The sequence below is a fragment of the Lemur catta genome, chromosome 13 (assembly GCF_020740605.2).
Source record: "Lemur catta isolate mLemCat1 chromosome 13, mLemCat1.pri, whole genome shotgun sequence".
NCBI lineage: Eukaryota > Metazoa > Chordata > Mammalia > Primates > Lemuridae > Lemur > Lemur catta.
The window spans coordinates 60,073,337-60,217,515 of record NC_059140.1 but is presented as its reverse complement, the minus strand read 5'-3'; the positions used below and the strand labels follow the sequence as shown (position 1 = coordinate 60,217,515).

The 144,179-nt window shown below is 39.8% G+C and overlaps 1 protein-coding gene and 1 long non-coding RNA gene across 2 annotated transcripts; both read right to left on the bottom strand.

Annotated features, from left to right (window-relative positions):
- Nucleotides 1-37,064: 37,064 nt before the first annotated feature.
- LOC123648794 lies at nt 37,065-42,600 on the bottom strand. The gene is made up of 3 exons (XR_006738783.1): nt 41,996-42,600; nt 40,158-40,249; nt 37,065-39,652 (listed from the first exon to the last, which is right to left on the bottom strand). It is a non-coding gene; the product is annotated as an uncharacterized LOC123648794 (long non-coding RNA).
- Nucleotides 42,601-58,614: 16,014 nt separating this feature from the next.
- On the bottom strand, nt 58,615-121,943 carry DNAJC15 (DnaJ heat shock protein family (Hsp40) member C15). Its single transcript, XM_045566637.1, has 6 exons — nt 121,704-121,943; nt 93,709-93,760; nt 92,516-92,589; nt 89,323-89,399; nt 82,285-82,355; nt 58,615-60,006 (listed from the first exon to the last, which is right to left on the bottom strand). Exons 1-6 carry the CDS (start codon nt 121,809-121,811, stop codon nt 59,936-59,938), a joined length of 453 nt encoding a protein of 150 aa, XP_045422593.1. The 5' UTR covers nt 121,812-121,943; the 3' UTR covers nt 58,615-59,935.
- Nucleotides 121,944-144,179: the final 22,236 nt, after the last annotated feature.

Genomic DNA, 144,179 nt, shown 5'->3' with positions numbered 1-144,179 from the left:
AGCCATAAAATATATTTAAAAGGATTGAAATCATACAAAGCATATTCTCCGACCATGATGGAATGAAATTAGAAATCAGTAACAGAGGGAGATTTAGAGTGTGTGTGTATATATATATAAATTAAACAACATACTCCTGAATAGCCAATGGGCTAAAGAAGAAAACATAAGGAAAATTAGAAAATACTTTGAGTGGCATGAAAAAAAACAATACAACTTACTAAAACTTAAGGGAGGTTATGAAAACAGTGCTTAGAGGAAAATTTATAACTGTAAAGATTTGTGTTTTTTAAAAAGGATCCCAAATCAATAACATAGCCTATTTCCTTAAGAAACAAGACAAAGAAAAGCAAATTAAACCCAAAGCAAGCAGGAGGAAGGAAATAATAGACTACAGTGTAAATAAATAAAATGAAACTATTCGATGGGGAAAGAATAGTCTTTTCAACAAATGGTGAACTGAATATACACATGCAAAAAGATGAAGTCGGAACTGTACCTCCTACCATATTTTTACTCAAAATATATTTACTCAAACATAAATTTACTCAAAATGGATCATATACCTAAATGAAAGGCAATGAAGAAAACAGGTTAAATCTTTGTGGCCTTACATTAGGTAATGATTTCCTAGACATAACACCTAAAGTATAAGCAACCAAAAAAAATACATTGGACTTCAAATTTAAAAATGTTCGTGCATCAAAAGATACTATCAAGAACGTGAAAGACCGCACAAAATGGGATAAAATATTTTTACATCATATATCTTATCAGGGTCTAGTATCTGTAATATAAAAAGAACCATTAATAATAAAATGACAAATAACCCAATCAAAAAATGGGAAGTAATCTGAATAGACATTTCTCCAAAGAAGATATACATATGGCAATAGGCACATGAAAAGATGTTCAACATAGTTAATGATCGGAAAAATGCAAATCGAGTCAGAATGAGATACCACTTCACACCCACTAGGATGGCTATAATAAAAAACACAGACAATAAGAAGTGTTGGACAGTTTGTGGAGAAATCGAAACTGTCGTCATTGTTGGTGGGAATGTAAAACAGTGTAGCTGCTTTGGAAACCAGCTTGGCATTTCCTCAAAAAGTTAAACAGAGCTGCCATATGACCCAGCATTTTCATTCCTAAGTATATACACAAAAGAACTAAAAAAATATGTCACACAAAAAATTGTGCATCAATGTTCATAGAAGCATCATTTCTAAAAGCCACAAGGTGAACACAACACAAATGTCCACCAATTGATGAATGGATAAACAAAATGTTGTATATTCACATAATGCCATATTATTCAGCCATAAAAAAGAATGAAGTACTGATTACATTTTACAAAGTGGATGAATCTTGAAAACATTATGTTCCCTAATAAAAGCCAAACACATAAGGCCACATAGTACCTGATTCCATTTATATGAAATGTCCAGATAGACAAATATGTAGAGACATAAAATAGATTAGTGATTACTAGAAACTATAGGGAGGGGGAAATAGGAAGTGATGGCTAATGTATGTGGGGTTTCTTTTTGGGTGATGCAAATGTTCTGAAATTAGTGATGATTGTTGCAAAACCTTGTAAATATACTAAAATCATTGAATCATACAATTTAAAAGAGTGAGATTTATGGCATGTGAATTATACCTCAAAAAACCTATATTTTTTTCTATGGGGATATTCCTAAAGTTTAAACTGAAGCAACTAAGGAGCACAGAACTGGTTCAAGCACTAAAAAACAGAATGGGATTACTACAGTTTCAGATTCTGTGTTTCTATTAATGTACCTGAAGATTACACTGCAGCATGTTAACTCACATTGAACTTACTGTCATTTTAAATCTTGAAGTCATTTTTCACATATTATCCATTCTATACTTATAAGATTAGCTTTTTGGCTATAAGTATAGGAGTTTCCATTTTGCCTTATGGTCCATTATTCAAATTTTTCTAGTTACTTCTAGATTTCTATGTTATTATCAAATACACGAGATACTCCTTCCTGTTTCCTATCAGTTTCCAGTTTGACCAGCATACTACCAGTGTTCTCACCCTTGTCATTAACAGCCAGAAAGCAGAGCCTCGTCATATACCACCATGCCTTTTCTCCAGGTAAGTAGCCACAATTTATTCATTAGTGCCCTTTCAAAGTTCTTGTACGTAAACTAGGCTATGCTGTTGTAACAAATAAACCCTCAAATTTCAGTGACTTAGTACAACAGAAGTTTAATTCTCATGTATGTATCAGTCCAGTGTAGATTGTGTGACTCTTCTGGGCAGTCGTCCTGTAAGCAGTATCCCAGGGAAGCAGGTTGTTCCCATACAGTGGCTCCACCTTGCATGAGGGTGGGGAACAGAGAGAGTGAGCTAAGAATCTCACAGGAGACTTTAGGGGCCAGATCTGAAGGTGGCATATATCACTTCAGCCCACATCCTATGGGCCATACCAGTTACATGACCCCAAACTGAGTGCTGGGAAATGTAGTCTTCCTATGTGTCCAGGTAGAGGAAAGAGCATTGATGAGCATGTAGCCCTACAGTAACAGTTCAAGCTTCCAAAGTTTGCAACAGCAGGAGACTAGACTCCACAAGTGGGAAGGGGTGGACAAAATTTAAAGACTTATTCTTTTTCCCTCAGGATTTACCTTCCTTTGGAGTTCTTCCATTTACATCACTGCCACCACCACTCAGACATTAGAGGCTGCTGCAGCCCCTTAAATGCACCCATCAGAGGAAGACTCTCACTTTCCACCAACCTAACAATGTGGAAAAGATGCTGTTCACCCGTGGAGTTAGATGAAAGAGGCCAGCTTGTTCCTGCCACAGCCCAAAGATACTTGGTGATAAATCCAGCTTCTCTAATGTGAGCTCATGTCAACCCTCTCTTGCACGTGGTCCTACCTCTGTTCCAAGCAGAAACGTTCTTGGATATTTTGCCCCCAAATAACTATGAGATTTTTTGCCTGATAAATCACCTCTTCTCCAGAAAATTGATATCTGGGAAGCCCTTCCTTTCCAGGGTAGACCCCAGACCCAGCCCTAACCCCAGAAGGAGTGTAGACTTTCATGCAATTAGTAAGACATTCACAGCGGATTACCATATGTTCCACCTAGGGGGTAGGTGGGACAGTTCTAGGATAATTCTTTGTTGTATGAACTGTCCTAACAGCTAACATGCACTAAACTACCTGAAACCAATATGTCTAACAAAAATAACTCCACAATTTCCCAAATGTCCCCTAAGAGCCACAGTTGAGACTCACCGGGGTATATATGTAAACTCATCCAAACTCAACCCACCAAAAACATGGATAATTTAGCATTCAACACCATGCACTTTTAAAAGGAAATGAGACTACTTATTGGGTTTCACGTACAAAGAGGGAAACACCACCCCTGAATGCCCTTCCTCCTATTTCTCGCCTCTGCTTTCAAGGCCGAATAGATTTGACTGGCGACAGATGTAGTGTAAGTGAACACTCTTGGAGCGTGACTTAATGTTTCTGGACTCCTGTTTTTAGTTGCTTGCTCTCTAGGAGAAATAATAAGAGTCAAATCATGGCATCATCTGACCGGCGCCTCCAAACCGAGCCTTCTCACAGAGCACCCCTCCCTGTCTCTCTACCAGGCCACCTTCTCCCTGGCCTATATCCCCAAGGCCCTTATTTCAGACACTGGCCCATCTTCATAAGGCCTTTTTGAAAAACAGGACTTCATAATTATTATTAAATTAGTTGATTTAGTGATTGGTAATATTTAGTAATTAATTTAACACTTAGGAATTAAAACACCCTCACAGCCAGGGTGTGGTAACCTGGACAAATAGATCTCTGATTCATATATTTATAAAAATTTTTCTAAACCCAAAGCATTTTTTTTTCCTGAGACAGGGTCTTACTCTGTTGCCTGCGCTAGAGTACAGTGGTGTCATCATAGCTCACTGCAGCCTCAAACTCCTGTGCTAAAGCAATCCTCCTGCCTCAGCCTCCTGAGTAGCTGGGACTACAGGCATGCGCCACAATGCCTGGCTAATTTTTTAATTTTTTGTAGAAACAGAGTGTCGCTGTGTTGCTTAGGCTGGTCTGAAACTCCTGGCCTCAAGAGACCCTCCTGCCTTAGCTTCCCAAAATGCTGGGATTACAGCCATGAGCCACTGTGCCAGAACCAAAGCATTTTCAATATTACTTTCACTTTTCCTTATTCCAAGATGAGATCATCACAATTATCACAGCGATATTATGAGATATGACAGCACAAAATACTCTGAGGACTTTCTAAAAATCTTGCATCAATCACTTACTAATCCCCGTGACTATACCAACATGCATTGTTCCACTAGGCGATCATGAGTGACTTTGTCAAATGCCAAGCCAGTATCCATATGTACTTGTGTGGCATTCTTATTCTTCTTCTCCTTTTTTTTTTTTTTTTTGAGAAAAAAGATGTATTCTACTGTCAAAAGTGAAAGCTAAATGTGTTCTTTGTTCGCAATTTCCTCAAGCAAAATATCTATAGAATTTGCTTATACCTCTGATTCTTTTCCTACAGATAGCATATTAAACCTTGAACAGTTAATTCTTTTTTTTAAATGTATATTTCTATAGATTTAGGGATACAAGTGGTTTTTGATTGCATGGATGAATTGTATAGTGGTGATATCTGGGTTTTTAGTGTCCCCATCACCCAAATAGTAGACATTGCCCCTGATAGGTAGTTTTTCTTCCCTCACCTCTCTCCAACCCTCCCCTCTTCTGAGGCTCCAATGTCCGCTGTACCACTCTGTGTGTCCCTGTGTACTTGTAGCTTAGCTCCTACTTACAAGTGAGAACATGCAGTATTTGGTTTCCATTCCTGAGATACTTCACTTAGGAAATGGTCTCCAGTTTCATCCAAGTTGCTGCAAATGACATTATTTGATTCCTTTTTATGGCTGAGTAGTACTCCATGATGTGTATAAACCACATTTTCTTTATCGGCTCCTCAACTGATGGACACTCAGGTTGATTCTATGTCTCTGTGATTGTGAATTATGCTGTGATAAATATACGATTGCAGGTGTCTTTTGTATATGAATTATTTTCCTTTGAGTAGATCCTCAGTAGTGGGATTGCTAGATTGAGTGGTAGATCTGCTTTTAGTTCTTCAAAAAAACCTCTATACTGTTTTCCATGGAGGTTGTACTAATTTACATTCCCAACAGTGTGTACATGTTCCCTTTTCACTGCATCCATATTATTAACTTTTTCCAAGAGCAATCAAAACAAAAGTCATATCACAAAAGCTTAAATCTCTTTCAAATTTAAAAGCACACAGGAAAAAATGCAATAAGCTCCAACCTGATTTGTCTTTCAGATGATCTTGGAAAGTCCTTCTACTACCTTTTCACTGCTATTATCTCTACGGGAGGCAGCACGAGGCAGTAGATAGAGGCCTGGATTTGGAGTCAGAGAACAGACCTGAGCTCTGCATCTTGTGGCTGGTTGACTTTGGGGAAGTCATTTAAATCTCTCCTTATCTCTAAAGTGCTAAGAATAATGCTTTCCTTCTACTTAAGATCCAATTAGGGAAACAAAATCCCCTTCAAATATTTCCAACCCAGGGAATTTATAATAATGCAAAGGATTGCTTGCTCGGGTGATAGAGGCTCTAAGAGTCAGAGGGGCATGGTGAAGTCAGCCAGAGATTTCAGCAGCAAGAAGCCATACTGCCCCTTGGCAGGAGAGAGAGTTCTGGAGTCCAGGCGCAGAGGCCTGCCCGATGGGAGACGGAGCCCAGAGCACAAGCCGCTACTTCTGCTCCATGGAGAAGATGTCACCTCCCACTGGCTCTTCCCATTGGCCGAACCCAGCCCCAGTCAGTAAGGGCAGGGGCGTGGCCTGCCAAGGCAGGCCCCGGTAACACAGGTAGAGCAGACAGTGAGGGGGAAATCTGAGGGCTAAGAAAGTACCTTTATAGGTTATTGTGAGGATGAATATAATCAGAAAATACATAGGAAAGGCCTTTGCAAACTATAGAGCTCTATAATGCATTTCATTGCAAACCTCAGGGACATAACCTCCCTCTTCCAATCTCCTATGACATTTGACCTTGACTTTCCTTCTTACTTTCCTTTCCTAATTCCTTCTTTCTGCCCAGTTCTCTTTATTTTGAAGCACACGTCCTGTCTTTCCATGCATGACTTTGATCCCTGAGGTGAAGTCCAAGTCTGAATCATCTTCATAAACCTCACTACACATTTCCTGTCATAGATATTCAGTGAGTATTGGGAGGAAGAAAAGAAGGAAAGAGGAAAATAAGGAAGAAAGGAAAGAAAAAGCATGAAGAAGGTGGAGGGAGGAAAGAAACCAACATATCCTGAAATGCAACTAACTTACAATATAAACAGTGACTCCCATCTTGGGTGTTAATGGCATCAGGGCAGAAAATTCCTCATCACAGGGGATTGACAGGAGCATTGAAGGATGTTTAGCATCCCTGAGCTGCACCCATTAAGAGCCCCCAGTTCCCTCTAGTCATGACAAACACAGCCATCCACGTGTCAAACTGCCCCTAGGAAGTGTGAGACACACTCTTGGCTGCAGGTGTCCATGCAGCCATCAAGCTCGGCCTCAGGACAAACTCAGGCACCTTTTCTCCCATGCTTCCAACCCGTGACACTTCCCTTTCATCTTTGATTTGATTTGATGCTAAAATTATTCATTATCATGTCTGTTTAGGGACAGTGTGACTAAATAAAGTACAAATGATCTAGATATTTATTACCTACCTGCAATGCAAGAGACATAGAATGATCCAAAGCAAATTAATGGAGGGAAATATTGTCATAGGGGACAATTCAGTTCAGAAAGGAACTAATTCTTTTGCCCCACTGGGACAGGGCTATTCATCTACTCAATCAGCAAACCTATTGATGAGTTACCCTATGCCAGGCATTGTGTTAGGTGCTGGGTACATGGATGTAGATAGGACACGGTTCCTGTCTTCTTGGAGTTTGTGATCTAGTGATGGAGACTAAGAAGTGATCAGATTGATGGGGTGTAGGACACACCACCCCATAATATTTTAAGCTGAAAGAATTTGAGAGAACAGCAGAATCAGGAAGGTCACTGTCATCTTCCCCCACCCTTCTTCTCTGAAGCAGGTCATAAAACCTAGGAAGGATTTCCTGACCTTCCTCTGAAGCAGGTCATACGACCCTCAAGTCAGAGGTGCCCTCCCCATACCCAGATGAAAGGAACATCCTTATCTCTGAAGACAAAGGGGCACAGAGAAGAATCTGAACAAGCAACCCTGGCTCAGTTTATTACCACTAGAGCATACTCTTTGCCCTAACATATTTCTCTACGATTCTCCACTCTTCATTGAACCTATAAAAAACACTCAGGTTTTACCATTTCTTTGGGTCTTCATTTCCTTATGAAGTCTCCGGTGTCACACAAAACTTGTATTATATAAATATATATGTTTTTCTCTTATTAATCTGTCTTTTGTAATAGGGGCCTCAGCCATGAACCTAAGATGGGGAGAGGAAAAGGTATTTTTCCTCCTCTGTAACACAATTACAACACAATGTGTTAAAAACTATAACAGTGGCCAAGAGCCTTAAGGACACAACTGAGTGTGTTCCATTTCAACAGCTATTTGGGGACACTTTGAAAAGGCCTGGGTAATGACTGGTCCAAGCTGTGGACTTCCAGTGACTTGCCATGACAGTCAAGGCAGGGACCCTGGAGGGCAGAGAGGATACTGGTGAGGTGCCTGGGGTGGTGATACCCCAAGTTACAACTGCAGGTTCAATTCAAGCCCTTGAACTGTGGGACCCACAAAGAAGCAGGCACCTGGTGCCAAAGCACAATCCATTGTATGACTTGACAAGACAATCCTTGTTTCTCTTCCCTACCAGGCCATCTGACACATTAGCTTCTCTGTTGCTTAATGATGCAGCTGTTATTGTTGCTTTCCGAAATGAAGCATCACATGGATATACAGACATGTGTGTAGAAAATATTTATGGCCTCTCCCAATGAAATACGTGTCAGGGCAAGCTCTTCCACTGATTGCATTCACTTATAAGTGTCACTCCACCCCCCATTTGCTAAGAAATAAGGGTCCAGGAATGGCGACATGACCCTATAAAGATGTATGAAATGCACACTGTGAATTAGTCCTTAAAGATGAAAGGCTGTGAGCTTGCAAGTACTTAAATCTTTGTTCAAATTTCAGATTTCTCCTGCTTGAACTGTGGATGCTGAGTGTGATTCATCAGGGACTCAATCCTTTTCAGGCTTCAGACATGCTGAGAAATGACCCAATAATCCTGGACGAAGATGAGCCCATCCTTTCTCTGAATTTTCAGAAAGCCAATATGTGTATCCACTAAGAGAGTGAGACTGTAATATCTTGTCATGGTGGCCTGTTGTGTCATGGTTTCCAGCCCCAGGACTTGGGATCAATAGGCGCTGCACCAATGACTTTGTCTGTGGATTGATAACAGGGCCTTGTCTCTCTTGGAGCTTTACATGGGCGTCACAGAGCCCACACAAAGCAGGGAGCTATGCACGAGTGTGCATGTGTGTATACATGTGTGTACTTGTGTGTGCATGTCCCTTATCTGTAAACCCTCCAGGCATAAATGGAAGAGGAAATTCATGCAAATGAGATAATAAAGAACTTGAAAGTGCTTTATAAACTGTAAAACACATGCTAATAATAGTTGTTGCCATTTTGTTATTTGTGCCCATTTAAATCTTTGATTGTCATAATTAGTTATCATCATCAACATATATAGAGGGGAATTTTTGTTATTTAAAAAGCTGCAACTTGAGTTCCTCCTATGACCAGAACTATCCTTAAGAAAATACAGTACTGGGAATTTTGGGGGCAGAAGCTAAAGCCCTAAGGATTTTACTCTAAGGAGACAGAAATAAACAAAGGTAAGGAAAAAAGCAACCAGAAAAGAGATGAGGAGGGGGCTAGAGGCTGGGAACTGTGGAGTCAGAGGACTTTTAAGAACTGGATATCTTCAATTTAAATCTAAATAGTGTGATACTGTGTTATAGATCCCCCTCCTTGCCTTAAAATTTCAGGAAGCCTTCTGCATACCCAACATTATAGGTCAGAAGGTATCTGGGAGATGGAAGAAATCAGGGTGGCAACGAGCATGAGGTGACTGCAGAAAAGAATCAGAGAGCAAGAGATGGCAGGACAGTCCCTGGAATTGGTCTCTTGACTGCACTAGAAATCTAGAGCCAACAGTTAGTAGAAGAAATGTAAACTCATCCAACAGGATCTTTCCTCCTCCTAAGGCAGAGCTAATGGGAACATGGTGTGCTCACCATTGCTCTTAATGCTTTATTTGCAAGAGTCCATTAAATCATCACCCCAAATTGATACAGGTCTTATTATGCCCATTTTACAGATAAAGAAGCAGAGAGGTTGAGTCCCCTGCACAAGATCACGCAGTGAGTAAGAACAGTACCTACATGTAGGATCTGGGCAGATGGACTTTAGGGCCCATATTTTTGTTCACTGTGCTCTGAAGCCAATGTCATTTGAATCACAAAAGTGAAAAGGATCCCAGCTGACATCTGGGTTATAAAAATCTTGTGATTAATAATTTTCAAATTAATGGATTTAGGACTGAGCTGAGGTTTTGTTTGTTTGGTTGGTTTTTGTTTTTTCTTCTTAGACATAGAGTCTCACTATGTTGCCCAGGCTGATCTTGAACTCCTAGTCTCAAGTGATCCACCTGCCTTGGCCTCCCAAAGTGCTGGGATTATAGGGATGAGCCACTGCGCCCGGCCCTTAGCTGAGTTCTGATGATACTGTGAGTCTGTTGGCAACCTTGGAAATCAGAAGTCAGGTCAGTGCTCACACACAGAAGCCCCGGCATCCCGTGGAGGTGACAGCCCATTGGGATGGCTCTGGCACGAAGGGCATGCATCGTTCTTATCTCTGGAGCCAGACCAGCACTGGCCAGACCTTAGGAGTATGAAACGGGGGCAGATGAATTAACTATGGTCTAGAAAAGGTGCAAACCAGATCCAGAAAACTCCCAAGGAAGCCAGTCCAAGTTTAACATAACTTCCAAGGTCCAGGTAGTGTCCACATCGGACACGCTAAACTTACCCTGAGACCCCTATCTCCAGACTTCTTGTTGAGTAAATAAAACATCTTTACTCTCCTAGCCCCTATAACTTGTAGCCAAACATATTCTTTTGAATTTCATTGCAGTAAGTAGAGCAGGACCCCTTTTCTTGGCTTGGAATGATGGACTCAAGAAAGCTGAGCAGGCCAACCAAGGCAGGATGGGCCTCTAGCAGCCTGGAGTGGTCGGTGGGGGCCTCTGGGTATGCCCCTAAGCACCAGGGAGCAAGTAAAAAAGTGTGTCAGTGAGATGTGATAGAGTGAGGCTGGCAAAGCAATGGGGCCCTGAGGAGGAAGGGGGGGACAGGAGAGTGAGGAGCATTCCGGGGCTGCAGAGGAACAAGCAGCGGTTTGCGTCTGCATCCCCAGCCCTTTGCACAGGAAGCCCGGGCCAACTGAAAGGCAATAATGACGACATGGCTGCATGTGGTTCTTCAAGGCACCCTGCCAAGCTCTCTGGTTTAGACCTTTGGGTCCACAATCAGCCATCAGCCACACCTGCTTCCAGAAGAAGTATCTTTCGGCAATGAAAGGAATTTTTCTTAAAACCCTTTTAGGAATCCTGAGATTAAGGAAGTTGGGAAGATAAAATTATAGTGAGGTACGAATAGTGCTGTGTACAGAAGGGCGGATCAGCAGCTGTACAGAGTCGTGGGTTCAGGGGCATACGAAGGCACGGTGTTCCCTAACATTTCCCTGGCTTCCTCCCTGGTGGCTAAATTTGCTCCATCAATAATGTATCTTCCCTCCAATAGCCTTCTCTAGCACAGAGTTTTCTGGAACGTATCAATCCCCCTGCCCTGAAATTATGCACTCAGCTCACTAGTTCCCCAGAAATAACTGGTGTACCTGGCAGGGGTGATGTCATAAAGGAGGTGGTGGCAAAGTGGATTTGAGAAAATGTCCTCCCTTTTCCCCCTCCTGCCAATATTTCCCATCCTAGAGAACAATCAGATGCCATCAAATGAGTAATAGAAACTAATATGGATTTAATGAGGTCCTTGGATTCACAGTACTTTGTTTTAAGGACTCTCTGGGCTCTGGCAGCATAATTTATTCATCACCTGCTACTCTCCAGGAAGGGAAGACAGATGGTTTATCTATTTCCAAGTTGGAGGTTGGAGGTCTAAGATCATAGCCAGGATCCCATGGCAAATACCGTTGTCTGGCTGTGCTCCAAATCACCCTCCACCTCTGCCCTCCTCCCATTCTAAAAAGTGACAATGCCAGAGGAAAGCTTGTGTAACAAAACTATGCCAGGAGGATTTCTCCTCCTCGATCACAGGAGGGAGGCACACAAAGAGAACACTTCTTTGTCACTCTCCTGTCTACCTTTGGACGTGGTTACATGAGGATAATCACAGAGGCTGTGGCAGCCATCTTGTGACCATGAGGAGAAGGGTAAAGACTGGCTGAGATGACCACCTGGTGCCTTGATGTCATGGAAATGCTAAACTTACCCTGAGACCCCTATCTCTAGACTTCTTGTGGAGTAAATAAAAAAATTTTTACTCTCCTAGCCCCTGTAACTTGTAGCCAAACATATTCTTTTGAATTTAGTTGCAGTAAGTAGAGCGGCACAGACAATAACATATCTGAAAATACAGAATGGCCGAGTTAAGGTGGCAGGCCAGAGGGCAGTGAGGATCCAACTATTCTAGGCTGGGGTGTTGGTAACACTCAGTAGGTGGTGGCAAGACATTTGCTTCAGACTTTTGCATGTCACACGCTGAGATTCCAATCACACACTTACTGAGGCTGGTTGTTAAGGAAAACAGCAGGAAACATTTTGGATGTTGAGTTATATTAGCTATTTCTTGAAGCTTCTGGCAAGGTCCTACAAGAAAAAGATCAACCTAGGTTCAAGAAGATTTTTCCACAGGAACAGAAGAAAAGAAAAGAACTTTTCTGAGATATTCCCTGTTGGTAGTTAGTGGTCTGAGAGTTTCACAATTTGGAGACTTTCTGGAACCAGAAGCAGGGAAGTATAGACATAGCAAGAGATAAGACTGAGAAAATCAGAGCCCAGGCCCCCAGACTCCTCTCCATTCAGCATTCTTTGTCAGGCAAAAAAAAAAAAATTCTGCTTGGCAAAGGTCTAATGCAAACGGGGCCTCCCCACCCAACCCTCTTGTTTTGAATTGCCCCAGAGCAGCCGCCATTAAGACAATGCGGAGGAGAGACTCACAGCGCAGCCAGCAGATGCTTGGCCTTGGCAGCCACAGTGGTGCCCAATCACATCTCCCTTTGAGAAAGAACTTGCAATGAGACTGATTAGCTGACAGCCTCAGCTTTAGCGCTGAAATCACACTCTTTCTGAGCAGGCTCTAGTCCATGATGAGTACAGCAGGGAGCCAAGGGCCTGGCTATGTCTGCCCAACGTGGGGCTCTTCTAATGAGCTGTCTTTGCTCTGAAGCTCCCTGTCGAGTGAGCAAAGACTTTCATCAGATCTGTGTGATAGTCTGAGGCTTTTCCTGCCCGATTCTACTTTCTCCCCCATTTCTTGTCACACGTATGATATTTACACCATAGTCTGAAGGTTTTCTTTGTCCATTCCTTCCTCCTTACTCTTTTAACTTTCACAATTCTCGCCCTCTTAAAAAAAAAAAAAATCTCTTGCGCTCCTAACTGCATGTCAGTATTCTGCTTCCTCAGGGATCCCAACTGACACGGTAGCAGGAATTGACTTGAAGCAAAGGCAGCAGAAAGCCCACTAAGATTTTGAGGCAACTGCATTGCCAGGTAAACCCTACGGCTGGCCGAGAACAGGCTATGATGGTTGAACTCTGATTAACTCCAAAGACACTATCAAGATCCCAAAAACTTGATCCCAAATGAAATGAGCTGGAAAGGCTGTGCAATTTTTAAGTACAGCCTCTTCCCAAACATCTCAGATGAGTCACAGAAGACAACAAATAAGGTACATTTCCCCAAAGAACAGTGTCATAGGCTGCCAGATGGGCTAACCAAGGAATCTAATCCTGTCTCATGCTCATTATTCCAGATCAACAGGACTAGACATGTGCTAAAATACCAGTGGCCATTGTGTGTTTCTTATTACCCCCTTTTCCAAATGCAAGTCTTTATGGAAGTTATCTTCTTCCTTCTGCATCATTGTATTCGAAGCAGGTAAATTTTCTTTTAGTTATAAAAGTCATCACGTCGAGAGGTTGTACTGTGAAGATGTGAAGGCTGCAAATCACCCGGAGGTGCATGATCAGGAGGTAGCCACAGTGACTGGATGATCCAGCGGAGTGGCTCTCCCTCGGACAGTGGGTGACAGTGGCTATGGGGGAGGAAAGGTATCTAGAGATGATGGGTGACCGACAGGACAGATTGTGGTGACTACTTTGGCAGGCCATCCACAGACATGCCCAACAGTCTCTTCCCTCCATGGTAGAAGCTGAAAACAACAGATTTTTGCTTTGTCAACCTCCTTTGCTGCCAAGACAGGGGAGTCACCTGGGGAGGCTTCTGGGAAGGTGTTCTTCTTTCTAATAAAAGGAGAGAGGTACACAGGGAGAGTCTCTTCTGCTTCCCTGCTTCCTTTCTGTGGCTAGAGCCCTGTGAGGGTGTGGTATCTGCAGCTCTGTTAGTTACCCTGCAACCAGGAGAAAGAAAGAGAACGGCAGAGACACAAATCCAAAGCCTGACACCCGGAATCACCCATCCCCAGACATCTTGTTGGGTAAACGATAAATGTCCTTATGATCTCAGTCATTGCTAGGTGGGTTTTCAGTTACCTGTGAGGCAAAGTGAGCTAACTGATCCGATCTCAGACTTCTCTGAAGGAAGCATTACAGTGTCTCCAGCTATTTTATTCCCTACAGACATCTGCCCAGAACTTTAAAAAATTAAACATATCTTTATATAGATCGATCATATACACTATTAGAAATTAAATTAATATCATAATATTGGGAAATTTTATTTCCACAAAGTTTTGTAATCACTAGTTAAGAAATACATCACCTGGCTGGGCACAGTGACTTATGCCTGTAATCCGAGCACTTTGGGAGGCCGAGGTGGGAGGATTGCTTGAGGACAAGAGTTTGAGACCAGCCTGAGAAACATAGCAAGACCATGTATCTAGAAAAAAAAAAATAGAAAAATCAGTTAGGTGTGGTGGCACATGCCTGTAGTCCCAGCTGCTTGGGAGGCTGAGGCAGGAGGGTTGCTTGAGCCCAGGAGTTGGAGGCTGCAGTGAGCTATGATGATGCCACTGCACTCTAGCCCAAGTAACAGAGTGAGATCCTGTCTCAAAGACATAAAAAAAAAAAAAAAGAAAGACATCTATCATCTATTCACATTGTCAGCCCCCAAGTCATTGATTTAGTCTAAAATGCTAATAAAGTAAAATATCCCGTCTCATGCATTAGATACAATAGAGTGATTGTCTCCAGCTCAGTGAATTCATCCACCCTGAGATTTGGGTGGTGCTTGCTATGGTCACATTTCCAGCCTCTCTTGACTTGGGAAATGTTCTGTGACCTCACCTGGGCATCGAGGGCGAGTAGGTGGATGGGACATGGGGCAGGTCAGGAAAAGCTTCCCCGAGAAAGTGGAAATTGAGGTGACAGGAGAAGGAGGAGTAGGAGATAAGCAGGTGAAGGGAGAAGACAGAACATTCAGCTTGGAGGAAGTAGCTGTGGTAGCAGCAGGAGGGAAAGTATCACATCCGAGGAGAGACAGCCAGGCAGCAGGGCTGACAGCAGAGGGGACGGTGGCGTTTGGGGCAGGGCAAGGCTGGAGAGGTGGGCAGGGTCGTCTGCAGCCACGTTACGATGTTGGTGTTCAGCAGAAGAGAGGTGGAAAGCCACTGAAGACTTTTAATTAGAAGACGTTTTTCAAAAATATGTATTTAAAAGTGCTTATTAGTGAGTCAAGGCTAAGATGATTTATTTAACTACCTTGGCAAGCTAATAAAAGAATTGGGATCATGATAATAAACTCTGCAAACTGTTCTCAGAAGAATTCTCTTCCAGATTTGATGGTCATGAAAAATTCCGCAGGTCCCTTTGCTGTTCATCACCATGAACACTTGAGGATCCCTGACAGTGATCTGGCTGCTGATCTGGGCCGGATGAAAGTGTAGTGCTGTGTTTGCATCATGATAAATTTAATATATGCCGGCTCACGGCGTCAACGCTTTATCAGAGGAATGGATGGAAAGTTATTCCAGGCTGAGAGGGTAAAGAGATCAGTTTATGGAAAAGAGAGCCTCCTTATGCACGTGTTCTGTAAACTACAGATCAAAAGCCAGAAGAGGAGCACCGACTCTGAATAATGAAATCACATGTCCGAAGGTCTGGATGGAGTCAGACATCCTGACAATTTCTTTTTAAGGAAAAATCAGGGCTTTTGCCCGGTGCTGCATGCTTTGAAGATAAGTGCTCTGAAGGTAGAGCAAGATAGCTATCACACTCTGGAGAGCCAGGTGAACTTTCAAAATTGGGTTCATTTAAATAGCAAGCCCTAGGGTGCCCCACCTGACAAGGAGGGTCAGAGTGGCTTTTGCTGTGTTTAGGGGACACTTTAATCTCTAATAATTCAGTTTTCCATGATGTCAGGTGGTTAGGGACTGAGCTGACCTTACCTGAAGACTTTATGTTGGATGAAAAACCCAAGCCCATATCCTAAGCAAGAAAATTCCAAATATAGTAGAACTGTCAGAAAAACAGAGCACCACCAAAATCATGTCTCGGGCAAGTACATCTTAAAGCTCACTCACTGCCCAACCCGATAAGCCTCAGCCCTGCCTTCTCCCCCAATGGTTGTAAGATAACTGCTGGTGCTGCGGTAGGGGGACCTACCGTTCCAGGGGAGCTACCGTTCCAGGGGAGCTACCGTTCCAGCGCACCTGGCACCGTCCAGGCTTAGCACGGAAAGTCCTGCATTCTGAGCTGCCGTTCCAGTCACAGGCAAGTTGGGATGGTCAGTCACCCAGCTGAGTTCCCAGTATTCCTTAGTGGGCACAGGCAGTGCCCGTTTGTGTCCCACACAGGGTTAGGGTGGCCCAAGTCCAACATGACTGATGTCCTTATAAGAGGAGAGGACACACAGAGACAGACACAGAGGAAAGAAGGCCACGTGACTACAGAGGCAGCGATTGGAACAATGCAACTGGAAGGCAACAAATGGCAAGGATTGCCAGCAACTACCGGAGCTAGGGAGAGGCCTCTTCAGAGCTTTCAGGGGGACCCTGGTCCCGGTAACGCCTTGGTTTTGGACTTCTAGCCTCCTGAACTATGAGAGAACAGATTTCTGTTGTTTCATGCCACCCACCTGGTGGCAATTTGTTATGGCAAGAACTAGCACAATCTTCTTCTTCAGTACTTTTACTCAACCCTCATGGTTTCAATTCCATCTATACTCCTGCGATGTGTAATTCTCAAGTGCTGGCCTGGAGCTCTTTCCCAAGTTCTAGACCTGTTTCCTCCTAAAACAGCAGAAACAAGAGATGCAGGCTTCCTGCATGCACTGCATAATACGTCCAACCGCGAGTTCAGCTCTCCCACATACCTGCTCTTCCCTTAATAATTTTTTATCTAGGCTAATTGCCTCATTAAACACCTACCTCCCTAACCTCAAATCTTGATGTTACCTTTGCTATTTCTCCTCCTCCTCTACATTTATCTGAACACTAAACCCTCACAGTTCTCACTCAGAAACTTCTCTCTGTAGAGTGTTGGGTGAGGTAAAGGGTGCATCCAACTCAGGTCATCTCAGACGTGTGCCTGAGCGTGTCTGGTGGCCGGGGGCCTGGGGCAGGCACGGAGGTCCAGCCAGGAGCCAGTGTGGGTGAGAGATGTGCACGGATTTGCAAGGAGATAGCCTACTTCTTCCTGGCTCACCAGCTGATGATTATACAACAAGGTCATACCTCCCTTTCAGACTCCAAATTGCTGTGGCAGGAGACCTCATCCCGCTTGCCTGCCGGAAACACGTCTTCCTCAAAGTATCCTCGTGCTATTTCCTGAAGTCCCTAGAGGGACGTCTCATCTACGTTCGCAAATCAAACTGGCACCTACTGGCAGAAGGAAGCACATTAGTCAGGGCCCTCCTGGCCATGTGTGTCAGAGCCCATCACACGCCAGCTATGAAAGGCAGGAGAAGAACTGGCTTCTGTTGGTAAGAAAGACGCTGAAGCTTGTCCCGTAATTGCAGTAGCAGTGGAGGGCACAGGGCCTCAGGACCGTGCTAGTGCTCAGCGCCTCCACCAGGCCTCTTCTCTCTCCTCCTGTCTCTCATTTCTGCTGTCTTTGCTCTTCGTGATGTTCTGGCTTTGTTTTCTCTTCTGTCCACACGGCACACGACGTGGCTGCCAGCAGCCCTTGCTCAGCAAACCCAGTGGGAAGTGCCTTTCTCTCCCGACATCTCTGAATCTGTCCCAGGGACAGACTCTGATTAGCTCTGTGTGGGTCTCACGCCCATGCCTGGGCTGGTGGTGTGTCCAGGGAAAGGGCACTGTGATTAGCTGGGCCTGGGTCAGGTGTCCCCCTCTGCAGCTGGAGACAGAGGCTGTCACTAGGACAGAGAGAGTGGGAAGGCAAAATCAATAGCTACCACACGCCACCACACATGCCTCTTCCTTTGTCTTCCCTTCCTGCTCTGGCTCCCGCATGCCCACGGCCACTGCCTCTGCCACACGGTAAAGCCTCGTCACTGCCATCATGAGACCCGGAGCACAAGTAGCACTGTGTGAGCCCAAGCGGCAAAGCACATCACAAACAAGAGGAGAAGGATGTTCTTTTATGTCAAAGCTCCTCGTCTGATACCCAAGGAGCCCCCAGTGAAACCAGCAGTTGCATCTAGAAAAGGATGCAGGGTGAAACAAGATGAGGTAATGACAACGTCCAGGGTGTGGCTCTAAGTGAAGAGGAGGTGGAGGTTATTAGAATCAAGAAGGTCAAGGACCAAGAACCAAGGTTGGCCTTCTGGTCAGTAGTCCAGTCAGGAGCAAATGGGGTGGGTAGAGAGTTGAGAAGTTGGAGCTCAAATCAGCAGGTGGAGTCTTATTGACCCAGGAATTCTTCTAAAGAGTTGAGAGGTGTGTACGTGTGTGTGTGTGTGTCCCCTTGCAGAGCAGAATAACCCATATCAATAAGCCAGTTGGCTCTAGACGGATTCAAATTCCATGAGTCTGAATTCTTCAAACTCTGGGAATCCCTGAGTCTTTCCGTCTTCAAATCATCAGGTCACGGAGGTGCCACTGGAGTCCCACTGCAAGTGTTTACCTTCCACTTCCAGGCCCAGCTGCCACTTCTCCTCAGCAACGGCAGGGCTGCACAGCGCCCCATTTGGATCAGAGCCAACAGAGAGGCCTTTGGCCTGGTCGTTTGTCATAGGACGTGAAGCTGGTGGTTCTGCTGCAGCCCATTCTGGTCTACACAGGCCAAGGCTGACTGCAGCAAGTCAGTGGAGCCAGAGTTGGCAGCCAAGGCTGATTTAAAGGGACCAGTTGTACTTACTCTCACTTGCAGTATGAACCACAAATGATTGTACTTACCGAGGGAAGCTCGGGGAATAGAAGTTTGTGGCTTGACAGAGGGTAATTAACACATCATCCACACAAAGCCCAAAGACGGATTCCGCGGCAACACTGTGATTACTCCCAGGGAACACAGTATAATTGCATCGTCCCGTCCAAATGCACTGGGACAGGCGTTTATGCATCTGGATGAAAGTCAAGGCAGATTAAGAAGTGCTCGTGCCAGAGGCGGCTTCCCTGACCGGCGTGAGGAGGCAAGAGGTGAGAGGAAGCTAGCAGGGCTGGTTAAGTAAATAATTCCACAGCTATACAGTGGGATGTCGTGCGTAACTACGTATTATATTGTGGAAGAACGTAGAGTAACGTGGAAAATGCTCACACTATAAAGTGAAAAGAGCAGAACACAAACTGAAGAGGAAGTATGATCCCAGGACCCCCAACTGTTTAGTATTTTTGCCTGCATTTGGATATTTCTAAAATTTTTTAGTGCACCTGGGTTACTTGTATAAGCAGAAAAATCTCGATTAGTATTATTTTACAAAAACAATGCTAAAAGTTAGAAAGACCTTTCTCAACCTAGTAGCTATCTTTTGAATCATTCCTACCCTTCCCTCCCCATTCCCTGACACTAGATCTTGCCCGAGAGTGTTGACTGAGAAGTTAAGTCCCTTTTCTGCCCCTACTAAAAGTTTGGGCCACCAGGGACAGAAAGCCCAGGGTCTAATCTAGCAGGAGAGGCACGCACAGACAGTAAAGAGAGCCATTTCCACGGGGAATTAAAAAATAAACCCTTTAACTTAATGATGTTCTATAAAAACCGATTACTCAAGAAAATAAATTATAACAGAGGCAACACCACAAAGGGTGGCCATCTGCTGCCAATGTTGTAAAGGAGATTTCTGCATGGAGAAGGAGGTCGAGCCAGTTATCTCTAAGGAGTCTTACAAATCCCTGTTTCTATGAAATCAATAGTGAGCCGTCATAAAAAAAAAATACAGGGGGGGAAAAAAAAACTTCAGCCATAGGTTCCACATCTGTGGATTCAACCAACCATGGATCAAAAAATATTAAAAAATAAAGTTAAAAATAACAATAGGCTAGGCATGGTTTAATCCCAGAACTCATGCTTTAATCCTAGAACTTTTGGAGGCTGAGGTGGGAGGATCAGGACTACAAGGAGTTCAAGACCAACCTGGGCAACATAGCTAGACCTTTTCTCCACAAAAATTAAAAAATTATCCAGGCGTGGTGGCACGTGCCTGCAGTCCCAGCTACTCAGAAGGCTGAGGCAGGAGGATCGCTTGAGCCCAGGGGTTCAAGGCTGCAGTGAGCTATGCTCGTTCCACTGCACTCCAGCCTGGGCAACAGAGCGACACCCTGTTTCAAAAAAATTAATTAATTAAATTACATTTAAAAATAAAAAATAACAATACAATAAAAAGGTAGAAAATTTAAACAATGCCATTTAACAACTATTTACATAGCATTTACATTATATTAATATTAGGTATTGTAAGTAATCTGGAGATGGCTGAAAACATATGGAGGACGTGCGTGGGTTCCATGCAAATACGAATGCCATTTTATACTGAGTACTTGAGCATCTGCTGATCTGGGTATGTAAGAGAGGTCCTGGACCAGTCCCCCCAAGACACTGAGGGATGACTACATGAGGAAACACTCTGCGGTGACATGCACTCTGTGACTTCTGGCACCACTGCCAGCTCAGCCTTAGATTGCTACACTGACCCTTCTTTCATGTTCCAAAAGACTCACCCCATATGCAGCCTATTTCTCCTCGAAGAGAACCTGGTTGTGACCATGCTTCAGTCCCCTTCTCTGTCTGTCTTTTGGGCAGTTCTGGTGGCACCACTCCTTCTTCCCTCTGCCAACCACACACAGCCTGAGTTGCAGTGAGAAGCTCCTGTTTACTACCAATGCCCAAAGGAGAGTGTCCTTTCTGAAAAGGGCTCAACTTAACTCCTTACTCCTCCACCCTAATCACTCTGGCAGAGGCCTCCAATGCCAGAACGCACCCTGGCAGTTTCTTAGTGCACAATGTAACGGTGAGCAAAGCGAGCACAGCTCCCGCTGGCAGGGTCAGTGTTTCGTGCTATGCTGCCTATGTACTTTAGGCCAATATATTTATGTATGATATGTATGGGTTGCAGGAATTATTTATCGGATCTCAAATAGAGGGTTTTTTTTTTTCCCCTGGCATGCTTGTGGGAAAGGAAGAGGTGGCGGGGGCTAATATTGGATAACAACTGGGAGACACATTTTAGGTGCTCATCTTACTTCACTCTTCTCAAGAACTCCTCTTTGTTAAGTGGGGACCTGAAATCTTAGAGTGCTCCAATATCTTGCCAGGGGCATGCAGCCATTAGGCAAAGCAAAGGTTAGAACTGGGTCTGTCGGTTTCTTAAGGTTTTATTTAGCCAGCTGAAAACAAGATTTTGCTACATTTTTCTAAGTGTCACGTCATTTGAAAAAAACATCAAGTGGATGTAAAGGTCATACTTGAACTTCAACAATATTTCAGCTTGAATTTCAAGTTACATGTAATTAAATTATATAATTTAGAATATAATGATGCTACTGTATTAGCAAGATAGACACACTTAGTGATGCTTACTACTGAACACAAAAGAGCCATTTAATTTAAACAAGATAATTTCAAACGTTTGCTTTGCCTAAAGCTCATAAAATGCCATTTCATTAAATCATGTTTTTAGTTATATAAGATGACTGTCAAATCAAAGCTATTTTATTGTTATAGAAGTTAGAATAGCGTGGTGTATTGTTATTAAATTATGAACATATAGGGAAAAAAGCATTTCCCCTATATGTTTTCTCTAAAGAATAAAATACACTTGGCTACATTAATTTATTTACTAGTTTAATAAAGCCCAGTTGAGCATCCACCATGTGCCTGGTACAGTTCTAGGCACCTGGTGGGCAGCAGATTTCCTCCCTGGGGTAACTGGAGGGAGGCAGAAATTGCAGGAGGCTGCATGATGTCCCAAATAAGATATCAGGTCCTAATCCCTGAGACCTGTAAATGTCACCTTACCCAGAAAGAGGGTCTTTGCAGATTTGATAAGGTTAAGGTCTTGACATGGGGAGATTATCCTGGATTGTCAGGGTGGATCCCAAATGCAATCGCATGTACTTTTCTAGGGGAAGCTGAGAAATTTTGACACAGGCACACAGAAGAGAAAGCAATGTGAAGATGGAGCGGCAACAGATCTGAAGGTGCTGCCTGCAAAGATTGGAGTGGTGCAGCCACAAGCCAAAGAATGCTGGCAGCCACCAGAAGGTGGATGAGGGAGGAACAGATTCTCCCCTAGAGCTGTTGGAGGGAGCTCGGTCCTGCTGACACCTTCATTGTTTTAAGCCACCAATTTTATGGTAATCTGTTACAGCAGCAGTAAGAGACTGATACAGATATGCACAAATAAACATGATGACATGAGTGGTCACTGATAAAATTGGGAAATGTGATAAATGGCAACTGGAGATGCCATTTCAAAGAGCATAGCCCAGACAGGCCTCTCGAAAGGGTGGACATTTCAGAAGGGCCCTGTGAGCCTGGAACAGGAGCCATGCAGAGAGAATGGCTGGTCTATGGTGGCCTTCAGGTGGGCAAAGCTCGGTGGGTGGGGAGCAGACAGAAAGCCAGGGAGACTGCAGCAAGGCAGGCCAGGGTGAAGGGCAACAAGATGGTGTCAGAAAGACGTGGGGAAGCTTATGGAGGGTTTGTTGGCAGAGGAAGGAGCTTGAATTTCAGATTTGAGAGCTGTGAAGACACTGAAGGATTTGAGCAGGGACTTATGTGATCTGCTTGACATTGTGCAGAGATCGCCAGGTAAAGGATGGGTTGAAGGGGAAAGTGGGCAGGTGAGATCGCAGTGGCGCAGTGCAGAGATGCTGGCAGCTGATATCAGTGTGCCATCTTGTTCCAAAACCAGCCCCTCTTCTGGGAACCCTTATTTTAATTCATATTACCACCGTATTCCCAGTGGCCTATGGAAATAGGTGGGGTGACTCCTTTAACTTTTCCTTCTCCCCACCCCCCTCTCCTGCCATCACACCTGATCAAGTGGCCTCCAATCCCATGACATCCCACCCCACCTCCGCCTTCCCATTACCACTGTCCACTTTTGCTCAGCCCCTCCTTGCCTTGTCCCTGGAGGAATAGTTTAGGGTGCCTGGATTGTACCCCAGGTCTGCCACTTATTAGCTAGGTGACCCTGGACAAGTTTTTTAATTTCTCTGTTCCTTGATTTCATTATTTGCAAAGCAGTGAAATCAGGAGTCTCACCCCATAGCAGGGTGTGGGGATGACATGAGATAACATATACGGAGCACTTAGGACAGCGAATGCTATTAATAACCAATAGATCTTAGCTGCCATCCTCATCTTCTTCATCTCCTTTACCATCTTCCTTGTCATCCTCATCTTCACCACCAGCACCATCCTCCCCCGAGCAGGCCTGTCTGTCCCTGCCTGTCTCTCCTCCAGCCCCTCCTGCACACATGATGGGGTCGTTCTTCCTGCAGTGCTGCTGTGATCAGACCACTCTCCCCAGATGCCCGGTCACTGCGGACACTCTGCTATGAGTTATGAACCCCACAACCTGGCTCTCAGCCCCTCCACCTTTTCCAGCTTCCCACCTCCCTGCTTACTCCCAAACCACCAAAAGGTGACCCTCATTTTTCCTAAGCACAACACGGGCTGCATCGCTTCCTTACCTCCAAGCCTCTACTCGAGAAGTTTCCTGGGCCGGCTCCTCCCTCCCACAGCACTGTCCCCAGGGTGCATCCTCAGGACAGGGCCTGTTAGGTTTGAGCTTTTCAGTCCTCAAAACCCTCCGAAAGCTTATGGAGACTTCCTGTGGGGTCCTCTCCCTTCTCTCCCCTGCATCTGCTCATTTACCTACATGTCTCTATTGGGGCAAACTAGAGACCCTCTTTCCTGCCTGTTTTTATCAGAAGAAGACCTGGAACAAAGCAATTTAATCTGAGGCAGTGCCCCAGACATGGGATCACAGTGCCTTCTGCAATGACCAGCGTGAGGCCATGCCATGAGGTGTCCACTGTTCCTAAGAGGCAAGGCCAAAAAAAGGCAAGTTGGAAACAGGCCCCTTCCCCCAGGTAGGGTTATAAGATCAGGATGTGTGGTCTCTGAGGCAAATTTGTGCTTGTCTTGCCAGGTGCAACATCACAGAGACCCAGTTAGGTGACAAGCTCCCCCACAGCTTTCCCCAGGCCACATTCAGGAGTGCTCAGCCCACCTTTGTTCAGCAGCTGTGATGAATGAGCAGAAAACATCATTGTACATGTAGCCAGTGCTCTAGATTGGAAGATTCTCAAGGAAACACTTAGAGAAGCACAGCATTTTTCTGAAGCACATACGGTATTTCCTGCACTGAGAGACCTGGGAAGGTGGCCGCAGGGTGGACAACCAGAGGAAGAGCTCTGGGACCTTCTAAGGGGACAACTTCCTTGTGTAGGTCCACGTCTGGACAGTGTGTGAGGATGTCTACCTAGAATTTCAACTCTAATGCTCCCTGCATACTTGGAAATGGGATTCAGAGATTTTGTCTGGGGGTTGTTTGTCTGCTTCATGGCCAGAAGCATTCTCAGCTGCCTCCCTTACCTCATGCACACACCTGTTTTCATAGAGGAAAGGGAATCTCCACTCTAACATCAGGAAGAAGTACTGGAATGCATATTTTGGTCCCCATTCTCTGCCTCTCTGCCTTCTTCCCAAAGCCTGGTGCATGCACCCAGAGAAGCAGAAATTCCTGGGGTCACATCCCACATACCAGTGGGTAAGGGAGCAGGCTCATCCCCTCTCTTGCTCTCTGGGCCCATCTATGCTCAGGCACATGGGTCCTTTGTATTCCCAGGCTCCATGCTGGGTCACAAACCAGATGGGCCTGCTATGGGGAGGCCTAGCCAGGCTCTGCCCTCTCAGTCCCTTCTCCTCCATCTGTGACTCAGTGAAGAGGTCAACCTGGCATCCACTGGGAACCATGTGGCTGCGATTCTGGTGGAGGGAATGAGAGGGACATTTTGCCCCAGGCACCCCACAATGCTGAAGTTCACAGTTGCCAGGAGCCCTACACTCTCACTGTCACTGGGCACTTACTGGGTCCACAAGAAAGTGGATCCCACCTTTTGTTCCCCAGAGTGGAAGCCTGTATCGTCACTGGATGGTTAGAACCCAAATGGAACCTCCAAACCAATTACCACTAAGTACGGAATTCCATGTGTCTACACTGTAGTCTCCAGTATTGAATTTGGCAGCGTCTGCAGTGTAGCTTGGTCCAGGGAAAAATGGGCTTGTCCAGCTCTTTGGGTAGGTTACTTCTGAGATCATCTGTGCAATAAACTGCATACAAGAGATTCATGAGCCAGGAGAAGACCCCAGATTTTGGAGGCAATATGACTTAACCTCTTGATTGACCTCCAAAGATTGGCAGAGATCACTGTTAAGGACAGAAAACGAAGGGGCCCTACCAAAGCTAGGTGATGCATCTAACCCCCTTGCCAGAGTGTAATCTCCTCATCATCTGGAGCTGTGTCTTACTCATCTTTGTGTTCAACTATTAAGCACTGATTCTGGCATAAGACAGGAAATCAACCCACAATTACTGGACTGAATGAAAGCTGGACTTAAGGATGGAGTGGAAGGGTATGGGCTCTGTCGATGTCAAAAAGAATTCCCTCCAAATATCACTGGTTATCTCATTTGAATAAGAAGTAAACGACACCACGCAATGGAACCAGAATCTTTAAATGCAAAGAATAAAGAATTGTGAAAGGAGAGACAAAATTATTAAAGGAACTGGGAATTTCTCTAATTAATTTGGTTTTATTTCTTTTATCTCCTGAACATTTTCTTATATATCCTCCTGTAAGTGATTGCAATATGGGTTCTCCCTAGTCCTCACCTCTGTTGGTGCTGGTTCATCCATGAACATGCATGCACACACATGCATGCGGCGGGCCCTCTCCACTGGGTATTGCTAAGCTGCTATTCATAAAGGAATCCATGAAGAAACAAAGATCCAACCAAATTATCATCACAAATCTTTTCCAAGGCACTGGGACCCTCCTGTTGTGGCCTCTCAGGTGTACGGCAATTAAGAACAAGGTAGGTTAAATTGATGACCTGAGAGTCCACCTGAGGCATTAACTTCAGTCAATTATTGAAGTTACTGCTAGTTTTGAAATAATGTTTGCTTTAAATCTCAAATAATGTAAATCTCACAGGCAGGAAGAGTCCCTGAGCAGCCATTCCAGCTCCAGCGAGAAACCAAAAAAAGACGCTGAGGAGTTATGAGGCAGTGAAGACCAAGGCCCGTCATTGGGCTAACAGCAATCACCTTTAACATATGGAGAGATGAAGACTTTTGTTCCATTTCATTCATATTGCAGAGAAGCCACTGATTTGAGTTTCAAATTATGGCATAATAGCTCATTTATGCAAATCATAAACAAGATTATCTAATGTCGTTATGAATAAAATACACACACCAATCTAGGTAGGCATTTCTCCCTTGTTAACTCTTATATTTTACTGGTATTTAATACACCATTAAGATCTAAAGTCCTAAAATTTGTTCACTCAACCAAAATGAACGGGCATGCCCTACGCTGTGTTAGGCAGCGGGCTCCAGGGAACCTTCGGCCTCCCAGTCTATTGAGCGAGATCAGATAGGCTCACCAGCAAATGCAATTACGACCCTGCCGTAAGGGCCAGAGGAGGGTGCATTTGTCTCCTAGTTACGCTTTCAGTACTTTGTTAGTTGCCATAACACAGTACTGAAACCATCTCTATAAAATCAACTGAAACCAAGGGGTTAAAACTTTGCTAGAGGCCTAAGCTTTGCAAGGTCTAGCTATATTTAAGAATTAACCAGCGTCTGCCCCCTAACCTCCTTCCCTGTAATTGCTTACCGCTCAGGAGTCTGCTCCCAAGATTTATCCTTTAATCGATTCCATAGATAACACCTCTATTGTGGAAGCTAAGACTGCTTTTGAAGATGTTTTCCAGACCCTGCATTCCTCTGGGTGCATTGATGCAGACCAGATTGGTGATCTGCACCATGGAATGGACTCAGTCAATCCGACGGCCCCCCACGGACGAACTGACTCAGCACAAGAACACAGTTTCTACATCCCTATGATTTTACTCCCAACCCAGCCAATCAGCAATGCTAATTCCTTAGCCCCCTGCCTGCCAAATTCCCCTTAAAATCCCTAGCCTACAGCCTCTCGGGGAGGCAGATTTGACAAATGTCTCCCATCTCCTTGTTTGGCTGCAAAACGATTATTAAACTCTTTCTCCGCTGCACACCTACTGCCTTAGTGTATTGGCTCTTTTCTGCACAGTGGGCAAATGAACGCGCTTGGGCAGTAGCAGAACCACAAACTGGGTGGCTTAAAACAACAGAAATTTATTCTCTTACAGTTCTGGAGGCCAGAAGTCTGAAATCAAGGTGTTGGCAGAGGCATTCTCCGGCTGAGGGCGTCTTTGTCCCTTCCTGCTTTCTGTGTGTCGTCGGCAGTGCTCGGCTGTCTCTGGCTCTGCCCTCCCCATCACCTGGCACCCCCCCCCCAGCGTGCCTCCGTCTATCCTCTGCCTTCTTATAAGAACGCAGTCATGGTTGGTTAGGGGCCCACCTGCTCCACTCTGATCTCACCTGATCTCAACTGATTACATCTGCTCTGACCCTATTTCCAAATAAGCTCACATTGGCAGTGGGGCTTAGAACTTCATATCTTTTTGGGGGAGTGGAGGGGAGGCAAAATTCAACCCAGAACAGAGGGATCTTTAAAACCAGATGCCCTCTTGTGAATGACAGCAAAGCGTCAAGGTTTCACTCTCACTCTGGACTGAGTGCAGGGCTCAAGGCACGCATGTAATCTGGCTATGGGGTCAGCCTTTCACACCTCTCCGGTGTCTGTCCTCTGAGTGACAGGGCAGCCCCACCAGAACCCCACAGCGCCTCTGGGGTCGGGACGCCGGGCAGTGTGCTTCCCTCGTCTCTTTCTTCCTTTTCTCCATGGAGTCTTATTCTGAACCCTAGAATGTACTTATTAGACATTATCCAGCAAATTCTTCCCAGAGGTCTTGAAATTTTTAGTAATTTTAACAGTTTCGCTTCCAGTCGTCTATATATCTTGAGTGAAGGAACGTGGCCAAGCCTGTCATGAGCAGTCTCCCTGGACAGGTGACTGCAGCACAAAGAGGCGTCAGAGGTGACTGAAAGGCTGTCTGGACGGGTCCCCAGGGAAACGTCTCAGGCCAAGCCACTCTGCAGCTGGGAACTACATAGCTTTCCTTGAGGGAGAACAATTTATGAGACAAAGAAAGAGAAAAGCACCCTATAAACTCTGAATAATTCACAATGAGAATTATTTTGAGGCCCTTCATTTCCCATAGCATCTAGAACAGTGCTGTAGTCATTACTGGGTAAATGCTCCGAGGAAATTACCCTCTGGGAACTGGCTGACAGCTGAGTTAGGACTGGAGTCACAGGCAGGGCAGACCCCGGCTGCTCAGGTGAAAGCCTCCCCGCTGCTCCTGTGCCCACCCCCGGCCCAACCTGAACCCTCAGCAGCAGAGCAGGTGGGGAGGGGACGGAATTGGTCACGTCTTCTTTCCTGCAGGTTTCCGGAGCCAAGTCTGGCCCGAGCTAGAGGGAGGAGAGATGGTTCAAATCAGTTGAGAGATTGCACTTTTGAGATCAGATTGTTTTGGGAGTTTTTAATATATGATCATAAGAATGTACGTCATTACCTGGAAGTAACCAGAACAGCTATGCTCTTGGCCCTAGATATTGTCCAAGATCAGGGAGGAATGAGACTGAAAAACAGGAGTTAGGGAAAATAAAGGGGCTTTCTGTCAGTGTTTCATTGTGCCCTGTTGATATGTGGATGGTAACAAGAAGATGATGGTGGAACCAGGAGAAAGTTATTTATTGAAAGGTCAGGTGTAGCTCTAAATAGCGTTACCATGAGGAAGAAATAGAAGTCCTAAGTAGATTTTATTTAGCTACTGAACTCTATTACAGAAGGATGGACTTGCAGACTTGAGTCTTTGATGGTGGCAAGTGGTACAGGGGGCTTCCACAGAGACATCCCTCCCTGTCTTCTTCCCTTTCTCTTGCTAATAGCCCATTTCCCCATAGAGCTCCCTCCTCCAGGTCTCCTAGTTCTCTTCAGTTTCCCTCCCTCCTTCTATCTCAGAGAACCCCATCTCTCCCCAAGGGAGGGAATTTCAGCCCCTTGGTTCCATGCAAACTTGAGCAGCCGGGGTTCTGCCAGATCCTACGGAAGGTGCTCAACTCAGCCCTGCAGACACCAGAAAGAGAGGTTGGGTGTTCTCTTTCCAAGAGTGAGGGGCAAGTTGAATCCTGCACCTGTAGCTCCAACATGACCTGGGAGCTTAGGAAAGAAGAATCTCTGGCCCCACCCCACCCCCCTGAACTAAGATCTGCAATTTAACACAATCCTCCTGTGACTCATGGGCACATTAGCATTTGAGAAGCACACAGCTTTCAGCAGTAGAAATCAGGAAGGCACTGCAATCTGGTTTTAGCACATAGCCTTGTTGATGTCACTGACATTTGAGAGAGAAACATCAGGCCAAATACCACTTCCTACATCCCATAAACTACGTGTGAGACTGTGGATTCAAAATAGTCTTGCCACCCTCGGTTATCCTCTGAATGGAAATTTCTCAAAATCCATCTGATAACATATATGTGTGTGTGTGTGTGTTTAATTTCTAAGGTTTCTGCAGTAGTGCCCCCTCATCCACCTTTGGCAAAGTGTATGAATGCAGCAGATGCATAACCAAGTCCCTAGCAGGACCAGCAACCCAGGCGACCTCAGTACAGGTTGCTGAAGTCCATTCTCTGGCAAGGTCCGCAAATGCCCCTCAGTCGGCCGCCTGCCAAGCACAGGCCTCCGGAAGTGGCAGGTTGTAAAAGAGAGAAAGTTTTTGGCACAATTGATGTCTGCAAAGCACTAGAAACTGAAAATCTCGATTGGAAGTTACTTCAACCTTCCTTAGAGAGTGTATTTCACACAACAACCTGGCTAGTTTATAAAGCAAAAGAAAACCTCTGGAGGAAGAGGTAACATTCTTCAAAATTCAAAATGTGTCCAAAATATAAATCTCTGACTTTAATTTTTGAAGTTTTTTTTTTCTTTCCAGCAACTATCAATAAAGCGCTCAAGATGGAACTTGAGAACTGTTTTGCATTTCCTCCCAGCATATTTTAACACTTTATTTTAACATCCTGAACTTTGCTGGGGCCTCCTCCCTAGCAACACACAGCATTAAATCAACATATCAGCAGTTCGAGCTTCAAACCCCTCATTTGGGATGTGGAGCAAAATACATCCAAAATCTCCTCCAAGATATAGATCATATATAAACGATTCAAGAGCCCCTTGAATAATCCATGCTCTTGTTCTCAAAATGGCTTCTAACAAAATATATGCCCAAACATAATGAGGTCATTTTTTGTAATCCAAATTGCAATTCAGCTCCAAGAAGTGCATTTGTTTGCATGAAATATTCTTTCTAAGAAGTCCCTCCCAGGTGAGGAATTTTAAACGTGCTTCTTTCAACAGGGAAGGCAGACAAATGGCTTCAGCTGGTCAAGGGTTATATTTCTCACAGCCAGGATATTCCAATCGGTTTCTCATTCCAAGGGATCAATAAACAGCCAGGCTTATATGCATAAAAATGTCTAGGCCGTACAAATGCTAACACAGACCACTTCCTGAGCTTCCCCCAAGGTGGAGCCTTAAAAAACTCCTGACATCACTGAAATATGTACAGTCACAAAAACAATAAAAGGATGAACATGAGAGAGACAAACTCAGCTCGGGATGTGCCCTCAAGACAGTTGTTCCGTGTGGTTCAGGCTTTTTTCTTGTGCAAAGGAAACACAGACCAAATTTAACTCTGTCAGCAAGAACAAGCCCAGATTTCTGTCATAGTCATCTTTGCCCCAGATAGGACCTGTACGAAAAACAGCCGATGTGAGAAGAATTAATGTGACAGAGCAATCACTGTCAGTCATAAAACCCCTTGAAGAGGCTCAACATACAGAACACAAAGATGGAAAATGTTTAAGTGCTACAATCTCCATTTAGAGACTTCCTTAGCACTGGGCTTTGGGTGGGTAGATGAGAAATCCATCCAGTGTGCTCAGCTGATGCCTGTCCCGGAGCACGAAACATCGGCTTCTGGCCTGTTCATCCCTGAAGGGCCACGGTACACGTGGGATCGCACATTTCCTCCTGGGAGCAGAATTGCGGGAAAGTCTGCCTTGTACACTTCCTGGAAAGGGTTTTGTTGGAACATGTGCTCATCTCAAAAACAGGCTGACTTTTCTAAGGAGCTTTTCTGAGAAGGTAGGATCAGAGGCTTATCACCGTGACCCCAAAAACATTGACCTTGGGATCCCAGGTGCGGGTAATTAGGCCACCTATTGGGTTCATTTTCCACCAAATCACAGGAAGAGCAATGGAGATGACCAGCTTGCATTTCTACAAATGAAATCATCATGGCAACCACACTTGTTCAATCATTCAACCATGGAAGAACTTTCTATTGCTGTTGGTATTGACTGCTCAGATGGGTCCTTGGTAAGGACAGGCAAATGTAAAACTCAGTGTGAAAAATAGTTAAGAATGCAGTTGTGCAGCAATCGCCTTGAAACATGCCCATATGACAGCATCCTTGAAGCTCCCTAAACAAATAGGAGAAGAGAATTAGAAATGATGACAACCAAGAGCAGATATTCGTGGAGGGTTTACTGCGTGCTATGTGATATTCTAGTCCCTGCAGCTAGAGAGGAACACACTTGGTAGAAAGACTTTGACTCTGCCTTTGAGGACGTTGTAGATTAATGAGGACCCAGAAAGGTGAATGTGCTTTTACAGCACAATGGGGGAGGTTCTACAACACTGGTGGAAAGAAAATCATCTGAGAGCAGAGAGAGGTACCAATGTTTTTCAGGGCAACCAGGAACAGTTTCTCAAAGGATGTTCATCACTCAGGAATTTGAAAGGACAAGCTAGGATGACAAACCGGCAGTGTATGTAATGTACATGGCTCATCAGTGCTGACAGTAGCGTTAAAAGTCAAACTGACCTGGATTTGAACCATAGCTCTGACCCACTAGCAGGATGCGTGTTCCTGAGATAATTACTTAGCCTGGTTGAGCCTCCATTTCTGAATCTGTAAAATGGGGAGAGTAATATTTAACTCGTAGAATTATTATAAGGATAAAACACTACAAGACATACAAAATGCTCACTCTTGTATCCTTAGGCTTTCAATAACAAGTGACTTCCTTTAGTTTTTATATTGTGTTCTTTGGTTCTCTTAAAACTGAATGATAGAACAAATTTAAAAGAGAGAGTCCCAAAAGAGAGGGGACAGATATGGTTTCTGCCTCCCACTCCCACAACTTTGCATTTAAAAAAAAGAAAAGAAAAGAAAAGAAAAGAAAAGAAAAGAAAAGAAAAGAAAAGAAAAGAAAGAATGTAATGCCGATCTTCAAGGCATTACATTAGTGAAAGAAAAGAACATTCTAGTTTTCTCTTTGAGCCAAGCAGGCTTCAAGAGAAATCTGAAGAGTCATCCCCATGAAATGAAGGCTGCCGACAGCATCCACTTCAGCATGCCTGCTTGGTTCACAGGCAGCCGCTTGCATAATCAATACTGCAGGGCACAGGGTAGCAGGTTATGTTCCAGCCCACCCCGCACATCAGGACAGCATATTGATTCTCGGTGCTGCTGCTACTCTGCTAGGAAAAGTCAGGATCCCTGGTCCATGCTCCAGAGAAGCACATCTGGGGTGACGGGGTGGACATGGGAAAAAAAGGGGTGGACATGGGGACCCAGCAGTTCTCACAGTTAACTCACGAACTGAGGCCATCAGACAGCTGGGCTGGCACCCAAGGGTGGCCAAGAAATGGGCTCCTTGGTGGCAGAGGGGTGTCCAGGGAGTTAGTGTAACAAAGAGGAGGAGACTGCCCTTGAGCATGCAGCCTCACTAGGCAGCATTAATTCAGTACCACATGCTGGTTGCCAGATTTAGCAAATAAAAATGCAGAATGTCCAGTTAAATTTGAATTTCATATAAATGTTAACAGAAAAAAAAAAAAACCTCAAACTCTGTAAAATAATTTGAAGAGTTTTATTCTGAGCTGAATACGTGTGACCACTGGCCCGGGATCCATAATCCAAGAAGCTCTGAGTAAGTGGTCCCGAGGTGGTCAGGTTACAGTTTGGTTTTATACAGTTTAGGGAGACAGGAATTGCAGAAAAAATCAGAAATCATGGAAGGTATACATTGATTTGGCCCAGAAAGGTGGGACATCTCGAAGTAGGGGGGCTTACAGGTTATAGATGGGTTCAAAGATTCTTTGATTTACAATTGGCTAAAGAAATAAAGTTTTGTCTAAAGGCTTGGAATCAGTACAGAGGAATGTTTTAAGATAAGGAAATCTGTTAATCATAGAGCAAGTCACAATGTACTAACTCAAAGTGATCTGGTAAGCAAATTAATGGCCTGTAGGCATGATTTAACCTTTACCTTAGGTCTTGTTAATAATTTATTTTCTTTAGAGTAATATAGACACTTTTTAAAATTAAAAAAAGAAATAATTTAGTATTATATTGCCACAAAGAGTCAGTTTTGTCAGTCTTATGATCTCTGTTTTAACATTGATGCTGGTCAACTGTTGCGTCTAAACTCCAAAAAGGAGGGGGTATAGTGAGGTGTGTCTGACCTCCCTTCCTTTCCTGGCTGAGAACTCAGTTTTAAGATCTTTCTGGGGTCCCTTTGGCCAAGAGGGGGTCTGTTCAGTCAGTGTGTGTGTGTGTGCATGGGGGGGGGCCTTAGGATTTTATTTTAGTTTACATAAGCAATGAATTTTTTAAGTATAACCACATCCTAAATATTGCATGAGACAGTTATACTAAAAAAAGTGTACACTGTTTATGTGAAATTTAAATTTATTTGGGTGTCCTGTATTTATGTCCCAAATATTTCATGGGACATTCTTATACTGAAAACTTATCTGTTGTTTATCTGAAATCCAAATTTAACTGAGTCCCCTGCATTTTATGTCAGGCAAGGCTTCCATATGCACACATACACGCATAAGGGAACAGACATGGTTCTGCCTGCTCTAACCCTGCCATCCAAAGCAGAGAATTGCCCTCAGCAAAAGTCCAAACTTCTCCAGCTGGCATTCCAGCACTGCCACAATCTGCTGCACACTCTTTCCTGCTGCTTTTCCTACTCTCTCCACACAGCCACCCCATTCTGGCCTAGACAGTCCTCCTCTTGAGCCCTGAACGTGTCCAGAAATTCCTACCATCCCTCACACTGGGATATAGACTTGTCATGCTCTCCCTCCTGTTGGAAGAACCACATCTTACCTGTGTTTTGAGACCAGCTCAAATCTCACCTGATCCTCAAAATACTCTATAATTACCACTTCCTGATGTAATTTCCCCACAACCCCAATAACCCCAACAGGACCCCTTCCTGCTCCAAGCCCAGGGAGTGTTTGCTTTCTCCCTCACTCATTTGCCCTTGAGTTGCCCTGACAGGTAATTTCCATTTGTTTCTTCCGCAAGCATGAATTGATGTCTGTAACTGTACTGTGCAAGAAATGACACATTGCTTTGTTTTCCTGTTTCTGTCCTGAGCCCCTGCCTGCCTGGCTGGTGTGCAGACTAGTCTCAGTCCTGGCGAGGGCTCCAGTCACGGGACCACACAGGCCTTGCCTGGCTCCCAGGCTGGTGGTGTGTTTGAGTGTCTGGGGACAAGGTGGGACAGGGGCGTGGCAGGAGCAGATGCCCACTCCGGTCCGTCTTCAAGTCTGAAAACTCAGCCCGGTGCGCGCACATGGTATCTCTCCAATTACTGGGTCAGTCCTGCAACACCCGCTTTGATGGGAGTGCACGTGAATGAATTAACACGACTCAGCCTTTGAGAGGCAGCTCCAAAGCAGCGTCTTTGATGAAGCCCTTTCTGACTCCTTCAGAGAGAAGCCAAAGCCCTCACAAGGACCTGCAGACCCCACCTTCCTCCCTTTGTTCTTGGCCGTGTCTCCCATCGCCTCCCTCGGCTCACTCCCCCCAGCCACGCGGGCCCCCTCGCCGTCCCTCAAACATGCCACGCGCCCCGCGCTCCCTCCTGGCTGTGCCCTCTGCTGTCCACGCGGCTCACTCTCGCCCCCTGCAGGTCGTTGTCCTAACCTCACTTTTCATCCAGGTCTACCTTAACTGCCCAATTACAGATGCATTTCCCTCTCAGTAGTCTGTGTCCGTTTCCCGCTCTATTCTCCTTTGCACATATCGTTGTGTAATATGCACATTTCTTACTAACTTTCCTTATTTATTGTTATGGCACCACCCCTCCACTGAAACATAAACTCCGTACAGCAGGAATTTTAAAATCTGTTTTGTTTACTGTGATATCTCGAAGTGCCAGAGACATAATAGGCAGTCAATAAATATTTGTGGAATGAATAAATGAATGATTTTTTTTCTTGCATGTTTTCACTAAACATTATACCAAAATCTGTAACTCCGCCTAGTTTCTTTTCTGATGTCAACAGATGCGCTTCCCCCGGAGACTGTGTTCTAGTGAATGAAGAATGAACACTCAAGGGAATCGAGGCAAAAGAAGTGTGTCATGCTCCTTAATGCACAAGATGTGCTTGGTAAATACTTGCTGATTTAATGAAAAAAGGGAAATTTTGGCCTGGCACAGTGGCTCACGCCTATAATCCCAGCACTTTGGGAGGCCAGGGTAGGAGGATAGCTTGAGCTCAGGAGTTGGAGACCAGCCTGAGCAACAGTGAGACCCTGTTTCTACAAAAAATAGAAAAATTAGCTGGGCATCATGGTGCACTCCTGTAGTCCCAGCTACTTGGGAGGCTGAGGCAAGAGGATCCTTGAGCCCAGGAATTCAAGGCTGCAGTGAGCTATGATTGCGCCACTGCACTCCAGCATGGGCAACAGAGTGAGTCCCCCTCTCTAAAATATAAAAGGAAAAAAAAGAGAAAATTTTAAAACATGCATGCACACAGCCCCTAATCTTATGGAGGATCAAATAGGTGATCCTGGAAGGAAGCAGTGCTGACCTTTGTGGAGGATGAAGGTGCTAAGGGCGGCAGCTATGTCTCCAGCAGGGGTGGGGAGCACATGTTGAACTATCTGCACCCTCCCTTCCCTCCACCCTCCCCATCCCCTTGGCCCAGTGTGTACAACACAAATTCTAACTAGAGCTGTTGGGTGCAGCCTGGGCCGTGGAGCAGAGTGAAGTTAACTGGCCCCCTTGGGGATTCAACCCAGGCTTTGGCCTCATTAGCTGCAACCAACCGGTCACACACAGACTCCACACCAACAGAGAGATCACAGGATGGCCGGGCCAGGCACATGAATAAACCAACACACCGGCAAATAATGAAATATTTACACGAGGCAGAGGATTTAGTAGCAAATCTTCGTGAGGAGGGCATTGAGTGGGAGAGGGAGAGCATCGGCATTCTTTCCTCCACACGAGGGAAGGCAACACCACCTGTGTGTGCTTTTAAGGTAGGTATTAGGTCTCCTCAGTCTGAGAGCCTGGGCGATTTGTGACTCGAAGTGTTGCTACTGTTGCTATTGTTCTTCTGACCATTCAAGGAAATTTCTTTTCCATTTTAAGGGAAACTATTTGCAAATATCTTGGTTGCAAGGAGGCTTAATTTTCTACCAGCTAAGCCGTTTGTCAGTTAAGTAGAAAGGCCCATTATACCATTTTTTTTCTTTAAGACAGGGTCCTTGCTCTGTCACCCAGGCTGAAATGCAGTGGTGCAATTATAGCTCACAGCAGCCTTGAACTCCTGGGCTCAAGCAATCCTCCTTCCTCAGTCTCCTGGGACTACAGGCACATGCCACCATGCCTGGCTATTTTTTTTTTTTTTTTAAGAGACAAGGTCTCACTGTGTTGCTCAGGCTGGTCCTGAACTCCTGGCCTCAAGCAACCCTCCCACCTTGGCCTCCCAAAGTGCTGGGATTATAGGTATGAGCCACCTATTATACCATTTCTTAAAATCAGTTAACCAACCCTTCCTCAAAACCCAGCTTTCAGGAAACTTGTACCTTCCAAAAGGAGCTATACAGCCAGGGGTCATTTAGCAAATGAAGGGTGGAGTCTTTGAACTGATTCACAGAGAAGGGCCACACTTTTCACCACCCACTCTTTTGCCTAAAAAGCATGCCACAGGGAGGAGCCAAGTATGACTCTTGGAGGTGGATCTCTCAGCCCCAGTCCCCCACACAGAGCCTGAGGCAAGGGTTACAGTACAGCTACTTTATTTTGAATGTGAAACCCAAGAGAGGTGAGGGTGAAGAAAAAAAGAGGAAGAAAGGCAGGAACAACGAGAGTCAAGGAGATGCAATGGTGCTGTCCTGGACACTGCTTCTTGGTGAGTGGCCAGAGACACAAGCCTCTCTGCGAGTGTGTCCCCTCAGCCCGTGGGACTTCTGCAGAAGGTTTGCCAGGATACATTGTACCTCAGGGTGCAGAAGGAATGAACCTTTCACCTCCAGCTACACCCTGCATTTCTGGGTGTCATCTGGTGTCATCTGGTCCCTCGGGAGCTACTTGTGACTGTGGCATTTTACCTAAACCCTGGAGTGGGAAGGGCCAGCTGGAGTGAGCGTGTTCAGCTGTGGGCTGTGGGTCACACAGACTCAGGGCCTCAGTTTGGGTTTCAGGGAGTCCCAGAGCTTGGCAAATGTAAAGATGCTCTTGGTGGGTGTTGGGGTGGCAGGGTGGGCAGCACCTGTGGAAATGAGGTGACCCTCAACACTCATGTCCAACACAAGGAGGTCTTAAAAAGTTTTTCCTGCTTCAAAACCTCATATTAAATTGCTTCACAGACCACCTTTTGAAATCCACTGGCCATGCCTTTTGGCTAATTGAATCCAAAGCAGGCAGAGATCTTGTGGAGTGGTTCTGCTGCTGCCTGCCTGCCTGCTGCCCCTCCGAGCCCCTCACCCATTGCTTTGCTCTTTAAATACCACGTTCCCACACTCCTCTTGCTTTGGGTCGGGAGTCACCTTTTCCCTGCCCAGCCTCTTCCTCAGCAGAGGACTGAAGTTCTCCAAGGTTACACCTGGGGCCTTAGGCTTCGAGATTGTGACCTTGAGTGATACAGAAGCCTCAGGAAAGGTGGCTCAACCTTTCAAGGCAGCAGTTGCAATGACGTTGCCCCCAGTGGGGAGTGCATCTGAGATGGGAGGAGAGCGGGGAGAACACAGCGTGGCTGGCAGTGGCCCATCCAGGTTTATGGTCTGTCTTTCCTTGTCACACACAGTTTTTATTCCTCGAGGCTTGAGTGCCACACTTGTCACTTGCAGAGACTGGCATTAGAAATCAGGCCATGGCGTGGCACGGCATCTCTGTGAAGGGCTAGTGAGATGCTTCATTGGCATATGAAGACACTGATATCTACAGCTTGCACAAAACATTACACAGGAGACAGAGCAGGGGGGTTGGGGTCCATTTAGCAATTTCTTTCAGAAAGGTGATATTTTTCCCGGGTAGAATATGCACTTTCCCACAGACCATTCTTTGCTTTGCACATGAGCACATCGAAGGGTGTGTGTGTGTGTGTGTGTGTGTGTGTGTGTGCATGTGTGTATTAGGAGTCATGAGGACAAAAAATAAGGCAGGAATAAAATCTGAAAAAATTCCTTGCATCCTCCCCACCCTCACCCCTCCACAACAACACAAAGCAAATCAATGCACTAGACCATTTCAGAGGCAGCGGATGAATAGAAATCTCCCTGCCATTGCCCTGTGCTCAGAAGAGACAGAAACCCTTCCTGCCCTTTAACTGTTCTGCCTATAAGATCCATTGTAATGCTTTTTTTTTTTTCAGGAGAAATTCACAATTAATTTGGTTTTGCTGCATCTTGTCCTATTTTTACTTAAGTGCTAACTGTTCATTCAAAAATAAAAATAAAAGATCATACAAGATGCATGCAGCTGCCTTTTATACTGAAGGATGAAAAGCTGGTTATGAAGGAGGTTAATGTTGTTATTCCAGAGAGATAACCCTGGTTGCTATGGCGAAGAGTATTCTGTCAATCATCCCGATGAAGTTGGCTCCTCTTATGAGAACAGTCTCTGTTAGAGCTGTGGTTTGAATATATTTGCCACCGAGCCTTGACTCAAATGTTTAATGTAGTGGACAGGTCTGTGTTTTATCAATTGGAATATCGTAGACTTCTAGAAAATGCAGCTGAGGAAAATTGCATGCTCTCAGAATGGCCAATCTGACCATCGGGTTAGGTATTCTTCAATCTCTGAAAAACAATGGAAGGATTTGGCAAGAATCGAGCTAACCATGATCAGCAGAAGAGAAGCTGCAAAGATCATGTTAAAATATGTAGTGTGATTTGGTTTGCAAAAGGGGAGTTCGTTTTGATGGATTTAAGTTAATTGATTGATTTTTTAAAAAAATTCAATGATTTTGATCTGTGGCGTTCACAGCTTAATGATCTGCTGTTCCTGCTGAAATTTATTCAGGCAATAATCCACAAGAAATTGGTTGTTTTCAGCAGTTTATGACTTGTTATTTAACATTTAACAGAATGGCTATTTATTTTGGAAACAACCAATTCTGAGAGGTTTATTGCTATTGTAAACCATAATCAACTGCTTGTATCATTACTAGTTTTGCAAGAGATAAAATGGGCAGCTGCAAGGGGAAAATTGTTGAGTAGCTTTACACATTTGCATTTGCGATTGTACAGGGGAGTTACTTCACCTTGAAGTTCGCCGGCGTTTACAGCAACTGTGCACGTGCCTTCAGTATGAAATTTTCGGCGTTCTGGTGAAAATCGGATCCAAATAAGATCATGCTCCCGAGGTCTCTGTAATTTTTTTTTTTCAATTACTTACATGGAAAACGAAGATAAGATGTGGATGAGCTAGGACAATGCTGTAGATTACATTTTGTTTATCCCAGTATCATAGCAGGAATTAAGTTTCGCTACTTTTGTAGAAACCCAAGTGTTTGAGTAATTTATTCCACTGAACCCTCGGAGAGCTCCTTCTGTCACCAGGGTTTCTGCTTTAGTGCCTGCTGCGTGGCTGTAAGATTCACTGCCATGGGCTGAGGCGGAGAACGTGATTAGACCTCTGAGAGGCAGCTTGGCCTGAGACCGTGGGAGCGTGGGCCCCGTGGACGGTGATTTATAAAGGACATGACGTGCGTCAAAGACACACAGATTCTCTTGGGCAAGTTTGATCTAAGATGTTTGGGATTTCCGGTGGGAACCACACAGTTCTCGAGCTGACAGGGATGTGGAGGGGCAGGTGTGAGGTTCATGGCCCCCAGTGGAGGAGTATTCTGGGCCCTGGGGCAGTGAAACCAACCTGGCCAGAGTGAGCAAATCATTGCATCCTTCCGAGCTGAGGTTCCACGGAGATAAGAATCACACCACCTCTCCTACTATGAAAAGGTTATGCTGAGAAACAAAAAGAGTGGGATAAAATAGCAAAAAGTAGATTATGAAAGGGTTAAGATAAAGTGCAATGCTTTAACTATAAACATCTTTGTTATTCTGCATGTCTACTGGTAGACTAAATCAGTGAAAACAGCTACGAAGATTTTGTTTCCATACATTTGGTATTTGAAAGTTTGTTTTGCAAGCATTGCAACATGATGTCCTCAAACAGAAGTTTTCCCAGGCAGGACCCCATATGTGGTGTGGGCTATCGGAGGGAGATGCATTTGCATCTCGGGCCTAGGGAAGGGGGATTCAGTTTGAGATGTGCAGCCTTCTCCCATGCTCTGTCCAGGACATGGTGGTGGCTGGGGGGAGGGGGCACACGCCTTATTATTACTTCCTGCACTGCAGGCCATAGTCCCCAGAGCATTGAAGATTTAAGGGACACAGAGCCAAAGTGCAACAGGCAAGGGAGAAGAAGGGGACAGAAACAGATACAACAGAAAGATGAGGACAAATACACAGAAGGAGAGAGGGAGATTGAGAGATCGAGAGATCTGGTGTGAGGCAGAAACAGCCAGTTACCAAGAGAGATGGAAACATTACACAGAGAAAGAAATACAGGAGGGGGAGAGAGAGAGAAGAGAAGAGACATCAGAATAATAGCAAATTTATCTCACACATACTACGAGAGAGAGAGAGAGAGAGAGAGAGAGAGAGAGAGAGGAAACAGAAGAGGTGGTGAGATGCAGGGAAAAAGAGTCACAGGGAGAGATGGAGGAAGGTGTGAAAATATCAAGATGAAGGCTGAAGGGTGGGGGACAGGAGGAAAAGGAAGAACAGACAAGAAGGGCAGCTCCCTGAGTCTGTGTGTGCATGTGTGCGTGTATGTGTGTGTGTGTGTGTGAGAGAGAGAGAGAGAGAGAGGAGAATGAAGGCAGCTCTTCCTGTCCTCCCAGGGAGCTGACAGAGGCCCTCATTAGTAGCTGCAGGACTTGAACAGAAAGGAGGAGAGAAGGAGACAGAAAGAAACCTGGAGAGTGTCCCTGTTTTGTGTGGATTTCCTGCAAAGGGCAAACTCATTTGCAAAGATGACAAACCTGGAATTAAAAAAAAAAAATCCCTCCAACCCCCCATGGCTTAAACCAAGAAGCATAAAAAGATCCAGGAAGGCTGGCAGCGGCTCTTGCGGGGAGCGTGCAGTGGGGACCTGGCCCAGCTGCCCTGTGGGCGGAGGGCTGGGCTGTCAGGACACAGACACCCACCCCGGGCCCAGAGCCTTCCAGCCCCCACAGGAGAGGGGAGCAACAGCCACAGCGCGGATGCCGAGTGCCCCTCCTCCATCACCACACAGAATTCTAGTGCAAAAATAACAATAATTGCTACCTCGTCCCTAGCATTTATTATGTTCCAAAAACAGCGCTGAATGTTTTCTGTGCATTATCTCATTTAGTCCTCACACAACCCAGCGAGGTAGCTGCCCCCATTTCACAGAGAAGGACCACGTCCATCTGAACATGTTCCACACCACTCTGATACGGGTGACAACAATAGTTAAGAAATTTTAAAAGAAAAGAAATTCTGATAACTCCACACATCTTTACACATGTAACCAACGTTTCAGATCATTCTACTTAAAAAACTCACACTCTGTATTTCCATTTTTTTTCATATACACAGCATCACTGAACTCATTGTCATCATTATTATACCATCTCCCTCCTTCCCTTGAATCCAGAGGAAGACGTTCAGCTTAGAAATTACCTGACTGCTCGACATCAGGTCCCTTGGGATCTGCGTTAGAGCCATGTCAACCCAGTGAATGCTTGCTGAGTACTTTGATGTGCCAAGTGCTGTGCTAGGTCCTGGGGTAAGTCCGAAGCCCCTGCTCAGCCTAGTGTGAGAGACAGAGAAAGCAAACACTCATTTGCATTAACACTCATTTGCATATATGCTCATTTGAATACACACTTGTTTGCATACCCAAGAGAGCATCTTTACTGGCCCAGAATGCAGAGCCTGGTCCAGGAGGGTGATGAGAATGATGGTGAGGACTTGATTCAAGGTTGCCTTTATTTTTGTTTCCCCCTGACACAGCCAACAACCAGCAGTACCAGGAACACAGACGAAGATGCAGGAGGGTGAACGGGGCTCCCCAGGCCTAAGCCCTTCGTCACAGGCACACCCAGGGCTTCGTGGTCCTGACAGCTGGTGTGGATTTGAGGCCACCAGAATGGTGGAGGATGGAAATGCTTCCTCACTGCCTTTGTACTCCCAGCCTCATCAGCCACCAGAACACCAGAAACGATGGATATGACCCAAAAGGCAGTAATCCTGCCACTCAGCCTGGAATTTCAAGGTTCTAGGCCAGTGCTATTCAATGGAACTTTCTGCAATGACAGGAATGTTCTATATCTGCACTGCACAAAATGGTAGCCACTAGGTGCATATGGTTGCTGAGAGCTCCTTATGTGGCCAATGTGCCTGAGAAAATGAATTTTTAATTATATTTAATTTTAACTAATTTAATTTTGTATTTAAACAGCCTTACGTGACTATTGGCCGCCATATTGGACAGCACAATTCTAGGCTACAGATTCCAGGTGGGTCAGTGGTAAGACAGTCTTGCTTTATCCAGGGCTGTGCTGTGTCAGGCCCACGAGTTTTCTATCCATGCCCCTTAGGGACGGACTCTGTGGGCAGGCCTGGCTGGTGTCTGGACATCTGTGTGCATCCTCGGTTTTCACAGCAGTTTGTCTTTTCTATGCCCTGCGTGTAGGTGGGCAGGGGCTGGGGGGAAGGAGGAGAGGAACAGCTGCTTGCACCAGGCAGGTTCTTTCTTGCACCTGGAGCCAACTCAGGCTGATTGCAGCAGAAAATGCACTCATTACAAGGATATGGACAGGCTCACAGATTCACTGAGAGAACAGAGGAATTGGGTTCCCTGTCGTCATTATAACTCTGGGGCAATGTGTCTGGTTGAAGCTACCTGGGCCATCTGCCTACCTGCTAGCTGCAAGGGAGCCTGGGGAAGCAAGTAGCTGCCACCTTCAGCCTCTGCAGTAGGAGGCAGGATCTGCCTTAGCTCAGAAAATTCCACAGAGCCAGGAAGGGGGCTCAGATGTTTGGTGATGCTAAGAATAAATATTCATTCATGACTACCACATAATACACATTCAAAGCTCCACTGAGGCAAGCAAGATCTGCGGTTCCTCTAGATTCAGTAACGCCTACTGTGAATCCAGCCAGGCTAACAGAAACCTGTGTAGCCAAATCCCATTGTGTTGGCCACCCTAGAACTGCATTCCCTGAAGGGCACCTTGGTAAGATGCCATGGGTGGATGGCAAGGATTTATATGACGCAGCCCCATAAAACATATGTCACCCTGAGGACATTGTTGAGGACATTGTTCATGACCTTTCACAGGGTCCTTTTTATGAGAAACTATGAGAGGAGTTCATCTTAGGTCTCAGTAACTGGAAAACTGTGTCTCCCCTGACCACCTGTGAACAGCACGAATCAAGGAACCGATAGGCACCATCTTTGCATTGGCCACTGGAAAATGCAGGGCCAAAGCCATGCCCACCTGAAGTCCAAGAAGACCCCAGAGTATGTATTTTAGACATAATAACCCTCATTTCCTTTTACCCTGATTTTGTCACCAACTTTAAAGTAAGTGGTTTAGTTTAAATTTTAATCATATGCTTGTAATCCACCTTAACTCCTTTTTGGAATGAGTCAAAATAAAAAACCATAAAAAGATGAGCCCACAATCATGACAAAGGTCATTTCAATGTGCTGAATGCACAAAGAAGGGTCAGTGGGCTCTGCCTGGGGGTGGGGGACAGGGAGGCAGTGTCACAGGAATCTCCTAGGGGTGGCCCTTTGGAGGATGAGGAGGTAGATGCTCATTCATGAACAGGATCAGGCAAGGAAGACCCTGCCGGCAGCACAGACAAAACAAATATTTAATTTTGATTTTCAGCCTTTTTTCCCTAAACATTCACTGCTGCAGTTTGGAGGTGAGTTTTTAACACTCTGGCTCCAGGATGCTTTTCTCTGACTCATATTTTTGCCACGTTTTTCTAATTTTCAGGGGAGCCCAGAGCAGAGTGGGAGAGGACTCTGGGGCTAAATTAAGAGGCTCTCTGCTGGCCCCGCTTCCATCCCATCTGCCCCGTTTGGCTCCCATGCTGTCGACAGGTGGGCCTGGCACCGCGGCTCATGCCTTTCAGTTAATTGTGTGTGGCTCTGAAAAGTCCTGTTCACTCACTTCAGAAAGAAACACCCAAATAAATCCACCCCCTTTGGTGGAATTAGCAGCCAAAGTAGCTTTCTAGAGAGCAAATGGTGCCAGACCAATTTAATTTCCTTGTCTGATAGAATGAAAGAGCACACAGATAAGGAAGCGAGCGTAGATGCAATCTCCTGGGCTGCACGAGAGCCGAAGCCGCCCCGTGGGACATGCTCATCTGCTGAGCGCAGTGGCAGGGTCACGGTGCAGTGAAATACGGAAGGTGATCAAGTGGCATTCGGTGGTCTCTGAGCCAAGAATGCAGGCGGAATGTTTCAAAGATCCTTCTGAGACCAAAGGGCTCCTTTATTTGACAATTTGGTGATCTCCCTGACAGGCTTCAAGCAGGGTGCAGAGAAATCTGTCATGTGAGGGTGGTGCGGCTGCAGGGGCCCCTGGGTGGCAGGGAGTTCCCCTGGGCAACAGAGCAACGGCTCCTCTTCCCTGGGCCTGGTGCCTTCCGTGGGAGGCAGCAACTTGTGTTTTAAAGAGCCTGGCTTTGGGTGTCTCGGGTGTCAGACAGATACTCAGGTTTGCATACATTTCTGATCCTTCTTAGCTGGGTGAGCTCAAGTCAGACACTTATCCTCTCCAGACCTCAGTTTCTTTGTCTGAGCAATGGGCGTAATAATCTATTCACCTGGTTGTATACTGAGCAATAGAGGTTAAAATGAATGTAAAATGCACAGTGCCTGGTACTTAGTAGGCACTTAATAAATGTTATTTCTTGTCCCCCACTTAACCCCAGGCTTCCCAGTGCCCCCCGAATGTTTTGTGCCCAATGAACAAGCACTGGTTACAAGAGCCCAGACATATCACCATCGCAAGGGCTCTGTGATGAAACAAATCCCTCAGCTGCCCAGAGCCCCAGGACAGGAGCCGTGTACCATGAGACACAATCAAATAAAAAGTAAAGCACGCAGGAGCGTAGTCACAAATGGATTTAGCCAGCTGGACTTTGTATTAGTCAGGGCTTTCCAGAGAAACAGCATCAGTAGGATGTGTATACACAGAGAGAAAGAGATTTGTTTTAAGGAATTGGCTAATGAGATTATGGGCGCTGGCAAGTTCAAAATCTGCCAGGCGGGCCGGCAGGCTGAAGGCCCAGAAAAGAGCCCATATTGCCCCGAAGTCCAAAGGCCATCTGCTGGCAGAATTCCCTCTTGCTTGGAGGGAGGAGGTCAGTCTTTGTTCTGCTAAGGTCTTCCACTGATTGGATGAGTCCACCCACATTACAGAGGGCAAAGTGCTTTACTTAAAGTCCTCCAATTTGAATGTTAATATTACCCAAAAAACACCCCTACAGAAACACCCAGAGTAATGTTTGACCAAAGATCTGTGCACTGTGGTCCAGCCAAATTGACACATAAATTAATCATCGTAGACCTCACACCGCACCCACGTGCACAGGGGAGGCTTGTTCCAGTCCCTGCCTCTTGTCCCACGGGGTTAGGGGTTTCTCTTCTGTGCTTGCACGGCACATGGGGCCTTTTTAGAGGCAGGGGTCATGACTTACCCAGCTGGGTATCCTAGCAACTGTCATAGGAACAGGCACACAGTAAGTGCTTAGTAAATATACTCACTGAATGTACAAGAACAAAGAGGTCATAGGTGCTTAGTGGTTCAGTTGTTATCCCCTGTGTCACCTTCCCAAAATAGGAGGATGCAGGAGCCCTTCATCTGTCCCTCTCCATCTGGACTTCTTGGCACCACCCAGGAGTATACGTGGCAGCAGCGTGGAGGTTGAACACAGGCCTCCCACTTACTAGCTGTGTGATCGAGGCAGCTTACTTCACCTCTCTGGCACACAGCAGGCACTCAATAAACAACAGCTCTCATTCAGTAAAACCAGGATTAGCCAGAAAAACACCTGCAAGAAGAGTTGATAGACAGTTTGCATTTGACACACCCCCAGGAAAGTCTAGGGGATCTCTGGGCCAGGTTTAGGAGAAAACCAGACATGACAATGTTGAGAAATACAATCAAGCCTCTGTTTCTTGAATCTCTGCTAAGTGTTAGACACATTTGATTCCATCATTTAATCATCACAATTTACAAGGTAGGGAGAGATTTCTTAAACTTTTTTTGTGCCATGAGCCTATGGACCCCTTTTTAATTAATGTTTTCATTTTTATTTTATTTTATTTTTTTTTTTAGAGACAGAGTCTTGCTCTTGCTCAGGCTGGTCTCGAACTCCTGACCTCAAGCTATCCTCCCGCCTCAGCCTCCCAGAGTGTTAGGATTACAGGTGTGAGCCACTGTGCCTGGCCTTTAATTAAGGTTTTCAAATGCATACCAAAAAAAAAAAATTACAAAGAAAACCAATTAGTTTAAAATACAGTTTTTATGAAATTAAAAAAAATTGTCATACAGTAGTGTATGTGCTTCATTAGTAATTCATTAAATATCAAGATCTAGCAACGAGTCTAAAAACTACCATAATTTTGAAGTAGATGAAAACAAATGATATTTAGAGATATCTGCAACAACTATAATGTAATATGAAAATATCTGTGATTTCTACCAGTGACAAAGTCACAGGCTGCTGACAAACATTGCTTACCTTTATAGTCAAAGAAAATGCTAAATTTCAGTTAGAGATTAGTGAACATAAAAATGATTTTTTTCCTATCCAAGTCCATAGACCCCCCCTCCCCTCGATTTTATCCACAATTTCCTTGGAGGTCCATTATCAAGGGAAATCTTTTTGTCCCCAATTTACAAATGAGGAAACAGGAGTTCAGGGACCTTAAGTACCCTTTCAAAGCTCACCCAGTAAGTGCAAGAGGCGGGGTTCAAACTCGGAAGCATTGTTTGCCCTTCAAGCTTGTTCTATTTTCACTATACAAGCCCTGCCTCTCAGGCTCTCACCGCATGCTCATTGCTTGGGAATCTTGATAAAATGCGTATTCCCAGGCCCACCACTACAGACCCTGATTCAGCAGGTGGGAGCTAGGGTTCTGCATTTCTGACCAGCTTGCTGGTGATGCTGTGCTGCTGGGCCTGGACCACACTGTACTTCCCAGTAATGATCTGGGGAAACCCCATTCAAAGTAATATCTCCCTGTCCTTCACTCTCTGGGGTGAAGGAGACCATCACTCTGGGCAGCCACACTGGAAGTCAGGGTGCCTGCACAGCGGGACCCCCAGGTGCGGTGCCCTTGGCTGTCTCGGCTTCCTCCTTCCTCCCTTTCCTTACCTCTCCCCTTGCGCTGTCTGCTTTGGACGTCATTCTTCACCAGGCTGGTCTTTCATTTCATTGTAAGCCAGTTTCACTTTGATAAAAATGCTGTGGGGGAAGGAAAGGCCCCCGGGTGATTCGCCTCTGTTAGGCCCTGAGGTCGGCCCTGCCCACAGCTCCTGGAGGGAGCTAGGAGGTCCCTTCCACACTGCCCCTGGCCCCATCCCGGCTGCCTCCCCAGCCATGTTCCCGCAGAGCCCTTGCAGACAGGCCTGGCTCTGTGCCCAGCCCTCACTCAGCGCGCACCTAGGGAGCCAGGGATGCGTAACCTTGTCTGGATGTGGAAACACCAGAGCAGCTTGAAAATATACTGTTGCCAGCTCCCACCCCAGGAGTCTGACCGTCTGGGGTGCTGCCTGGACACTAGGATTTGTAAAAGCTATACAGGTAACACTAAGATAGAATCAAAGTAGGGGCTCACTGGTTTAGTGAAAGGACGTCAATTGTGCGTACAATTACAGAGTGAGTGACAGCCATGTGCCAGGCACTATGTTCAGTGTTTTACAGGCATCACTTTATTTCATCTCCATAGCCATCCTGTGAAGTGGGTGCTACTACCACCATTTCACAGATAAGGAAACTGAGGCTCATAGAAGGTAAGGAAATTGTCCAAAGCCACACAACAAGTAGGCATATGACCGAGAATTTAAATCCACAGTAGCCTGTTTCCAAAGCCTGAGTTTGCAGAATCCTGCTGTTTCCCAATGGCTGTGACATAAAAGTGGCAACATTCTCTCTTACCCCCAGCCCTGACACTCTGCCTTTTAAATCACAGTGTGTATGCTCTTTGCTGTGATCAAGGGTTTAAAAAATGTCATGGATCTGTATATCCATCAGGCCGCACCTAAAGGAGGCTTGAAGATCTACAAGGTCTTTTCCACTTCCAGCTTTAGCTTCTTAAGTCTATTTGTCACCAAAGTGCCTCCTGTTCATTTCACTGGATGCCTCCTCTGGCGTCCCAAATGCAACATGACAAGTGACAAATGTTCTGAAAGGTAGGGAGGTCCTTGGACTATAATCATGTTGGAATGAATGACTACCCCGAGCAGACTAAATAAATTACCCAGCACTCACTTTAAGCCCGGAGAGAAGTTTTCAGGAACTTCAGCTAAGAATCTTAAGGACAAGTTTTGTACTGGGAATGCTTCCGGGGAGGTGCAGAATGAGGGGGAAAGGGAATGGACTTTGGGGTTAGACAACCTGGGAGCAGATCCAATTCTACCCCTTCCTGATGGTGGTGATTCTATGAAAAGTGTCCCCTCTTCCTGTGAAATAGGGATAAAAATAATCAGCTACCTGGGTGTTGTAAAGATGAAAGAAATAATGTTTGGCACCAATAGTAGGCATTCAATCATCAACAGCTATTAATATTATCATACCTTGCTTTGCCATAAAACTGGCCAAAGTGCTATTTTTTTTTCTCTAAATGTTCTTGGATGAAGTTTTCAGCTGTTAAACACATACTCTTATTTAGCCACAGGCATTTATAATCAATTATTTACTTTTGTAAAAATATTCAAATTTCGTTACAATGCCATTGCAAAATGCTGTAGCTCAATTTCCAATCTAGAGATCTGCACATTTGTCTACAGGCATTTCCTGTAAGATAAATTCCTAAGGCTTTATATGAAGATGTACTAGAAGGGACCTCAGAAGAAAAGAAAATGGTTGAGCTTAGGATGTTGGAAGTACTGGTCATTTATTATCCATTCTTTTTTTTTTTTCCTGAGACAGGGCCTCACTCTGTCACCCAGGCCAGAGTGCACTGGAGTCATCATCACTCACTGCAAACTCAAACTCCTGGGCTCAAGCAACCTTCCTGCCTCAGCCTCCCAAGCAGCTGGGACCACAGGTGAGCCACCATGCCCCGCTAATTTTTCTAGTTTTTGAAGAGACAGGGTCTGGCTCTTGCTCAGGCTGGTCTTGAACTCCTGGCCTCAAGTGATCCTCCCTCCTTGGCCTCCCAGAATGCTAGGATTACAGGCATGAGCCACTTCTCTCAGCTGGTATCCATTTTTTTAAAACTCCACTTGTTATTGTAATATTTGTACAGTGCTTGAAATAAAAAAAAACAGTGCAGTAAAAAAGATAATCAGTAAAAATGACCATTTTTGTAAGAGCCATTATGTACAGGCACTAAATAAGCACATTTGTATCCATGAAATCATTAAGCTCCCCAAATAACCCTCTCAGGTATATATTACTATACTCATTTTATGGGTCAGGAAACCGAAAGAGACGTTACAAAATTTCCACAAGATCACTCTGCTTATAGAGAGTGGATCAGGGATTTAAACTTGGGTCAGTGTGACTTGGAAATGTATGTTCCTTCTACAGGTTGCGTGGCCATTAGTGAGCATCTAATGCAAGTGGCTCAGAGAAGGCTGTGTCCTTCCTGGAGTCAGCAGTTCATTGGCTGCAGAGTTAGGAGACCAGAACTCAAGTCTTCAGTCCTCGAAGTTACAAGAATCCAGGAGTGTTCTTTCTTTGAGAAAAAATTGCCTTCTTTAAACATATTTTTAAAAGAAAATTTACAAAATCCTCAAGTAAATGTGTATTGGATAATTTAGGTTAGACATGCAGTATTATCAGAAAATGCCTTGATAGTAACGGAAAGATGTGTTGCCCCCCACCAAAGCCCTTTGGGTGGGTAAATGCAGTTCCCCAGGAGGAATCAGCATAAATGTTAGCATCATGGAGAGAAACACTAGACACCATCCGCGCTCAAAGCTGATCAAATCGGCAACACATGTAGGTGTGTCTGCTTAATGGAGTCGGGGGAGAACAAGACCCAAGATGACTTCGTGTCAAGTGAAAAACAACTTCATATAGAGCTGAACATACACAGATCCCGTTAGAGCAATGCAAGTCGCTTGCAGATGTTACCTGGCAGCTTTGCACCTGGCTCTGGGAAAAATGCTAATTGGCTTCAAGGTATGGTCAGACACCTGATTGGCTGGGTTGCAAAAGAAAATTTTAAATCCATTGATGTGGTAGGTTTGCAGCATGAAGCCTATCAAAGCATTCTGTGCACAATGGAGTATGCGTTCAACATTAGCGAACTTTTATACTGAGCTCCAAATAGAAAACTTAAAATGAGGCAGTATTACCCAAGGCAAACAGAAGATTTTCCAGCTACCTGCAAAATAGAGCAAAGATTCATGCCTGGAACTGGAAATAAAAAAATGCCAACTTCAAATTGTGTGCAGCTCGGCTGTGGGTAAGGCACTTCCCCCAAATACGAAAGAGAATGGCTCAACACTCTAGTGACTCTGCAAATGCGGAATGGTTCTCCAATGAAAAATCAATGTTCCTGTGCCTCACAAAAATATTAATAATGCCTTGGACAAACACTTCTCTTCAAGGAGTCAGAACATGCCATGCATTCCTCCTTGTTACTACTCCCCGTGCCTTTCTCATTAGTCTCACTCTGTGGGCAGGGAGGTGGGTGGTATTTGAGGAGGAGAAACCAAGGCGACGCAGCTCCAGGAGCTGGCCCATGGACCCAGAGCTCAGGGACGGCCCAGCAGGAACCACGCCCCGGTGCCCTGATGCTATGGGTGTCTAGCAGGCTGATGCAGGTGTGGCTGGTGCAAAAGTGAAGAAAGGACGAAAGTAGGCGAGCACAAAGGCAGAGGAGCTTATTAGGAGAATGAAAAACTTTTACTGCCATTGCAGATTTATAACTCCCAGACAGCAAAGACTAAAAGCTCTGTCTTAGGCTAAGCAGCCTCAGGTTGCTGTAGGGGGTTGGAAAAGAGACATGAAACCTAGAGGAAAGCAAAGAGTCAACTGCCTCGCATTTCATCATTCAATCCAGGAAGTCAGATCCCTTGTCAGTAACCTGAAGACTAAAAATCCTTAAGCCTCTTTTAGTTGATCAATTCGGCCCCTCAAGCCAATTTACACCACGGTAATTCCCACAGCTGCAAACGAGTGAGACGCTCAACAATCACCGCCTGACCTAGTCTGACCTTCACTAACTAGGTGTCCATGGCTCCAAATACTTCTGGACAGTTTACACCGGTGACACATTTGTCAGCCAGATTGTTCTTCTTTCCCCAGGAGTAACCTTCAGCCAGGCTTTGAAGGAAAACACCCTATGCCCTTGATGTTACTAAATACAGGAGACCCTCAGAACTGCTGACCCCAGAGACTTTACTCACAGCCCTAAGGGAAGAGGCTGTAAGGAACCGGGGGCATTACCAAGCCACACACCAGACCCCAGCAACTGCCCTTCCGGCACTCTTGCTCTGTTAAAAATTCAGTCCAAAAAGGAAGAGGGTAACACATTTAGATCATCTGCTCATCTTTGCATTTCTACATACAGTGTATGTAAGGAATAGCTGCTTCACATATATTCTGAGCAAAAAGTACAAATTAATTTCATCGGTTGCATCTGTTTCCAGGTTTCCAAACACCATACATATTCTTGCATGGTTTCATATCATGGTAATATGTACTCAATTATGTCTGTACAGAAAATTGATGTTCCATACATAAATCTCATCAACAGAGTCAAATATAACATGCTCACCGTGTGATTCTGTGTATTGTTCTTGATTCACCAAACTGCTGTGAAAAAACATATTCATCTCCTGACAAAACAAATTCAAGGTCCCATTTTATGGTAGATAGACAATTTATGCTATGGAAGCCCAACACTGCCAGTCCTCCACCCTGTATGGATTTGAAAACATGGTGCCTGTGACATGGAGACCCTCTTAGGCCAGTTAAGTGACTGCAACCTACACCATGCCCATGGAATGTCCAACTGGCCTTGGTAGGTAACATTATTAAGATATGACCACTTCAAGGGGGCAGGGTGTGTGTGTGTGTGTGTGTGTGTGTGTGTGTGTGTGTGTGTGTGTGTGTGTGTGTGTGTGGTGGGTAAAGACGATGAAAGGGCCAGAGAAGAGAAACAGAGGGCACATCTATCTGGACTCTCCTCCCACTGGAAGTTGAAAACCGAACAGTGGCCTCACTCTTTACTTATTCTGAGCATAGGATCCAGGCATTTGTGCAGACATATTCAATACTATATTCTGGGGGTGACAGTTTAGTTGTGTCAGCATTTCTATTACCAGTGCCTATGTTTGGAGTTTTTTATGTAGTCAAAAGAGCTGAAGGCCAAAAATTGATATGAAGATAACTGAGGCAAGATATAAGCAAACAAACCAAGGAATGAGGCACTTTTCTTTGGTATTTGCATTACAAGATAAATACAAAAATCAATTTCAAAGCATTGTTGGGCTGATTTTCTATTTTCTTTTCCCCTTGCATATTTTGATATGAGAGGTAAAAATCTAACATTCAATAATGGCTTCTGAGAAAATTCACATCTATGATTTTGGTTCCTAAAAGCTGCCTTTAGGAGTGAAGCAATCAATAGTGTCCTGAGGGACAACTGGGCTGACCATCTCATGAAGAAGTAGAGGGAGCTGTAAAAGAATCAAAAGACTCATTCACATAGTCTTTTAATGAATAAGAGAACTCACGATGTAGATGAAGTTACATAACACACACAGTGTTCTTCTTCAAGAATTGTACAACAGAAAAATTGAGTATGAATTCAATTTTGGCAGGTCAGATTTTGTTTTCACTGTATTGGGAAAACTACAGAGATAAAAGTTTATCTCTATACAAGTTTATCCTTTACAAATTTTAAAGCAAACCAAACTCAACAGCATTTTATTTATTTATTTATTTTTAGTATAGCCAACATTTTCACATATTGGCTTTAAAAAAAAAAATCCTTGTTTACAAGAAAGAAGAAAGAAAGGGAAAAAAAAATCCAAACAAGAATATAGTATGTGAGTACAAAACGGAGTATAGTAGAAGGCCAACTGGAGACCTAAGTACCAAGAAGCTGAGAAAGAAGGCACAGCTCAGCTCCAATGGGGTGAACCAGGGAAGGTTGCATCTCGGTGTGTACACGTTGCTCTTTCTGCAACATTGCACGACAGAACATTCTAGGACAGCCTGAGAGAGGCAGAATATGCAAATAAAGCCTCACATATCATCACCAAAGGACAAATATTCCAGAGGCATGGAAATCAAAGTGTAAACACTTCTAAAGTCAACTCAACTATCTACATTCACAGCAGGAAAGAGCAGAGGCACGGATACTCCATAGACAGATGGAAGGTCACCAACTTGGCTGTGGAGTGCACTCTTTTTGAATATGGGCATTTCTCATGTTCAAGGAAACCATAAGGCTGCTATGAATATTAGTCATGAGGAGTTAGAAACCTTCTTCAGGAGTCAGAAAACTTGTCACCATTTATTATATGGGATGGAAGCACAGAGAGTTAAATGATAATCTCAAAGACACATTCTCAGATTGGTGACTGAAGTTTTATTGATTCTACTAGACAACCCTATAACTGTGCAAAATATAATTTTGGAATTTGGCACAAAAGCCTGACTTGAACAAATAACCCAGTTCACAATTGGGACTAGTAAAAAACAATTTTTTAAACTTCTACTAAAGCACTGCAATTCCTTTTCAAATGCTGTGACTTATCTCTTCTCGTTTCAGTTGTCTGATTTTAACCTTAATTTTTTTTCATCGCCTCTCTGCTTCTTCCAATAAATTCAGTCTTCTTGTTTTCATCTTTAATACATTGAGCTATCTCTTCATTTCTCTCCCAAGGTCTGCTGCTTCAGTTTCATGAGCTGTCTTCTGAATCTAGCTCTGGATGTTCTCCCTGAAAGCTCTTGCCCATGAAAGTTTCAGATAAAATTTCATCAAAGGCTGCGCGTAGTGGCTCACATCAGTAATCCTAGCACTTTGGGAGGCTGAGGTGGGAGGATTACTTGAGGCCTGGCATTTGAGACCCCTTCTCTACAAAAAACACTGCGAGATTCTGTCTCTACAAAAAATAAATTAGCTGGGCATGGGACCACACACCCGTAGTCCCAACTACTTGGGAGGCTGAGGCAGGAGGATTGCTTGAGCCCAGGAGTTTGAGGTTGCAGTTAGCTATGACGAAGCCACTGCATTCTAGCCCAGGTGACAGAGCGAGACCTTGTCTCAAAAAGAAAAAAACAAAATAAAACAAAAACTCATCAAAGGTTCCTCCAACTCTACTCTGAGTTGGAGAAAGTCACACTGCCAAACTTTTCAAATGAGCTTTTGCTATGTGCAGTTGGACGGGCATCAGAAGCTTCCAGGGGAGAACTGAAGATATGAGGTACTCCTTGCTCATGACGCACAATGACCATGGATCCTTCCATAAGCCTATTTTCACATTTATAACCCAAGGTCACAAGCATCACAGAATGAGCCAAATGTCACACAAACCCCTTCATTTTACTGATTCCCATGTATTTAGGATTGGGGCAATATAACAAAAGGTAAAGAGCATGTGCTTCAGAGTCAAGCCAGACTGAATTTGGATCTTAGGACCACCACTTACTGGCCTTCGTTTCTTCATCTGTAAAATGGGGATAAATAGTAGTACCTATTTCTTAGGGTAGCTACGAAAATCAAGAGATAATATAGGTAGAATGTTTGGCACAGGTCCTCAACAAATACTAGCTATTATTATGGAAATATTATTGAGTTTGTGAGAATGAACTGACTTTAAGTTCTTAGCCTTTAGTAGATGTCAATACTGAACAAATGTCTCTACATGATTTACATTCTGTCATAAAGGAAGTAAGTTTGCCACTGTGGATTTAATTTTCCAGGGAATATTTTCTTCAAGTTGAGGCACTAATTTGAGATTTATGGCCAATATCTAGCCTGAGTGATCATATTCTGCCCACGTCAAATTCAACTCCCTCTTAATGTTGAGGATTGCACATTATGTATCTATATCTACATAATATAGTCTGTTCAGACTTAAAATGTTGACCAGTGCTGCTAGGCACTGTTGAATAGACCAGAGGGGGGAAAGGGTTATTACGGCAGAAGAGAAATGAACAGTACTTAATGAACTTGCATTTCAATTGAGCAGGGTTTTTAATAAAAAAGAAAGAGCTTTTTATAAATTCTTTTGCTCAGCAACAATAAAAAGAGGAAAAGAGCACTCAGCTGGGAACAATAGCTACTCAGCTCATAAAAAATCATTAGAAGGAACATTTTCTTTGTCTACCATGCCCAGCAATTTCGCTGGTGGGCAATGATCCAGATCACTTAGGTTCCACCTATAAAAATGAGTCCAGAGAATCTTCTCAACTTTTCCAGCTAATAAATTGTACTAACAAAAATCCTAATTTCCAAATGTCGATGACTCCACCATAAATAAAATTTTGGCTCATAATTCACGGAATGTTTTTGACAAGTGGATGATACTGATCTAGTGTTAATGGGATATGCTCTTTGGGCTGCTTTTCCATTAGAAGGGAGGGATTATGCTGACATATTTACTCACTCCTATCAATCCTCCTAGTAGCCAGAGGTCTCTAGCCGGAAGACCAGTGCTGCGTGAGGTGCAGAGGCACAAGTCCTCAACAAATTTTAGCTATAATTATGGAAATATTCGATATTTCCATGGGGGACAGTGTGGTTCCACTGTGCAAAATGAGCTGGTTTACTTGGCTATTTCACTTTTCACTGCAGTTTCTGTAGCTCATCCTAGGTTGGTTGACTCAGAAATTTCATATTCTTGACTTTAGGGCCTGGCTGATTCATCTTCTCCCACAAACGTCATTGAACTATCTTAAGCTAATTACGAAAGGTCTCGATGATAAATCATTAAAAGCTCTTCTCTGTGTTCAAGGTTCTCCATGACAACCAAAAGATTTCTGTACCTGGATAAAATACGCTATTTCTAATGATCCTGCCGGGCAATTATAAGCATGCCCAGTAATACAACTCTTAATATTTCTTGTTAATTAAAAAGTATGAGGCAAAAATAGTCATCTGTTTGAGAATGTATTTTTTTCTATTTAGTTTGAACATATTAAACATTTTAAGTGTTTAATACTTGCTGAATGACTAAAATGCATTTCAAACAAAATAAAGGGAGTGCTTTGAAGACCAAATAAAATAACATCTTCCTTTCTCAACATTTTTTCCTTACTAAACTTCTCTCCACTTTTGACTTTGTTCTGGAGATTGGCACCATCCGCTATTATTCAAGTGGCATTCTGCGCTCCCTTTAATTAGCTGTCCCTCTGACTTACACTTTCTCTGGAATCTGCAAAGTAATTGTTTTGTTTTTAAAAAGGTCTTTCCTGTTCCCTCAGATTACATCTAAGATGTAAGAATAAACAGAAACTGCAATATCAACAAAGAGCTTAATTAAGCAGAATATGCAATGACAGCAAATATGTAAAAGCAATCTTCACTGAAGATAGGTAACCATTCACACAAGGTTTTCACAGATAATGAGTTGAGGGTAGATAGCTGGTGAAAATCCAATTTTATAAGTATACTGCCATTTAGAGAATCACTACTGAATATATGCCTAAAATAGTTGTATTATCCAAAACTTTCCAAACTTATACTCCAAGTATGTAGTTAAATTATATATGCCTGATTTTTTTAAGTAATGCCTTAATGCGTTTAAGGGAAAAAAATCCCAGCCCTGCTTTGGTACATATTAAAGATGACCACAGATTCTTTCACAATCCTCTTTGTCCTCTCCTTTGAATCTAGGCAGCCTCTATAACTTAGTCCAACTCGGTGTAGCAGAAGTGATGCCCTAACAATTTTCAGACCAGGCTGAGTTTAGTAGCTTCCACGTCCTGTCTCTTGGAGCACTATCTTTTGTAACACAGCTGCTGTGGTGTGACAATGCTCGAGTCGCCCTGTGGGGAAGCCTATGTGGAGAGGAGCCTGTGTGGACAGGAACCGAGCCTCCCAGCCAACAACCAGTCCTGACCTGCTGGCCAGCGAAGTGGCTCCTCCAGCCTGTTAATGCCACATGGAATAGAGACGAGCTGTCCCCCCTCTGTCCTCCCCAAATTGCAAATTCAAGAGTAAAATAAGTAATTATTGGAATACACCTCAAACCTTAATCCAAAGTAGTTTAAAAGATAAAAGTAATTAAACAGGGCAGTAGAGGAAGGAATAATTATCTTTTGGGGGCATTTGCTGTGTGACTAAATGCTTTACACATCCTTATCCCCTATAACAAGCTTATCAGAGGGGATTTTTTTCCTCTACTTTATAGATGAGGGTTATAGTGTTGCAAATTAACTGCCCAAGATCACATGATAGGATAGGATTCAAAACCAGATCTGACTCCAAGGCACATGGAAAGAAAATGGGAATGAAGGAGATTCCAAGCTAATGCTGGAGTGACTTGAATTCTCACAAACGCAGTATGGATTATGAAAATGTGACATCAATTAAAAGATGTGTTCTGAAGATGCCCTGACAATGCTTAGCATAACTTTCCAAATGCATGGTAACCTTTCTGATGTATAGTATTCATAAAATGGCAACATTTTCTTAGTACTTAAAACTTATGATGCCTACTAAGTACAAGTGCTCCTTTACAAAGATTCTTGCTTTAAAGGTTCTTGTACTTTAGTAGGAGAAATAAGATACGTTACACAGAGTTGTTTAACAAGGTACCAAACTACAGGTTCCATAACTGAGGAATAAAGTACTATGGCAATTAATTCATTCAACAAATATCTACGGGGTACCAATGTAGCAGTGAACAAGACAGTTACAGTCCCAAGTCTCAGAGAGCTGAAAATTCATATTACTTTTACTAAGAAGCATCAGAAAAAGAGAGATATATTTTAGCTTGGCCTTCAACTATGCCTAGAGTTTGGGCACGTGGAGATCTAGGGATTAGGGCAGCATTCTTTGTACAAAAATAACAGTGAGCAGAAAAATGAGAAACACTAAAGCAGCACAAAATTAAGACATGCATGGAGACTTTAAAGCAAGAACCATATTTTATTGTCTCTAATCTTCGATCAATTTAAAGTCACACCATTATTTTATGTACCAAAAGAAAAAATATTAATTAAACACCTATAGCAGGGGCTCTCAACTGTGGACAGTTCTGTCCTCCAGAGAACATTTGGCAATGTCTGGAAACGTTTTTGGTCATCACAGCTAAGGAGGAGCTACTGGCCTTTAGCAGGAAACAAACAGCCTGGGCTGTTGCTAATCATCTACAATGCACAGGAGAGCTCCCCATCAAAAAGAATTATTTGGTCCAATATGTCAATAGTGTTAACGTCAAAAACTCCTAAACTACAGAATGTCAGAACTCGAAAGATGCATACAGGATATTTAAAAAGTATTTTAAGGTAGATGAAATACAGTAGTTCAGTTTGCCTAGAACGAATCCAGGATTTGTAAAGGAGTATTGGGAAATAATGCTGGTACTCTGTATCTGAATCAGTTTCCTCACCTTTGGAATAATAAAGTGTTGCTCGGGGACTGTGATTTGAGAAATTAATTTAATGCACTGTAAGTCACAGGGCTGGCCTTTCATGACCACTCTGTCCAACCCTTGCTTTTGAGAAACCCTGCACTCCAATCACACTAATTGATATGTCTATTTCTGCTAATTCTGATCTCAGGGGAAACACTGCCCAATCATATAGCATCTCTGTTTAATTTTGTAAAACCTAGCTCTATGCCACTTATTCCACTCAGCACCCCCTCACGTGCATTCAGTTTAAAATATTCTTTTCTTCTTCTGAACTTCTTTAACATATCATTTGAACTTCTCTAACAGTATTCATTATTTATGTGATTTATCCTTCCTCTACATTTAAGTTCCTTTGGGTGGGATCCATGACAGCACTTACATAGGCAGAGTCCCAAATTCCTCTAAGGAAACAAGGGACAATGAGGGTGCAAATATAAGCAGTAAGAAAATTTCCACTCATTGCTCCTGAATCCCAATCGCATTCCTGATAGTAATGCTTGTTTGCATGCTTGTGTGTTGTGGGGGGTATTTAGGACTAGCTTAACAAAAATTTTAAAAAGTATGACTATCACAGAGGAAAAAAAATGAAGAAAAAGATTACTTACAGAATTTTAAGGGGTTCTTTTAAAAAGAGAACAAAAACCAAGACTATTACTCTTTTATTGTTACATAGCTTAATGGTGGAAGATGATTGTGGTCAATATATGTATGAAAATTAAGAAGACTGTGTTTCAGATTAATTTGTGGGACTGTTTTGTTTTTTTTTTAAAAGTCCCTCTCCCTTTTTTCATTCAGCATGGTCTTTGAGCATTGATCAATGTTTGGTGGTTGCTTCTAGCAAGTCTTTTGCTTCATTTATTTTAGTTGCTAAGTAAGGAGATCCACCTGAGAGGACAAAGAAAAATAAGTGGATTAAAACACACTCATCATTGCCATATTTTAAAGTCCCCAATATAGAAAAACACTCAATTATAATTCTCTGATATTTTCCCACACATTCATCTTCTGGCAAATTATCTTATAAGCTGACTAGAAATCAAAACAGCATAAATTAAACTTGTTTAGTGAGGTACTACATATATCTAACAATAAAAATAATCTCTGAGAAAAATAACCAAAGAAAGTTATAATCAGGAATAATTTGAACAACATTTAAGCATATTATTGATCAGACCCAGACCATTCGAACATTTGACCAGAGAATTTTCTGAAATTAAGTGAATGGTTATGTAAAAAACATAACAGTCTTTCCCCATGACTTTTTAAAAAAGAAGACTATTCATCTGTGAGAAAGGATATCTTTCTGAAGGAGGTAAATCAATCCAAGGGGTCATCCAAGGAGTCTTTTAAAATGTTATTAAGTTGTCAACAGAAAAGAGGCCAGAACTCTGTAAAATAATTTAAAGAGGTTTATTCTGAGCCAAGTTTGAGGACATGGCCCTGAGCAATGCCCAAGAGGCCTTGAGCAAGTGGACTCAAGGTTGGGTTACAGTTTGGTTTTATACATTTCAGGGAGACAGAAATTACATGTAAAGTTGTAAATCAATGAATGGAAGCTATACATTGGTTTGGCCCAACAAGGTGGGACATCTCAAGGGGAGGAGGGTTATTTATAGATGAGTTTAAAGACTCTTTGATTTGTAATTGGGTAAAGAAATGAAGCTTTGTCTAAAGGCTTGGAATGTTTTAAGATAAGGAAGTCTGTTAATCAGAGAAAAGCCACCAAGCAAGAGCCATATACCCAGACTCAAGTGATTGGTTATGTAAATCAAGGACCTGCAGGTGTGGTTTAAGCTTTGTCTTGCTTAGTCTCGGGCCTGTTAATGAGTTACAAAGGGTATCTCCACAAAGGGAGGGAAGCATGATGAGGCATGTCTGACCTGCCTTCTCATGGCCAGCAACTCAGTTTTAGGGTATCCCCTTGGCCAAGAGGGGGTCCATTCAGTCAGGTATGGGGGGAGCTTAAGATTTTATTTTAGTTCACAAAGTCTTATGATTTCACAAAAATAAAATGCATGTTAAAAAAAGGCAACTACGTATTACTCACATGCCAAACATCATATTTACTAATACAGATGAATGAAATAATACTAATAAATGAGTGATAAGAAAAATAATGTTAAAGAAAATTCTCCCTGTTCTCTGAAATGATCCTATTAGAATACTTTCCAGAGTGTAGTCCTGGATGCACAGTACCCTAAAATAAAATTAAATCAGTTCTTTTTTAGAGTTCTTTGCAATGAATTCTTTCTAATGCAAACAGCAAGAGGAAATTGAAGTGAATTTCAAATGCAGAATCATTATAAATCATAAACAGAGCCTGACATACAAAAATACTACCCCCAAACTGTCACATTAAAACTATTTAAACATCACACACTTTCTAACTTCTAGTCCTGAATATTGTCATTGCTTAACACTCGGGCTAACAATCATATTAACAGTTCACCAGTCTCTTTGTGTTTGTTTTTATTTTGTACTCTCCCCTTAAGTGCAAACCATCAATAGCTGTTGAAAACATCATAAGGCCTCAGTAGCTTATAATAAACCAAAAAGCATCTAGCTAGTATTGGTATAAACTGTCCTGACTCTGTTCAGGCCTTTTATTGATATCATACCACCCATCTTATGAAGCAAGAAGAAAGTAGGGAAAATAGCTCAACAAACATGGTGCTGTAGTAGAAAGGGAGGAAGTAGCTGGAGGAAGCTACATTTGGCTTTTTGCCCTTGAGGATACTACTGACATTTTCTTATCAAGACCTGAACTGCTATAAACATTTATGGAATATATCACCATAGAGTGTCCTTGAATATACAATAAGAGGTACAAAGAAAGTTGATGAAAGTTTTATGCACTTAGTTATGAAATAAGCTGATTTCATGATTATCTCTGAAAATGATCTAAGAACCAGGAAATGTGCACTGTCGATCTTGGTAAGCTGTTTAAATTTTTAGGTTAGCAAATGATGTCAGGCATCTTCTACACCCTCAAGAAATATTAACTGAACTTAAACATAACGTTTAATTGATTGATATGCATTCTGAATATTTAAATTATAGGCCATAATATGCTCGTTTAGCGGTTGGAAAAAATCAAAAGCACAGATGATTGAAAATCTTCTTAAACATTATATTTGTTGATGGCAATGTCAGAAGAAAAAAATGAGTTTATTGTTTATTCATAATAACATTGAATTCTCTACCACTCACTGTCTTTAAGATAGGGGGACACTGAGCTTTTAATCTACATGCATGGTAGAAACTTTGGATTGGTTCTTGTGACCCCTATTCTATCTCCTAATACTTAGAAAAGTTCCTCAGTCAAAAAACTATAATTTCTATATTCCTTTCAAGTAGTGTCTGACTCAAATTAGGTTCCATCAATAAGAGGCATTCTTGTGAGACTTGGGAGGCTTAAGTGAGGCAAGGGCTTTCTTGCTGGGCCTCTTCATCATTGCTGTTAGCAAGCAAAAGCATAGTGTAGTGGTGGCCGCAACTGTGTTCCTCGCCCCATTCTAGTGGCAGCCTATGAGGCAGTAGCTTTCCTGACAGAGCAGCTCTATAATTGCTTAGGGAGTCATTTATAAGCCAAGTGTAGAACTTGCTCCTTCACAGCTTCCAACAATTTGCAAGCTGTACTAACTGCTCTCTTGCCCAAAATATGTAGTTTCTGACACTGAATCCTGACTGATAATACAATATAGAATACCTATCCTAGATTTAATGGAAATAACATGCCCTTGAATTTTTCAATCCTTCTCAGTTTTCGAGAGGGAATTCCCTGGATTCCATTTAATGAGAACACTCACCATCACCCTTGATATCTCTGTACCTTTGTACTTCCACTAAATATTGCCGGAGCTCTTCTGCTTCTGGCTATTATAAACTATCATATTTAAGCCCAATCCTCCCACTGACATCCAACTGGAAGAGCTGAATGAAATATAAACACATCAGTATAAAAGCACCGGAGGGCTGCCAAGTCAGCCAGGTCTCCACGGCCAAGATCCTGGAGATAAGGGAAATGCATTGTCATAAGCCCAACATTCCGCATCACTTTTTCCCTTCAAAGAAGCCAAAATCAAAATTGTATATACTATAAAATTCCACTTATATGAAACTCTAGAAAAGACATATCTAATCTACACAGGTAGAAAGAAGAACCAAGGAACTTTGGAGCTGGTGGAAATGGTCAGTGCCTTGATTTCGTTAGTGGTTACAGGTATGTATGCATTTGCCAAAACTCATCAAACTGTGCATTTAAATGGGTTCATTTTATTCTATGTATATTATATCTCAATATAGTTGATTAATAAAAAACAGCAAGTTTTTACATGCTAGTTATAACAGGTTCTTTTTAAAGAATAGAAAAAGATATATACTAACAAAAATAAAGCTGGCATTGGTATACTAATTATCAGGTGAAATACACTTTAAGGGAAAATACAAAAATAGAGATATAGTGGGAGATTTCATAGTGTTACAAGGGTCAGTCTACAAGCAACACAAAGCAATTGTAAATTTGAAGATACCTCTCTCAGTAATCCATAAAACAAGTAGACAGAGAAAGAACATTAAAAAGCCAAATAACATGATGAACAAACTTGATTGAACTGACATACATACAACACTCCACCCTACCAGTACAGATTATACCTTCTTTTAAACTGTATAAGTAACATTTACTGAAATTCATCACATGCTAAGCTATAAAGCAAATCTCAACAAATTTCAAAGATTAAAATCACAGTGAACAGTACCACTTGAGTCTGTTCAATGGACTAATGTTGGTTTACAACAGTAAATACTGGTTTACTGTTATAACAATCAGGTAGGTTTAGAAACTAAGAATAAGTATTTAGGCCCAGTGCAGTGGCTTATACCTATAACCCTAGCACTCTGAGAGGCTGAGGCGGGAGCGGGGGTGGGGGGATGGGAGGGAGAATGCTCTGGATGCCAAGAGTTTGAGTTCAGCCTGAGCAAGAGTGAGACCCTGTCTCTACAAAAAATAGAAAAATTAGCTGGGTGTGGTGATGTGCACCTGTAGTCCCAGCTACTCAGGAGGCTGACCTAGGAGGGTCGCTTAAGCCCAGGAATTTGAGGTTGCACTGAGCTATGATGAAGCCATGGCACTCCATCTTGGGTGACAGAACTAGACTCTATCTCAAAGGAAAGAAAAAAAAAAGAATAAGTGTTTAGAAAATAATATAGCTGTTTGATATAACAGTATATTCCTGTAGAATCTAATAAATTGGGGCTTAGACATTACATATATTCTTTTATTTCAATTTTCTAGTAATTTCATTTTTATTGTATTTTACAAAAGCTGCCAGTCCACCAGAGATTGAGGGGGACAAAAAAGTCCTCCATCACAGAGAGTTTGAGTGGTGATACAGAGTACTGATATAGAGTATGTTAACTGACTATAGTAGAATTAAGCTAGGAATCAGTAACAAACACATCTAGGGGATCCCAATGTTTGAAAATCAATCAATATACTTCTAAACAACTCATGCATCAAGGAAGATATCACAATAAAAATTAGCCATCAAGAAAGGAAATCAACAAAGTGAAAGGTCAGTTCTCTAAAAAAACCTAATTAACTGCATGGCAAAGCATTTAAAAATTTAAATGAAAGATAAATTCTAGGAAAAACACAACCTATCAAAATTGATACAAGAAAAAATAGAAAATCAATTTTAAAAGATTTTTAAAGATTTGAAAAGAATATCTATTTGAGAAGCTGGATCTGTAATTAAAAACCTTTCCACAGGCTGGTCTGAAGGTAGTAAGTTATCTCACTTGATTGTTCACAGTCAGTTACAGATTGAACTTCTACTACTTTTCCCCCTTCTTACGACTACACTTGACTAGCTCAAAAAAAAAAAAAAAAACACCTTCCCACAAATAAAAATCCCAGCCGGGATTTTACTGGTGAATTTCCCCCTATTACCCCCCCAAAAAAATAGAAGAAGAAGAAAACAGAGTCCAACTCTTTTCATAAGGCTAACAAACCCTGATAAAGATGTTACAAGAAAGGAAACCACAGACTTATATCTCTCATAAGCACAGATGCAAAAACAAACAAAATATTCACTTACCAAATCAGACTAATATCATGACAAAGTTAGTCTTATATAAGAAATACAAGACTGGTTTAAACATTCAAAAATTAATCAATGCTATTCACCACATTAACAGAATAAAAAATATCGTATAATCATGCCAACAGATACAGAAAATTCAATATAGATTCATATTAAAAACTTTCAGTAAACTAAGAATAGAAGGAAAGTTCTTTGATGTGACAGAAATCATCAAAAAATACAGCAAACATCATACTTAGTAGTAAAATGTTGAAAACTTTGGCTCTGAGATCAACAGCAAGAGAAAGATATCTACCGACACTGCTTCTATTTAACACTATATTGAGCTGGGTGCAGTGGCTATGCCTGTAATCCTAACCACTCTGAGAGACCAGCCTGAGCAAGAGTGAGACCCTGTCTCTACAAAAAATAGAAAGACGCTTGCACTGGAATGTTTACTGCAGCACAATTCACAATTGCAAAGATGTGGAATCAACCCAAGTGCCCATCAATTCATGAGTGGATTAATAAAATTTGATATATGTATACCATAGAGTATTACTCAGCCATTAAGAAAATGAATTAATACCTTTTGTAACAATCTAGATGGAACTGGAGACCATTCTTCTAAGTGACTATCATAAGAATGGAAAAATAAACCACATGTACTCACTATTAAATTGGAACTAACCGAACAGCACTCATGTACACAATAGGAAGTAAAATTCAACAGGAATCAAATGGGGGAAGAGGGGAAAGGCGATGGGTGAAATCATTACCCAATGGGTACAGTGTACACTACCTGGAATATGGGCACACTTATAATTTTGCCTCAAGCAATACAAAAGCAATCCATGTAACCCAAACAGCTGTACTCCCCAAATATTCTGAATAAAATAAAAAAAAACCTTTCCCATATTAATAAAATAAATTTATTTAAAGAAAAATTAGCCAGGCATAGTGGCGTGTGCCTGCAGTCCTAGCTTCTCAGGAGGCTGAGGCAGGAAAGTCACTTGAGCCCAGGAGTTTGAAGCTGCAGCGAACTATGATGACACCACTGCACTCTAGCCCAGGTGACACAGTGAGACCCTGTCTCAAAAATAAAAACAAAAAATCCACTATATCAGAGATTCTAGCCATTGTGATGTGTTCCCTTCCTCTTTCTACAAAAGAAATAAGGACTGGAAAAAACTGTTATTCATCATAAAACACATGACTCTGCAGAAAATTCAAATGAAACTAAAGACAAAAATTATAGAATTAATAAATAAATTTACCAATGTGCTAGATATAATATAAATATATTAAAAATATTTTACATCCTAGCAATAAATAGCTATACAATAACAACTTTAAAAACAAGAAAATTTATAACATTTAAAAAATCAATATCTAGGAATTAATTTAATAAATTATGTATATGACTACAACCCAGAAAACTTCAAAAGCTTACTGAAATAAACTTAAACTGCATATCTAAATGGAAGAGTATATCTTGTTTATGGATTGGAAAATTCAATATTATAAATATGTCAATTCTTGCCAAATAGATCTAAAAATTCACAGCAATTCCAATTATAACCCCAAGATATTTGTGTATGAATGTATACATTGTGTGCATGTGTATTTGCACATGCTAAGTGACAAGATTAAAATGTAAAGGGCCAAACATAGCCAACAAAATCTTAAATAACAAAAAATTTAAAGGATTTAAACTATTAGAAATAAAAGACTTTCTATGAAGCTACACAAATTAATACAATGTGGTACTGGCACAAGCATAAGGCAATTAACCAATGGAAGAAGAGAAAATATAGAAACATTTCTATAAATATCTGTTTATTTGATTTATAACAATGCAGATCATTGAGGAAAGAATGTCCTTTTCAATAAATAGTGCTGGACTATCTGGATATCTATATAAAAATAATTGAAACTTTATCTCTATCTGACACCACATATAAAAGTCAGTTCCAGGTTATTACAGATATAATCACATAAGACATAAGATTCCAGAAATTATCTTCATGACCTTGAGATTTTCATATATCTTAAGATACAAGGGTCTTGGGTCTTTCTGATACTGCTTGACAGATGTTATCACAGATTTTTCTACGATCTGCCTTGAAATAGCCAAAAATTTCTTAAGCAAAACAACAAAAAAAGCATTTACTATAAAGGAAAATTTTGATGAACTGGACTATGTTAAAATTAAGAATTTCTGTTTCTGTTCATGACTGGACACCATTAAAAGTATGGAAAAGCAAGCCACAAAGAGAAGATATTTGCAATAAAAAGCATTCATATCTAGAATACCAGAATATATTATATTTCCAGGTCCTTTTCCTTACTGAGAAGATTGAAATCAATCCCCTGTGATTTATCTTTTAACGTATATGTCCATCTACCATGAGATAATAATTCCTTGAGGAGTGACAATGACTTAGAACTCTGTGTTATTAACATAGCTCCGAGTTCACAGATGGGACTCAAGACGTCTTTGATGAGGAGGAAGAAAGTGATGAGTCATTATTCCATTATTTCCTTGCATCAAGTAAAACCTCTTCTAGAGAGATATGAAAAACAGGTTAACAAGTGTGTTATGAGTGGCCGCTTTAAAAACAAATGTCTGGGTAAAAAATCCTAACAAGCATAAGGGAAACTAAGCTAATATTCTGTAATCAACAATTGTTTCAAAATTAACCATAATTTATTAATAATGTGAGTTTAATAATTAGCATACCAATCCGATGAATAAGAAGATACAAGCTCCTTCTTATCCTTGGGTCTTTCTGATAACACTGTTTGACAGATCTTATCACAGATTTTTCTATATTCCTTAGCTCTCATTATAATTTATGAATGTTTACATCCCAAGTGTATAAGAAGTATTACCATCTACTGATTTGAAAGGTTCTTAAAGGCAATCCACCTTTCTTAAAAGAAAAAAACATGTTAAAATCATGTGGAGGCAGATAGAGAAGGTCAACTTCTGGCAGGAGGAGCTCCATTGACCTACTCCCCAGTGAAACTGTCCAAACTGCTCCTTACCCCTGCACCGTCCCCCACCCCAGCTCAGCCAGGCAGAGACTCCACTCCATATTGCTGCAGCCAGTAACACAGGGCTCCTCTCCCCCCTAGCTCCTAGCCAGAGGACGGGACCTCAGCATTTCTCATCCTGCCCCCAGCTCCCTGATGCTGAGGCTAAGTGTAGTTGAGAGGTGGGGGCTCTTTTCTTCTCCCTGAGAATGGGAGGGAGAAGGACAATAGCCCTTTATCTAGTCATTCCTCAGGCTACTGTCCCCCTCTACTGAACACTCAACTCCTAGAGTGGGGCTTTACTCAGAGACAAACTTGCCATAGTTTATTCTCACCCCAGCTCCAGAGCCCTAGCACAAACATTTAGCCTATGGGATAAGCAGACCATAAAAAAGCTCCTAATCTCTTCCCAGAAGAACTGACTTACTTTGAAATAGAGCTGAGAGAAGTTTAAAACTTGAGGGCTCCCTCAAGGGCAGTAGAGGTTGTGGAGAAAGGCAATTGATTGATTGGGAAGAGATTCATGGATCTAATGAAGATATAGTCTAGATGTAGGCCAGCTCACAGGAGAGAACCAGGGAATAAGACAGTAGGGAGGAGCCCTCCTGGGGTCAGGACAAATATCAAACACTGACCTAAGAAATCAATGCATCAAAGGAGCTACAATTTGATTGCATTCATTTATAGAGGAATATATGTCCCAGGGCATTGATGAAGACAAATCAACAATTAGGCAGCAACTAGTGGAGTTTAACAGCTGAGTGTGAGTAAGAGAAGGAGAAAGAAAGTCCTATCAGCACCCCTGTCAACCCAGGGTGACTGAGGGCATAACCAAAACTATGCCTCCTGAAGAGCAACATCAGAGCATTAGAGACTTAACACTGTGTGTGCGTGTGTGTGTGTGTGCATGCTAGATTTCACTAAAATAATTCAACCAGTTACTAAACAAATGAACAAGCAAATAACAATAGTAAGACCCACTGGGGATGGAAACAGTACCCAGAGTTGCTACAACATATAACCTAAAATGCCCAGTTTCCAACAAAATATTATAAGGCATACAAAGGAACAAGAAAGTATGTCCATAAGAAAAAGCAGCAACAGATAACTACCGATATGAGTGACCAGATGTTAGATTTATAGAAAAAGATTTCAAAGTAGCCATTATAAATATGTTCACAGAATAAAATTTTAAAAAAAAAGCACTAGAGGGGCTCAAGAATAGATTTGAACTGGCACAAGAAAGAATTAGTGAACTTGGAAATAGAGCAATTGAGATTGCGCAAGCCAAACAACAGAGAGAAAAAAGACTGAAGAAAGAATAGCACCTCAGAGATATAGGATATCACTAAACACACCAGTATATGTGTAATGGTAGTACCAGAGGAGAGAGGAAGAAAAAATATTTAAAGACATAATGGCTGAAAACTTCTCCAAGTTTATTTAAAAACAATAACCTATACATCTAAGAGGCAAGACAAACTCCAAGGAGGATAAATACTAACAGATCTAAAAATAGACATATTATAGTAAAAATGCTGAATATCAAAGACAAGGAGAAAATCTTAAAAGCAGCAAGAAAAACACCAACATGTCACTTACAAAGGAACCCTCCATAAGATAACATCTGACTTAGCAGAAACAATTGTGGCCAGAAGGCAGTGGAATAACATATTCAAAGTCCTCACAGGAAACAAACAAACAACAACAAAATAAAAGCCTGTCAACCAAGAATCCCATATTCAGCGAAGCTGTCATTCAGAAATGGAGGTAAAATAAAAACTTTCCCAGATAAACAAACACAAAAGAATTTGTTGCTAGCAGACTCACTTTAGCAAGTGATCTCAGACAGTAATTCAAATCCACACACACAAAAGCAGCGCTAAAGGTAATTATAAAGGGCACTATAAATGCACGTTTTTCTCATTTCTTCTGTTAACTGAAAAGGCAATTGCATAAAATAAACATGTATAGGTATATACCCAAAGGAAATGAAATCACTACCTTGTAAAGATATCTGCATTCCCATATTCATTGCAGCATTATTCACAACAGTTAAGAAATGGAAACAACTGGGATGGGCACGGTGGCTCATGTGTGTAATCCTACTGCTTTGGGGTGACAGAGAGAGACCCTATCTTAAAATAATAATAATGATAAAAAAAGCAAAGGAAACAACTGAAATATCTGACAAAGGGTGAATGTGTAAGAAATTGTGGTGGATGTATATACACAATGAAATGTTATTCAATTTTAAAAAATGGAAATCCTGCCATTTGCAACAACATGGATGGATCTAGAGGACATTATACTCAGTGAAACAGGTGAGAAATCAGCACAAATTAAACCTAAAGCAAGCAGAAGAAAGGAAATAATAAAGATTAGAACAGAAATTAGTGATATAGAGAACAAAAAAGCAATAGAGAAAAATCAATGAATGCAAAAGCTGGTTCTTTCATAAGATTGGCAAAGTTAACGAACATTTAAGCTCAAGTGACCAAGAAAAAAGAGAACAAATTACTAGAATTGGAAATAAAAGAGGGGGCATTACCATCAACCTTAGAGAAATAAAAAGGATTATAAAAGAACACTATGAACAACTGTACGTCAACAAATTAGATAACTCAGATAAAATGCACAAATTCCAAGACAAACGGAAACTACTGAAACTGACTCAAGAAGAAATAGATAACTTGAACAGATCTATAACAAGTGAAAAGACTGAATCAGTAATCAAAAAACTACCCACAAAAAAAAGGCCAGGCACTCAGTTTATAAAGAAGGGAACATTTCCTAATTCATTATAGGAGGCCTATATTATCTTCATACCAAAACCAGACAAAAATATCACAAGAAGACTACTGATCAATATCGCTTATGAATATGGATGCAGAAACATGCAATAAAATATTAGCAAACTAAATCCAGAAACATATAAAAAAAATTATACACCATGGCTAAGTGGGGATACATCAGAGGGATGCAAGATTGGTTTAATGGCCAAAACTAATTAACATAATTGATTATATCAAAAGAAAAACAAAGCTCACATAACAGTCTGAACAGATGCAGAAAAAGCATTTAACAAAATCCAATACCCTTTTGTGGAAAAAAAAAAAACCACTCAACAAACCAGGAATAGGAGGAAGTTCTCTAAGTTTTTATATGTTGTATCTCAACCTGATAAACGGCATCTACAAATAACCCACAACTAACATCACACTGAATGGGGAAAGATTGAATCCTTTTTCTTAAGATAAGACATAAGACAAGGATGTCTGTTTTTACCACTTTTATCAACAATATGCTGGAGGTTGAAGCCAGGGCATTTAGGTTAAAAAAAAAAATCATCCGATTAGAAAGCAAGAAGTAAAACTATCTCTATTCATAGGTGACATGACCTTGTATATAAGGAAATCCTAAGGAATCCACTAAAAACTGTTAGAACTAATAAATGAGTTCAGGGAGGTTTCAGGATACAAGATCAATACACAAAAATCAATTGTCATCCTATACATTTGTAATGAACAACCTGACAATAAAATTATAAAAATAATTCTATTCATAATAGCATTAAAAAGAATAAAATAGGAATAAATTTAATAAAAGAGATGTAAAATTTATACCTGTAAACTATAAAACATTGTTGAAAGAAATTAAGGAAGATCTAAATAAATGGGAAAACATCCCATTCCCATGAATGAGAAGACTTAACACTGTTAAAATGGCAATACTCCCCAAACAGATTTGCAGATTCAATGCAATCCTTACCAAAAATCCCAGCTGACTTCTTTGTATTTCAATAAAGCTGAAGCTGCAATGTTTCTTGAGCAAATTTGGTCAAAGCAAATTACAAGGCCAACTTAAATATAAAGGGTCAGAAAAAAGACTTCCCTTCTGGATGAGAGGAGCTATGAAGAATTTGTAGCCATTTTGAACCTACCAAATTACCTACCTACTATTGTTTATCCCCGTGGACTATAAGATCCATGAAGGCAAGGTCTTTTGGTTTTAATGTTCAGTGGCTGGTATATTATGTAGTTTACATTAAGTATTCAATAAATATTTGTTGAATGAATGAATGATTGCTCATATGACATCATTTCTAGAGTCATCATGATCCTGTTCGGTTTCCTCTGAATACTACTTAAGTTTGTCAGTGTCCTTCAGCATTTGGCATCCAGAAATAGACACAAAATTCTAGATAAGATCTAACTGCCTAGCTCAGTACAGTTGGGTAAAAAATGTTAATTGAATGAATGAATGACAAGTACAGAAGATTGTAATAATATTTGTTTTTTTAATAAAGATACTATGTGTCCTTTAATGCAGCTTAAGACTGCATAAATCTCTTTTTAGCAGCTTTTACACTGTTGAATCTTATAGACTTTGAGATCAAATAAACCCCCATTGCTCTTTTTCATGTGAAACACTGCCAAATCTCTGTCCTATATTTATACAATTTATTTTTGAGACCTAAAAGAACATTTATCCCTGCTGAATTTAAATCTGAATTTAATTTCCTCTAAATCATCAATTTCTCTAGTTGGTCATTTCCATCGACACACAAACCTGCTAAGAATTACTCAACAAGTTTCTATATTAAAAAAAGTAAAAGGCAGGCCAGGTTCAGTGGCTCATGCCTGTAATTCCAGCGCTTTGGGAGGTCAAGGTGGGAGGATTGCTTGAGGCCAGGAGTCCAAGACTCTACAAAAAATTTAAAAATTAGCCAGGCATGGTGGCTCATGCCTGTAGTCCCAGTTACTAGAGAGGCTGAATCAGGAGCATTGCTGGAGCACAGGGATTCAAGGTTATACTAAATAGTAAGCTAGGATCAGGCCACTGCATTCTAGCCTGGATGACAGAACAAGACCCTGTCTCTTAAACAAAATTCTAGACTCATTTATTCAGTTCCTCCTCTGCATTTCCACTAGAATTTTCTACTGAGTATTTCATTTAACGTCAAGACAGTATTCTTTTTCTCCCAAACCTGTTTACAATCCACCTATCCCTTCTAAATCATCCCCGTTTCAGTAAATTGCTCTACTATCTACCTAATTCTTTGACTCAGAAATCAAGGAAAAATATTTAATTTCCTAAATCAAATCAGTCAGCAATAATTGTTGGTTCTATTTCCAAAATACATTTCAAACTCACTTTCTTGTCTCCATTCTGAACTAGGACACCATTATTTTTCACTGCAATTACCGCACCAGCCTCCTAAATGATCTACTAGCCAATTCATTTGTCATATTGCTTCGAAAGTAACTCCTTTACTTCTGTTTTTGTTTATGATGGAGTAGCTTGTTAGAGACCAATGCTCACGTTGAAAACAACTAAAAAAGCCAGAAAACATTGAAAACAAAAATGGAACAATTACCAAAGCAACCTACCTGTTTATTAATGTTATAGAGAAACTGCTAAGGAAACTAGAACTTGAAGGTCCAGAGATTCTGGAAGGAGAGGGAAGTAGAGAGGTAAGATGACATTCTAAAATTGCTTTTTCCCTTAGAGTATTTGCTCATTTTTGTAGTGGAGCAGAAGGTTAAAAGTATGGCCAAAGGATTCAGGAATGCTGCTGCTAGCGGAGCAGGGCCTCTTGCATTGTCATGAGCTGGAACCACAGAAACTGAAGACTCAAAGGCTTAGAATCCAGCTGAAAAAGGCAGGCTTGAAAAGGGAGCCTGACATATGGCAGGCTTTTCCCTCTAAATATGAATCATATTCTGAACTTGTACAAGGCAAAAGGCTAAGAAGCAAAGCAGAAAACTTCTGAAAAAAGCAGGAAGCTTCTAAAAATCAGAGGCAAGTTTTTGGAAGTTTTGAAATGCTAAGGAGACAGTGATTAGAGAGCATAACCTGCCAAGCACAGGTGCCTCAGTGAACACTCAGGGAACTCAGCTGGAACCCTTCGAGCAGTGGTTCTCAAACACTGGTGTACATTAGAATCACCAGGAGGGCTTGGTAAAACACAAATTGCTGGGCCCCAACCACAGCTTCTCATTTGATAGGTCTAGAGTAGAACCGAAGAGTTTGCATTTCTAATAAGTTCCCAGGCGGTGCTGCCGCTAATCTGGGAACAACATCTTTACCAATACTGGTATAATGAAATGCATCAACATTTGGACAATCTATAACTCTCATTGAAGCAATATTTTCCAAATTACCAATGAATGATGTTACAAAATTGTGCAGAGGTAAAAAACGATTAATTAAAGGTACAAGACAGACCAATGGATTTTAATGACTCTGAAAGTTCATTTGTATGGTTTCAGATTCCACAAAGCAACTAATCTTTAAGAAACTACTACTTTTTGAGTTCTGGTTTAGTAGCAATGAAGAATATCCACAACTGTCTGAAAAGACAAATAAAATACTCTTTCCTTTCCCAACTACCCATTTGTGTAAAGTCATATTTTCTTCAAATATTTAAACAAAACAACATATCACAAGAGAATGAATTCAGAGGCTGATATGAGAATCAGGGTGTTTTCTATTAAGCCAGACATTAGGGACATGTGCAAAAATGTAAAACAATGTCACTATACTGACAAGTTTTTAAAAATTTGGTTGTGGAAAATATAAATTTTAATAAATATTATGTTACTTATGTTAACATATAACAAATTTAATATTTTAAAATGAATTAGATAAATATCTTAAAAACTTTCTCAGTTTTAATTTCTATTATTGTAAATGTTGATAGAATGCACATAACAAAGTCTGGGTCTGAGACTAAAAAGTTTGATAACTGTTGCTTTCATACAAAATGCATAACATTAAAAAAAATTACTTCGCATACCAAAGTAAGGCCTGAAAAGCAAAATACAATAGAAACAGAGGAGAGCTAGATATCAGAAGTATCAGAAAAGGGATTTGAAATAACTATGAATAATATATTTAAGAAAACAAGGAAACAATGAGAAATACGCATAAAATTTTGAAGAACTTCACAGAATTGGATTCCATAAAAAAGAATCAACTAGAAATTTTAGAAATGAAATTAAGAACTTAATAGGTTTAAGAGCAGATTAGACAGTATACAAGGACAATGAACTAGAAAAAATTACGAAAAAATATCTACACAAAAAAGGATAGAAACATACACAAGAGCATAAAAGATATATGAGATACAGTGAAAAAAGTAGGAGCTGAAAATATACACTTTTGGAGTTTTAGGAGAGGAGAGTGGAAAAAAGATAGGAGGCAATATTTGAACAGATTACCAATAATGAAGTATAATCTTCTAAAATGGATGAAAAAATGACATCATCCCATAGATTCAAGAAGCTCTACAAACCACAATCAGGATAAATGCAAAGAAAATGACACCAACTCATATCCAATAGAACTGCTGAAAATCAAAAGCAAAAGACACTCTCAAAAATGTTTTAAGGCCCCAGTATTACTCGGGGAGTAGCCAAAATGGTATTTTATTTCAGATTGTAATAACTCAAGGAAGTATGTTGTATTCTTTGAATGATCACTATATTTAACAATCAAGTTACTAAAGAAAAAAGTACAAATTTAAAAAAGAATGAAGCAAACAAGTCAAGAAACAGAAAAAAGAACAAAGGTGAGTTAAATACAAAACAAAAAGTAACATAATATAAAATATACTCAAATATCAGCAGCTACATTAAATGTAAGAGGACTGAATGCTTGAAGTCTAAAATTGTTATTGAAAAAAAATCTGCATGTTGCTTATAAGACACAAACTTCAATAATAAAAATAAAGAAATGCTGAAAGTAAAAAGATAGAAAAAAATAAACCATGTAAACACTAACCAAAAGAAACTAAAGCTATAAATAATTTTGGATAAGGTAGACTTTATGGCAAAAAGCATTACTACAGATTAAAAGGGATATTTCAAAACAAGGGGGAAATTCACATGGAAGATACAACAATCCTAAATCATTTGTCCCCCAAATCATCCCATTACCACAAGCAAAAATAAATAAATAAAAGACAAATCTAAACAAAGAAATAGACAAATTCACAATCACAAAAGGCTTTATACCTATCTTAACATACAAGAAATCAGTAAGGATATAGCATATCTGACCAATATAAACAACAAACTTTATTCACATATCTAGAACACTGTATCCAATAACTGCAGAATAAGTGATCACAGTATTTACCAAAACTGACCATATGCTAGATCACTAAAAGCAGAGTACATTCTCTTCCCAAATGGAATTAAGCTAGAAATCAGTACTATAGAGATAACTATGAAATCCTCCACTGTTTGAAAATAAGGCAATACATGTCAAATAACACACAGGTCAAAGACAAAATCATAACGAAAATTATAGTATTTTGAACTGAATGATAGCTGAAGACAATGATCTAAATATTCATATCAAAAAATTAGAAAAAGAACTGCAAAATTAAACCCAAATATAGCAGAAGAAAGGAAGTTCAGAATAATTAATGATGCAAAAATTACTTTGTAAATGGAGATTAATAAAGGATGATATAAATTATCCATATTGAGAATGAAAAAGTATAATAGCATAACACTGCAGCTACTACAAACATTAACAAAGTAATAGGAAGATATTATGAATAACTTTATAACAATAAATCTAAAACTTTAGGTGAAATGAACAAATTCCTATGAAAAAACTAACCAAAACTAAAATAAGAAGAAATAGAAAATTTGAAAGAGATACGTATCTTTTAAATAAATTAAGCCTGAAATTTTAAATCTTCCCACAAAGAAGTCTCTAAGCCCAGATGGCTTCATTTGTGAATTCTTACAAATATTTAAAAAAGAAACAAGACTTATCTTATACAAATGTTGATAAAATAAAGAACACTGCCCAATCCTTTTTAGGCGGCCAGAGTAATCTGGATAGCAAAATTTATCAACCTTTCCAAAAAGCAAAATTACCAGTTAATTTTTCTCATAAATAGAGGCATTTTCCCCCTTTACATGGTAAGTACTTTTTATGTCCTCTAAAGGAAATCTTTGCCTAGTCTATGCTTTTTATATATAAGTTTTATTGTTTTATCTTTCACATTTAGGTTTGTTTAATTAAATAAGCAGGAGGCCAGTAGCCCAGGGCTGTCTCCATACTGTGAGTTCCCACCTAACAAATGCAACCTAACTTATAATTACATAAACAAACTGAAACTCAACTTAGACATGTAACAAACAACCCAGCTTCAGCCAGTCACAGGCAGCCAACTCATCGTTACCATGCCCAAATAAGGCAAATGCCTCATTGTACCATGCCCTAATAAGGCAGATCCCTAGCTTTAGCTAATCAGATGATTTCCCTACTTTGCTTCTGTGTCTGGCCTGTAAAAACGCATGGCTCACACTACTGGGTGGGGGGGGGGGGTGGGGTGCTCTCTGAACCTCTTCTGGTTCTGAGTGCTGCCCAATTCATGAATCATTCTTTGCTCAAACATACTTTACTAAATTTAATTTGTCTAAAGTTTTTTTTTAACAGGTTATAATCCATTAAGAATTAACTTTGCATATGGTATGTGTGGGGGTCAAGATTAATTTTTCCCAAATGCACATACAGAAAGATCAGTGCCACTGCCTTGACTCATGCTAAGACATCAGCAGTTCTACTCATCAATGTTTTTGCACAATCAGTACAAAAGGTCAACACAGTGATAAAGAAAAATAGTTATAATTGTGCACCTTTCTGCCTATATATTACACTTCAATACAAAAATACTTAAAAATAAAAATAAATAAATAGAGATTGGATCTAAAAAATATGATTTCTTAAAATGTAAATAGAATTACACCACTCTACTGATTAAAAGCTGACAGTAACTTCCTTTTGCATTTAGAATAAAGTTCAAATATTATACGGAAACTACAGTATTTCATTATCATAATGCATAGCTAGTTTTCAAAACCTGGGCACCACCTCATCTTATCTGACCTCTCTTCTTGCCAATTACACTATCACACTAGTTTTCTTTCAGGTCCTTAACCACACTAAATTCTTCCTCCATCAGCACCTTTGCACATGTTGGCTCCTGTACTTTCCTACCACTTTTCACATAGCTGCCTCCTTCTTATCCTTTAGGTCTCCTCAAAGAGGTTTGCCCAGTCACCCTAGATAAACTTGCCTCCCATATTCTATATCTCAGTCCATTATACTGTTTTTCTACTTATTACAACTTGAAATAGGTTTACTTGCCTTCTGTCTGCCCCTCCATTAGAAGGTATGCTTCCATGAGGACAGGGATCTAGTTATCTTGTTTCAGAGTAATAATTTTTGAATGAATAAAAGAACAGTTTCAGGTTGTTTCATATAAATCTAATAAGTCTTTTAAAAATTTGATATGATTATTTAACGTATCAATTATCACTCCCAATTCTGTTTTACCTACCAATTTTATTGCCTTCTTTTTATCCATTTGCTTATTTATTCACTAATCCAAAAAAACTTATTTAGAGTTTATTATGTGTCAGCATATAGGTTATAAAGATGAATAAGTCATGTTCGTTACTTTTAAGGATCTTACCATCTATCAAGGGAAAAAAAAATCAATGCATGATAAAACAAAATTATTTCTTTACCAAAAAATTAATTAACTCAAATATAAAGCCTTAAATCTAACTAAAGTGTTGAAATGAAAGAAAAAGAAAGATGAGTCCTCTGAAACAAATAGTCTAGTACATCTATCAAAAAAGGAGATAAAGCTAATTAAGCATCACTTTTTCTTAGTAAATCCATGTTGATTCTTGACAATCACATCTTTCTCTAAATATTAAATAGTTACAAATTTTAAAATGTACTGTAATAAATTGTAATAAGTTACAATTTAATGTATTTTAAATATATTAAAAATATATTGTAAAACATTTTAAAAATTTTAATATATTTTAAATGTACTGTAATAAATTGTAATATATTACTATCAGGACTTCATGGCAAAATTAGTTTCTTCTATGATGAAAGTAATTAGGGAAAATCCATTCAACAGTATAGTAACTTTGACTTCTTTTTAATCCCAAAATTTAATTTAATTTTAATACAAACTTTATATTATATTAAAGAAGAGTGAGAAAACTATATGTTTACTGAAAGGGGTATAAATGGAAAAAGGTTGAGAATTTTGTCACTGCAGGCAGGCAGATTTCATCTAAATGTAAGGAAGAACTTTCTAGTAGTTACAGCTGCCTACCAGGAGAGTGAGATGCCTTATAAAACAGAAAGCTGTCCATCACTAGAAGTCTTTAAAGAGAGCTAACAGGACATTTTCCCCAGGATGTAGCAGAAACTCCTGATTTAGGAAGCAGCGCTAACCAGATCACTGCCTCTCAAACTATGGCAAACAAGTACTTTTAATGTTTAATTAGCATGGACCAATAGTTTTGCACAATACAAAGTATCACACATTTAGATAACACAACAATGTCAAATTGTTATCAAGGTTTCTAAATGTTTGCTTTTGATTTCTGTTTTTAACTTCTTGCACTCAGGTAACAACAAACTATGGCCCAACAATAATAGGTAAACTACACTTTGAAATCTCTGCAGTCCATGGTTTTTCAAATTTACCTAGTCTGTCTTCTCTCCTTCTCTATAAATTGGGTATTTATATCAAACTACTAATGTCGTAACAACTAACCTATTTCTTCAACAATTTAAGAAAACCAGTAACTTAAAAGATATTAGCTCAAAAGCATTAGATCAAGGACCTGAGATTTTTTCACTACCTTAATTTTTTATCTCAGTAAGTTAAAAAAGCAAACTTTACTTTTTACCAAAACACATTTGAACGCTCATTTAAAACTAGTTACAAAAAAATTTATTTTTAGCCATTTCCCACACCTAATTTTCTGGTGTCACTTTCTTTACACAAGCTGATAATGAAATGTGTAAGAAATTACAGATGATCACACATTTGAAGTTCCAAATTTATTCTACCAGCTGGTAGCAAAACCAACAGAAAAGTTACTTGGGGATGCAGTGGGGAACATATTCATGAATTTCAGAAGCATTCGGTAGGGGATTTAAGTATTTGCAACCACCTATTAACACCCAATAATGACTTGGTCAAAGCAAATATGGTGAGGAGGCAAAATTAAGAGTTGCCCATTCTCATACTTCCCCCAGTACTCCTGGCTTTCTCTCTCCAAAGGCAATGAGATATTTTTGTTTAAAATCCGTTATCTTCTCCCCATTAAAAACAAAACAACCTTCCTTCTCAAAAGATAATTTTCAGATTTATGAACTATCATCTCCCAACTCTATCATACACAGTAGTTCCAATATTCCATAATTCACTACACTTCTACTAGAGCAGGAGTTCTTACCTATGAGTATCTGTATACGAGTTTTAGGAAGACTATGAACTCTCTGAAACTCCACATGCCTTTAAGTTCTGGGTGAATGAGCAATTATATGGAAAAAATGTCCACAGTTGTCAATACATTCTTAGATGGTACAACAATCCAAAAAAATTATGAGTATCTTTCTTAAGTTAAAAATGTGACTTGAAGAGAATCATAGGGTGCAAGCTCTTCATTAATTATACATGTATAAAAGGTCATTAAGTCATGTAACCAAAGAGGACTTTAAAAATAAATCCCTTCATTTTGGAGATGATAAAACTCACATTTGGAGAAGTTAAGGGAGTATGCAAGGCCACAATGCTGGCTGGAAGGCAGAAGCCAGAAAAAATGCCAGCCTCCTGCTCGTGGGTCCATTCTCTCACATCCAGCTATTCACACAGCGCCAGGCAGGAGTAAAGCACACTACAGTGAACAATCCCACCTCTGCTAAACATACCATCTCAGAATAAATCATATAATTCTTCAAACACTACTGGCTCATAAGATACATCAACATTTTCTGTTTTACTAAAGGTGGCTAAAAATCATATTCTTAGATACATTTTAGAACTTGCTTCCTTGCCAGCAGGCACAATCAACAACTTGTCAATCATCTGAAAGACATGAGTGCTTGATCCTACTGCAATCAATCAGAGAAGGGCATTCACTTGACCTAGAAGGGACACACGATGTTTAGGAGACACAGAGCTTCAAGGAGGCACTTAAACACATTTCTTTCTCAGTCAATTACTCTGAAAGCCCACAATACAAAGTAAATTAGTTGAGTGGATCTTTCAGTAACTGTTGAAGCTGTTTAGAAATTTTAAGCAAAATCTCTTTTCAAAGTTTATTCTCATGTTTATTCACACTAAAGAACAGCAAGTATAAAAAACCAACAGAGATGATGCCTAGTGAAAAGAATTTTTATAGTAAGTAATTAAGTGAGAAAGCTGAAAAAGAATGCCTTATTTTGGTGTCAGTAAGGATAGATAGGAATCCAAAATTTGTTTTTAGTTTTGTTCAAAATAATTAGAAAATTGAAAGTCTATAAATAGGAATCCAAGAAACCCTTCACTTTCCTCCCCCCCTTTGACTTCTGAAATACAGTGCAACTTTCTACCATCTGTTATTTTAAAGCAGAAACAGTAATGAACATATGGGCTTTCTCTCTCAAGCAGCTGTAGTGTAGTTAAAGTTATAATAATTGTCTTTCTGTAAGATAAATTTACATTAAAAACCTGGCCAGTTAAAAACAAATGGCTCAGCCTCAGAGCCTTCCAGAATAAAATTAAGAAATTTAGAATCATCTATGACATATTACATTCATAGATTTAGAGGAAATCCTCTAACTCTTGTGCTTTTATATTTAGGGTTAAATAAATATAATTCATGGGGCCCAAATCAAATTATACAATCAAAGAGCTCACAACTCATGTTTTCTTTCTTGATAAGAATGGCAGGAGCATCAAACAGGTTCAGGTACTCTTTTATAAAACACAGCAACTAAGTTCTTAAAAGCTTTTAACATAAATCCATTACTTCTGTGTGTCACTGAACTCCAACCTAAAGGCTTATTTATTTATGATAAAAATCATAATACATGTGGCACATAAACTTCCATCTCAACTATGTATCATTTATGAGTTTAAGTAAACTGAAATCAGGAATTCACAGCATATTGTGATCCACATATGATGAAAAATAGGAATTCTACCTACCTTTATCTGGGTGATTCAAAATCATGATTCTCCTATGAGCTGTTCTAATCTTGGCCTTGCCAGCAGATGGGCTGTAAAAAGAAATTAAAGTGCTTATAATAAATAGTGCCAAATGCAGATTATAAATTAACAGTTTATATGGGCTTCAAGAAATTAAAACCTAATGAGAATTTCACCATCTTGTGGACAAATATGAAATTACAGTTTTTCACTTAATTCCATTAACTATCAAAATAAATCATTGCTTCAGTGTTGTATATGTTTTTCTTCAGTCCTTTGTAACACCAGTCCTTAGTCTCAATAAATTTAAAAAATAAAACACAATATATAGGTCAGGGGAGTCTTAGTCTGCAGACTATACTGTAAGTTTGAAAACTGAGGCTTCTAAGTTATTTTGGGGGAAGGCAGTGCATACAGTGTATTAGGCAGGTATTTGGGATTTCAGAGCTAGACTGCTAGATTTTAATCCTAACATTGTCATTTAGGACTGGGTAACCTTTGTCCAATTTTTAACTCCTTTGTGCTTCAGCTTCCTCACTGTAAAATAGAGCTAGCAATAACAAACTCCTCATGGAGCAATAGCAAGGATTAAATGAGTTAATGCCTATCAAGTGCTACAACAGTACTTAGCATGCAGCAAGTGCTCCATCATAGTTATCTTTTATTTTTATCTTTCAGAGGCTCTTAAAACACCTTATATCTCACAGTTTATTTTGCTTTGTGAGAAACCTGTGGTAAAAGGTTGGTTGTTAAAGCCTATGCTGGAAACAAAAATTAAAGTAGAAAATTAAATAAACCTAAAATTATTTTGGTAAAACCTAATTTATCTAGTATTGGAAATGTTTCTCATTAGTACATTTCTAGGCAAGAAAAAAAAAAACACTAACAACAACAAAATCCTACTATTGCTACTTAATAGCTATGCTATTTTATCCAAGCTACTCAACTTTTCTGGGCCTCAAATAGGGATAATAATAGCTGACTTAAAGTATGGGGTAGTTGTAAAGATCAGCAGAATTTAATTTTCATAGATGAACCACACTGTAGTGGCTAAAAGCAGGTACTTTTACAGTTATTCAGATACAGGTTCAAAATGCTGATTCTTCCACTCATTAGCTATGAAACTTTTTCTTGGTGACTTAAACTCTGAGTTATAATTTTCTCATACGTAAAACGCACATAATAAAATCTACCTCCCAGGATTATTTTAAAGATAAACTAGATGATATAAGTAAAAAGATTAGCATGACCTAGCATAGTCAGTGTTCAAATAGTAGTTGTTATTAGTGATGAAAAGGATGCTTATGAAAATTTATTATATATTTCCTACTTTTAAAAAATAAAGTATAATATGAATAACCTACTTTAACATTTCTTGAATGACTCAGAGCATTATCATGATATCAATTAAACACAAAGAAACTCAAGGTCTGTAGTGGTTTGCTTCTTCTGTCTGTTTTGAATAGTGCCTCTCCCTTGCTATCAGCTGTCATTGATTTTGTTAGTGTTCTAGTCTTTAGCAGTTCCTTGCCACCTCTAATCTTTGGGTAAATGCCAGTTCACTAAGCATGTTAAAATGTGCTATTAATTGCTTAATAAGCACATAAAATATCCTTTCATGAATAAAATGGATAAGTCTTTTCATATAAGGACTTATGGGTATACCTTTTGTCTGTTTACAGAAGTCTTTGGGGGACCAAATCAAACTATTGTTTGGCTTGTAGGTAACTCCCTGATAGACAATCAAACATTGTCTAGTTACAAAGACCACTGAATTTTGAGAATGTAACCATTAAACATTGTGTCAGGGATATGAACACTATACTGTTTAACTGCCTATTAAGAAATGAAAAACAATTGGTTGTAGGTATGTGGCTTTCTTTCTGAGTTCTCCATTCTGTTCCATGAGATGAATGGATCTATTTTTATACCTGTACCATGCTGGTTTGGAGTTACTATAGCCTTGCAGTATAATTTGAAGTCAGGTAATGTGATGCTTCTAGCTTTGTTCTTTCTACTTGGGATTGCTTTGGCTATTTGGGCTCTTTTTCGGTTTTATACGAATTTTAGGATTGTTTCTCTAATTCTGTGAAAAATGATATTGGTATTTTGTTAGGAATTGTATTGAATCTGTAGATACTCAAAGTTATGGTCATTTTAATGATATTGATTCCTCCAATCCATGAGCCTGGAATGTTTTTCCATCTGTTTGTGTCATCTACAATTTCTTTCATCATTATTTTGTATTTTCCTTATAGAGATCTTTTACTTCCTTGGTTAAATGTATTCCTAGGTATTTTATTTTATTTTTGTAGCTATTATAAATGGAATTGAGTGGTCATTATTGGTATAAAAAATGCTACTGATTTATGTACGCTGACTTTGTATCCTGAAACTTTACTGAATTCATTTATCAAAGCAAGGAGTCTTCTGGAGGAGTCTTTAGGGTTTTCTAGGTATATCGTATCATCAGCAAATGAGACAATTTGACTTCCTCTTTTCCAATTTGGATGCCCTTTATTTCTTTCTCTTGCTTGACTGTTCTGGCTAGGAATTCTAGGATTATGTGGAATAGAAGTGGTGACAATGGGCAACCTTGTTCCAATTCTTAGTGGGAATGATTTCAACTTTTCCCCATTCAATATGATGTTGGCTATGGGTCTGCCACATATATGGATGGTTTTTACTATTCTGAAGTATGAGCCTTTATGCCTAGTTTCTTGAGGACTTTTATCATGAAGGATGCTAAATTTTATCAAATGCTTTTTCTGCATCTATTGAAATGATCATATGATTTTTGTTTTTAATTCTGTTTATGTGGTGAATCATATTTATTTATTTGCATATAGTGAACCATCCTTGCATCCCTGTAATAAAACCCATGTGATTGTGATGTATTATCTTTTTGATGTGCTGTTGGATTCTGTTTGCTAGTATTTTGTTGAGGATTTTTGCATCTATGTTCATCAAGGATGTTGGTCTGTAGTTTGTTTGTTTTTGTTGTTGCGTCCTTGCCTGGCTTTGGTATCAGGGTGACACTGGCTTCACAGAACGAGTTAGGGAGGATTCCCTCCTCCTCAATTTTTTGGAACAGTTTCCATTAGAAAGAACTGGTAGCAGTTCTTTGTATGTCTGGCAGAATTCAGCTGCAAATTCATGTAATCTTCGGGCATATTTTTCTTGGGAAATTGTTTATTACTGATTCAATCGTACTACTTATTACTGTCTGTTCAGGATTTCTATTTCTTCCTGGTTGAATCTTGGGAGGTTTTATATTTCCAGGAATTTATCCATTCCCTCTAGGTTTTCTAGTTTGTGAGTGTAGAGATGTTCATAGTAGTTGCTGATGATCTTTTGTATCTCTCTGGTATCAATTGTAATGTCAATTTTATTTCTCATTGCACTTATTTGAATCTTTTCTTGGTTTAGCTAGCTAGTGATCTAGCTAGCTAATGAGGCCCACTAGATAAGATAAAAATTCACCAAAAATCCAAATTTGCACTGTACATTTTTTGAGGATATATGTACAGTAAGTTGCATATTAGTCTAGATACTAAGTTTTAATTGCGCAAATGAAAATCTGAAAATCACTTCAGCAAAAATTATCCTTGAAAATCAATTACACAGCCTATAAAAAATAGTGCATATGGTTTTATACATAAAACTCCATAAAGTATTACAAACACTGAGGTCTGCCAATCACTGAAGTAGATTAAAGTAACAAATACGAGCAAGGAAAGTTCTTATGTGCAAGTATGAGCATTCAAAACATTCTGTTTCTAAGATAATAATTATCAGACTCCTAGTGGTGAGCTTTGGGGTTGAGGGGAAGCATTCTCGCTTGCCTGCTGGGTTTATTACCTTTTTGCCATTACTATATTAAGTCTCTAGGACCGTAATACATTTTAATACATTTGTTTGTCACTGTAAAAATTAGAAAAGATGAGAGAATCCTAGGTTTTAAACTTAGTATAGCTGCGATGATATAACTCCAGTATATACACTTTTACTATGAAATTGAAAATGTAACTTTAAATGTCATGTTCCCTCGACCAGAGATTTCAAACTGTGCTCCCTGGAATGCATCTGGCTGGCAGTGAGGTGTGTGGGACTGAGCGGTGTCCCCCAACCCTGTGGCAAATGGACCAGTTTTGGTTTCATCTTTTACTTTTTTTACTATTGGGCTTTTGAGTAATATTTAGTTTAAATAGCTCCACACAAGTTTTCAGAAAGTTTGAAAATCACAAATGTGATCACTTAAGACAATACAGTAAGTCCTCATTTAACGTTGTCGATAGGTTCTTGAAAACTGCAACTTTAAGCGAATGACTTATAGCAGGTCCTTGAATAACGTTTTTTTTCCTTCAGTGTCGTTTCATTATAACATTGACGAGAAAAACATAATTGGTGTTGTTATATGTTGTTTTGCTTAAAGTCACAGTCACCTATCGACAATGTTAAGTGAGGACTTAATTGTACTAGGTATAACAATAGTATTCCTGGGCAGCTCAATAAAAATTTAGGCTTTTTGTTATAAACATGAATTATAGTGTAGAAAACTATTCTCTTGCAAGGAAAAACCTAAAGCAAAGATTCAAATACTCATTTTAGCAAACAATCACATATTAAATGCAATATGGAAGAATGTATAGAATCATCAAATAGCACATACAGAGTATTTTTTAATAGATCATCAACAGGATCAGCTCCATTTTGCCTTCATCTACTTGTTAATGTACTCCACACAGTTTAGATTCAATGATCGTAGAAAATGATATCATAGTGATGTATTCACATCTTAACATATCTTATCATAATCAACATTGTGAAAGAAAGGGGTAGAGGAAAGCAAGATAGGTTTTACCTTTCCATTTAATGTGCTAGGGGCAAATATCTAGCCTTTGCACTCATGATAGAGATGGGAAGGGAAAGGACCCAACATTTTTTGAAGTACCTGTTATTTGGTAGGCACTTGTAGAAAAAGGTATCATCTATCATTCTTATATTATTCCAACAAGGCAGAATATTGTTAATCCCAATTCAAAATTGAAGAAACTAAAAGTGCAGATAAGCTAAAATAAATAAATAAATAAAAAGCTTGACCAAGATCATACAATACAACAGCTAAGCAGCAGAATCAGAATAAGGATCTGCTTTGCTTGGCTGATGTTTATAGAGTAGTTACTAATTGCCATGTTTTGTATTAAGAATTTCATTTGTGTTATATAACTTAGACTTCATGGCATCCCTATGCAGTTGAAACTAATATATTATCTCTATCTTATTTTAAAGATGATGAAACTGAGGTCAACCATTTAGCAGGTGGTAAAACTGGTATTCATACCAGATCTACTTGATACCAGAGTCTGTGCTCTTAACCACTGAATTTTGTATAGTTTTCAGTTTTGAACCATTATAACCTTCGTAACCAAAATCTTTATAATCATGTATCTTTTTTTTTTATTTCAGAATATTATGGGGGTACAAACATTTTGGCTACATCAATTGCTTTTGTACTGTTTGAGTCAAAGTTATAAATGTGCCCACCCCCAGATAGTGTGCATTATACCTGTGAGATGTGAATTTACCCATCCCCTCCTCCCCTCTCCCACCTGCTTGATTTCCAATGAGTGTTATTTCCATATGTGCACATAAGTGTTGATTGATTAGTTCCAATTTAATGGTGAGTACATGTGGTGATTGTTTTTCCATTCTTATGATAATTCACTTAGACGAATGGCCTCCAGTTCCATACAGTTCACCATTTTTTATGGCTGAGTAGTACTCCATGGTATACATATACCACATTTTATTAATACACTCGTGTACTGATAGGCACTTGGATTCTTGGGGCAGGTATCTTAAGAGAACTCAAAAACATAGTCAGCTCCTAACTATCTGTCCTAACAACTGAAGTGCCTTGGATGATATTAAAGGATATCCTCAAAAACCTTTCTGTTTTATGGTATCTTCCTATTCACATTTCAAGACTATGAATGGGATACTATGGGAGGACAATAAACATTCAAAAATATCAATGCTATTCTCCATAATAATAAGCAAGGAATAGTTACTAATATAGCTAACTTCCTAATTTGGTTTTCTTGCTTAAAATCATTTCCCATTTTCTATTCTCTGATGAGGAGAGATCGTGTCTCTCTTAGATTTAAATAAAGCTGTAAGCTAAATTGAGCCTCCCACCCACACTCTTTTGTTTTTTGCTAGGTTATAAGAAATAATAAAATGTTTTTGCTTTAAAAAAATCTGCTATACTATCATATTGGGGATTAAAAATTTTTTAAAATAAATTAAAAAATGAAAATCTGCTGATCACAAAAGATTAAAATTGTTTTTGTCAATATAGGACTTTATTATCTATTCTGCTTGTGTTGATTAAATCACCAGAAGATTTGTTGTGTGAACTACTACAACTAACTCTCACATAAATTTGAGAGTAGGCTCTAAAGGAATATAAGGTAAAGAAATGAATACAGCTGATGATCAATCTATGGTGGGAGAAAATATTCTTAACATTAAATGTTAAATGATATCACACGGCAATCATACAATATCATTAACTTTCTCCTATACTGTCCAAAGTTGGACAATAAATGGATACTGAGGTGAAACAAATATAATAAAATATGCTAGCTGTCAATTTGTGGAAGTAGAAAAGAACTGTGAAATAGATCCTGAATTACAATTAAAAATATGATACATGTCAAATTATAAAACTGAGTCCAGAGAGAACTCAGTATCACAATAAAGGATATTTTGATTGACTGATTTGAAACTTTAGTATTCAAATATTATAACTCCTTATTAAAGAATAAAGACACATCACAACTTTGCCTGATGTTTTTAGGTGGAGCGGTATACTCTCTTAGATTTGAGGCTTTAAAATGTAAAAATTTGATATTTTCCCCTCTGCCTCCTACTCAGAATTTTAAACAAAAGTATAACTTTCTTGTAACATTTTCTCCTTTTTTAAGACAAGCTTGGCCACAGAACACAATAATACTTATGCAGCACACCTACCTTACACCTAAAATAAGACTAGCTTCTCGCCTACTCATTTTCTGTTCAAATCCTCCTTTATAGTAGGATGAAAGGCTCTGTAAAGGAAAGAAAGAGCAAGAAATAATTAGTTCCATGCATGAGGTGGCATGACCTCAATCTCATCACGTAGCTGCAACAAGAGTAATGCATTTTAGTAGAAGTCAACTTGAAATTGTGTGTGTGTGTTGGGGGGAGGGAAATCACCAAACAATGATCCTTTTCAAGAAACTTTGACAAAGCATACTTAAAAAACATTAACGATTTTTTTTCACTTCAAAACACGAATTTTTCAACACTGAGATACATCTGAAGGAACAAAAGAGACTGACAGAAATAAAACGCTTGAACTTTTTCTAAGCCCTATAGTACTTTTCTCACTGGATATCCTTGACCAAATCATTTGATGGTGATACGTCAGACGTTTTGCCTACTAGACTGGCCGACAGGGAAAGGAGGAGGAATTGACATAGTGGGGAGTACATCAGTATAGCAGACAGGCAAGTCAGGAAAGGCTGGGAAACTGGACCTAAAGGTTTTAGTTTGGCTGGAGAGACGAGAACAATGAGGAGAGGTAGATTAGAGAGGTAATCGGGGCCAGATTGTGGAGGGTTGTAAGCAATGGAAAGAGTTGAGGATTTTATTTTAAGTGGGAAGAGAAGCCAGAGCACAGGAGTAACACAATCTGACTGTTTTCAAAGGATTTCTCTAACTGCTACGTGAAAAATACAAAGGTGGGAAGGTAGAAGCAGGAGACCAGTTAAGATATCATAACAATAATCCAGGCAATAGATGACGGTGCTATGGACTAAGGTGGTGGCAGAGGAAGTGGTACAAAGGAGTCAGATCTGGCTGTATTTTGAAAGCAGAACTAAATGCTTCCTGGATGTATTAAATGTGGACTATGGGAAAAAGAGGAATTAAGAATCATGAAAGAGGACACTGTTATGTGCTGGCCAGATCCCTCTTCAGGAAAGGACTTACTCCTGGGATGCTGCGGCTGCTGCTGACAGATAGCTCCTAGCTGTCAGATGCTCCAGGAATTGCCTTACCTGAAGAAAGCTCCTGTCCCCTTCCTGGAGCAGCCTGTATCTAATGACTGGTTAACATGGAGGATGGGGGGATAAGCATTGTAATTCTCTAATGCATAGAGTAATTCTTTATTCAAGAAAAAAATATTTCTATGAGTTTTTATTTACCTTAGGTAGCTCTAAAATTTTGAATCAGCATAATAAGGAAGATAAACTGATGATGTTTCATGAACTGTCATTCCCACTACAGTCACAAAGCTCATTAACCCTAAAAGCAGGTATTGGTATTTCAGCAATTTTTTTACTTTCAGTTTTGCCCTGGTAGAAATGAAGTCTCAGAAAAGGCTACTTAAACTCTAGGGTCCAGAAGTTAACACCTTAGGACACTGCCTTCATGAGGAGTAGGTCAATCTGTATATATATAATCAATACAACCTTTCTAAAAGAACTTATTTTGAGGACTGAAACTTAATATTTGGGAGCTGTGTACAGAAAAGCAGACAAAGAGAAAATAAAAAATTGCTGTTAATCACTACTAAAACAGTCGTCCAATGGTATCTGTGGGTGATTGGTTCCAGGACCACTGGTACCAAAATCCACATACTCAAGTCCTGCAGTTGGCCCTGCAGGAACCCACGAATATAAACCATTGGCCCTCCACATGACCTGCTCCCTCATTTTCTCAGAGGGGCTTTACCTGGCCTATCTAAAGATTCCTCTCTGCTGTTACTCTTCAGCCTCTTTCCCTAATTTGGTTTTCTTAAAAGCACTCAACACTTCCAGATATTACCTAATCTTACTTCTTTTGTTTATTGTCTTTCTCCACTAAAATGTAAGCTCCGAGCGGGCAATTTCTTTGTCTGGTGTAAGTATATCCCACTGCCTACAATAATGTATTACATGAGTATACCTCTTACCATCATGTAGTAAGTGCTCAATGAATATTTACTGACTGAATGCTGTATAGCTATCAATACTTTAGCCAAATAAACTATACATATGAAAACAGGAAATACACACATGCTCCCTCTACTCACAGATATGTATTTATAGGACTGCAAAATCACTTGCAGTTCTTTTGAACCTGAGTTTAATTATCTGTCAGTATGTCATCCTTTGAAAGTGCTGTCATTGTTCATGGCTAACTAAGCCTCACAAACCTGTGATGCTTTTGCTAAAACAAGCCATTCATTCTCAAATTGCTGCAAGCTGAGCTGATATATCCCAGATCTGCTTCTTTTTCCCCAGAAGTCAATGTCTGTGCTGTAGTGCTTCACTGAGTTTTCTCTGTATTGTCTTCAGTGGTCACAAACCACAGTTCATACTGTAGGTTTTTGGATACATACTATCATTCATTCTGCACTTATTTTCAGTTCACCAGAGTAGCTATCATGCTGCTAGAAGAATGTATAATAAGTTCCACAGGATTTCATGCTTGGAACCTTGTGGTTTTATGTTTCAGATAGGCAGGTGTGCTGGGATAAGGAGACCAGCTTCAAATTTCAAGATGACAAAATAGTCTTGGGCAAGCTCCACAAGGGCAGGGCCTGTGTCTCTTTTGTCCAGCTATCCCAAACTCCTGGCACAGGGACTGGAATTGGTGGGCACTCACCAAATGTTTATTGAATAAATGAACAACAATTCAACAGGGAAAATTAGTTACCTCAAAGTTGATGTGATACTACTAAATGGAGCAAAATGATTAGATGTCAAAACCAGAAATAAGGCTAGATATTAAAATAACATGACCACTTAAAAGTGTCTTCTTTTAAAACTTCTTCACATTAAGAAACATGAAACTTAAACTAAATCAATAAATTAGACAAACTCACCAATGATATAATGATGGAAGTAAACTTCTACAAACGTTGCAAAATCCAAGACATTTTCTGAGTTACTTTAAACTATGTCATACTGGGGGGAGGAAGGGATGGGTATACACACACCTAATGGGTTCGGTGCCCACCGTCTGGGGGAATGGACATGCTTGAAGCTCTGACTCGGGTGGGGCAAAGGCAATATATGTAACCGAAACATTTGTACCTCTGTAATATGCTGAAATTAAAAAATTAAAATAAAATAAAATATGTCATACAAACAAAAATCAAAATGAGTTTTCTAACTAAAGCCACATTATAACTTACAGGAGTTGAAATCTTCTTTGCAGTTTCTGTAATTACTTGTTCTAGAGGTTTCCAGATCTGAAATGCATAGCGACCTAAATAGTCAAAGGAATAAAAGCAAATATATTTTCTATAATCCAAGCCAATCAATACCTTTAAGGTGCTTGCTACAGTAATTATTGATAGTTTACTTCATATATGTTATTTTAATAAACATTTCAAAATTTATCAGAAAGACAGTCACATTTTTTCAAATTTCTAATTAATGAACAGAGGACATAATTTCATTTTAATATGCAAATATCAATCAATGAGAGGAGCAACAACCCCAGAACTAAGCATAGCATCTCCTAACTTAGGCAAATGGACTGGCAGATTAGTACTCACAAGTACTATCTCCCATCACCAAGAGTAAGCAGGGGGACCTAACTCACTACACACTGTTGGGAAGAAGTGAGGACAGCAGGTCAGACATAACCCAAGAGGTACACAAAACCTGCTAGAACACCCCATAGGCAACTCAGGACCAGCACTCCTGTCCCTGGCACACTTAGGGACTGACTGATCTTCAGAGACCTGGAGACAGGCCCGTAAGCCAGGTCTAGCACCCCCAGGTCTCAACCGAGAGATCAGATGGGAAGAAAGCAGTGAAAGAACTTCAGAAAAATGAAAACTTAAAGTGAAATGACAGCCCCCAAAAGAAAACAATAACTCCTTACCAATGGATACCAACCAAAATGAAAAGATTGAAATAACATAAGAATTTCGAATACGGGTTGTAAGGAAGCTCAATGAAATACAAGAGAAAATAGAAACCCAACATAAAGAAACCACAAAAACAATGCAGGAGATGAATGAAAGATTTACTAAGGAAATCAAATTATTAAAAAGAAATCAAACAGAATTTCTGGAAATGAAAAATTCATTTCTTTTTATAGTGTACTATAGCTCAAACAACAAAATAAAATGCCAGAAGATCAACTATTATTGGAGCTGGTTTTCCTAGCTTTTGTATCATTAATTTTCTTCCCTATAAAGTTATCCAGATTTGCTACACTGACAAATGCTCAGTAACTATAAATGGTGGAAAGAATGAGAATGTATAATGTCTGAAAAGCAAAACCTCAGAATACTATGGTCTACTCATGAATCACTGCAAAAGATATCTGGTAATATTTTTCCTACAATGTATTGATATGTATTCTTTATCTTACCTGCAAATGCAAGAGCTGCAACACCCAGTCCTACAGCTATCAAACTTCTTGCCTATGGAGGAAAAAACAAATATCACTTAGAATGTTACACATTAGGTTTTAAAAGTAAATCATTTTTAATAATGAGAATAACTATATTAAATACTACATCTTCTCATGCTCTATTGTGAGTAATAGAACTTAAAAAAAATGCAGTGTCTGTGGGATTTTATCTGTTGCTTGCTATACCAGCTAATTTTCAGTGAACTAAAATGATTCTACATTTTTATTTAATTTCCATATATTTGAATTCATTCTAACCAAGAGCTTTTATATTACCTATTGCTAAAATTTTTCTATGGACTATTTTTAATAATGAGTTTAATATATTTCTCTCCTAAGAAGATGAAAGGCACATATTTTGTCCTTCCTATTTTATATTTACAATGCTCAATATCATCTGCTATATTTAAAAATTTAATAAAACCTTAGATCAATGTTTAGGAAGAAGAGGTCAATCTATGAGATTCAGTAAAGACTTCTAAAAAGCTAGAATAATCTCCCTAGAGATCAGAATGGATACATTTCACATTGGTGCAGACATCATAGGATGGAGGCTGAGACTGAAGGGATGCTAAAACCAAAAAGCCCTTCAGCCATTGGCCTTCAAGTTCTGTAAGGAAATATATAACAAGTCTTAGGAAATCAAAGCCCCAAACCTTCAATAGAAGGCTCTGTGATGAGAAACATCAGATCAGCAAGGGCAGCTGCATGAAGGTGCTCTGACTTTAATATTCAATAACTCTCTGAGAAATCTAGAGCTCTTCATAGACAAAGTGAAGGAAATTCCTCTAGGCTTCTCCCCCTCAGTGTAGCTGTAAGACACCTTTTCACCAGGCAATGACACTAGAACCATTTCAATAAAGGAAAGTTCATTCCCTGGCACAGGTAAGAAAGCCTAGAGCTACCTACGTAGAGAGGCAAAACAGTCTTCAAGGTTCCTTTCAGGTTGTCTAACCTTAATTGTTCCTGAACAGAAGGAGGTAAGTACTGATTTAATGAAAATGCTCTGCTGAGGTATATTTTTGGCATTTTCTAGGGCTTCTCTGTTGCCACATATTTTGAGGTTTATCCTCAGTCCAATCAAACTACTCAACTGTTTCATGTGTGAATTATATTTTCTTCCCTTGTAACTTTATTCTTTCATCTGACTTGAAATACTCATTATTGACTACCCAAATCCTACCTGTTCTTAATACCCTAGCTTGAATCTACCACAGAATGGCAGAAGTCATTTACCACACGTGACAAAGGGCACATATCCAAATATACATATAGAATTCCTCTGAATTAATAAAAAGACAAATAATCTAGTAGAAAAATGGGCAAAAGACTAGGTCAGAGACTTCACACACAAAAAAATCTAAATGATTAATAACATATGAAAAGGTGCTCAACTTCAAGAGTAACCAGAGAATATTAATGACAACAATAGGGTGTAGAAATATTACTAATAGTATCAGAATATAAAGATTTGTGGCCTTTGTGAACTTATTTTGTCCACTGATATATCTCAAGAGCCTAGCAACAATATCTATACCTCCTGTGGTTATTATGAGGATAAACTGTAAGAATATATGTAAAGGACTAAGCACAGTAGTTTGGCACATGTTAAACAATCAGTAAATGTGAACTTCTTTTAATATCAATAGAAATAACTAACTACTCATGAATATAAGTAGTATAATGGAAGTACAAACAAAGTTCTATAACCCTTAAATTTGAACAAGAGAAGATTCAGAGAAGCAGTTTTTGAGGTAGGCCCTAGAAAATGAATTGGTCTTCCCTAGGTGAAAAGCACCAATTTTTCACATTTTGAAACATGCATATTTGAAAAAGTTGAGTTATTCTACAATAATTAAATTTTTTTATAGATTAATAATAATTTCATCATTTTTACTATTTTAACTATTCAAAATATATGAGACAAATAGTTGCCTCTACAATTCCAAAGTGATTTTTACTTCAAGGACTAAAGGCATATAAGAAAACCACCATTAAGCATTTGCTCATTTTTCACTTTATTCTAATAATATGTAAGGCTAAGTTACATTTCACAATAAAAGCTTCTGCACAGCCAAAGAAACAGTCACGAGAATAAACAGACAACCTACAGAATGGGAAAAAATTTTCGCATACTACACATCAGATAAAGGACTGATAACAAGAATCTATTTAGAACTCAGGAAAATCAGCAAGAAAAAAATCAAACAACCCTATCAAAAAGTGGGCAAATGACATCAATAGAAATTTTTCAAAAGAAGATATAAGAATGGCTAACAAACATATGAGAAAATGCTCAACATCCCTAATCATCAGGGAAATGCAAATCAAAACCACAATGAGATATCACTTAACTCCAGTGAGAATGGCCTTTATCAAAAAGTCCCAAAACAACACATGTTGGCGTGGACGCGGAGAGACAGGAACACTCATACACTGCTGGTGGGACTGCAAACTAGTGCAACCCCTGTGCAAAGCATTATGGAGATACCTTAAACAGATTCAAGTAGACTACTATTCGATCCAGCAATCCCATTATTGGGCATCTACCCAAAGGAACAAAAGTCATTCTATGACAAAGACACCTGTACCCGAATGTTTATAGCAGCACAATTCACAATTGCAAAGATGTGGAAACAACCCAAATGCCCATCAATTCATGAATGGATTAGTAAATTGTGGTATATGTATACCATAGAGTATTACTCAGCTATAAGAAATAACGGAGATACGACATCTCTTTGGTTCTCCTGGAGAGAGTTGGAACCCATTATATTAAGTGAAGTATCCCAAGAATGGAAAAACAAGCATCACATGTACTCACCAGAAAACTGGTTTCCCTGATCATCACCTAAATGCACGTTGGGGAATGATACCAATTGGGTATCAAACTGAAGCAGGGGGTGGGGGGAGGGGATGGGTGTATGCCTACATGATGAGTCTGTTGTGCACCGTCTGGGGAATGGTCATGCTTGAAGGTGCTGACTCGGGGAGGTGGGGGGTGGGGGGAGGGGATGGAGGTATAACTACATGGTGAGCGCCAGGCACACTGTCTGGGGAATGGACACGCTTGAAGCTCTGACTCGGGGGGATGGGTGGGACATGGGCAATATATATAACCTGAACTTTTGTACCCCCATAATAAGCTGAAATAAAAAAATAAATAAATAAATAAGTTCAATTTAATTCAATAAGTAAGTATCGAGGACTCTGCTGATTATTCTCCATTAGTCCCCCCAGATCCGCCCTCTACTCTTGTCTGCCTCTCCTTATCTCTAGGGACTCACTATACCTCTAGCTTCTGGTTAGATTTTGCCAGTGAGACGAAGCATCGGCAGAAAAACAAAGGGTAGAAGGAGAGAGAAATAATGGCACCGTTTATTCTCCTTATTTCTTCCCTGCCTTGTTTCCTCTTTGGACACAGCTCCTGCTGGGGTGGCTCCTCTTCCATACCTCCAACTCTCACTGAGTTCTGGAACGCACTTCCCATCCTTGCCCCTTCATCTGGGTGGATAACAGTTTCCAACAATTGCTAATCCCTAGGTGATTCCTCATCTTATTTTGGTTACCTTAAACCATGCCCACACCTCTACAAATAGTCCCTTCATTAATTTATCTTCAAAAAAACCCATCCATCTATTTACCACTACCAATACCTATACTGTGAAAATGTCACTACATAATGGTCACTATATTACATGTAAGAGATGTAGCATGGAACAAGGCAAACTTGGCCCTAGGACCTATATCAAATGGGTCCTTATGTAGGACCTCGAATATGGTAGGTAGGCCCCAATGTTCACTCTATGCTAAAGTCCAAGAGTTCATTCTTTTTATTCTTATTATAACACTTATTGTATTAAATTACAGTTAGATGTGTTCTACCTCTTTTAGCTTTTCTAGGTAATCAAGAGTCTTTTAAAAATCGGATGAAATCGATGGACCATCTCCCCAGAAAAACATAAACATATAGACACCACAAATTTTTGTATATATTTTGAAAGGATTCATGGGTCCTCCTGAAGTCCTTCAGTTTACAACATACGAACACTTAAAAAAAATTATTGAGCTCACTGAAGTCAATGAGGGTGTCTCATTTGCCTTTAAGCTGATAAAGCATATCAGAAGACCTGCCATATATATTTCACTTCTCATTTATTAAACAATAATGAAAATGTTGATTTATTATTTTAAAAAAATCACGGCCGGGCGCAGTGGCTCATGCCTGTAATCCTAGCACTCTAGGAGGCCGAGGGGGAAGGATTGCTTGAGGTCAGGAGTTTGAGACCAGTCTGAGCAAGAGTGAGACCCCGTCTCTACTAAAAAAAAAAAAAAAAATAGAAAGAAATTATCGGGACAACTAAAAATACATAGAAAAAATTAGTTGGGCATGGTGGTGCATGCCTGTAGTCCCAGCTACTTGGGAGGCTGAGGCAGAAGGGATTGCTTAAGCCCAGGAGTTTGAGGTTGTTGTGAGCTAGGCTGACGCCACGGCACTCTAGCCAGGGCAAAAGAGTGAGACTTTGTCTCCAAAAATAAATAAATAAATAAATAATCAGTAAAATTAACTTCTATGTCTAAGACTAACTTTTTTGAAAGAAAAACACAGAACGTCTTGCAATCTTTAAAAACAACAAAAAGATGGTAAAAAGGAATTTGAGGAGAAAACAACAACAAAAAGAAATCCAAATTAGGTAGATCACTGGAGCACATAAGGATGTTCAATAAATAAATGACCACACCTGTGCAATCAAATCTTACTTATCCACACTAAAAAGACAAAGTATATAGCACAGCTAATCAAAAACCCATTCCTTTATTGGAATTAAAATTCTTTCTTGAAAATGGGTTGTACCTGAGTTACCTCTAGCTGTATTTTAATTAATCTGATATTAAAATAATACTTTATGAGCATAAACAATTGATAGGCTGGGCATGGTGGCTCTAGCTTGTAATCCCAGCACTTTGGAAGGCCATGGCAGGAGGATCACTTGCGCCCAGGAGTTCAAGACCAGCCTGCACAGCAAAGCAAGATTGTGTCTCTATGAAATTGAAAAAAAAAAAAAATTAGCTGACTATAGTGTTATGCTCCTGTAGTCCTAGCTACTCATGAGGCTGAGGCAGGAGGATCACTTGAGCCCAGGAATTCCAGGTTACAGTGAACTACGATCACGCCATTGCACTCCAGCCTGGGCTACAGTGTGAGACTCCGTCTCAAAAAAAAAAAAAAAGAAAGAAAGAAAAAGAAAGAAATTTTAGTTGGGTGCGGTGGCTCACGCCTGTAATCCTAGTGCTCTGGGAGGCCGAGACAGGAGGATGGCTTAAGGTCAGGAGTTCAGGACCAGCCTGAGCAAAAGCGAGACCCCATCTCTACTAAAAATAGAAAAAATTAGCCAGACGACTAAAATTAGAAATAATTAGCCAAGCGTGGTGTCGCACGTCTGTAGTCCCGGCTACTCAAGAGGCTGAAGCAGGAGGATGGCTTGAGCCCAGGAGTTTGAGGCTGCTGTGAGCTAGGCTGATGGCACGGCACTCTAGCCCTGGCCACAGAGCGAGACTCTACCTCAAAAAAAAGTTTTTTTAAACAACGACCAAAAAAACCCCCAATTGATAGCAAACAAACAAAAACATATTTGGAAATTAAAGTCAACTTGAAATTTTTAAAAAAATCATGTATCCTATATAAGCAGATCTGTACTCTGAAATGAGAATAAGTCTTTTTCTTTTTTTTCCACATCTATCTATAAACAATTAAGTTAAAACTTTAATTGGTCCAGAATAATAGTATAATTTGCTTTCTAGAAAAAAATATTTATCTACTATCTAACATTTCTTATTCACTAAAAAGCCATTGGTATTTCTTTTCAGACACCGATTTAGTGACCTGTGAAACAGTAACAACTCCTTCCAACCTTCCACATACCTGAATGACTCAAACAGGGAAAAAGCCTATTGAATTTCAAATATAGAAAATAGAAGTATAAGAGAAGGAGAGTCAGTCTAAAGGCTGAGCAAGTAGGTCACACAGAACTCTTAATCATACCTTTGTTTGACCTTAATTTTTAAAAATAAAATAACATCTAAAACACACCGTGTTTTTGAATAGCCTATGGTTCATTTGGCATAACTGAATAAATATCAGAGAATTCTATCAATATGTTCTCTATTTTAATACCACTGAAAAAATTTACACATATGCTTTATTACTGTGTTATTTCTCATCTATTTAAACTTTGGTACCATATCCTTGGGCTAAGAGGATCTATTTTGTTTCTTTTATGTACACAACACCGTATTTGATCCCATTGTAAACATGAAAATGTACTTCAATTTTTATTTTGAATGTTTTTAAAACAATGATGCTTTAAAACTAAATTGCCAGTAACAGAATGAGAAAAATGACATTGTAAAGGCAATATAAAAGCAAAATGGTGAATCAGGCATAGTGTTAGTACTACAAGTACACTTATTTTCTACCAACTAGGCAATAACCAGGTTAAATGTCCATATTGCTCATGCTATTAGATAGACATAATAGTACATCTGTGAATTTTGCAAAAATAGGGAAATGTTACTATTGCTTTGACTCAGGAAAGATTAGGATATGTGCTGAAAATTAAAAAAAATCAGGAAGTGTGATTTAAAAGGAAAGATAGGTACTGAGCACAGTGGTGTGTCCCTGTAGTCCCAGCTACTCAGGAGGCTGAGGCAAGAAGATTGCCTGAACCCAGGAATTCAAGGTCAGCCTAAGCAACATGGAGACTTGTCTCTAAAAAAAAAAAGTAATAAATTAATTAATAAGAAAGGTAGATATATTCTTGTATCCTAGAATAGGCTAAAACTGCCCCAAGTGTCATATGTACGTAGGAGACAGTAGATGGTAAATGTGGATCCCATATGAGGTCATTTTTTTAAACCCATACATATATATCTATACAAGGCCACCTTGGGCAAGTTTAAGTTTTGAAATATTTTCTTTTAAGATTCAGAAGTTTATGGTTTAGAAAAGCAGCTAACATTTTCTAGGCCTGCAGAAGATCTAAATAAATTCTTGGATATATTTTTTTTTGTTATATAAAATTAAGCTAGCTCATAATTCTACTTGTAGAACAAGGTGATCTTTCTATAAATATGTGTACATATATACCTGAAAACCAAATCAGTTACAAATTACATCGGAAATTCTTTCTACCACTGGTCCAGACTAGTGTTTGGGAATAGCAGTCTATATAAGAGAAACAAAAACCTAACATTCTATTTAGAAATTCAGTTTTTAACAATCTTGTCATGGTCACCATGGAAAACAAAGATGATATATATTCACAAAATAAATTTACGGGATATTGGCCAATGGTATTTAAGTTTTTAAAATTCATGACTTTAGATTATACTTGTCAAAACTGACAAAAAGCCTAGTTTTCACTGTATTCTTTCTGACCATATACAATGTATGAACATTTTGGATTTTAAAATTTCCAGGCATATGCAGAATAGCAATGCACAAATCAACAGATTGCAAATTGTCAATGAAATCATTGGTTGGTTTTGAAATGGTAGGAGAATTACCATAGAGAATCCTTTTCCTGGACTACTAAGCCTGGCTAAACAAAAGTCTTATGACTACACTAAATAGCCTCATTACATAACTACGGTTTCTGATGTCTGCTGGTCCTTCAACGCTGCTCTGCATCAATCATCTTCCTTATTCTTAATTAGTACTCTTTCCCATGTCTCATGGCTCTTACCTTTCTACATTTTCACTTTCTTCATAAGCCTTCATGTTCTTCAGCCACACAGTAAGCATGAACCCCATCAACCTTCTACCCCTTCACCGCTGAATGATAAGGGCTGCTATGGAAAGTCCAAGGGCTTCCAAGTTAATCAGGCCCAGGCTCTAATTCCAATTAACATTTAACAGTTTTGTGACCCTAGGCTATTCTCTCTGGGCCCAATTACTTATCTATAACATGGGGATATAAATACCTGTATCATAGATGCTCATAATTTATGATACAAGGTTATGAAAAATGACCAGCACACTGTGTGAACATGGCAGATACTCTGTTAGTCCTTTCTTCATTCTAAAATATTTAATTTTACTCCCTTTCTGTTTCTCTCTTCCCTATTCCTCCCAGAAACTCTTACTCATTCTTCAACAAATAACTTCAAGGCCATCTTCCCAGTGAAGTTTTCCCCACTCACCTCTTCACCCAAGCAAAACTCTTCAGTGGCCCCATAGTATTCAGTAGGTCTCGCTACTATAATTCATAGTACACTATTTAATAATGGTTTACTTATTTCAAGTTCCTTCCAGCTTATGAGCTTCTGGAGGCAGGGACTATACTTTTTATCTCTGGATTTCCAAAATCTAGCAAAATACCTGGTATATAGCATATTTTCAAAAAGTTTGTATAATGGGATGAAAAGGATCTTAAGAAGCTTCCCCACCATCCAGATGTCTCTTGTAGCTTATATGATCCGTGTGCTGTCTTGGTGCTGAAATTATGTTTTGAAATGGTAAAATACAATAAACAATGCTAATTAAACTTAATTAAGAAACTAACATGTAATCATGCCTCAAAATATCCGGGACCAGATAAATATATCCAAAAATCTCATGGAAGACAAAGAAAATGAAGTTAAGGACCTTGTGTCAAGTAAATTTCCTTACAAAAATGAAATGAAGATAATCTACAGGTCATGTAGGAAAAGATAAAGGAATAGCTAATTTGTTAAACAAACATAAAGTAAAATAAAGAAACTCCCAATAAAAGGGGTAGATGATTCATCAAATAGCCATTTGAAGGCATTTCTTATCTCTTACTGGTTGATTAATTAACTTAATAAATACTCAATGGGCATTTACTATGTGCCAGTCATGATTTTAAATTCCGGGAATATGTCAGACAAAATTCCTAACCTGTGAAGCTACATTTTAGCAAGAGACACAAATAATAAACAATATAAATAAGAAAAATATATAATATTTTATACAGTGATATGTGCTATGAAAAAAAATAAGATGTAGGTGTATGTTTCTATGATGATAGCAATATATTTAGAGTGAGTAGGAAAAGCTTCACTGAAAAGGTGACTTTTGGAAAAAAAAAACAGAAAACAAAACTAAAGCATGTAAAGAAGTAAAGAAGCCATGCCAACATCTAAGGAATTTCAGGCAAAGGCAACAAGTTGAAAAGCCCTAAGGCAGGGGTGTGACTGGTGTGCTTGAGAAATAGTCAGAAGGCCAGTGTGCACAGAGCAGAGAGTGACAGGAAAAAAATAGGGAATAAAGTCTGAGAAGTCACATGGGAAGCAGATCAAGTTAGGGTCTACAAGGTCAACATAAGGACTTTAGATTTTCTCTGAGTGATATGAGAAGAATTTTTTGAACAGAGGCCTAAGATTATCTCACTCAGAATTCAAAGTATCACTCTAATTGTCACGTTGAGAATAGACGGTAGAGGACAAAACCAGAGGCACCGAGATGAGTTAGAAGTTCAGTAAAATAATTCAAGAAAGAGAGAATGGTAGCTTGGACCAGAGGGATTAATGATGGAAATGGGGAAGTGGTGAGATTCTAGACAGATTCTGAAGATAAAGCCAACAGGATTTGCTGAGAAATTGGATGTGGGGAGTCAGAAAAAGAAGAATTAAGGATGTCAAGTTTATTGTCTTGAACTTTCATTGGAAGAATGAAATTGCCTTTGATGCAAAGACTGTGAAATGTCTGGGGCACAGGGAGGGAATGTCATGAGTTCTCTTCTGGACTTATTTTTCTAAAACATGCCAGGATAAACATGATAAATAAAGCCTAAGCAAAGCAGTATGGGGCGTGGGGGTAGGGTGGGGAGGTCTCTTCTACTAATGAAAAAGAAGAATGAATGGGGATATTTCAAAAACATTCTTTGTTACCTTACAGGGACTTAATTCTCAAGGGTTAATCACAAGCAAATCACTTTCTGCTGAACTCAGTGTTTTATGTTGTCTTATTATTTAGCTCAATTTCCACAAAGAAAGCTCTTTGAATTTAAACGCAAATAGAAGGGAGAAAAAGGAGAGGGAAGAAGAAAGACTGCTGGCAAATCAATAGAATTTGGGAAAGAAGGGTATTACATGCAGATCAAAATAAGGAGGGGAGGGGAATTTATATTCAAGAAAAAAATGTCAGACATGATAAAATGACATTATAAAGAGAATTTCTACAATTATCCTACCCTAAAATCTTCAAGCCAGCATGAACTTCAAACTTGCATATCTAAATTGAGCCAATCTCATTAATCTACCCAGCCCCTACCATTATTGTTCCATTGAGAAAAGCAAATACATTTGAACTTTTCTCACACACCAATTCCCATGAAAACCTTACATTAAGTAAAAAGGAGAGGCAAAACTAACTACATTTCTACTTGCTTTGCTTTTAAGTCTTTTAATTTCTTTCAAATCACAGGCAAGCATTAATTTCTTTAGCAAGACTAGTGAGTAAATAAAAGTCGAAACAAAAACAAAGCAAAACAATAAAACAAAATCAAAAGTCAAACATAAGAAACAAAACTCGTAGGCTTACCCCAAATGAGTATTACTCCACTCCCCAGTATAATTAACACAAAATTTCCCAAACTTAAATCCACACTATACACAATGATTTCTTGGGAATAATCTTTTAAGTACTATTAAATATTTCACATTTATTCAAAATAGTGTGTCTTATCTCTACTTTCTCCCAATAACATAAAAAGCTTTCTTTGCTCACATTAAACTAAAATGTGAATAAATGTGCCTGGTCAAAAAATCTTGCCCCAATCATCAATCCACTCCTGGACACTGTGGAGAGGACTTGGAGCCCTGGGTTCATCACAGGTTTGGTGTCAACTTAGCTAAACTACCCTATGTGGTGATCAAGAGGTTATGAAGGTAACACTGATCTAGAGGTTATGAAGGTATCTTGTAGATGTGACTAATATATATAATCAGTTGACCTTAAGTAAAGAAGTTTATCTTTGATAATCGATGTGGGCCAATCTATATGGACCAATTAACTGAAAGGCCTTAAGAACAAAACTGAGGTTTCTACGAGGAAGAAATTTTGTCTCAAGAATTAGCTCCTTGCTGAATGGCACTCTGTCAGAACAAAACAAAAAGTAAAACAGAATAAAAAAAAAAAAAAAAGTCAGCTCTTTCCAGACTATGGGCCTGCCCTAAAAATTTTAGATTTGTAAGCCACACAATCAGATAAGTCAATTCCTTGGAATAAATAAATAAATACAGGTTGACTATCTCTAATCCGAAAATACAAAACTTTTTTGGAGTGTGGACATCACAGATTGTCCACACAGGTGGCTAAGACACGACACCTTTGCTTTCTGATGGTTCAGTATACTCAAACTTTATTTCCTGCACAAAATTACTGAAAATATTATATAAAATTACCTTCAGGCTGTGTGTATAACATGTATATGAAACATAAATGAATTTTGTGTGTAGACTTGGGTCCCATCCCAAAATACACATTATGTATATGCAAATATTCCAAGGTCTAAAAAAATCTAAAATCTGAAACACTTCTGGTCCCAAGTATTTTGGATAAGGGATATTCAACCTGTACATACATATATACATGCATACATATAACTTGGTTCTGTTTCTCTAGAGAGCCCTGACTGATAAAGATTTCTGCTGTTTCAGGTCCAGAAAATAATGCTTTTAGGCATAGGCCCTTGATTCATTCATTGTTCAAAAATGTATTCAATGTTTAAATATTTAATCTGGGTACCTACTACAGACCAGCTATTGCATTCGGTGTAGAGATACAGATCAATAAAATGATCTCACAAAGGTTACAAATTGACTCTCAACCTCAAAACAAAACATATGATCTCTAAAACATATTAGTTTGCTTTTATTTTATTTCTCCATAACTTTACCTAATTCCTTTTAGAATTTAATAGATTTTTAGCCAGAAATATTTCTTGGGATTATAAAGGTAGGGTAATACTATTTGCCGATGATTCTCAACTGTCTAGGCATCTGATACTTTCAGTCTTAGGCCCAGATTTTAAGTCAGATTTTGGACCACAATATAGATAAAATGTGCTCTAGGTTATTTGCAAAGGCACTTGGTTGTGACCCCACCCATTCCTCATGTTACCCCATGTTACTACATCAACCTGTAAGAATACTGGAGTTAAGATCCACCACTTTATACAGTTACACTGAGATAACCAGTGCTGAGAATAACCTAGTGTACAGAGTTTGCCAGTTAGTGAGTGTTAGCACATTTATTTAGTCAAACATGAAACAAGGAGGCACCAACTACAAAACTCTCTTCTAAATGTGTAAAATTATAATAAAATTAGACTTTAATTTTTTTTAAACTTTCACCTTGACACTAGGTTTAATTTGAGAAGGAAAGATTCCATTTTTATATCTTTATGAAGATTTAATAAGTCAGTGCTGGAAGGAGGTGGTAGAGGTGAGAGACTGAAAAGTGATTTCAGAACGTATTTGATCAGAGGCCACTAGTAAAAAACTTGCGCCTACTCTGACACATTTTCCCTGTGAGCTGGTCCCTACTCCATGTGGTACCAGGACACTTTTGCTCAAAATAAGCTCTGCCTCTTCTGAGTCTGCTGGCTTTGAGTAAGGGAGCTGGGGCATCTGAGTCATATCCTCCCATCTTAGTTGACTCTTTATACATCTTTGCCCTTTTGTTTTTCCACTCTTTGTGTAAAGAAGATATGATTGATCCCTGACCCTGACACAGAAGGATGCTTGGTATATATAGCTTCTTAGCTACTAAATAGGAAGAAGAAACATAAAACTATAGTAATCTCCCTCTTATCTACTGTTTCACTTTCCATGGTTTTAGTTACCTGAGGTCAACTGCAGTCCTAAAATAGGTGAGTAGACGTAGTACAGTAAGATACTTTGAGAGACAGAAACCACATTTACATAACTTTTATTACAGTATATTTTTATAATTGTTCTATTTTATTATTAGTCATTGCTGTTAATCTCCTACTGTGCCTAGTTTATAAGTTAAACTTCATCACAGGTATGTATGTATAAGGAAAAATACATAGTCTATATAGGGTTTGGTACTATCCATGGTTTCAGGCATCCCCTGGGGGTCTTGAAATGTATCCCCTGCAGATAAGGGGGGACTACTGTACTATAGTCAGGCAACAGGATCAAGTAAACACCCAAATAAGAAAAAAAATCCATGCCAGTGTTACGTTCTCCCCATATTCAAATATCCCCACCTGGCTACCTCCCAGTTTACCTCTCCATTATGATCCCAGACCACACTTCAAAAATTCTCTCACTACACTAAGCCTCTACAGAGCAAGAAGCAGGCTTTATTCACCTTCGTATTCCCAGTATATAGTATGGATTAAATAAAAGTTAGTAGATAATTGATTGGATGAATGCATGTGTGGACAGAGGGTTAGATGGATAGCTGGCCAATTGGCTGAGTAGTCTGCTTCTGAGTCACAGACTGCTTCTGAGAAAAGTACAGATGGAATTGAAGGACAAGGTCTGGGTTAGGCCAAGGAAGAAAAAGGGAGGGTACAATGAGAGAACAAAGGTTAGAAATTGGGAAACCTAAATTCTGTTTCAGGTTCTGCCCTCAACTCACTATTACCTTAGGTCACTGCAATTTAGTGTATGTGAGTGTTTGGGGGCAGGGATTGTCTACAAAATATGTTAATATCTATGAAATATGTTAAAAACAGATTAGGTCAGTTACCTGTGGAATATTTTAAACACAGATTAAACCAGACAACTTGTAAAATGTAAAGTCAACTATTCCATCTATTTAACATTATGGAATTATCTCAGGACAATAACCATAAATAGGTAAGACAAAAAGGTACAAAATTTTCAAAGCCAATTCTAATTAGAAAATGAAGCCAGAAAAATACTGAAAAATGACTTCAGCATTGGAAAAAGATTTGTTAGGAATAAAGAACTATAGCAGGCTCCGTATCTTTGTTTTGTGGCTCTTGATAGCTGAGACGTATGTCAAATCTACCAATGCAACTTGTTCTTTGGTCTGAAGGTTCGGATATGGCTGCTCTCAGCAGCTCAGTCTTCTGGGCACTTCAAGGTTCATTTAGATCTAGGAGTTAGTTTCTTTAACTTGTTCATCACTGTTATCTAATTCACTGGTCCTAAATGTATCTCTTTCAAGTAGAAGGAGTATCTTTAGTTTTGTACTCTAAAATTTGGAGGAAAGGGCTTTTTCACCCAATCAATACCTTTTATCATTTTATTACTGTATTGACTTTTACTAATTTTTTTTTTCCCAAGGACTTCCTAAATTCCTGTTGAATTAGGTTCTAAACTATTTTGCCTATCTTCAAATGAGCCTTCCCTTTTTCACCCCACTCCCGACTCTAACCCACTCCCATACACTCAATCACACACTTCTCCCCCCCTTGATAAATTTATTTGTTGTCCTCTTCTGGAAATTTTCCATTTCTGTTTGATTGTTTTGAAAGAGGCAAACAGAAGTAGAATTCTAGGTAGAATTCTAGGTATAGAAACACTAAAGTTTTATATGGCCAGGTGTGGTGGCTCACACCTGTAATCCTAGCACTTTGGGAGGACTGGTGGTTCAACACTAGCCTGAGCAACAAAGTGAAAACCCATCTCTACAAAAAAACAAAAATGAAAACAAAAACAAAAAAAAGAAAAGAAAGAAAAAGAAAAATTAGCTGGGCGTGGAAGCACACACCTGTTGCTCCAGCTACTCTAGGAGGTTGTGGGAGGAGGATCCCTTGTGCCTAAGAGTTTGAGGTTGCAGGGAACTATGATGATACCACTGCACTCTAGCCCCAGGCAACAGAGCAAGACCCTGTCTCAAAAAAAAAAAAAAAAAAACAGAACAACAAAGATGTTTTTGTTTCATTTTCAATAGCTTCCTCAGGATGTCCAATGTTTTGCAGACATTTCTGATTGCAATAATAAATTAAGTCAATGTCACAGAATCATAGAGCTATAAGAAATGATAAGAGAACATGTAGCCAAAACCGACATTTTATGGAGAAAGACACTGAGGGCCTGAAAAGTCACGTGCCTTACAAGTTGCAGCAACAGTTATCAGTGTCTGCACTGCAGTAGGAACCCAGAGCAGAGCCTGTGCCTTCTAGCAACAATCTGAAGTCACTCCCATGGCTTTAATGGATTATCAAAATTACTCAGTATTTTTCCAGTACTCAATAAAACATCCTATCTGACTTTAATGCCCATTCACAAAAACCAAGTCTTGCACAACTTATTACTAAGTAGCTTTTTAAAATACCTAGAGAATGCAGTGTCATTTAATTAACTAACATCAAACTAGATCCTAGCAGTGGTCCTTGGTGTCCTAGCTCCTTATAATTAACTCTATTTATTTCACAAAATTTTATCTTCCATCTCCCTCCTCTAACTTGTATTTTCAATATTCCTACATTTAAAATGAAAATCGAACAGTTTGATAAGTATGAAAATGGAATTACTATTCCCTCCCTCAACTTTTCTCTGCAGGGCCAAGTGGCAATCTGTCGTACTTCCAACACAGAGCCGGTTAATAATGAAAGGCATACATTTTGGCCAGAAACTCAGTCTTACAAATTATCAGTAGAGTGGTTCAATGAATAATCTCCTAGCTGACACTGGAAATTTGAACTAGGACAATGTGTCTTTAGCGTAATTTCATCATAGGAATCAACAACCTTACATATATTCATGTCTTTAGGCTCAGTAACTACAAGTCAAAAGATTTATCCTAACAAAATAATCAGAAAGGTGCTGAAAATGCCTATGAGAATGTTCATCATTGTGTTATTTATAATATAAAAAACTGGAAATAATTTGAATGCCCAATAATTAAATTAAGGCATATCCAGAATATGTATCTACAATTAAATATTTTATTTTTAAGGAATGTTTACAGACCATTTGTTAAGTAGCAAATAAAAGCAGGTTATAAAAAAGAACATACAGCATATATACACAGAAAAAAACCTAGAATGATGTAAACCAAAACGTTAACAGTAGTTATTTATTCCTAATACCTACCTGTTTTCATTAAAACAAAGTCTATGGATCACAGACTTTGGAATCAAAGAAATTTGATTCGAGCTTTGGTTATCTACTTGTCAGCTCTATGACCTTGGCCAAGTTACTTGACTTTTTATGTGTTCCCTCATCTGTAAAATGAGGATAATAATTATTCTTAAGTCCTTGGGTTGGTATGAATATTATAAATTAGGACATCCATATACATCATCTAGCATTTGACATAGGATAAACATTCAATAAATGGTAGCTATTACAATTACTGTGTGATGGTATCATACAATTGTTTCTTTCAAAATCATTCAGAAAAAATAAAGGTTATTAAAAAAGAAAAATCTTAGGAAGATCCCATCTAGTCAGATGGGTTTAACAACTTTTAACTTCTTAAGTCAGAAAACCCTCTGACCCATTACTTTAAACTAAACTTTAAAAACAAATTCTTCCTGGCATTCTTCAGTAAGAACAAGTAACACTGATCTCTGGTATCTTTTTTTTTATCTTTGCACTTAAATTTGCACCCTGATCATAACAATGATCCCACTGCGATTCTAGCTAGCCTCTTTCCTATCAAGTACTCCTGCAAGCTTTTATTATACTGACTTTGAAGTCTCTGTCAAGAACCCCTCAAAGTCTCTTTGGCTTGCTTCTGATGCACACCTTACCTGCAACATTTTGTAGTTTTGCTTACTTCTAGCTTAAGAAATCATCCCCTTTGCAGAAAGCTACTTTTACTACCTTACAGTAGCCTATTTTACTTTTAAGGCAGTAATTTCTTAGACTGGTATTGCTTATAGCTTAACTTTTCATTATACATTATTCTTTCCTTCCTTTTCAAGTTAAGGTGAAATAAAATTAACCCTCCTTTGAAATTTAAGAACTTTTAAACATATCTTGAAGCATCTTAAGACCCTGAAAATTACCACAAAAACCAAGACTGTAAATCCTTTCTTGGAGTAGGATTTCATCAATTTCTGATATCTAAATAATAAAGTGGCAATGTGGTACAATAAAAAAGCCAAAGAATTTTGGAGTCAAAATTGGTTTCATATCTTAGTCCTGCCACTCACTAGTAGTATGACCTTGAGACAATTAACCTCTTTGAGTCTCAGTTTTCTTATGTGTCAGATGGTGAAAGTAGCATCTAAATTCATCAGATTATCATGAGAAAGGGGAAAATATAATCACAGTGCCTGGTACATAGCAGACACTCACTACATGTTAGTTCACTTACTACTTGCACAAACTTCTATTAAGTATTCTATTGCACAAAATGAACTATTCACTTGCACAAAATGAACTCAATACATTCATGCATATCTTATTTTTATATATTCAATGAATAAAAATAGAAAATACCACTACTGTTGAGGCAGGAAACACATGTGAAATTTTTCACCTTATAAAAGACCTTATATTTGAAAAGATTGGAAAGCACTGTTTTAGAGCAAACAAATTAAAAAAAAACAAAACAAAAAAAACCTTGCACTGGCTAAAAGTGAATTTATACTACAAGGACCTAAAATAATCCTCTATAAAATCTCACACAGTCAAAAATTCTTATCATACTCCTAAAATATAGACAATAACCTTATTGTTAGAAATAGATCTGTTGACACTTAAAAATGAGAAATAAATATGAGTCGACAATTCTAAACTGTATGATATCCCAACTGTTTCTAACTAGCAGAAGGTTGCAAGTTTTCTAGAATGGAGGAAAAGCCTGAAATGAATTATCCCTAATCAGTTAAAGAAAATATGCAAATAAGCTATCGATTCATGGCACTTTTTAAGCTTCTATTTAAAATCCTTTACATACAACATGACTATGGTTAATAACAATGGATTGTATTCTGAAAGCTGCTAAGAATGTAGATTTTTATATATATAATTTTTAGAGTACTGTTCTTATCACAAAATGGGTATGTGCAGTAGTGCATGTTAACTAGCTTGATTTAGCCATCCCAGAATGTATATATATTTCAAAATATGTACATGATAAATATGTACAATTTCATCACATTAAAAAAGTTCAGAAAATTGACAGGGCAGGAAAAAGAATCTGAAAAAACAGTCTTCAGATAAGAGAAATTTTAGAATATAATTTTTAAGATGTAAAATTAAGTTGGTATTTTGAAAAAAATTCTTTACAAATCAATACATGAATTATTCAAAAACCATGTAATAGATATAGAAACCTTTTAAGTACTATATAGTAATAAAGTCCTTGGTGAATTAAACTTTAACATCATTATAGCTAGGCAGTATTTAGGGAAAAAAAGTGATGCGTAGAGTACCATTCTGTTATTGGTTTTCACCTTTGGCTTAGTTCTCTTCCCTTAAGTTCTAATACCTGCTATACAAAACTATTTTTTCAGTTGTGGTGGTAGTTGTTAAATTCTAAGGATTCCAAAAGGAAGTGAAAATTATTCTCTAGAAAAGCATATTCATTCACTTAGAGGAATATGCAACAATATTTTACTTTATACCTAGCAAAAGGTTCACTGTTCACTGATATATATATATACTAAGACTCTATAACAAATCTGAAACACAATGATAAATGCAGAGATTGATGAGTCTCTGTCTCTCTTCTCCCCCCTCAATCCCCTGGAACTCTCCTTCCATTAGTAATCCCTAACACCAGATATTAAAAAACAAAAATAAAGCCGAAACTGAACACACAAAAAAAGAGCTTTGTTGAAGCTGCAGGGAATATTCCACTTTTCCTGGTAGACTGAAAGCAGCAGCCATGTACTCCAAGACAAAGATAACTTTTACTCTTATATATCATCAGCTATATGAGAAGATAAAGAAATTAGGGAAGATTTGGGTAGAAGATAAAAATGGGATTATTAGGATCTGGAGTTGTGACCCAGAATGAAGCTCCCCATGAGGTAAGGTGTTATACACACAGGGCCTGCTGGAGAAACGGCTGATTCTAGGACCAGGGCAGCATATGCACAAAATGAACCTGGAGTACCTTGTAGCGCTAGAAAGTTAAGTGCTCAAAAAACTCCACAAGGAGGGGGTATCTGAAAGGGACACAGGAGCCAACTGAAAGAGATCCCAATGGCCAAAGCCAAAACCATTTGAGCAACAAAATAAGTAGTACTGTTGGATTATAATCCAAAGTATAAAACTAATATCCACAAACATGGTCACTCTCCTCTGAACACAACAACCAGAGTGATGCTTTTAAAAAGGAAGTCACATCATAACACAGCTCTGTGCAAAACTCTCCAATGTCATCCCATCTCATTCAGAATAAAAGCCAAATGTTTTTATGATTTTAAAAAATCCATGAATATAAACTGATATAAATAAATGACTGGGTAAATAAGTAAATGGGGGAGAAAAGACATATCTCTCATGCCAAAGAAGTCCAAATAATTTTATAGATTACCCTCAAGGAAAAGGAACATTAATTCCCTTCTCCTCCTTAAATGTAGGCTGCACAAAGTGACTTCCTTTCAAAAGTACGATATGGAAAGGTGCAAGAAAGAATAGGTTTACAGTGAAGAAACCTGACAAATACTACTCATCAGATCAAGGTCAACATCCATTGTGATAAATCATGTTTGTAGTGTGTACCCCTCACATGGTGTAACAAAAATGCCACTTCATCTTTTTGGTCTTCCTCTGTAAAACCCACAATTCCAGTCTAATCATGAGAAAAACATCTGGGAAATTCCATTAGAGGAGTATTCCACAAAATCCCTGACCAGTTTCCCACAAATCCGTCAACGTCATCAAAAACAAGTCAAGTCTGAGAAACTGACACAGCTAAGAGGAGCCAAAAGAGTCGTGTAAACTAAATGTAATGTTGTTTCCTGGCTGTAATCCAGGAACAGCAATAGGACATCAGGTAAAAAGCAAGGGAATCTGAATAAAATAAGGACTTTGGTCAATAATAATGTACCACTATTGGTTTGTTAATTGTAACTAATGTAGGATACTAACACAAGGTGTTAATAATAGGGGAAACTGAGTGAAGGGTATACGGCTACTTTGTATGCTATTTTCTCACTTTTTCTATAAATCTAAGACTATTTAGAAAATAAAGCCTATATAAAAGGAAAAAATGGTATACATGATGATTAGATTCTCAAGACAGCTAACAGTGCTTATTTCATCTGAGAGCATAGGACAGGGAAAATGGAGTTGTGCAAAATAATACTCTATTTCCCTTACACTGTTGGTTAAACAGACTTCTGTGGGCTAAGAGAGTACCCAACATTTGACACAGTGTTTTGTAACACTGCTTTCAGACTATGCTTTCAAATTTTTCAGTATCAGTGAAATTCAAATCACTTTACAACTGAAAATAGATAAAGTTAGTGTGTGGGTCCCAGGCCTGTCTGCACTCACTGATCCAATCTTTGGCCTTTCCCTACTCTGCTCTGTGGAAGGAGAGCTAAGTCCTACAGGCTTCTGTGTCAGGTGGCTCCCAGTTGAGCCTGACCAATGGGATGCAATGGTGGGAGACTGGAGAGTGGAAAAGAGAGAGAGACTAAGTACTTGTCCCCTTCCTCTCTACATTGAGCAGTGGCTCTGGCAGCAGCAGTGTCTCCTCTGTGGCTCAAGCTTCGTAGACAAACACCCATGGTTCCAGTTAATGTGGACTGGTTTTGAAACACCTTTGGCCATCCAGCCCTAGGAGTGCTGCTGCTTTCTTACTGTTCCCAACCTCTGGATTGCCTCACCACCCCACTTTGTTTCTCAACAACTCCATTAGCTATGAAACCAGTTCCCTAAATTGTATTTCCTTTGCTTTATATCACTTGAGTTATGCCTGTTTTCCTACTTAGACCTTGAATGACAGTTAGAAAAGCTGAAGGGGAAAAAGGGATAAAGAGAAAGAATATTCTGAGTGAGAGCAGAGACAAGAAAGCAGAGTACCTCTGGGAGCTCATCTATTTCCCAACTGTGTAAACTTGGACAAATTATTTCAGCACTTTAAACCTCAATTTACTCATCTATAAGTGTGTGTGCATGGGGAGGGGGGAGATTATAATAGTATCTATAGCTCACAAGGTTATTGTATGGATTACATGAGTTCATGCACTGAAAGCATTAGCACAGAGCTGGGAGGCTGAGGTGGGAGGATTGTTTGAGGCCAGAAGTTCAAGACCAGCCTGGGTAACACAGTGAGATCTCATCTCTATGAAAAAAAAAAAAAAATTAGTTGGGAATCAGAATCCCTGCTACCAAGGAGTTCCTAGTCTAGGAGACTGAGTTTAGTTTCTGGTCAAGTCCTTGAGTTTGCAATCCATGTTTAATTCATCTTTGTATCCACTATTGCACTTAGCCCCAGTACCCTACCTTATAAAGTGGTACTCCATAAATATGCATTGAATGGATAAATAAATAAATGAACAAAAAAAGACAGCACTTAATATAGTCTGTCTTTTATTGAGCATTTGAATTTGATCCAAATTTGCCTCCTAGAGCAAATGTTTTTCTAAATAAAGTTTTATTGAAATATACCCACATTATACATTATCTATGACTGCGTTCACCCTACAGCAGCAGAGTAGTTGTGACAGAGGCTATATGGCCTGTAGAGCCTAAATTGTTTACTATCTAATCCTTTACAAATTAAGTTTGCTGTCCTCTGTCCCTGAGGGTGGCAATCCTGGTTTATTCACATCCTCCCGACACACACCTAATTTATAGCTTCCACATCTTTGTTGTTCCAAAAAAAATCTATTAAATTGAATTAAATTTATAAACTTTAAAAACAGAACCTACTTCTAAGTTGGAGACTGCCTGTGTTAGTGGAGGTATTAATAATCAGTAAAATGACCAAAACTTGGAAAAGCACATCAGAAGTCTTAAGACTTGGAAAAGCACATAAGAGTATCATTGCAAACTCTAATTACATGCAACATTTATTAGATGCTTATATTTTAGGCCTCTCTTGATCACTAAAAAAGCCAAAGAAGAGGCATAGTCTCATTCATTTTACTCGTTTTTATTTCTTAAGGCTATCAGTTCATCATTCTATAAAACACTTCTCTAATCTTCTGTTTTTCTCCAAGCCTGTCGCTTCATTCACTTGTTAATTTAATCATTCAACAAAGATTTATGGAGCAGCAACCATTTGTCTGGTACTATGATGGGAGCTGAGAGAATAAGGATCCTTAAAACTTGTTCCCCATCTATAATAAAGAATATCTAATTTTAGCTTAAAAGACATATTTAAGAAGAAACATTATTTAAATAATGTCAACAAATCAACAAATGGGCCAAGTCAGGTGTCTGTTACCACCACATAGTTTCAAATATCCACCAGGAAACACACACACACACACACACACACACACACAGAAAAATTACTTTAAATGTTCCATTACCATGAATCAAAAAATGTCTGAAAACTGGGAAAACAGCCCACTCCATCACAGCTGCTATTGCTGGTGGGAAAAAAAAAAATTAAAAAAAAAAAAGGCATCAAAATTATTTACAAATTCCCTAATGTATTTTATTCTCCCAAAACAACATATGCAGTAAATAACTTTCTAGATAAATATAAATTGCCTGAAAGTGTTATAAAATGCTAAAACTTCTATCTTGAGACTGAACATTTCAGTTCAAGACAGACAACAGTTGTACCAGAGGGAAATTATTATAAGAAGGAAAAAAATTATTCTTCCTACTCAAAAGGGGGGTGATAGTTATGATGGAGAGAAGAAAGATGTAGACTATTCACTCATTCAACATTTATTTAACATTTACCACGTAAATATACAAACATTTATTTAGCATACACCAGGCTTTATGCTAAGTTCTGGGGAAAGAGCAATGAGTGAGACAGACACAGACTGTAGTTCTCCCTTAGAGGCTAACACATGAGAGGATCTTATGGGAAAAAACACATGTATCATTATGATATTAGAATCAAACATCCATGTTTATTTACTAAGTCACTCAATAGTAACAGAAGTTAACAGCTATTTAATAGACAATTAAGTGGCTACCATGTGCCGATTACAGTGCCAATCACAGCAGCATATAAAAGTTTTTGCCCTGAGGACCTCACAACCTAGATGCTTATACAAATTAGATATAAATAATTATGATACATTTAATGCTATAATAAAAATTTCTATGACTTTCTAAGGAAATACACAGGATGAAACAACCGTCTTCTACTATGAAAGACTTGCTGGGGTCAGGGAAGGCTTCACATTAGCAAGCTGAGTCTTAAAAAAGTAAATAGAACTTTGCCCGGAAAAGAATTCCAGACAGAAGAGAAAGCTAGAGGAAAGTCACAGAACTGTGAAATTTCATAAGGGAAATGAGAGAAACCCGATGTAACTACAGCACAGGGTATAGTACAGTGTAGAAAAATATTTCTAGGAAATAGGAATGTGACTAGGTAAGCCATTTGGGGGCCAGTACATGAAGAATTCTGTATACCACCCTGAGAAAAATTCAGACCATGATAAACTCATGAAAAGGGATGGTACCATTATGAAGTCTGTATTGTAGAAAAATAACCAATGGCAGTGTGAAGTTTAGAAAGGGTAAAGTACCTGAAGCAACGAAACCTGTTTTTTTTTAAGACTATCACTATAGGCCAGAGGAGAGATGACAAAGACTAAGAGAACAGCAGTAGGAAGGGATAGCAAGAAAGAAATGACAGAGACCAGGCTAAGTGACCAACGGACTGAATACTGGAGGTAAAGGAGAAAGTGGAGTTGATGATGACATTATTCAAGAAAGGAGAAAGAAGAGGAGAATCAGCATGTTCAGGAAGAGACTATAATGAGCCACATTTTAAATAAGCTGAATTTTGTATTTTTGTTTGTGGTACTCATTGGTAGACAACTGGAAATTCTTACTGACTCAATTCACTGAGAGAAAATTATTCCTTCCCATTTAAGAATAATATTCATTCACTCAACAATTTCTCTGGAATGTTCACCAGACATCAAGCACCATTGTAAATGCTGGAAATACATATCAGAGAGCACACAAAGTCCCTGTCCACAGAACTTACATTCTAGCCTCCTGTTACAGCATAAGAAACAGTGAGGAAAGAATTAGACGATGGTTAAAAATACGGATGTATAGTACATAATCCACGTGATTGCCAAGGGAAGCTTCAAAGTATGTTAAAGCATGTTTTAAATCATATTATTTATAACTGAAAAATAGACATGTGTTCTCATTTTTTGGTAATAAATACATGCATGATAATTTGTGTGTTTAATAGGTTTTAGCTTTCATGTATTAAGTTTGCTTATCATGAAACATAAATGTGGCTAATTTTCTTATATGTGTTACACTATCCTAATAATACCAATAGTGACACTTTCAGGAAGTACCGGAAACTAAAAGGTTGCCACTTCATACAAACTGAGTTTTGTTCAAACTGCTTTAAAATTTGATAGCATTCTCTTAACTTTAAAGTTTCTTTTCTACTTTTCCATGAGAACCAGCTTTACTAAAGCAAAGTTTGACCATGACCTCTGACTATTAAACAATTAACTATAAAATGCTATTTTATTCAAGACATTACACAGGTACTTTGCCTATATATTTTATCTTTTTAATCTCCTAAACAGGCTAATGAACATTGATTCTTAGTCTCTAAAGGAAAGCTTACCTGAGGAAAAGAGAGTTATTTAAAAAATTTATTTCATAAACCTTAAAGTGCATTTTTAAAAAAATATGAAAGTTTTTTCTTCAACTCATTGACAAACATTATTTTCTACTATTTTCAATAATATTATCAAATACGTCACATACCTAGGCCATGTATTTCTTTCCTAATACTTGCCTTTTGAAGCTTCTCATTGTTTTCAGTACTTCCAAGTTCCTCAAAGTTATTATCCATGATCTAATCTTCTACCTCAGCATCGGCCATTGCCTAGACCAATGATTCCCAACAGAAGCAGGACAGCCCCTTAGGGACATTCTGAAAATCTATGAGGCCCTTTTTGGTCGCACAATAATTTTGATAGGAAGGAGAGCTTTTGGTGGATGGGGCACTATTAATCCTAGAAGTCCTAAAATGTATGGACAACCCTTCACAACAAAGAATTGTCTGTATCCTTCAAGACTATAATAGATTCCACTTGACATTAGGTGAAAGGCAGTTTATGATCATCTTAGTCCAGAACTTTATTATATATAAAACATATTATTTTTGCACTCTTAGTATAGACTGAATTTTCCACAAGTGCAACTACCATGTAAATTGAAGGAAAGAGTCCAGTTTGTTTTGTTCAAAACTTTACCAGAATTTGTTCACCATTTGGGAAAAATAAGTTTGTCAACGATAATGGCCTGGCCCCTATGGTATTTGAAACGTTGATATAAAACACCTGATAATTAGTCTGCATTTGTAGCTGTCACATACACAGTGATTCTTTGAATTGCTACAATATGCCAGCAACTAATGATCACTTCACTATATCTTCTAATGTAGTCATACCTGAGCATTTATATATTTAAATAGTAGACAAGTTATTTTCTATCATAATACCTATTTTACCTTTATGTTTCAATAGAATATTATATTATTAAAAATTAACTTTATGGGTAGACTTTATTGCCTATGAATCGCACTTCAGGATTTCACATTATAGGGGATAGGCAGGTTGAGACTCACTGGCCTACACCTTAGCCTTCATGTGCCTGGACTACTAAAGATGCCTCCTAACTGATATCTTGGATTCAATACACTCTCTCCTCTTCCAAGTAAAAATAGCTACAGATGTAAAAATCACCAATATTAGTTCTATCTTCAAATTACCACAAATTCCCTGTGTTGACTGGCCTAAACCTGGCTTCCTGAACCAGTCACTGGCAAGTGAGGTTGGGTGGCCACTATTGGCTTAGACTAATTGGGACCCACCCCTACAGTTAGAGATGGGTGCCAGCTTTTTCCTGATCACATGGCTGCATTATGGCAAGGGAAGAAGGGTTCTATTAGAGAAAAGGAAGGAATAACTGGATATTGGATGGACAATCAACAGCTCAGCATCTTTTGCAATGATTACTATTTCGTTTTTTGCATGCCAGTTCACATGTGTCTCTTGAGGCCTTGGCTCAAGTGGTTCCTTATCAGTGAGGTTTCCCTTGACTATACAAGTCAGCTAGTCAGCAAGTCAGTGAGTCAGTCTGTCTCTCTCCACTTGCGGAGACAGACCTGTTTTGTTTTATAATAAATAAAAAGCTGCTCATGTGAAACTCCTTCCTGCTTGTCGTCACTCCATCGCGCCGCCCCTGCTTGTGATTTTTTTCCAAGCAAGGAGCCAAAGAACTAAAATAAAAGTCTGCCAAGAGGCTGGACCCCACATTTAGGTGTGTCTGCTCATTCTTTGGCCAAGAGCATACCAAGAACCGAGAGCAGACTGCCACCCTGACATTTTATCTAAAGCACTTATCACTACCTGACATGTCATATACTTTCAGCCTTACTTGTTTATTGTGTCTTCTTCCTCTAGAATATAAATTCCATGTGGGTAGAAGTTTTGAGTTGTTCATTGCTGTACTTCTAACACCTAGAAGAGTCCTGGCCCACCGTGGGTACACAATAACAATTTGTTGAATGAATAAATGGTTTTGATCCCCCTGTGGGGCCTAGGAATGGCCCCAGCTTTCACAACTCCTCCTTTTCTTCTCTCTCTTGACTTAGTTAAAAAAAAAGTAAAAATCTCATTAATAATTTTTATATGTTGAAATATTATTGTGCAATTATGAGTGCATCCATCAGGTTAAATAAAATATTGTTAAAATTAAATCCACTTGTTTCTTTTTACTTGTGTCAACAGAAAAGAAGACAAACTCTAAAATAATTTAAGCAGGTTTGTTCTGAGCCAAATCTGAGGACCATGGCCCCAGGCCACGGCCAAAAAGCCTTGAGCAAGTGCACTCACTGTGGCTGGGTTACAGTTTGATTTTATATATTTCAGGGAGACAGGAATTACAGGTAAAGTCATAAATCAACACATGGAAGACATACATTAGTTTGGCCCAAAAAGGTGGGACATCTCAAAGCTGAGGCTTACAGGTCATAGGTGGGTTTAGGGATTAAGGCAGGACATCTCAAAGTGGAGCTTACAAGTCATAGGTGGATTTGGGGATTCTTTAGTTGACAATTGGCTGAAAGAGTTAGGCTTTGTCCAAAAGACTAGGAATCAGCAGAAAGGAACGCTTGAGTTAAGTCTCTTCTATCTTTTACGTGACGCTATACCCAAATCAGGTTGGGAAGTAAACCACGTCATAAAAACCTGTTTACTGATATTTTATCATTTGTAGGCATGACTCACCAGGCCCCCTTAGAAAGGAATTTTGGGGCAGAGATCAGTGCAAAAAAACTTAAAAGTACTTATGTAGCTCGCATGATGTTTCTATTAGACACTTCCTTTTCCCCGCTCTACATTTCAGTTAAAAAAAAACTACTTGCAGTTTCCGACTGGGCCCTGTTTCTCTGCCTGAGACTTTGGATACTACTACTGGCGCCTGGAACACTTTTTCCTCTTCGCTGAGTTAACAGCTCTTACTCATTCAGACCTTAGTTTATAACCACCGCTTTCTCCAAGAGGCGTCCCTGACCCCACCACATCCCCCGCAAGACTGGACACGGGTCCCCTAGGTCCAGTCCAGAATCCAACACATAGCATTTATCCTACTGTATCTGCAGTTGCCCGTTTTCTGTTTTGCGTCCCCTGCCAGACGGGAGGCTCCCTGCGGAGGCAGACCCTCAGAACTGCCGTCTTCCACACCTAGTGTCAGAGCCGGCACACAGCGGCCTGTCGGCGGAACCCACCGGCGGTAGCGCCGAAATGGACCAAGAACGCGGGGAGTGCAGAGGTTCAAGGGGGAAGAGGTGCAAGAGCCGGAGAGGAGCCGGGGCCGCCGGCAGGACTCACCAGTCCCTGCTGGCCGACGTCGGCGTCCGGCCGTTTGGCCGAGGGTGGCGTGTACTCGGCGTAGCGCAGCCCCTCGCCAGCGGAGGTGACGCCACCAGGGGCAGCCATGGCAATGAGGCCCGGAGAGACGCCGGGCGCAGCGACCCAGCCTACGAGGCGGCCGCAGGGACAAACTAGTTAGGCCGGGCTCGTCTCGCGGATTTTGTGGGCGCCGCCGCCGCTGCGCCGGTGAGGGCGGGGCCTCGAAACCTCATTCTCCCTTGGGCTCTGCCCGCCGAGTCCCATCAGGGGTCAGAGTTTGAGCCTGGGGCCCTGGGACGTGTAGGATTTTTTTGTTTCTTTCAAATTGGCAGGCCCAAACCCAACGCTGGGCCTCCCGAGGCATTGCGGGCTGGGCCGCCTCCCCAGATCGCCCTGAGGGTCGGGGCGGCGGTGTCTTGGGATGTCCGGCCGGGGGGAGACCCGGGGTCCAACTGTCGTGCTTGCGAGTGGGGACCTGCTTGAGGTTTCCTGACCCACTCCCGGCCTGTCTTCCCACCCCCAACTACAGATCCTATTTCTGTTTAATGCCACAGTTCTCCCACCTGGGAGAGCAATTGAAGAGGCAGTCTGCTTACTGCACCCCCAAAGGAATGGCCCTGTTTAAGAGAAGAAGCATGTAAGCAAGGAAATAAATCTCACTTCATACAAATGATTTTATGCCGACTTGGGTATAGAAAGACTCACTTTATTATTCATTTTTAAGACAAGCTTTTTGGAGCAAAAATTCACCGACAGTGGAAGCCCGTATAGTGTTTGCCAACTCCTGTGCCAATTTGGCCGCTCTTTTGCCCTTTACACCCGTTTAAAAATTGGGTTACAAGAAGATAACTCTTTATTTTTTCTATTCCCGAATTTCAAGTTTTGAGGATCTATTAATTTATTCACTTAGCCACTATTATTAGCATGCCTAAGACATTATGTCTTGGAGGAATTTATAATCTAGTAGGGAAGATAACACTGACAGTGGTCATACATAGCAGAACGTGATCACATGCACTGTGTGGAGGTATAAAGAGAACTGGACTGAGAGGAGGGAAGAGGTCTGAGTTTTAGTGTCCCTCCATCATTTTCTGGGCTCCTGTCCCTGAACATGCCCATTAACCTCTCCAAATCTCCTCTCTGTAGAAGGGGAGTAACATTTGTCCATCATTCTGACTCAGGAAAGCTGTAAGGATAAAATGAAAAAAAAAAAAAAAAGAAGAAGAAGGTGGTTATGGAAGCAATTTGTGCAGTGCACTTATGAAGAGAGTTACAATCACAGTGCTGCTGCAGTTTACAGGAGGGAATGGCCACTTTTAACAGGGGTCATCAGAGGAGGTTTGGTGGAGGCTTAGCATTGAGATGGCCAGTAAAGAATGGGTAAGATTTTTTTTAGATGGGAGAGAAGGAGGTTCAGAAATTTCAAACAGAAACAAATGCAAAGAAATGAAAAAAGTGCCATGTAGGACTGAGTAAAAAACACTCCAATACTCTTCAGAGACATATTATTACAGAAATTAATGTTCATTGAATTGATCCACAACTATGAAGAACACTGGTGAACTAAGCAAATGCATTGGATTGGGGCCTACCCCAGGTCATTCATTCATCCATTCGTTTATTTATTTATTCAATAAATATTTTTGAGCATGTTAGGTATAAGGCACTATGCCAGGCATTGTGCATTGTTATAGTGTCAACAAACAAACAAGGTCTCTGATTCCTTGAAGATTAGTGTCTGCTAGCAACTGGGCCCTAGCAATAATAGGCTACTAGCCTGGAACAATTGAGCAATTAGAGCAAGACCCAGGTTACCCGGGTCTTAGGGCATCTGCTGTCCCTGCTCAAGAACTGGAGGGAAGCTTTCAGAGCAGAAGACAGGAAAAGGGGAAAAAGAAGAACAGGGCAGGGGAGAGGATAGCAAGGTGGAGAGGAGGTGGCTTCAGCAGGGTTACATCTCAGCTCAGACCCCAACCTATTGAGAGCAGTTGGCTGGCTGCTTGTAGATTTGCCTACCTGCTCCCTTAGGCATGTACTTCTACAGAAGTACCCAGTTTTAATGAAAAATCTCATCCACAAAAATGACCCAATTCTTAGCCTTTGGTTCCTGGGTAAACTCACCCTCACCAGCAAAGGATGGAAACAAGCCCAATGAAATCCTATTCCCTTTCCACAAGGATCTCTTCCTAATTTAGCTAAACTCACTTTTCTGGCTTCCATGAGAATGAAACAGAATGCTTTTCATGAAAACCAAAAGGGAGGCCACATTAAATTTTCATTGGCCTATTTTTGCCAGTTATGCCACTTCAAAGACAGATTACATTATGTTCAATAGACTTTACATTTTGGGTTTTTTTCTTTGTAAAAGAAAGGCAGATTACATTAGTAATACATCTTAGAAACATCTCAGTAAAATATGTGTTTGGAAATTTGCTTGTTTTTTGTTTTGTATTGTGTTTTTAGGGACTGGGTCTTGCTCTGTGCTGGAGTGCAGTGGCACATGCATAGCTCACAGCCTCAAATTCCTGGACTCAAGCGATTCTCCTGCCTCAGCCTCCCCAGTAGTTAGGACTACAGGCCCATGCCACCATGCCTGGTTGAAATTAGTTGTCTGAAAGAACTTTTGACAAAGAAAACTGGCCTCTCTGTGTCTCCATCTCCTCATCAGCAAAGTGGATGATAATAATAGCACCTCCCTTATGCATATTAAGAGTTCACTTTTGTAAAGCTTTTAGAACTGCTTGATACCCAGTAAGTTCTACAAAAGTGTTAGTTAATATTTTCATTCACCTATTTATTTCCTGTATATTTTGTTCTCACTGCCTCTGCACCTTCCCCTACCCCCAACAGTTGTGTTGATCCCCAAGCAGTTTTCTTGCTTTGAAATTATAAAATTTGATTAACATTGTGTAATGATAAAGTATAAGTGTGAGGAAGAAAGAGTTGTTTTTATGAAATTAAATGCCGTGGAAATACTTGACAAAATGGAGTGTTTGTTTGTTTTTAAGCTGTTTGAATGGTGGGCATGAGAAAAGAATTAGAAACACTGAATGTGATTCTACACTCAGTTTGCTTTTAAAATGTGTTGTTCCCCCTTCATTTTAAACAAACTCAAATTATGAATCATAGATGATGGATTATCAGTGTGGAAGGAATCTGAGGCAGAGCTGAATGAGAGGACCCACATCCAAATAGAAGGCCCTGGTCCTGCAGACAGACATACGTGGAGTACATAAATAGATGCACAGTGTGTTTGTTGTGGTATTACAATTTCATGGGGTTAGGGGGAGTGTTATCAGGAGAAAAGTCTAAAGAGGCTCCTTGGGAGAAATAATTTTAAAAAGGTTGAGACAATGATTTATATATAACATTTTCATTTTTTATTTTTAGTTTTTAGAGACAGGGTCTCACTGTGTTGTCCAGGCTGGAGTACAATGGCACAATCATAGCTCACTGCAGCCTCAAATTTCTGGGCTCAATGATCCTCCCTCCTCTGGTATGTACCACCATGTCCAGCTAATTTTTAAAAAAATTTTTTGTAGAGACAGGGTCTCAGTATGTTTCCCAGGGTGGTCTTGAACTCCTGGCCTCAAGCAGTCCTCCCACTTCAGCCTCCTGAGTAGCTAGGACTACAGGTGTAAGCTGCTGCACCTTTATATATGATGTTAAATAGTATTTAAAGTATATGTTGTTACGATCCCAGATTTAATTGTTTTTTTCAGTTAACCCACTAACCACTATCCTGGGCTAGTTAGAACAGAGGCTTTTCCCTGTGACAAAGTGTAGTGGGCTCAAAGGAGAAGGGGCCTGTTCAAGGAAGGAGTCAGAGAAGCTAGCACTCAAGATGACAATGGAAGAATGAATACAAATTTCCTGGATTGAAAAGAATGAGGCAGGCTTGTGGAAACAAGGTATGAGAAAGCATTGTCTGTGAAGAGTACTACAATTTATTCAGTTTTGCTAAAGTTTAAAGTAAAAAGAAGAGAATGAAGATGGATTAGGGTGGACAGATAACCAGACAGGGGCCATATTGAACAGCTTTATATAATAAGCAAAAGTATTTAAGATTTATAGGTGAAAGCAGGACATCAAAAAATGTTGCATCAGTGACATGATCAGCCTGATCAGTTAGATCTACATGCTGGGAAGAGCTCTTTGGTGGCAATGTAGTGATGGGACAAAAAGAAAGGAGGGAGATTAGCAAGGTTATTGCAATAGTCTGAGTAAGAGATGCTGAGGCCTAAACTGGGGCAGTGATGTGGCAAGGAGGAGCAGAATGACCTTTATTGGTTTCTTCCCCACATTTAATCCCTCCTGGCCCTTGCCAACATGGAACCAACCATCAACTCAGTCTTCTACTCTCAGGCTCTGATTGATCTAAGCCAACCAATGCATCTGTTGGGGCTCAGAAACTGATACCCCAAAATATGGCACTTTGGCATGATGAAGCCTCAAGGTCCTTCTGACCCTCCCCCACCTTCTCTCCCAGAGCACAGCAAGAAGTGGAAGTTCCTTTGTCTGCCCTAGATCCAGACCCACCAAAAGAAGCAATTGCTTTTTCTTTCTCTCTTGGTAAATGTCACCACACCTGAACAGACTCTTTTGCAAGATAATTTACAAGTTAATCTCTCTTCCCTGATCCATTCATTCTCCCTAGTAATCCCCTCAACAGAATTCCTCTTCTCCCCTCTCCCATACCCTGTTTTCCAGGGTGGTATTTAAGCAACTAAACCTGTTGGGGGGTGAGTAATCACTCTGTTGTTCTCCCTGCCTACATGGGAAATAAATTTGTATGCATTTTCTCCAATTAATCTGTATATTTTGTGAGCCGATTTTTCACTGAAACTTCAGAGGGTGAAGGAGAAGTCTTCCCTTCACCCCTTCACATCCCATCACTCCAGCCATGATGGATGCTTGTTTCATGGATGGGCATTTTGCCCTTCTGAGACACTGGGGTTATAGGAAAGGCTTGCTGGGTACTTTTGGGAAAGCAGCAGCTTCTTTCTTTAGCTAGACATGAACAGAGAAACATGAAGCCCTAATTGTGGTTGGCAGTCATTTGACAACCATAAACTAGGGTGACCATGTAATTTATCATCCAAAACAAGGTCACATTTGAGAGAGAGATAGTGCCATAAATAATTATATTAGGATAACAGATGTAACTGGGACTATCTAGCAAACCAGGATATATGGTCCCAACATCATTAGAGAAGATGGCCTTAGGACCAGATGCAGTGGCTCATGCCTGTAATCCCAGCATTTCGGGAGGCCTAGACAGGAGGATCACTTGAGGCCAGGAGTTTGTGACCAACCTGGACAACAGAGCAAGACCTCATCTCTATAAAAAAATGTAAAAATTACCCAGGTGTGGTGGTGTGCACCTGTAGTCCCAGTTTCTTGGGAGGTCGAAGCAAGAGGGTCGCTTAAGTCCAGGAATTTAGGGTTGTAATGAGCTATGATAATGCCACTGCACTGTAGCCTGAGTGAGACCTTGTCTCAAAAAATATAAATAAATAAATAAATAAATAAAAGGAAAAAAGAAAAAATGGCCTTAGAATGAAGCAAACACCACTGTACCATTGAAAGCCACAAGGAAATTAGAAAGAAACTGGATCCTCGATGACATCATTTGAAGTCTACTCCATTTCTGAGCTTTTTCATTATAAGAGTACAAATTTATTTTAATTTTTAAAATTCTGTATTTAAAATTTTCAACATTTAAAAAGTAGTAAGAATAGTATAACGAACTCTCACATCCCAAAAATCCAAATTCAATAATTGTTAAGATTCTGTCACAATTCTTCATCTATTTTCCTTTTTCTGACGTAATTTAAAACAAATCAAGACATTTCATTCTGAATGTTTCAGTATGCATTCCTGCTCAATATGAACATTTTCTGACATAGCCACACCACTGTGACATCTAACAAAAATTATTGATAACCTTTTATGTCACCTAGAATCCAGTTAATATCCAAATTTCCTTGATTATTACAGATAACTTTTTAATAGCTGACTTGTTCATGTCAGGATCCAGTGTCCACACATAGCAGTAGGTGGTTGCTATGGTTTGAATGTCCTCTCCAAAACTCATGTTGAAACGTAATCTTCAATGCAGTAGTGCTGGGAGATGGGGCCTAACAAGAGATTTTTTTAGGTCATAAGAGCTCTTCCTCATGAGTACGTTAATGTCATTTTCTTGAGAGTGGGTTAATGAACAGTGGGGATAGAGGGGAGGGGGAGACAGAAACACAAATAAGAAACCAGAGAGAAGAAGCCAAGAGACAGTAAGGTCACGGAAATCAAGGAAGTGTCAAAAAGGATTCAATAGTGAGGAATGCCAGGTACTCACAGATGAGTAAGGATAAAACGCTTCCATTGGATTTGATAACTAGATGGTCACTGATGACCTTAGCAAGAGGTGTTTCATCCATACTAGGGAGATAGTGATCACTGCCCATCTCACATTCTAGAATATTCTAGAAAATATTCTTTTTTAAAGCAGCGTAAAGAGAATAATGCATAATGCAATTTCCCTATGTATTGACGTCAGTTTACATAGCAAAAAGGAGAAGGGAAAACTAGCTCATTTGGATCTTACCAATTAGATAATTAGGTTCTTAAAATGACTCTTTCTCACTCTGCTTGAATATTTGCTAAAATATTTATCCCTGGAACACTATAGACACCACCTTAAAGTAGGAAGACACTGAAATGCTCTGCCTTCTACCCCTTAATAATATTTCACTGAACTATCTATAACAAGGAAATAGAGCTGAGCAGTGTGGTTTGAGGGCTTTATTCCTAATCTTACAAGCAGTTAAAAAATAAGAAATGAACTTAAAAGAAGTCACAAGGGGATAATCCGAACAAAAATAGGGGTTCATTTTTTATCTTCAACATGTATTTTCAGTTGACTGACAGCCAAGAGTTGGCAGGCTAGTTTGGGCCTATGTCAAAGCAGTAAAATAAGTGCCTTTCATGGAGGAGTCTGCTGTCTAATCGAGAAAAATGGGTATCTACATCATGTAGATTTGTCTAATGGTCACCCAGAGCAGCCTCTGCTGCTCAGGTGCCAGCTAGAGATAATCCCATGAAAGGAAAGCTGGCACCCGTACACATATGTTGCTTTCTGGAGCCAATTTACATTTTGTGCTTTTGTCTCTCTGAGCCAAAACAGCATAAACAATGCCAAACCCAGTTTTCTGATTATTTTCAGGCTGATTGAATCTGGCACATGACATGGTTTTATCTAATTAACCCACATGTGGTACAAAACAAAACAAATTTGAAATGGAAAGCTCTTTCTGCCTTTATTGAAAGATGGAGGTGAATATATAATTATTTTGTCCTTGTCTCTTGGCCAAATTTATAGTTGAAAGAGGAGGTCTTTTTCTACTAGATAGCAAAACAAGTTCTGTGTATTACCTATTATAATTAAAATTTGTTATATTTTACATTTTTGCAAAATTCAGCCCTTCCCTTTTCTCTCTCTATTCTAAAAAGAGAAGAAATGTGTAGAAGGTATATTCCTAATAAACACATAGGCTGTAAAGGGAAAAACTGTTTCTCTCTACACGCATAACACTTCTTGCACCACATGTGTGGGGGTTTTTCTCATACCAATCAACTCTCCAATTCTCTAGACATCAACTGGGTGTCAATTCTGACACTAACTCCCTGGGGTTAGTGCAGACCCCACAGGTTGAGGACTTAGTCCCAAAAGACTGCCCTCACTTCAGATGCCAATTGCAAGTCCCAGGTTTCCACCTCTACTTCTGACCCTCTGGCTATAAATTGTGAGTTCCCATGATCGCCTCCTCAAGTAAGATAATTTGCAATTATAGCTCGCAGAACTCAGTGAAACACTGTAGTTACCATTACCAGTTTACTACAAAGGATGCAACTCAAGAACAGCCAAGTGGGGGGTGGTGATGCACAGGACTGGGGATGGGGATGGGGACACACAGAGCTTTCATGCCCTCTCCAGACACAGCATCTTCATCATCTCAATGTGTTCACCAGCCCAGAAACTTTCCAAATCTCGTTGTTTAGGATTTTTCTTGTGTTAATGGAAAAATCCCAAACTCTGTAAAATAATTGAAAGAGGTTCATTCTGAGCCAAATGTGTGGGACCAAGACCTGGAGTACATGGCCTCAAGAGGTCTTGAGAAAATGTGCCCAAGGTGGCTGAGTTATAGTTTGCTTTTATACATTCATGGAGACAGGAATTACATGTAAAATCACAAATCAATACATGGAAGGTGTACATTGGTTTGCCCTGAAAGAGAGGACATCTTGAATGATGGGGCTTACAGGTTATGGGTGGGTTAAAAGATTCTTTGATTTGTAATTGTTTAAAGAAATGAAGTTTTGTCTAAAGGCTTGAAATGTTTTAAGATAAGGACATCTGTTAATCAGAGACAAGTCACCAGACCTATACTACCAGACTCAAGAGATCTGTTAAGTAAATTGATGGCCTGCGGGTAATTTTAACCTTTGTTTTGTATGGCCTTAGGTGCTATTAATGATTTAGCATCTTATTGTTACAAATAGTAGCTCCAAAAGGGAGGGGGCATAATAAGGTGTGTCAGACCTCCCTTCTTATAGTGAACAACTCAGTTTTAAGGTTTTTCTGGGATTCCCTGGGCCAAGAGGGAGTTGTTCATTTGGTGGGGGGCTTAGGATTTTATTTTAGTTCACACTTGTAATAAACTTAAGGTTTATTTTTAAAAATTTGTTAGGAGGTTCATTATATAGGCATGATCGATTAAATTATTGGCCATTGGAGGCCAGGTGTGGTGGCTCACACCTGTAATCCTAGCACTCTGGGAGGCCCAGGTGGGAGGATCGCTTGAGGTCAAGAGTTTAAGACCAGCCTGAGCAAGAGCGAGACCCTGCCTCTACTAAAAATAGAAATAAATTAGCCAGGCAACTGAAAATAGAAAAAATTAGTTGGGCGTGGTGGCACATGCCTGTAGTCCCAGCTACTCAGGAGGCTGAGGAGGAGGATTGCTTGAGGCCGGGAGTTTGAAGTTACTGTGAGCTAAGCTGATGCCACAGCACTCTAGCTGGGGCAACAGAGCAAGACTCTATCTCAAAAAATAAATAAATAAATAAGTTATTGGCCATTAGTGATTGAACTCAATCTCCAGCCCCTCTCCATTCCCTAAGGGTCAAGGGTGGGGCTGAAATCTCAGCCTTCTAATCACTTGGCTGGCTTTTCTGGCAATCCTTCAAGAATCACCTCATTAGCATAAACCCAGGTATGACTGAAAGGAGCTTATTATAAATAACAAAAGATGCTCCTCTCACCCCTATTACTCAAGAACTCTGAGGGTTTTAGGAGCTCTGTTCCAGGAACTGGGGATGAAGACTGCTATAATTTGAATGTCCCCCCCAAACTCATGTTGAAATTTAATTGATAATGTAATGGTATTAGGAGGTGGAGCCTTTAAGAGGTGATGAGGTGATGAGGGCTCTGCCCTCATGCATGGATTAATCCAGGTCAGAAATCCAGGAGGGCTCAGATGGGTTCTAGGTACAGGGTATCACAAGGGCAAACTCAAGGTGTTGGTCAGGCTGGGCCTCTATCTGGAGACTCTGGGAAAGAATCTACTTCCAAACCCATCCAGCCTGTTGGCAGAATTTAGCTTCTTGTATTTGTAGGGCTTAGGTCCCTGTTTTATTTCTGGCTATCAGCTGGGGCCATCTTCTGTTCCTTGAGACCACCTGTGTTCCTAGTCACAATGCCCTCTATCCATCTTCAAGCCAGCAACTGCACATCAAACCTTCTTGTGCTTCAAATCTCTCTGCCTTTCCTTCTGTTCTCAACTGGAGAAACCTCTGTTCTTTTAAAGAACTTACCTGAACAGGCCAGGCTTACCTGAACAATCTTAAGGTCAAATGATTTGGAATTTTAATTAATCTGCAAAATCCCTTCACCACAATACCTATATTAATGTTTGATTGCATAACCAGGAGACAAGAATCTTATAGAAGCCACCTTTAGAATTCTGTCTACCATACTATCTATAGTATGTCAATAGGTCAATAGATATCTCTATGGATAGCTATAGAAATGGAGGCATATATATATGCATAAATGTGTGTATACATAGACATACTTCCTATGTCTGCCTTCTGAAAGGGCCTAGAAACAATGACACCTCAGTGAAACGGGGTATACTTTGCACCCAAATTTTGGCTTCTAAATATCATTCCCTACTAAAAGAAAACATGGCTCCTTATTGAAATGGATAATTCCATGGCTGATGCAGGGAAAGTACAAGATAAGTCTGGAACATCTTGTACCAGGAAGTAAGGAAGGGCTCACAGAATGATAAGGACATGTCAAAAAACATACAGGGACCAGCAGAAGGGGCTCTCACTGGCCAAATGTGACAATAAAAATAAATAAGGATAATAATGAATTATAAGTCATTGAATAAAATAAATATCCATGAGTCCTTATTTGGATAAATGAATACAAAAGGGAAAAGGGAAAGCTCTTACTTAGAGCTGAATGCCAGCTAATAAATATAGAAGGATGGAGTTAGAAATTACTATTTCGCAATCATAAATGATTTAGGCAGAAAACATCAATGGATGCTAAAACCAGTGGGTAAAAGTTTGATGAGGAACAGGATATTTATACAGCCTCAAAGTATCTCCCTGCAAATTGCATATGAACTGCTTATTATTTATTCAATAACCACACAGTGGAAAAACCCAGCATGTACCATCTTAACAAAGATAACAGTCAGCTCTACAAATAATGGGACAACCAGCATCGTATGTTTCCCAATATGATGCACTGAGAAAAACACAGCATCTCTTCTGCGGCACTCCTGTCAAAACGCATACTTCTATTTGAATCTTGAGGAAACATCAGATAAACCCAAATTAAAGGACACTGCAAAGTTGCTGGCATGTAGTCTTCAAAAAAAAAAAAAGTGTCAAAATCATTAGAGACAAGGGAAAACTGGAGAACAGTTCCAGTTTGGAAGAGATCACAGAGACAGGACAACTAAATGGTCCTAGAGTAGATCCCAGATCATGAAGAAAAGGGGCAAAAGGGAAGAAATTTGCTTTTGTTTGTTTTGTTATGAAGAATTTATTGGGACAACTGGTAAAATTTGAATAGAGTCTGTGGATTAGATGGTAATTGGTATCGAAGTTAATTTGTTGATTTTTATGGGTATACTGCGGTTATGTTGGACAGTGTCCTGAGTTTTAGGAAATGCAGATTGAAGTAGTTAGGAGTAATGGGGAAATGTGTCTACAACTTACACTCAAATGTTTTGGCAAAAAAAGTTTCAAAAACCTCTGTGTGTTGAATTGTGTCTCCCAAAAAGAAATGTAAACAACCCTGGTACCTGTGAATGGGACATTATTTGGACTTGAGGCCTTTGCAGTTGTAATCAAGAGAAGAGGAGGTCCTACTGGATTAGGGTGGAACTTAAATCTAATGACCTGTGTCCTCATAAGGAGACAGAGAGATTTGGAAACACACGGACAGACAGGGAAGAAGGTCATGTGATGGCAGAGGCAGAAATGGCAGTGATACACCTGCAAGTCGAGGAATTCCACAGAATTTCTGGCAAACACCAGAAGCTAGAAGACAAGCATGGAACAAGTTCTCCCTCACAGCTCCTAGAAGGAACTAACCCTGCCAATACCTTGATTTTGAGTTTCTAGCCTGCAGAACTATGTGAGAATAAATTTCTATGGTTTTTAGCTGCCCAGTTTGTGGTACTTTGCCATGGTAGCCCTAGGAAACAAACACAAATCCATTGTTTGCTTGCTATTAACATTAGCTTCTTATGGATATGATTTCCTGAACATGAAAATTCTAAAAGATCAACTGAAAGAGATTTACAAGAATGCATTGTTATGAATGTGTAAGAAATATTTTGTCGTTTTGTTATGCACATATCTTTCATCCACATACCTATGGGAGTCTTGCATATGATGTTACTATATCTCGTAATCCTCATTTTTTTGCTGGATATTGTCTCTTTTAAAATGCCCAATATGATAAAATAGAGTTAGCAAATGGAGAGAGAAGTAGAGAGTTTAATAGATTAGATTCGAAGCCTGCTTTTGGAACTAGCACAACATAGGTAAAAATGCTTAACGATAAATGACACATAGTAGTAGCCTAGTAAATATGTACATGAATATGTGTGTACATATCAACTGTTATACAATAATTCTGAGCTGCTTGCATCATCTTTAAAAGTGAGAAACATTCTTCACAGGTTATATCAGGACAAATAATGAGACAATAAATGTAAATTTTCTTTTTGCCTCTAAACCTTCCTGTTGAGAACACACACGTTATCTCTAAAAACGTTACCCTCTCACCAACGCATGCTACAATACTATTTGCGGGTGCAGATTTTCAAGTATGCCATTGTTAACTTGTTAAACAATAACTACGAAAAGCACTTTATAATTTTCCATGTGGAATGATCAAGTTTGGCCCTGAAATCATGTAAAAGCGAAAGGGTAGGAGAGGTTTTGCAGAGAAGGAAACTGAATTGCTGAAGAGTTGAGTACCTTGCTCAAGGTCATGTAGCTCCTAAGAAGAGACAATTTGGGGAACTTCCTTGGTTTAAAAGTTCTAAAATTCCAGTGTCAGTCGTTTCTTTAGAACACAGCTTGGCATTCCAGCCAGAATTAAACATCTGGTTTGAGGCACAGATTGTTGATGGTATCCACAAACTAATCCACCTACTACTATTTATAACAGGATACATTAGATTGCTCCATTTATTTTCCCATCAAGTTTAAAACTCAACCTTATCATTCCATAACCCAGAAGCACATTCTTCTTGGATTCCATACACCCTAAAAAGGAACAAGAGCGTGGTGATCCAAGGCCTTTTGCCTCAGAAATAGCATTGCTGACAGACACAACTAGGAAACACAAGACACTGTGCTCTTGTTCAGGTCTCAACTTTGTTTTTGTGGCCAGATTCTGTGTGAATATGTGAAGTTTTGAGACAAAGTCTGCTCTGTCGTCCCAACCTAAGTTAAACACCAAAACCTCTATCTACTGCTGACATAGCACAAATGGTACTACTTTCCTAGCTTTTTACTTGTTCTCCTTATACCATAGCCATGTTAACCTACTGAGAGCAAAATGAACTGAGGGTGGTGTGGGTTTGCTCTTCAAAATACTTTTATTTTTCACAATACTGTGCCACAAAACCCACTTGTCTCATCAATGTGACCTGTACTCCAGCCACAAGAACAATGTGACCTTCTCAGAGTCAGCTGTGTAGGGTTCAGATGGAACTGTACTCTGGCAAACAAATGTACCAGAAATAAATTTGGAAGGAGTTCTTTTTTTTTAAATTTAATTTTTATTTTTTGCTTTTTTAAAAATTTTTGTCTAGAGATGGAATGGAAGGAGTTCTGAAAGCACTATCCAAACAGTTAAAAATTTCTTACATCAATAAACTATGTTTATATCCTTACTTTTCCACATTCTTTTGAAAAATATTAAATTCACTTCCATCACTTATGTTTTAGTACACTCTGTGTATATGCTTCATTATCTTTCCCTCACAGACTGGCTGATGATTTTTCTGCTATTACTATATACCACCTGCTCTAGCACAAACTACCAAAAACCCCAAACTGTTGTTCTGCTTGTGGTCTTAGCCTAACCTTTTGGGAAATTACCTACTAGAAACAATTTAAAATATATGCTCAGTACTTCTCCCTGCACTTTGTCTGTTTTTCAGCCTTCTGAGCTATAGTTCTGTCACAGTTTAGTAACTCCTAATGTCTTTCTTTTTTAAAAACTTCTATTTATTTATTCATTTATTTATATTTGAGACAAGGTCTCATTCTGTTGCCCAGGCTAGAGTGCAGTGGCATCATCACAGCTCACAGCAACCTCAAACTCTTGTCAAGCAATCTTCCTGCCTCAGCCTCCCGAGTAGCTGGGACCGTAGGCACATGCCATCACACCCTGCTATCTAATGTCTTTATGAACATAAAAGCAAACTAAGAGCTGCTCCTACAGATGCTGATAATGATGATTTATTAACTGTGGTGTTCTTCAGCTACAGTGGTGGTTTTCAACCTTGGCTGTACATTGGAATCCCTGGGGAGAATTTAGAACTCCCAGCATCCAGGCTGCACTCCAGACCAAGTAAATCAGAATCCTGGGATGGGACCCAAACCTCAATGTTGCTAAAGCTCCCCAGGTGATTCCAAAGTGTAGCCAACATTGAGAACCACTGAGCTAGAATATAAAGAGCTGTTTTTTTGGCTATTAGTAGACAGCTTTTCCACCTTGCCTGTGGTGATGTTCTTGATTGGACTTGAGATTTAGAGGTTCGAATGTGTCTGTTTGTTCTTCCACTCTTAGTGTTGAGCCTACACCACTGGAACATTGGCCTGGCTCCCTAATGTCCATGTTAACGAATCCACAAGGGGGATTCTCTGTTGCTTGCTGCACTGAAAGCCAGTTACTGAGACAATGAGGATTTTCAAGGAAGAAAGGATTTATTGTAGGAGATGCATCTACTGGGAGGGGGAGGCCTCAAATCCGCCTTCTGATCAACAGGGTCAGGGGTTTTCCTAGAGGTGAAATGAATAATGCATGAGGGGAGTGAGCATCATTACATGTTTGTGGTGAAGTGCAGGGCATGCATGCACAGTGAGAAATCATGCTAGTACGTATATCCCATGATCAAAAAATGGTGGATAAGTCCCTCCCAAGGTGGGGATTTTAGTATTATAATGAGCTAGGGGTTAACTTTTGTTATTCTTTCAGCCTCGTGCACAGGCTCAGTGGGTTCTTGGGCATGATCTGTGGATCACTTATCTTGTCTTCTCTGACAAACAGGTGGCGTGAGGCTTTGTAGTTATCTCGTGGCTGCAGGGAGGCTCTGCCGTTTCTGGGAAGGAAACTCAAAGGAGAATGCATTAGTGCAACAGAAAGTTACAAAGTTCTGGTCGCCAAATCTTACTGGCCTGGGAACTTGAAACATAAAAGAACTGCAAGAAGAAAAAAAAACCTATAAAAAACGTTTTCTTGCTTATGGAGTTGGTTACATCCCCCCCTGGAAACCATGTGTTCTTACTAACTGACTAGCCTGGAAATGGAATAAACAGGGAGAGAATTCTTGTTCTCCGTTATCTTCTCTTTTTTTCTTCTGCAGTGTTAAAATTGCTTCTATAATTTAAAGCTAGAGACAGGGCCACCCAAAAACTCTCTTTTTAATCTAAACTCACTACCTAGGTAATGTCATACAATCACTTGGCTTTGGCTACCCTCTACATGAAGATGGGCTCCAAATTTATATCTTCAATCTGGACATCTTCCCTGAACTCCACTTGTACTTCAACAACTCACTCTACTTGGATGACTAGTAGGCTTTTAAAACTGAAGTCTAAAAGTAAGCTTATGGCAATACCTCTGCTCACCACCACTATCAGAAATGCACCTCACAGCCTTCCCCAACTTACCTGATGGAAACTCCATTCTTCCAGAGATTAGGCTCAAAACCTTGATATCATCCTTTATGGCTCCCCTTCTCTACAAACTCACATCCAGTCTGTTTGTGTTCATCCTTTTGAAATCCTGTTCATTATGCTTTTAAAACACAGCCAGAATCTAGCCACTTCTCACCACCTCTACTGCCACCACACTGGCCCAAAGCTGCCACCCATTTCTCATCTGGATCATTGCAACAGCCTCCCAAGCAGTCCCTGGCTTCCACCCGTGCTTTCTGTCTTAGTTAGCTCGGGCTGCCATAACAAAACGCCACAGACTGGGTGGCTTAAACAACGGAAATTTGTTTTCTCACTCATCTGGGGGCTTGAAGTCTGATATCAAGGTGCCAGCAAGGACAGTGTCTGATGAGGGCTCCCCCCCTGGATTGCAGATGGCGCCTTCTCACTGTCCTCACATGGCCTTCCTTCTGTGTTCATGTGGAGAGAGAGAAATCTCTTCTCTTCCTCTTCTTATAAGGCCACTAATCTCATAATGAAGGCCCCACCCTAGTGTCCTCCTCTAAACTTAATTACTTCACAAAGGCCCCACCTCTAAATACCATCACCTTGGGGGTTAGGGCTTCAACATGTGAATTTGGGGGCAACATAAACATTCTGTCTATGTGTCTATTTGGCTTCAGTCTATTTTCAATATACTAGCCAGAGTGATCGTGTTGAAACATGTGACATCATGTTGCTCCTTTTCACAAAATCCTTCAAACATTTCCCATTTCACGCATGCCGCGTAAAAGCCAAAGGCTTTACTATGACTTAAAGGACACTATACAGTTTAGTGCCCATGTTATGCCTCTGTCCTTGTTTCCTCCTACTCTCTCCCTCTGCTCACATTGGCCATTTTGTTTTTTATCAAACACAGGTGCTCTCCCATCTCAGGTCTTTGACCTCTATTTCCTTTGCTCACGGCTGATATGCAGCGGGGTTTGTGGAAGAGGCCCTACTGGATGTTTCTGCCTGCATCAGTGTTTATTTGTTTGAGTGCCTATTCTGGTTGGTCAGTGCCTGAGTCACACTGGTTGATGAATGTTTTGGCAAACATCCCTTTACCCGAAATGCTCTTCCTGTGCCTGCACATCCCTTAGATCCCTACTCAGAGATCACATTACCACTTCCCCTGGATGCCCTAGCTAAAATTTCATATGCACATTCACTTCTCATTCTCTTTCCACTTTAATTTTTTCTCCTTGGAACGTGTCTTTGTTATCTATTGCTGCATAACAAATTACCTCAACATGTGGTAGCTTAAAACAGCATTAAACATTTATTTTCTCCATTTCTGTGAGCCAGAAATTCAGAAACAGCTTAGCTGCATGTTCCTGGCTCAGGCTGCAGTCAAGATGTCAGCGAGGGTTGTAGCCATCTTGACGGAGGCTGGGGGTTACACCAGACAGTCCTGTTCAACATTGGAGGAAACAGCATAAGGACATGAATGCCCAAAGGCAAGAATCACTGCAAGCCACTTTGGAAGCTAGCTACTGCAGTATGCCTACATCTAATTAAGACCACATTTCTTGGTCTCTCTTGTGATGAGGCTTGGCCGTGTAAATTTTGGCCAGTGAAACATAAGCAGAAGTGACGAGTGCAATCTTTAGGTTGCACCCTTAAAGGGAACAGACTTGCTATCCAGTTTCCTTTTCCTTCTTCTCACAGGCTGAATTGTGTATGTGTTGGATGTGAAAAAGGGAAACTCCTTCGAGAATGCAGAGCAATGCCACTGGAGACCCTTGACACCATGGAACCCTTATACTTGTCCTGGCTTGCATGTGCCTGGACCCAAACCTAAGGGCAAACTTCCAAGTTATTTAACCCACAGTTATTTTAATTCTCTACTATTGCAGTTTAACTGAAAGTTTAATATAACTTACATAAGTAAGAGGAGTTAGAAGTAAGATGCGTGAGAATGGGTTGAGGAAGTAAGATAATAGCCAACTAGTACTTAAAGAATGACAAATATAGAAATATAGGACTTCCTCATATATAGTTTACATTCTTTTTTTTTTTTTTGAGATGCGGAGTCTCACCCTGTCACCCGGGCTAGGCTGCAACCTCAAATTCCTGGCTCAAGCAATCCTCCTGCCTCAGTCTCCTGAGTAGCTAGGACTACAGGTGCACACCACCACACCCAGCTAATTTTTAAATTTTTTGTGGTGACAAGGTCTTGCTATGTTGCCCAGGCTGGTCTTGAATTCCTGGCCTCAAGTCATCCTCGTGCCCCAGTGTCCCAAAGTGCTAGGACTACAGGTGTGAGCCACTGCCCAGCCTATTCATCTATTGTTGATAGGCATTTGAATGGTTTCTAGTTTTATGCTCCAATGCACAATGCTTATATGAACATTTTTTGCACATGACTTTTGATGAATACATGTACACAGTTATGTTGGATTTTTAGCAGTAGAATGGCTGCATATGAAAATGTTCAACCTTAAAAGATTCTGCCAAAATGTTTTCCAAAAAGGCTGTACTAATTTACAAGCCAACTAGCAGAGCACAAGAATTTAGTTGTTTCACATCCTTATCCAACACAACAGCTTTTTTCTCTTTCATTTTAACCATTTTGTTGAGTGTAGAGGTATCACATTATAATTTTAATTTGCATTTCCCCCATGACAAATGAAGTTTCTTTTCATATATTTATTAGCCATTTGGATATATTTTTTTGTGTAAAGTTCTTAAGTAATTTTTCCTGCTCATTTTATTTTTTGAGAGCTGAAATTATAATGATCAGTACATACATTTATTGAGTTTACTATGTTGGATACATGACATGAAGCATTTGTTACTTACCTAATGTGTACAATAACACTATTTGGTAGGTCTTGTAACTATCACTCCCACTTTACAGTTGAAGACGCTGAAGGCCTGAGATGTTCAGTAATTTGCCCAAAGTCACTCAGTTGTAAGTAGCGGAGCCGAGATCAGAACATAAGACTATGCGACAAAGCCAGAAACTGCAACAGCAAGCTCTTGGTCATGAAACAGGTTCACTAATTACCAATCCCAAGAGACAACTCCCACTGCATGGAGAATAGCAAAGATAATCACTATGTCAACCCTCAGAAATAGGAATCCAAATACTTATGCCCACTCCATCCTGGGCTACTATTTAGGTCCAGCATGCACAGTTAACTATTTGAGTCTGGTGAGACAAAACATACTCACACACATATTATGTGAAGTGGGCTTATTACTTAGAGATAGATGGCAAGGGGCACAAGTCTTGGATCCATTGTCAGCTGGTCCCCCAGGGCTTGAAAAAGCTGCCCCAGGTGGATGGAGTCTCGACTGTGCATGTCCCACTTGGCACCATAGCTGAGGGACCCTGAAAGGCAGCCTGTCCTGGGTTATGTACTCCAGGGACCATGTGACTCACCGGGCAAAGCTCTGAAGGACATCCTGCTTCACAGGGAGAGGGGAAAACAACCTGGGCTGTCCTGGATGGTTCCTCTCTAACTCAAGGCTTACATTCCTTAGAAGGGACAGGAATAAGGCCTAGGTTGTTTCAGGCAGTTCTTCTCTATCTCAGGACATTGCATTCCCAACATGTTCTACAGTTACTCTTGAGAACTACAAGCAAGAAAGGGGAAAGAACTGGGTTTGTCCAAGGCTCCCTGGAGAACTATCCTGCATTGGTGGATAACATGGAAATCCCTCACTTTCTTCAGACTGTGTGTGTGACTTCATTACCTTAACCATTTTCATCACCCTCCCTCTGTCAGGGTCTTACTGGCAACTCAAGGAGAGGAGCTGTATAGTTGGTGGGCTGCTGTGTGCTACTCAGGAAAGTCTTGAACTCTACCCCTGTGGTGTGCCTGTGGAAAATCCCAACCCAAAATCCCAGTCCTGGAAATACTAAAGGTCATGGGAATTCCTACTACAACTCCTTTTCTAAGTTCAAGTCAAACAGAGGAACCCAAGGCTTTAACCACAGAAATGAAACTCTTGTCAGCTTCTAGAAGATACTAAGATGGAAATGGCTGGCCATGGTGGCTTATGCCTGCAATGTTAGCACTCTGGGAGGCTGAGGCAGGAGGATTGCTTGAAGTCAGAAATTCAACACCAGCCTGAGCAAGATTGAGACCCAGTCTCTACTAAAAATAGAAAAATTAGCCGGGCATGGTGGCTCATGCCTGTAGACCCAGCTACTTGGGAGGCTGAGGCAGGAGGATTGCTTGAGCCCAGGAGTTTGAGGTTGCAGTGAGCTATGATGATGACACGGCACTCTAGCCTGGGGCGACACAGTGAGACCCTGTCTTAAAAAAAAAAAAAAAAGATGGAACAGTGTTACAAAATACACAAAATGTCTATGGAGTGCTCAGTGCCTTCAAGTTATGACAACAGAGTTCCAGCTTCACTGGAAACTGTCCTCCTGTACCAGGCATTTCTATACTGGTAAGTAAAACTATAAATACTGCTTTATTTCTATTCTGAAAGGGATTTCAACATAAAACACACTAAGGATACAGCTCTGTAATGTTTTAGCAATTGAAAGCCAAAAGCCACTAGAATTGAAGCTAAGAATTCTTAGAGGACAAATTTAAGTATTATTAGAAAAAATATATAAAGCTCTTACATTGACAGCTCAAAAATAATAGCATCCATTTATACTGCATCAAAGTGCAATTTATGAGCCATTTTCACATGTTATTTCATTTGGCCCTCACAAACTCCTAAAAGGTAGCTAGGACAGCTGGGGTTATTATGATGAATATTTCCATCTTACAAATGAAGCAACCAAAGTTCAGAGAGTTTTAGGAGTCGTCTGAGGTCACATAACTCTCAAATGGCTTTGCCAGGTCTCAAGTTCAGCTCCTCTGCCTTTGTGGCCACTGCTCTTTCTCCTGCACCACACAACTCTTACGTACCTGGCGATATTTATCCAGCACTGTGAAGCTCACAAAAGTGTTGGCTTAGAATTAAAACATCAGAACAATGAGAAATTCCTGGAGTAAAAGTATTTTTTAGAAAATGTACAGTTGTTGGGTAAAAAATGGACAATGCTTTGGAAAGTTTCTGTTTGATTCATTCATCCCAGCTGGAGAAACCCTTCAGGGGATTTCTCTGCCAATGTCAAGGACAAAGTCTATGGGAGTTTCCCCAAAGGTAAGGGGAATTCCTTCCAGCCCTGCAGCAGCAGAGATCTGTGACGGCTACTACACCGTGTTAGAACCCAGAGATGACAGCTGCTAGCTAGTCCTCTCTGGTTTGATTTACAAACAAGAAAATTCAGCCACCTACCTGAGGACAGAAAATATCATATCATTTAAAGCACATCTCTACATTCCTCATTTCCCCAAGTGACAGTTTGTATTGTCATCAGAAAAACAGAGAGAACAAATGTATATATTTCCATTCTTAAGTAGAATTCTTTGTGCTACACAATAAAGCTTATTCTTTTAACCTTGTTAAAGAAAAGACATTTTAACCCAAATTTAGCAGGTTTGCTATTCATGAAATTGTGACAAGTTGCATAAAGCACTATCATTGTAGGAATTATTTGATCATATATAAATTTAGGGGTAAATATTGGAGTGTTAAGGTTTTTATTAATGTTGATACTAGTGGGTTTAGAAACTTTACATAATTATTTTGGTTTTGGAAAATAATACAAAGCTGCTCATTGGGAAAATTTTAAGTGAAAAACATTACAAATTCTGAATTTTGTCACAAGAGATATTTTGTAGAGATCATCTTCCAAAGTGTAAATGCTAGGCTTGGACTCAGAAGACTAAATTCAAGTTCTGGCCCTACCACTGATTTGTACACAATATTGGCAAGTCATTTGACTTCTGTTTCTGTCTCCTTGTGCTCAAATGAAGTAGTTAGATGATCTTAAGCATGAAGCTAGAATAACAAGGTGCTGTCTGTTCACCACTGCAGCTCCAGGGTCTGACACGGTGAGTGGTGTATGCTTATTCATTCAATAAATACTTCTTGCATGAACTTACGGTGACTTACAATCATGGCATTCCACAATTCTATGGTAGAATTCGAAGAATTTCTAAAGAATATGAAATTGTCACAATACAAATGTGCTCAAACATACACACACACTAAAAATGAAGAGATGCCAAATATTAGGAGAGTTTTACATAACTCCTCTGTTAGAAGAGGAAAAAAAATTGTCAAGGTAACTGTTGTCCTAAATCTATTGGATTAATCTGACTTCCCACTAAAGAATCAAATTTAAGGAAGTTTTAAGAATTTTCACAAACTAAGCTTTTTCACTGAGATATGACAAGAAAAGGCTTAGAGTTTATGTATCTAAATATTTATACACACTAATGAAGGAGTAATCTAACGCAACTAATTTACAAATCAGATATATATTTCCATTTATTTCCTTGGAAGACAGACACACTTGGACACGTTAACAGCAAATTGGTGAAGTTTCTTTTTGATTTAATGTTCTTTTAAAGCTCATAGAGCTGGCTAACCTTGCTTACTGTATTCCTGAATTTCCATTTCTCAACAGTGCCTCATTTTACATTTTCCTTTGCACTTTTTGAATCTTCCTTTTCTTTGCCCTCAGCTTCCCTCTTTCCCCAACCAAAATGTCTTTTGCTCAGATTAAATTCATTTACATAAAGGAATGAATAAATGATTAGGTCCCAGAGGCAGTTACATTTTAAAAGAAAACCATTTCCTAAATGAATCTCTAATTGGCCAAATTTCAGGCAATCTAACAATCTCACTAGATTTCAGGTCTTTCCCATGTCCCTTAAAACATAGTCCTAGGTAATTGTCTAGTACAGTGGTTTTTCAAACTTTTAAAGCTGTGGAATTCTTGCTTCAAATGAAATCAGGCAGCAGCCGAGTGCATAGAAGAAAGGTGCTAAAGTATGTCATTGAAGCAGGGATGGGGGTGCAGAACCCTCCCCAGCCACACCTGCCTCTCTCTACCTGCCATTGTTCAGA

Coding starts and splice junctions, on each gene's coding strand:
- DNAJC15 (XM_045566637.1), bottom strand. CDS start 121,811: ATGGCTGCCCCTGGTGGCGTCACCTCCGCTGGCGAGGGGCTGCGCTAC. Junction 89,400..92,515: donor CAAAGAAGATTTCAACTCCT/GTAAGTTATAAT, acceptor TTTCCTTTACAG/AGCCTTTCATCCTACTATAA. Junction 60,007..82,284: donor TTTGAATCACCCAGATAAAG/GTAGGTAGAATT, acceptor TTGTCCTCTCAG/GTGGATCTCCTTACTTAGCA.